Here is a 144,179-nt window from a genome sequence, read left to right on the forward strand (position 1 = left end):
CTTTTAAGTTGCATTATAAAATAAGAATACAATGTTAAGAAGACATCAAACATATTAGGGTTCTAATTCATTTTTTTCATTCATTCATTTTTTAACTTTTTATTAGTGTTTCCCAAGTATCAGTTTATAGCATTACGAGCTCTGAATGTTCTGGATTTTTTGGGGGGGATGCCGGTTGCATTGTTCAGGGACAGGTGTGAATGGTCTTGAATATGAACCTGTAAGTGCTCTGAGGGGAAGCATGTGTTCCTTTAGTATAAGTAGAGCGCATAATAGGCCAGACAGACAGTATTGTTTGAATGTAGTAGTGGAATTTTGATTATCATTTGCATTGAAATTATAATACTTTGATGGATAATACTTAGATCTCTACCCTCGACACATGGTCTACCACCCTGTCTATTCTTTTATAGAATATCTTTTATCTACTACAATATAAGACCCATATGTATTATTCACTTATTTATTTTTTTACTTTTTCCATTTCAGAATGCCAAGATGTCATCAGACCACCCCCCACTGGATGTACGCAAAGACATGATTGCACATTTCCCAGTAAAGACGAAGAGAGGACGCTGCAATAAATGCTTATTCATAAAAAATATGATTGTGTGATTATTACTCATGATATATATACTGTTATGGGGCTAAGTAAGCAATCAACCCTGCAAATGAATGCTTAAATGCTCTGTATATCTGTTCAGACAAATTCTGCTCCTAACTAGGACTGTATAATCTGCCCCTATCTATCACAGTAAACTTTCTTCATTTTTATAATTTAAAAAGTTGTTTTGCAAATGGGTACATTTTGCTAGTTAAATAAAAAATATAAAGACCAATAAACCTGGAAAAAGATCTCCTGCAGCAATGTCTGAAAGAAAAGGCTAACATTTGCTTTTAGTTTATACTGAAATCTAAAAAAATCTCTCTCTCTCTCACACACACTCACACTCACACACACACACACACACACACACACATTCATTTCAAAAGTGAAAAACATTCTGTTCTTTTAATGAAGATGTTAATAAATAAAATAACAGTGTTAATAATAAGAGCAAACAGTTACTAAATTTACTGAAGCCAATTATTAGAGTTCCTTTTGACATCCTTAACATGAAATGGTTTACAAACTCTCTCTCTCAAAGTGGCTGGTGCTCGCTGGTGCTCGAAGCAGTCTCGCGACAGAGACAGCGCCTTACGGGCGTCTTCCCGCTGCTCACCTAATGTCAGCCGCTTTAAACCCACAATAGGGCTATTCAGCGGGTGTGTTCAAAAGAAGGCACCAGATTTGGTTTCAAACAATAAGCGTATTTGCAATTCTTTGCACAGCCGTTGTGAATGCCTCAGGGGTGGAACATCGACACCAGTTTATGCAGCATATGTAAAAAAAATAAATAAATAAATCGACAACGTTAAACAATACAAATCCGATTTAAATCAATATACTATTTTATTAATAGCGTAGGGTATGATTTTAATGATGCCGTAGATAAATAATGTGATATGATTTTTACAGCTCTATACATCTGCACGGGCAGATATCATATATATATATATATATATATATATATATATATTCTAATACAGGCTTAGAAATACTCGGTTGTTATTTATAGGTTAAACTTATATGTGCCTTTTCGTTCCCCCGGATAGTAAGGGGTATTTAAAACAATATATTTCCTTATAAATATAAAGCAGGTATATTTAACAGTTATTTCTAGTAAAGAGATTGAAACCTTAAATTCGTCAGTAGGTTTTCCCTGAGGGCAGGACACCCCCAGATCCCAATCCCTCCTCTTTCAATCAGGGATCATATAAACGGTCCAGAAACCCTGGAAAACACAGGAAATTGTGCGCTCCTGATCGACTGTGAAACTACGGACTTCTTCTCGACTTCTCAACTTCTTCAACAGAAAAATGCCAAGAATCTGTAAGTAAAAAAGAAGATCCTCTTTATTTAACATTTGCGCCTTGTTGTGATGCCTGGCCTGGGGATTTATTTCCTTAAGTCTGGAAAACGTGTTTTCTTGTACGGAATTGCTGGGGTGATTGTTTTTATGTGTTAAAAGCTCATGTTAAAAACATTATTCAGAAATTATTTGTCAATTTGATAGCGAGTAACGTTCGGGCTGAATTCAAATATTCTTAATATTATTATGGTTATTGGTGAAGGAAAATGCGGTGTCGAAAACTTCACACTGTATTTGCTGACATGAAGCGTCTGGGGCTGCACTTTGAAATGACTTTAATTTGAACAGTGTTGTTCATATCAGTTTTCTATGATATTTGTTGGATATGCTCTTCGGATGGCGTTTTTTCCTCGGACCGGCGTGAAATATGAATTGGATATGTTTGTACCATGTAGTTTCTCTCCATACATGTGGTGATCATGGCATGCTACACGCAGCATCCGTGTGTGTTTACAGTCTGTATTTCCGCTTCCGCTTTCACGTCGCACGTGTTTCCGTTTGATATTTTTACTTTCAGTTTCATGTGCGCCTCAATGTCTGTGTATTTTATGTATATGGGTCATTCCTGGTATGCGGTAACATTTTGGCTTCATAAGCAGGGTTGCCAGGTTTTCACAACAAAACCCGCCCAAAACTAGCCCAATCGCATTTCAGGGGGTCCCACGGTAAAAATCGCTTTCTGGGGGGTAAAATTCGCGTTTTTGGCGAGGCTCCCCTGGTAAAATCACATTCCAGGGGCTAAATATCACGTTATTTTGGGTCGATTTAACCCGCGGCAACAGTGTAAAAGTAGCCCAATTCCGCGGGAAAACCGCGGACTTGGCAACATTGTTCATAAGTGTTGGGAAAAAAGGTTCAAATATTTAACTTTGCTGCCAAATTATTATTTAAAATGACTTGTCTAACAGGGTGGAAAGGAGCATAACAGGGTGGAACACCAGTGTTAACAGGTTCTTACAGTGGATGAGCTTTACGTCGTTGTCCTGCATGGTTTGCCATCTTTAATGTGTGGAACTGCACCTATATAATATTGTTTCAAAATAATTAAAAAATAAAATAAAATAAAAAAATCCAGATTTCCTTTGGGGGAGCGACACAAAAAATAGCTATGTGGTTCCTTATCACAATCAATCATGGTGGCAAAACAATTCTCTGCTCAGATGGTTAGAGAATGCCCTTTTTTGAATAACAACAGCATATTTTTAATTGCATCTTTTAATAAATGAAGGCCAGTATCACTGATACTAATACTGGTACTGATTTTTCTATATAAATAATGAAATTTATATTTTTTACATTATAGACATTCACATTACAGTATAACTGTAATCAATTTCAACATTTATTAGACTTAAGTTAAAGAAAAATTGTTCTAAAATTAGGTTCCAAATTAGGGTCTTTGTAATAATGGTAGAACCCTTTTTGGTGCTGAATAGAGAGCCCCTTTATATAAGGTTCCATAAAGAACTGTGCAGTTTATTTTCATTATTCAGTATCTTTATATTATTATTACAATTTGAAGACTACAAAGAAATTTTAAGAAATAAATCATTTATATAATATATACACATGTATAGAATTTGCTATATACATTAAATACTATTTATTCCATTCGAATTTCCACCCTGTTAGTTTCACATTCCAACAGGGTGGAAAAGTTTGAGCTAAGTTAGCCATAGCTCTTTGAGTGATCAACATTAAGCTAGCTAACCTTCTACAGATAAACAGAACTTTTATAACTATGTCAGATTTGTTTTTACATTTTTTTGATAGGACAAACATTCGTCATAATATAGCCTAACAGGGTGGAACTTTAAGGGTGGGACAAGCAGGATAACATTTCAAAAACTAAAAAAAAGTTAGGAGTGAGAGTTGAAGCTAACCTCAGCTTGTACAGTTGAATTCCAGCAAGAAAAAGAAATGATGTCACTTCTTGAAAATGGTCTCAGTGAAACTGCAGTCGGTTTTGGAAGGCGAGAAAGTACATACTAACAGGGTGGAAGATGACTTCAGGGACACGGTAATTGAGGAAAATTCTAAAAAATAACTATATTTTCACATGATTTATATGTATGATTAGAGGCAGTTTAGCCTACTCTATAATATAATTTAAAAATATTTTGAGGTTTTTATCATTTCATGGTTTATATTTCTTCTGAAAGTTGATTACTTTGCACTGAGGACATGATAAAATTGAACGCATATATCAATAAAAAGGTGTGTAAAACACAAAATAGTTTTAAAAAAATCTATTATCTCTGTTTAAGTGATAAAGAAGACCTAAATATACAATTTAAGCCATTTATTAAAAATATGTGACTCATTTTAGAAATAATATGAGTAAATAAATCATTGAGACAGTAAAAGTCACTGCATAACAGGATATGTTAAATACCCATCCTTTATTTATTATATTTTGAAATCTGCTAAATACTTCTAAATAATTTGTTGTATTTATATATTTTTTTTCTGTATTGGTATTTTCTTTGTCAGTTTCTTTTGATTATTAATGTTTTTTCTTTCATTTTGCTGTATTCAGATCATGTATATAATATAATAATTAAAAAGTATTTTTTTTTAAGGGCAGTGTTATTGATTGAGGTAGTATAAATGGCTTAATATTACATTGTTATTGTCCATCTGAGAAAAACAGATATTCAGTATTTGATGATTAAATGTGTATGTTTTGTGTTAGAGTTGTATATGGAGTTTGAACCAATTTGCTGAACACATTTTTAATTTTTTTTATTAATTTGTGGGTTGATATTTTATTTGTTACAGTTGTTTAAAGACAATTGTCTTACTGTAAACATGTTTATAATATCAATGTGAATATAGTCACAGCTGCTGATATGTCATTATATTGTAGGAATAAATGTGTATCAATTGAAAAATTTAATTTACAAATTTGTTATGTTTTATTTTTCAGTAGCGGATAGCCCTAATGTCATTGCAGACTCAGACAAAGGTAAAAATAATACTATTTTCTACTGATAGAATATTTTATTCCTGTTAACCCAAAAAAAAAGTATATATTTTTTAATATTATTAGCCAACTTGGCTACATTCCCAGGTTTCATTGACCCTACCGGAGACGATTGTGAAGAAGGAGGCCCCGCCACAAGCGAGTCATCAAGGGTTGGGAGACGAGACTCTACCGTTAATTTTACTCAAACGAGAACAAATCCTCAGGAACAAATGATATCCATCAGCGAACCGGTAGATCTACCGTCGGAAGCCAGCGAGCAGCCGGGACCGAGCTCCGCAGCGCCTCCAAAGAAGAACAGGAGTCATGACAACGGATCCAGTCCACAAAGGAACACGACTCCCACTGCCCATGAAGAAATAAAGTGCAGTAAGTTTTGATTCTTCTTTATTACTCTTTTAAATTAAATCATTTTCAATATTTGGTATATTAATTTGTTTAAAATTATATTATTATATTATTAGTTAATTGTGCAATTAACTGTTATTCCTTCGATAACGGCCTTTAATTCGAGTTTTGGTTATATTTCTAGAAGAAGAAGAGCGAAGGGAAGCTCGTCGGAAGCACGAGTTTGTTAACAGAATAGCAGCTCTCCTCGCCGCTGATCGTAACAGATCATCAGAGGAGACCGCGTCTATTCACAACAAACTGGACTCATTAAACGTCAGAATGTCAACTATCGATAACAAACTGGACTCATTGTTCGCGTTCCTCCAGGAGGATCGAGACAGATCGGCAGCTGAATTTGCAACCATTCGCAACATAATAAAAGCCGAATTTTCTGCATTGCACAATAGAATTGACGCACTTGGTGTCGGACATCGAGAAATAATAGACGATATACAGACTCGGTGCAGTGATATTATGCAGCGTCTCTCACAAATGTCTCCACGGTTACACGGTGTAATATCATTGAGCCTGCTGCACCACAGCAAACTTCCTTGATTATTTAGATTAGTACACCATGTGACTACAGAAGAGTCAAGTTGAAGACTATTAGAGGAAAAATTGATTGTTGAGTGAACTCATGTGTATGTTTTCTTGTTAATTGTGCATTAAATTTCTTCCTTTAATTCAGTTAGAAAGTGTGATTCTTTTGGCTTTAAGAGCTGCTTGAATTTCAGTGAAGTCTCTGGATGCTTCCACAGGTAAAACCGGCATGATTTGACATCTTACCAGTTAAACAATTTAAAGTTAAAAAGATAATCTCTATTAAAGACAACCAACCTCAACAACAACATCTTTCACTGAGACTGATGCATGATATTCTCGTAGATATTGTGATTGTGACAGATCAAAGGTCTCATTGGTTAACCTGCAGCCCTTTAGCACCATCTCTGCCATCTATTGAGGTGAACAAAAATAAAATATGACGCTTTAGTGGTGTAAATCAATCAGACCATGACGTTCTACCACTCTTTTTTTTTAAGAAATAATAAAAATATTTTTAACTACAGATGTAGAATTTATTAAAGTGCATAGAAACACTAGAAACACACAGGTGTTTGCATCACTGGGTCTGAAGCCACTGTGGTGGATAAGAGAGAGTTCAATCCATCAAGTGTTCATGTGCCACTGAAGGAGGAAAAAGACACAGACAAACATGTGGACAAGACCGTGATTAGACACTGCTGATCTGAATGTAATAAAGTGAACCGCAGTAGACTAGTGCCAATAGTTTATATTGAAAGTTAATTGAGATTACCCAGCCTTAATATTAATGTGAATGTACTGTATGCAACACTCATGCATGACTGATAGAAACATGGTTACTTCACAGTAGACACAAATATTTTTGGCTGAATGGTCAATGTGCTTTACACAGTATCATTCATTTAACATAACGTTTCCATTATTGCCATTACAAACAGTCCATAACAACCCATAAAAAACACACACACACACACATAAATATATACAGGTGCATCTCAATAAATTAGAATGTCGTGGAAAAGTTCATTTATTTCAATAAATCAACTCAAATTGTGGAACTCGTGTATTAAATAAATTCAATGCACACAGATTGAAGTACTTTTAATTGTACACCTTTTCCTACCACACTTTTTCCTTCCGGTCAACTTCCTATGAATATGCTTTGGCACAGCACTCTGCGAACAGCCAGCTCTTTCAGCAGTGACCCTCTGTGGCTTACCCTCATTGTAGAGGGTCTTGATGATCGTCTTCTGGACAACTGTCAAGTCAGCAGACTTCCCCATGACTGCTGTTGGGATTACTGACCTAAACCCAGTATTTATACCCTGAGAATGGTCATTTACAGTTTTTTTTCAATTGTTTACACGCAATTTTGAAAACCGGGTTCTTTTTTTCAAAATATAATCACAATTATCCAAACACCACACATTTGCATATAATTCCTAGATTGTTTGCAAAATGACACACTTCAGTCAAAACATATACACATATTTGTGAGAATGCTATTAGTTTTCATTTAACCAACACAGTCCTCAATGATCAGACACTATTGCAGCCAGTTTCACACTGCTGTGATAAATAAAACACATTTGTAAAAAACTAATTTTAGGAAATAGCATGTGCTAGATTTTTGGCCAGACATTGTTATGTAAGGGATAATTTAGATGAAAAAAAAAAAAAAAAAATAGTGACAAACCCACAACATTCTTCATGATTAGTTTGAGCTATAGGAAGAATGTACACAAATAGGCCTACTATAAACTTACCAAGCACTGCACAACACTGATGCTGCAGACTGAATATTTCAAGTATTTATTTCAATACTTACAGTATTTCTTACCATAATCAGTTACAGTAATCAACCAACAATGAAATCAATGAAACAAATAAAATCTGTAGACAAAAAAAAATTACAGCATGAAGTACATACACTTTGACTCTGAAGAAAAACTACTGTAAAAGCAACAAGAATACCGTAATTATTCATCATCTCTCCGTCTGGCTGGATCAGGCCATAAGATTTCATCCACATCACAGGCTATGTCTTCATTGGCCAGGCACCGTTGGAAGAATCGCCTCGTGTGACGAGAAGCTGCTTCGATATGATCACAGGCCTGCTCCATGGCCTGAATGAGGGGCAAACGGTCATGGGGCCGCAGGTCGTATACCTTCCACCGCCATGCTGAAAAAAATTCTTCTATTGGATTCAGGAAGGGGGAGTATGGGGGAAGGTATAAGACTTCAGGGTGCTCATGGAACCAATTCTTGACCAGAGCAGCCCGATGGAATGAGACATTGTCCCAAACGACAATGTACCGCATCTGGTCCACTTGGTTTAATGCTGTGACAATCTCGTGCAATCTGTCAAGAAATGCAAGTATTAGATTTGCATTATAGGGTCCCAGATTTGCATGGTGGTGGAGGACCCCATTTTGTGTAACAGCAGCGCAAAGGGTGATGTTATGTTGAATTTCTGCAGCATCCATTTGCAAGACTCTCTGAAACAGTAAAAGACAATAGGATGCTATTCAATATCTATTGCACAGTATTTTTTTGTGCCAGAACATTATGAGCAGTGCACAATACCTCACCACAGTAAGATGAACAATACATACCTCCACATACTCATTGCGCAGATGTTTCACTCTCTCTGAATTTCTGTCAAATGTTACCCGATACAGTTACTTCATGTATATTTGATTTTTCTTGAGGATTCGACCTAATGTTGACAGAGAGACTCGTTGGATGTTATTGAAAATATGGTCATCATTGATGATATTGGCTTGGATTTCTCGCAGCCTGATACAATTATTGGTCAAAACCATGTTCACAATGGTGGCCTCTTGTGCACGAGTGAACATAGGGCCCCTTCCACCTTGGTGTCCTCGACCCTCAATCCTATGTAGAAAAAAAATATATATATATAAAAAAATACACATGCAGCCTACTGTCAAATGTCACAGTAAACAATATTGATAAGTACAGCAAGCTTCAGTTTCAATGTACTGTGTGGTTAGCTTACCTGTTTTCTCGATGAAATGTCTGAATTACTGACGCAACAGTATTTCTACTGAGATTTGGTTGAACTCTTTGTCCAGCTTCCATCAGTGTCAGTCCATGGTTGATAACATGGTCAATAAGTGTTGCACGGATTTCTTGAGTCAGATTTGGTCCTCGTCTTCTTTGTTCAGGTTCTATCAACTCTTCAAGTCCTTCTCTACCTCTTCCTCTATCTAGGCCTCTTCCTCTACCTCCTTCTCCTCTTCCTCTACCTAGGCCTCTTCCTCTATCTCCTTCTTCTCCTCTTCCTCTACCTGGGCCTCCTCCTCTACCTCCTTCATCTCCTCTTTGAGCTCCCCCTCTCATTCTCACTCTTCTTCTTCTTCTTCTTCTAGCTCCTTCCATTTTTGTTGAAGACAGGTGAACTCACCTGCTGCCTTTTATAGCACACCTGAGTGCTGCGTTTTCAAATTAGCACATGTGTGCTTCCACACCTGGTGGATGTGATTATCCAATTCATTCATTAGTGGTCATTGGCAATCCGGGGTTTTCTTTGTAATGACAAGGAGGTAACCTCACAATCCTTATCTGTGTCTAAGGTGTGAAAATGTGTGTAGAGTTTTACAAATCACTGTGTGTAATGTTTTGCAAAAAGGGTGAAGCAGACATTGTGTGTAATGTTGTGCAAATCTGTGGAGGTGTTTTGCTCACTGGAGTAGAATTTTGCAAATTGTGTGGAAATTTTTATTTTAGTGTGTAAACAATCGTAAAAAACTGTAACAGGCCCTTCTTTAAAAGGGGTAAGGATACTCAATGTATCAAATAATGAGACTAAGTTTGATACTTGCATGTCTCTCCAAGTTAAATTAAAACTGTCCTGATGCAATTTGTGGAGGCTCCCGTTGAATCTTTGCTGATATTGTCTTGATGAAAGAGAACCAGTTGGATTCAGAGGATCTTTGGTGAATGGAAGGTCTAGGCCGAAGCCTGGCACAAGCTTGGGGTTCCTTAGAAGCTTCTAGCTTCTCACAGCATCATCTTAACATCAGCATTTGTCAGTAAAAGAGAAGAGAGCTTGATCTTGTGATCAGTGAATATAAGGGGTGAAGATGTCACACACTCTTAAGGTGTCCGAACCAATAAGGAGTTTCCCCCTCGAAGGGAACTTTACGACTCTTTGTTCTCTAGCAAGATATTAGCATAAGACCCTGGATTGGATGAATGAGAAAAGAACCTTCTAGATTCTTATAATACTAATGTGTCACAGAGTTAGTAACATGTAACATAAATTGCCAAATAGGAAACGAAAGTTGGAGTCCGTAGATCCCAAACATGCTACCAATGTAATTTCAGTTAACTGTACATTTGCAACTCTGGAACATTAATACCAAAATAGTTCAAAAGAGAGAATTAATACATAGAATAAAGCCTATAAAAGGAAAGTCATGAGATGGGAAAATTGGATACATGTTTATACATTTCCCAAGTGGTTACATAGAGAATACATAGGATTAAGAGGGTTTATTTGTCCTTCTCAGAAAGAATGAAGTCAGAGTCACTAGTCTCTGCAAAATTCTTTCTGATCGTAAAAGTACCATGTATCTGTAACAGGACACCTAGTTCTGTCTGTGTGTTAGCTACGTTTGGGATGCTAGCTGCAGTTTTAGGGGGATTATTCATTAAATATAATGAATAAATGTGTGTCTGATTGGTCCAGACGCTACAATTGCATGGAACTGAGAAGCAAATCCAAGGAAAACAATGGCAGCAGGAAAAGACTGCAATCAAAAAAAAAAAAAAAAAAAAAAAAACCACTTGATTAAACAAGAGACAGTTCTTTTAAAGCAAGCAAAATACATCAGTTGTGGAGGGAAAAAATGCCTGGAAATCTGTTTGTAATGAATTCTATTTAAATAGATGAATTATATCAATATAATAATCATATGATTATTAATGCTTTTGTTTTGTCCTTTACATAGCATCAAACTAAACATAACTATTTACAGATGTGATAATCAGTGTTGGCAAACTAGAAATGATACTGGTTTGATCCAAAGTACTATCATAGTGGCTACTGCAATATATATTTAAAAAAAAAAAAAAAGGGAAATTTTGTTAGCAGGTCCTCAACCCAAGCACAAGCTCTACACTTCACCACAACGGTAATCTCCAAAAAAACACAAACATAACAAAAACTTTTACATAATAGAACATTAAACTGTAAGAAGTCTCTACATATTCTCATCTTTCTAAAAAATGTATAAAATAACACGTTTTCAACATTTACTCTCCCAATTCAGCCTGGTGCAAAGCATGATGGGAAGTGAAAGTGCTGTTTGATTGGGTTACTTGACTGAAACATGTTATTTCAAAATGAAAACATCAAGTGAGTTCTAGTAACCATTTCAAGTCCATTTAACATGAAGCAATCACATTTGAACCAGAAACAATGGTGTTAAATCAAAATAAATTGTTTAAATAAAGTGAACAGCATCAATATATATATACATACACACACAGAGTGTATATCAATATATATCCAAGTAATACATGTGTCTTCTTTGAAACACAGCGTTAATCTGAAGTTAAACCTTCCTCCTGATAGGTTTAATTTAAGCCTCCAGGAAATCTGTCATTTTTTTTCATTGCACCATTTTTGTGTTCCTTATAAAACAACACAAACAAGCACATTGTTAAAAAAAAAAAAAACACAATATGCACAAATATAAATGCAATTTCACATTTTTATTCAAGAATATTATTTTTTCACTGTGCTGGACCTTAAGCAGCTCCTTTTTTACTAATCACGTCACCAGCTTTAGAAAATATTACTTTGTTTGAGTCCGGTGTGATGTGTCAGTGAGGTAACGAAGCTTCATTTCCACAGGTCACGTGACAGCCTCATTTCAAGCAATGCTCCAGAACACTGTTTCTTCTGCACCTTTGAGTTCTCACTCCTCCCATCCAACCACAGACCGTGAGTTATGTCCTCTGTCTTTCATTTTGTGGAAAACTGAAGAAGGACTTTTGTATTTCTGTGGGTGGTTGACAGTTGTTGCTTTATATAGTCTAACTTCCAAATTTGGCGTAGTGCTGTAGTCCATATCATCCCTCTTCCTGCAGCAGCCATGCTGAATAGTGCGATTTGTATGGAGGCATGTTACGACCAAATTAATGAAAATATGCAAACAGAAAAATGTGAGTGAGTGAGTGAGTGAGCCCAGAGCGGTTAGTGTTCAGATTGCATGTTTAGGGAACCCTACCATAAGATGAAAGAGAACCATACCTAGAGCTCCCGAGATGGTCTTGGTTCAGTTCACTTTAATGGGGTCTAAGATCGTTTAGTGTTCATGTATGGACCAAAAATCACGTGAACCGCGCTCAGACCCCTGAAAAGTGCCAAATGTGAAAACACCCATAGCAAGACCGTTCCAAGACCGTTCAAGTTAGCAGTTATTAAGCCTCTCATTAAGAAACCACAATTAGATCCAAATGTATTGGCAAATTACAGACCCATTTCAAATCTTCCATTTATATCTAAAATACTAGAAAAAGTGGTGTCGGTCCAATTGTGCTCCTTCCTGCAAAAAAATGCTATCTATGAAAAATTTCAGTCAGGATTCAGGCCTCATCATAGCACAGAAACTGCGCTCGTTAAAATTACAAATGACTTACTTCTAGCTTCTGACCAAGGCTGTATCTCAATACTAGTGTTACTTGATCTCAGTGCTGCGTTCGACACTATAGATCATAAAATACTGCTAGATCGACTACAGAATTACACTGGTATTCAGGGACAGGCATTACGGTGGTTTAGGTCGTATCTATCAGACCGTCACAATTTTGTTTATTTAAACGGGGAAAAATCTAAGATAACGATAGCAAATTATGGAGTGCCTCAAGGATCTGTGTTAGGCCCTCTGCTATTTTCAATATACATGCTGCCACTTGGTAATATTATAAGAAGACATGGAATTAGTTTCCACTGCTATGCCGATGATACTCAATTATATATTTCAACACAACCAGATGAAAACTCAAAATTATCCAATCTGACAGAGTGTGTTAAAGAAGTAAAACAATGGATGACTAGTAATTTTCTTCTATTAAATTCAGATAAGACTGAAGTATTACTTATTGGGCCAAAAACCTGTACACAGAATCTCTCAGGCTACAATTTGCATTTAGAAGGATGTACTGTTACTCCATCCTCGACAGTTAAAGACCTGGGTGTTATATTAGACAATCATATTTCATATGTTACAAAAACAGCCTTCTTCCACCTCAGAAACATTGCTAAGATACGGAATATGTTATCTGTTTCTGATGCAGAAAAGTTAGTTCATGCTTTCATGACGTCTAGACTAGATTACTGTAATGCATTACTAGCTGGTTGTCCTGCTTCCTCAATAAACAAGCTACAATTGGTACAAAATGCAGCTGCTAGAGTTCTTACCAGGTCAAGAAAATATGATCATATAACACCAATTTTATCATCTCTACACTGGTTACCTATTAAGTTCCGTATCGATTATAAAGTACTGCTAATGACCTATAAGGCTCTAAATGGTTTAGCTCCTGTGTACTTAACCGATCTTCTATCGCCCTACAATCCTTCACGCTCTTTAAGATCACAAAACTCTGGACTTCTGGTTGTACCTAGGATAGCTAAGTCCTCTAAAGGAGGGAGAGCGTTTTCACATTTGGCTCCTAAACTCTGGAATAGTCTTCCTGATAATGTTCAGGACTCAGACTCGCTCACTCAGTTTAAATCTAGATTAAAGACACATCTCTTCAGCCAAGCATTCACATAATCCATCTCATATCAGATCAATTGCACATGACTATCTTTGCTTAATGTTATGAACAGCAGCTATGCTAATAATTCTCCATTTGCTTTTCTGTTTTACCTCGGGACGCCTGTCCCGAGGTGACTAGAGAGTACATCAGTTTCAGTTTGGATCCAGCCTCTTAAGAAGACCTCAGATGACTAAAACTTTGGAAGAGACGGCGCCAACTCCTGCGATGACTTCAGAAGATGCAACATCTGGATCAACACGCACATTCACATTCTATAAATCCTAATTATTGTTAATATGTAATTCATTTTTCCAGGAGCTCTTTGCTTCTACCTCCAATTACATTGCTAACAGTGATTGTATGTTAATCGCCTAAATTATTACATTATTAGCTAACTGCAGTCTCCAAATTGTAATGTTGATATGCTTTCTCTGTAAAGCTGCTTTGAAACGATATGTATCATGAAAAGCGCTATACAAATAAATGTGAATTGAATTGAAAATTGAATTGAATTAAATAATTCGACTGCCCCTGGCCCAACCCTGACTGAATCAGAGATTAAATGTCTCCTCTTTGCAGATGATTTAGTCATTCTGTCAAAAACAAAAGAGGGACTACAACAACTCCTTGACATTCAGTCAAACATGGGCTCTTAAAATTAACCTAGCAAAAGCAAAAATAATTATTTTTCAAAACAGATCCAGGTGTAGGGAAAAAAGACACACCTTTAGAGCAGGAAACCAGGTCCTCCAACACGCCTATGAATGCACCTATCTGGGTCTAAAACTGAGTTCAACAGGGAACTTCAATCTGGCTGTGAAAGAGCTAAGAGCAAAAGCAATGAGAGTCTTCTACATGATTAAAAATACAATTCGACATGAAATTCCAATTTAAACCTGGCTGAAAATCCTAAAAGCAATAACTGAACCAATTGCTCTATATGGCAGTGAGGTATGGGGACCCCTAAAAACCCAAGATTTTTAAAAATGGGAAAAAGAAGAAATTGAAACTCTGCATACTCAAATTTGTAAAAGCATCTTAAAAGTAAACGGAGCTACACCAAACAACTCATGCAGAGCTGAATTAGGACAATACCCTTTATTAACCCCTTAAGCTCTTTGGGTTATTTTGGAATTCCACCTGAAATTGGACATACCCAAATCTGATGCCTCCCCTTATCCACATGCAGTGAAGTAAATGCAAAATATTGGTGTCATTTTAAAGGAAACCATTTAAAAAACAAAAATGTATCAAAATGAACACAAAAAATAGGCACTTCTGTGTTTTTTTTTTTTTTTTCCTTCTTTGAATCCTCTCTTTGAAAGTGTATAACTCTGGCCTTGTGTGCCACAGTATTAATGATGAGTGGCAAGGCAAAGATCCTTTTTAACAACAGTATCTTTACTATGAGACATGCAGGTGTTCAATACGCAATGTACAAACTTCAACACCGTAGCATCAACTCGCGCATGCGTATAAGCAAGCTTTAGGATCTTAGTCTGCTCAGATCTACAGAACACTACTATGTTCTACATCCTCCTTCTTTAACTTTGACAGTTATTCCTTAATGAAAAGTTCCTTATATTGAAGTTAACTCAAAGTTTGTTTGTTTTTTTCATAGGAAAGGCATTCAACAGATATATTTGAGCTGAGAGTAAAAAGGGCAATTAACACATAACATTTGTTAACTCACATTTTAACATCAGTTATAATGTCAACATTTATAAATTGAACATTTTGTTACTGAATTACAGAACTTTCTTTTTCATTCCAGGTACTTTGGGTTTGGTTTGCAAATGCGACCTGCTCTGGTCACATATGGAGCTGTAGAGAGCTGTCCCCGGCCTCACTCTACAGCACACAGAGGTCACTCTACTGTCCCCAGCCTCACTCTATACCACACAGAGGTCAGAGGTCACTCTACTGTCCCCAGCCTCACTCTCCACCACAGAGGTCAGATGTCCGCTGTACGCGGATGATTTGGTCCTGCTGTCCGCACACCTGAGGGCCTTTAGCAGAGCCTGTCCCTGCTGGAACAGTACTGTCATGAGTGGGTCCTGACAGTCAATTTGGACAAAACCAGAGTCATGGTGTTCCAGAAAAAGGCCAGATCTCAGGGGAAACAAACATCAGTTCACTTATAAAGGCCAGGTCCTACAGCATAACACCAGTTACAGTTATCTGGGCATCGACATCAGTGCTTCGGTCTGGCTGTCAAAACACTGAGCGAAAAGGCTCGGAGGGCTTTTTATGCTATAAAGTCACGATGCGGTCACTTAAAACTACCCATTAACACTTGGATAAAATTATATAATTCAGTAACAAAACCAATTCTTTTATATGGATGTGAAATTTGAGGACCAGTACTAAATTTTAGAAATTGGGATAAAACTTCTGTAGAAAAACTACAATTGGAAATTAGCAAAAACATTTTAGGGGTTCACAGAAGCACGTCTAATGACACCTGCAGGGCTGAATTAGGTTTGTACCCACTGAACATTGAGATCCAGAAGAGATGTGTTCAGTTCTGGCATCACCTCCATCAGTCTGATCCTAATTCAGTCCAATATAAAGCCCTCCTCGCCAATGAAACACTCTCACTGAAACACTGAGACACACTCGCTCTTCAACTTGTCCATGAAACTCAATTCCCAATTGACCACAGCTACAACCCCAAAACTATTATTAAAGAAATTTACAAAAATCTAAAAGATACTCATAATGAATCACTAAAAGCACATTTTGAACTCCAAAATAGACTCCAATGTTCCTCGACCCTAAACAGAACCACTAAATTGCCAAATTATCTATTAATTAAACAATTTAAAGAAAGACAAATCCTCTCCAAATACAGATTAAGTGACCATGATCTAGAAATAGAGAGAGGAAGACATAGACAAACATGGACAGAGAGAGAGCAGAGGATCTGTAGACACTGTGATATACAGCAAATAGAGGATGAGAAACACTTTCTACTCATCTGTCCTAAATATCACGATGTAAGAGTAACATTTCTCCACAGATTTGAAACACTGATTCCATCATTCATTGAACTGTGTTAGCCATTCACAATGTTAGAGATGGTTAACTCTCTAGAGAGACCTTTATTTATTTACTTAGATGGATTTATTTATTTATTAAGCTACATATGACATGATCTATACATGTTTTGTTTGTTAGTTTTATTGTTTATATATAATATGTTAATGCTTTGGCAACATTGTGATTCACTGTCATGCTAATAAAGCTCAATTGAAATTGAAACTGAAAAATTGTGTTTGTAGACCTACACTTTCGTAGTCCTGCTGTCATCATGTCCTCTCCTCCATGTCCCACACTATAAACACAAAAACACACACATAGATCTGTGTTTAACATAGATCTGCATCATTCACTCACACACACACACACACACACACACACATTCAGTATGTCACTATTAGTGTTTGACATACTTGAGTATCTGCAGTTTATAGTTTGGATCCTCTAGTTTGTGGTTGAGCAGCTGCACTCCTGATTGTCCTGGGTGATTGTAGCTCAGATCAAGCTCTCTGAGGTGTGAGGGGGTTGAACTCAGAGCTGAAGACACATAACCACAGCCTTCCTCTGTCACCATACAGCCAGACAACCTACAGACACTCAACAGTCAGATCATCTACAGACACACACAGTCGGATCATGTTGAAACAGGGTATCCATGGGGCATTAAAAAGCATTAAAAGTCATTAAATGGATTTTGTGAAAATGAAGGCCTTAAATGGCATTAAAAAGCATTAAATTTTATTTCTACAGGCATAAATGTTTTTAGATAGTTTTGAAGTAAAATAATACTACCAGTTTATTTTGAATAAAGCCGTTCTTCAGCATGCGGTATTCAGTATTGTGATGTATTTCTGTGTGAAACGGACTGTTGAACGAGAAAGCTTGTTTGCAGTCGCACGATTCTGATGAAATCTGAAATTCAGATGAGTGCAGGAAGTGAAAAGCAATACGGACGAGATGAAGTAAAGTTCATACTGCAGGGTCATTTCATGTCAAATCAACCGAATTTCAGAAACTTCCCTAGCTCAAACTTAGTGCTGGGCGGCATGGGCGTCACTAGGCCCTTTTTAGGGAGGCTTCAGCCCCCGTAAAAAACTTGTGATTACCTCTGTAATCTGTAACCTAATTTGTGATCGCTTCTGACCCCTTTAAAACAAATGAAACAGTGGCAGGCTTCGGCTTTGCCCTCGCCCTGTCTTAGTCTGTGTTAATTCCTTTTCAAACTGTTCTGAAGCATACTTGTTGTTTATGTTTATTGACAGACGCTGCTATAAGTCAAATGGCCATAATTTAAGTGATCACAAAAATAAGAGTTCAGCCATATTACACAGCCTGCTGCTGATAACTGCATAAGGGGCCGTTCACATATCGTGTCTTTTGTGCGTGCAAATTCCTTATTTCAAATGTAGGAGCGCATCAAGCTGAACATAGCTGTACAGGGCGGGTTTTTATTTCTCATCTCCATAAATATATCTAGTGTTAAAGCTAATGCAATGGCTAGAAATCAATTAATCAATTAATCCTTTGCTGTTACTTCCTCGTCACGGTGGAGAGAGCAGTTCATGGTTGCATAGCAACGAAAGATGCCACGGGAGTGCAAGCGCTTGTAGAAAGGAGAAGAAAGCGGCGCGGCTGCGCTTTCCATGCGTTTTTAGACGCGATATGTGAACGGCCCCTAAGAGTGCACTGGCCACTGATGATGTCGTGGAGGCTATGCTAGACACACAATTAATGAGGAAAGTTAACATCCACGCTTTAACCAGAGTTTCGTCTGAATTGCTACTACTATTTTTCTGTGAAAATGACTTGTTGCACTTATGGTAAGCATGGGCGACATCAACTCTAATAGGCTACAATGTAATTATGCTTTGGAAAAGCTGTTTTGCCCGTGGTTAGCTGAAGCTGTGTGTGAACAAGGCTGCAGAATGTGAGTTGCTCCGTCTCACGCAGCCTCAGAGGAGAGAAATTCTCTAGTATCATACAGAAATGGAGTTGATGACGTCGGAGATTATCTATACAATGCAGGCTAGTATAATTTAGCCGCTGGGCTCCTTACCAGGTGTTTGCAATTAAACAGAGAATCACCTGCATTTTTAGCTGTGGTGTCTGGTCCGCACGGATCCCTATACTAGACATCGCAATTTCGATGCTAAAATGAACTATCGTGCAGCCCTAATTCAAATGTACATGATCATAAAATATGAGAATTACTCGTATGAAGTCCATTGACTTCAATGGATTTAATTAAATTCATTTGAAACTTATAACTCATGACTGCTCAAAAGAGTCCAAATTTATGAAACAAAACACCTAAACATCAATATTACTCTGAAAGTTTTTCAGTGAGAATTGGACCCGAAATTAAAGTGTTACCATTTACCATTTTTAATCATGCCCTCATTGGGGGCTGAGCCCCACTTAAATGAAAATCCTAGAATTGCCCCTGCTGAGCGGTTCGACCGAGAATCTTAATCACAGTGTTTTTTTGTTCTGTTTTTTAGATTCGGACTGTTTCATGGTTTATCACGGTTTTCACTGGACCTTTATTACTGCTTATTTTACTGTGAGGAGTACAGGGAATTCAATAATTTTTAATCAAATCAGTTTATAAAGCTAACAATTTAGTTTAAAATGTAATCAAAAGAAAATGTATTAATAAGTGTTTTTACTGTGTGCAACTTCAATGGGCATTAACAAATAGCTCAAATAACCTAGGAGGATAACATAAGCCACAAAAATGTGTAAAGTTTATAAATATGTCCGTTCTTAAAATATGGTGTCTGATTCTTTAGGTTATCGGTCGCAGAGAGAAGCAGATGAAGCAAATCAAACGAGGTCTGAAGGATACTGGGGTCCTGCTCATGATGAAAGAACGGCCTTCTCTCATCACAGTGCTGTTCCCAAGAGCTGCTGACAAAATCATTCTTCCTGAACTAATGGATTGTTTATGGCTCTAAAAACATGCGATCATTAACCAGACTTCCCATTTCCTAAAAACCTGAGCATTTATGCTATTTTCTTTGTCCATAGATGGTTTAGAAAGAGTTATATGGCCAATGATGAAGATGAAGATGAGGATGATCACGAGGTTCCTCTGGAGTTGAAATGCCAGATGGCGTCGTACCTCAGGAAGTACATCAAAAATGGTAATGATCTTTTTACCACTAGAGCCCAACCGATATGGGTTTTTGGGGGCTGATACTGATATTAGGGAGTAAAAAAAAAATCTGACATCAACATATCGCCGATATTCTTTGTGTATATTATAGGGGTGCGATGGTTCAAATTACCCATGGTTTGATTTTTATCATGGTTTCTATGGTCTTGGTACTGTTCGGTATGTGCTATGTTCAGGCAAAATAGGACAACTGTCAAATAAAAATAAAGAAAATAAGCACAAATAATCAAACTACAAGCAACAGCAGGTATTTCAGGGCTCTCGTTTATAAAACTTTCCGTAAATTTCATCCTAAAAATGTACATGAACACAAAAGCTAGATTTTGCGTACACACAATCTGATATAAAATAAAAGGTGCACAACCTTATTATAAATGCATCATCAGATTTGAGATGAACCTGTGCAAGTGCGTGCCGAACATGTTTATATCGGTGACATATCTGCAACTTAAACGCAGATGCAGATTTATCTGCGACAGGCTCATATTGGCCGATAAAATCGGCAGACTGTTAAATCGGTCCGGCTCTAGTTACCCCACATTAATTTCAGATGTCAGCTGGCTCATTTCACAGCTTTGTAAATTGTGCAGCCACTGTTTTTACAGCTACAGCACTGGGTATGGAGCAGGGTCGGGCAATCCTCCCACAACATCTCTATGAGGAGGTGTTTGACTCCATTAAAGTGAGAAAATAAACCTGCCTTCTCACGACACTCACTACATGGACTTTCAGGCAGACTTAAAGCAGAAGTGTCCACAAGAGAACGTGGATTTGGATTAGTTTAATCATATGGTGTGTTCCTGGGCTTTTTAAATGAAGAGGCCAGTCCTCAACTGTTAGCCAGTGTGCTTTTGATAGGACTGTTTATTGAGAGAGAAAAAATGTTATTCAAATGAAACTAAATACTAGATTTTATAACTTTATGTTCATTTTTTCATTTGTAGCAAGTTACATAATGTGTAACTTAAAGTTGAAATTTTATGTAAAAAGTTAAATGAATAGTACTTTAATATTTGTACAAATTTGTTCGTTTAATCAAATGTAATTAGCAGCCAGTGCATCAGGAAAACATGTATTTGTTCATCAATAAACAAACTGGATTCAAGGATCTCAAGAGTTGAACATGGAGTTATTATAAGAGGAAACAGTTTCAGTGATTATGACATGAACTGGTTTATCACACTGACTGTATCGTAGTAAATTTGAACAGCATTTAAGAAGGGAACATCAGGACGAGGCAAGGTTGCAGTTTCCTCATGGGTAAGTTCTCGTGGTAGTTGAACCTCGGGGATCTTCACACCCTCTTCCTCACAGGAGTGTGGTCCTTCCCAATGCACACCATAGTAGTCATCCACCTGGAATATATTAATGGAAACACAATGAAGCTGTGGCAGATAGGTCCAATGCAGAGCAAAAAGATGCACCTCATTGTCAGGATTTAATGTTCCATCTGCCTCCAGATCAAGGAAGAGACAGGAGAACAGGTCCAGAACATGCTGGGAAACATCCCTCCACAGTCTCTCGATCCTGTAATTATAACATAAATGCTTTCTCCTTAGACAACAGGCCTGATGTATTGTGATAACGTAGATCATTGGCACACCTGCATTTTTTTAATGTAGCATTTCTTCCAAAACATGCAGGAATTATAGAATATTTTCAATCCACATATGCATTTCTTTACAGTCTAACAAACCCCCAAGAGTCTTAACTTTAGATGCTGAGCTTTAATCACGTAATGGCATATGACTTTGAGTAATGATAAAAGGAAAAAACCTTTGGTTATGGACCCTGCGCCCTGTGATGTAAGAGTGTCGATTTTCCCCTCGATTGGACACCATGAAGTAGGCCACGTCAACATTCTCCCGGCCCTTATCGGATCGCACTCTGGAGGAGAATCCAAAGCGGTTCACAGCTTCAATGAAACTGCAGCACAACAGAAGCACTGTTTTCTGTAGCAGCTTTAGGTACACAATCATCCTGCTGAAGCCATCTATTCCTCCATGGACCACTATCCTCCACCTGTGCAAAGATTTTCTGTTGCCAGAACAGTTAGTTTGCTGACATTTTGTTCATTGATTATAAACTCAAAGGTAAATTCTGTCACTATTCGGACAGTAATTGTTTCTCACGTGGACATCTGGCACCTCATTGATAAATCTTGTGCATTTAGATGGTGTTTTATTTACGGTGTTAGATCTGTGTTCCTATGAACATGGGAAAGCGCTGCCCATGTGGTCAGTCACATGGTTACATTAAAAAATACAACAACAACAAAAAAGTTGAGATGGTTTTCTGTCTTGCGTTGTCACTCAAAATGATAAATGTCGTTTTAAAATTTCTCTTTGCTCTAAGCGGCTCCCACTTCTTGTGTCAGGTGGTGCTGTGATAATGTACTTTAGGCTAAGTAAAGTATGACAGAATTTACATTTTTAAACTATCTTTCACTTTAAAGGATTAGTTCATTTCAGAATTAATCCAATTCATCCAAGATGTTCATGTCTTTCTTTCTTCAGTGGAAAAGAAATGGACATTCCAGGATTTTCTCCATATAGTGGACTTCACTGGGGTTCAACGGGTTGAAGGTCCAAATGTCAGTTTCAGTGCAGCTTCAAAGAGCTCTACACGATCCCAGACGAGGAATAAGAGTCTTATCTAGAGAAACCATCGGACATTTTCTAAAAAATAAAAATTTAACCACAAATGTCCGTCTAGCGCTAGCAACCACAACTTCACGAATTACATAAGAAAGGCATGAACATCTTTGGTCACATGGGGGTCAGTAAATTATCAGGAAATTTTAATTCTGAAGTGAACTAATCCTTCAAAGCTTAAAAACATACCTAACAAGTTTGTGGTTCCCATCTATACACCACATGGCATTAGGTGCTGGAACAGAATACTGTCAACGCCTCAATGTGCGTAGAGACGAGGCTCATAGCTGTGCTCCCTGTGGATCCACTCTCCGTAGGGACTCGCACACTCTTTCAACTAATATAACAAAAGTGAAAAATGAACTGAAACCATTCTTAATCTCACCTGTATAAATTCTCTGACTACTGACACACAGTTTCTGCCAATCTCATGTTAATCTTGAGTACCTATAGAGTAGTAGTGCATCCTTCATATCTCAGAAAAGTCTTTAGTTTTATCATATTTATAAAATACAGATGCATTATAAAATTATAAAGTGAGCTGTGTCTCATTTCAGAGGCTGCGCCCTCCGGAGGTATTTTTCTTAAATGATCCTGCCTTCAAAGGGGGCAGCCCCTGAATTGGGACACAGACATTGTTGAAAAATCTCAGCTTCCGTGTCCCGAACGAAGCGTGTTGATGGGCGGCTCTTGCTCTGGATGATGTGTGTGCGCACGCCTATCAGAGAGAAGAGCCTATGCAATAAATTACGTCCTTTATCATGTGATAAAGGGCCATACTCGGAAAAAAAACAAAAACGAGACTTGTCCACAACCGGAAGTAGTGTATTTGGCACAGAAATACTCTGTCATACTCTGTCTAACTTGTGTTTTGAAACTTTGTCCATGTTTAGCGTGAGAATGCAACTCTTCAACAGTGTAAATAAGTCAGAATGCTTGAAATAGCATTACACCCCCTTTAACTTCTAGTGCCTCTACTACAGTAAATTAACCCCTGCTTTCATAGACAATTCCTAAGTTCGTCCCAGACTAAAATGCTAATTTGAGTTGTCTTAACTGAAAATATCTTGAAATATGTCAGTGCCACTGTTTTGTCTCAAGATGCACACCAGTTATGTTTTTTTCTGAGGCATTTTTATTAAAGCTGCTTAAATATCTTAGTTCTGGCTTAAGCTGTGCCCTGTCTGTGAAACCGGCCTTGAAGAGCTAGGAACAGAAACCTGTTTGGATACAAAGATGAAGACTAACTGGTGACACTTTACAATAAGGTACATTAGTTAACATCAGTTAACTACATTAGCTAACATGAACTAATAATGAACTAAGCTTATACAGCATTTATTAATCTTTATGTCGTAATGTTCTCTTTAATCATAATGTTAATTTGAACATTTACTAATACATTATTAAAATCTTGTTAACATTAGTTAATGCACTGTGAACTAACATGAACAAACAATGAACAGTTGTATTTTCATTAACTTTAACAAAGATTAGTAAATACAGTAACAAATGTATCGCTCATGGTTAGTTCATGTTAGTTAATACATTAACTAATGTTTAATTAATGAACCTTATTGTAAAGTGTTACTGACTAACTGAAGGGCTTTTAATGAACACCAAACTGCGCAGACCTTTTCTGACAGAAAAACTCTCATCAGACATACAGTGTTCTTGTTGTGGATGATACATTTACACTTTCATTACAAACATTTGTATTGTAACACGTTTATAAAAAGCTCTTGTTTTGGAGCTGTGTTTACGCTGCATTTATAATGTTTGACCAGCAGGTGTCACTAGCGTACGGTGATTCAAGAGCTTTAGTGAATCATTCGGTGAATCGGATTAAGGATCAACTGATTCGGAGTTTTGAAAAGCTTCATTTTTCCCATAACTACAGTTTCGCAGCATCCCCTGAAAACGAGTGATAATTGATAATGCTCAGAATGGCCCATATGTGACTTACCTTATTCCATATTCACGCTTTCGACGACGTATGGTCCTCTCCTAAACGCCAAACAATCTCGCGATTTCCGCAGCCTTTACACCTCTCATTAAAGACGTCTCGATGGTCTCTGCTGGAATATTTTGAGTTGGTCTCTCTGGCAATGGCTTTCTTCTGACTCTTTGACCTGCAGTTGCCTCAGTACCTCCTGCAGGTTTGCAATCGCAACGCTGTTGACCTCGGTGTCTGTAGGGGGCGATATTTCCCCCATTCTCTCAAGGAGATACTCCACTGTTGACTCCACAACATTGTCATTAAATCTTCCCAAGAACACATCTTGGAGAGGGCACGCAGATCTGAAATTACACCGTGAAAAGCCGCAGTGCTGCTCATCGTCACATATCTTCAACTCTTCCGTCTCAAAGCTTCGCCCACTCTACTTGATTGACATTTGATTTGATTTATCATTTGAGCATTGAATTATAGATTTAATGAAAATTAAAAATCAAATGAGTTTTAATTTGATTATTGATACAGTTCCTGCTTCCCTGAATGAGGAAATGAAATCATTTGAGAATTTGATTTATCACTTGAGCAGCTGTTTTAAAACTTTGATTTATTATTTGATCTTTTTAAGCATTTAAATTTTCATTTTAATTTTGTTAGGAAAAAACTTCCATAGCTTTTCACCTACTATATAGTAGAGAAGTATGTGGTTTCGGACGCGGCCAGAGTGTCTCAACTCTCACATTTAACGGCTCTGACGAATAGTTGTTCTCACTGTCCAATGACAGCGTGTGTTACATTTACAAGTGACAGAGGATTGGCTCTTCAAACTGAGGTGAAAGTTGATTGGTTGCTCCACGTGTGTCCTGACCAATGGCATTTTTAACTCGATTGACAAATGGATAAAGAAAAGCAATTGGCCAATGCTTTTTAAAAAGTGATTTAAAATGATTTATTAATGTACTTTTTATTGTTCTATTAATCTATGTTTTAAAATATGAATCAAATAAACAGTTTTAAATGTATTTATTTATACATGTAAAAATGTCCATTTATGTTTGAATGATTAAATTGATCAATTGATTCATGTTATTTTTCAGTGGGTTAGTGGATCTAAATCTGTAAGTGTCACTCCTGCTCCTCATAACGACACCACATGACACAATATACATGTAAACTGCAGTTCAACATTTATTACAATATTTCAACATTTATTTCATGATGTGATTTTGAGTCATTAACACAGACACACACGCACTCTCTCTCTCTCTCTCACACACACACACACACACACACACACATTTATTGTGTCATGATATTTCAGTATTAATGTAATGAAGAGACTCTATAACATCTCACTGTAACTGATTCATCATGAGCTCAAAGCATTATGGGTAGAGTCTCTCTACAGCCTGATCTGATTCATCAACACAGTTTCACTGATGATCCAGAACCAACCATAAACCCAGGACAGAGCGGTTGAGTGAATGTGGTCTGGAGTGTGTGGATGAGGCTCATTGTGTCTCCAGAGACTCTGTAGAAGGACAGAGTTCCTGCACTGTGATCCACATACACTCCTACTCTATAGTGATTCACATACTCTCCTGTTCTCCTGATGATGATGGGCTTTACAGGGAGTTTAGTCTCTATCTTATTGTGTCTGAATGAGTAACTGGAGGAATAGCAGATCAAACTCCAGGAATGATCATTATATCCAAACAAACACTCATCACCCCATCCCTTCCTGCTGATGCTCTTATATGACACTGATACAGACACACATCCTCTCCACTCAATCTCCCAGTAACAGCGTCGATCACACACACTCTCTCTACACAACACCTGAGGATAATGATCAAATCTGTCTGGATGATCAGGATACGACTGACGCTCTGGGACAGTGTTAGTAATCACTGTGTTCCTCTCAGACAGACGGAGGTGTTTATTCACTGTGTTCAGATCCAGAGTGAGCCGATGGGAATCTGATGGAGATAAAACATCACAATCAGGAATTATTAATCTGTCCATCTTTTCATCTACACTGTAAACATGATTTCTGCTGCTTGTTAAATGAACTTCATTAAAATAAGTTAAAACCACACAATTACTGAATATTCTGTCATAATTTAATTGAGTAAAATCCATTTAAACACGTCAAACTGAAGTTCAATTCATCATTTGTGTGTGAAGGACCAAACCTGCAAAAACAATAAATAAATACATACATAAATATATGAAGAAATGTAAAAAAACAAAAACAAATAAATGATTAAATAAACATACAAGGAAATGTGGAAAAATAAAAATAAATGAGTATTTATACCTTCATTTCCATTTATTAATTGTATTTATTTTTTCATTCATTTATTTATTTATGCACTTATTGATTTCCACTTTTATTTATTTCCACATGTATTTAAAGGTATAAATACTCATTTATTTTTCTTTTTTCACATTTCCTTGTATATTTATTTGTTTTTTATTTGTTTTGTTTTTTTTACATTTCTTCATATATGTATTTATGGTTTTTGCAGGTTTGGTCCTCATATTTGTGTTGAACTGAAACTGGGCAGTGTATTTTTAGTTCCCAGCATGCTTTGCTCTGGTCTGGATCTATTCCAGAATCTTGAGTTCAGATCTGACAAGTTCATGTAGGATTTGTCTCAGATCTGAACTTGATTTAGGATCTTCTCCTCTCTCACAGAATCTCATCTGTAGTTGTGAATCTTAAAGCCTCCATCAGTTCGGTGATCGACTCTCAGGTCTGTTACCAAGAGCAGCTGCTGTGAAGAAACGCTCCAGATTAAAATGGAGGATCAAAACAGGTGTGCTTTTAATGAAGAGCTGCAGAAAGACAAGTTTGATCAAAGCCTGTCACTGTATTTCATGAGTCTGTCATTGTTCATCAGTGTTTTGTGTCAAAGTGCAGCACATCATGTGACCCTCACAGAGTTGGTTTGGATGTTGATATTTGACAGATATTCAGACACGAGGATTTTCAATAGATTCTCGTGAATAATTATAATGGTCTTATTTGAAAAGTATTATACTGTAGAACTGAACACTGTCACCGTTTATGAGTTTTAATCCTCTTTAATGTGTAGAAACATGTAGCGCTAGCGCTTAGCCCAGATAGAGACCATCTACAAACAACATGAGGAAGAAAAAAACATTCATCTGATTTTGTTCACTTTAAAGCAGTCTGGTGAACACACACACACACACACACACACACACACACTCACACACACACACACACTCTCTCTCTCTCACACACACACACACACACACACACACACACTCACACACACAAATCTCTCAAAGCCTCCTAAAGAGTGTGTGTGTGTGTGTGTGTGTGTGTGTGTGTGTGTTACTGCCCCCTAGAGGAACATGATGAGGTTGATCTGACTGAGATTGATATTCAAACATTTAATAAATTCATTTAAATTCATACAGTGTTCAATCTCATCTTCACAGGGAGTGTCTTGATACTTGGACCTGAAAGATCATTTACATTCATATATTTATGTCATTTGTAATTCAGGATAAATGCTGCTGAATTAAATTCAAGCCTGTGTGAGTGTGTGTGTGTGTGTGTTAGTGTGTGTGAGTGTGTGTGTGAGTGTGTGTGTGTGTGTGTGTGTGTTAGTGTGTGTGAGTGTGTGTGTGTGTGTGTGAGTGTGTGTTAGTGTGTGTGTGTGTGTGTTAGTGTGTGTGAGTGAGTGAGTGTGTGTTAGTGTGTGTGTGAGTGAGTGTGTGTGAGTGTGTGTGTGTGTGTGTGTGTGTTGGTTTTTGTGGTTTATGAGGACATTGATATGAACACACGCCACACTAGAGGGACATTTTGTATTATGAGGACAGGGTCGGTGTCCTCATAATTCAGACAATGTAGAAGTGCTTCTATCGCTAGGGGGAGCTCAAAACCAACATTTCAGCTCATGTCCCCATAGCTCACAATGATCTGATTCTGTGTGTCAGCTGTGCATCGAGACAGCGCCCCTGTAGGCGGCTCAATGGTACTGCACCTCCTCATGCATATTCACACACGTGTATGGAATCGAGGCTTTTGATTGGCTGATCGCGAGAAGTCCTCATAATTTCACTGTGTGTTAATCTAATTGCCACATAACAAATAACACTGCCTGAAAAATAACAACAACAACAATAAAAACTAAAATAAATCGAATAAAGAGGAATAATCACACAACACCACGCCTTCTTTGATGATCTGTTCTTCGCGCCACTCCCTGTTGCTGAGACAGACACGCGCGGATCATCCAGGTGAACAAACATCAGGTGAGAACTGAGATCAAATTACACCAGCTACACTTCAAGTCTAAAAACGGTTTTAATATTAATTTTATATTACGTTGGTAGTAGTTTGAAATACTCTACAGTTCATTTGATGATTATCAAATGAATTTGCATTAGCAGTTATAAGTTAGCTTTGGTGACACGTGTCTGTATTATTCACAACGCGTGAAGATTTTATTTATTATTAAACTGATTAATCACGTTATTGCCGTCAACATGTGGGCAGTGTAATGATGGTAACGTTAATGAGGTTGGCGTGTGAATCAGTATAGTTGATGCTCGTTATGTGGTGTGTGTGTCTGTGGCTCACAATAATCCAGTCCCTGTGCAATTCAGGCCTGACGATTATTCATCATTTGTAACTAACTAGTCCTAGTTTAAGCTTTAATTACCCCTTTTAGTTTGCTGTTAGTAATGTTGCGTAGGTGTCTGTAGAGTCTGTGTATGTTAGTAAAATTGATCAATTTAGTGACAGCTGCAGTGTGTTTGAGAAAGAGGAAAGCAGCATGATTAAAACACACACAAGGTCCATGTTTTTACTGTTTAACTAGTGATACTTCCTGGTATTACATCCTGCTATGTACATAATAATAATCGTTATTGTTAATAATTTTACTGTTATAACAAATAAAGGTGTAAAACAGTTGATTAGGTCGGTGAAATCTAAAAGTCATGTTGTAAAGTGATTAAAAACATGTGGCCTTTGCAGGAGACGGCAGCTACAGTGTCCCAGAGGACCAAACTGAAACCCAAAGAAGAAGCAGCATATTTAAAGATAAGGATGGATTTGAAATAAAATATATAAATGCATTTAAAGGTAACACAGACCCATGTTTAAGTATTGTTTTAAATTTGCCCCTTTTCCTGACTAACGTGTCCTTTGATAGGTCGAGGAGTGTTCAGTTGTCGCCACTTCCAAAAAGGGGACTTCCTTGTTGAATACAGAGGAGAAGTCCTTAATAAACAAGAATAGAAGGCACAGAGTTTATCATCGTGCACTTGAAGTATTTTTCTTTGAATTGCGCTATAATATGGTAAGTATATTACAGTACCTCATTTACAATGTCTTGGAAAATGTACAAAGCTGCAGGTCAACCAGAGATACAAAGTCAGCTTTTTCTGACTCTATTCCAGTAGCAGTAATGATGAACTAGGATGAAGACTGGCCGGAAACATGATGTAATTATTCAGTGAAACCTGCGATGACTTCTGAGATTCAGTCAGTGTTATTACAGCATGCAGTTAGTGTTGTGTTCTTGCTGTTTCAGGATTGATGCTGCCAGAGATGATGATTCTTTGGGCAGACTTGTGAATGATGACCACAAGAACCCCAACAGTAAAATGAGAACGATCACTGTGGACCGGAAGCCCCATCTCCGCTCATTCGCAGTAAAGGACATCAGTCCCGGGGAGGAGATAACGGATAACTATGGGGATTGGCCATGGAGAAGCAAGGTATTTACAGAAATGATTTTTTTTACCTGCATAGTTTTCTGAGCAAATTAAGCTTCAACATATGGAGTGGTTTTGAATGTTCCCAGTATAGTCAGAGGTTTTAAAACACTGTTGTCATAAAACATAGGTTAAACTCCAAACAACCATGTTGCAAATGGAAATATTATGTAAACCTAAAGATATTCATGCTACTCTAAATGATTGCTCTTTGTGATTTTTAAGCGATGTTTGAGTTTGAAAGTGCCTATTGTACTCTAAAAGTTTTAATCTATTTATACTAATCTAAACACCGTTTAACTTCTCCACATCAATGACATACTCTATAGGTAAAGTAGTTCATTTGAATCCACACAGGTGACTTCTGAGACAGAACAGTCTTATGGTTTGGTGATCCTCATCAAGCCTTAATGACACTCAGCAGGAACTTTATTTGTCTTAACTTCAGTGTTATATAAGGGTTGATCTATCAGTTTAAAAGTGAAAATGCAGTGTTATTTTACATTTGCTTATTAGATTTCTCTAGTAAGTTGTATTTATATGAACAGTAATATTAGTAGACTTCCTGAAAAATAAATTAAGCACTGTTTATTTCATTTGAATCTTTGTTTTATTGTATTTGTCCATTTCTTTGTACTTTTTTCCATGTATTTTTTGTATCTTATAAACGATGCATGCACACTGGTGCATTTACAAATAGATGCTTTATTTTGTTCAAACATTGCAGTTTCTTTTGCTATAGATATTTATTTTACAGTTTGGAATATGAAGCAGTGTTAATTTTTTTTCTTCATGAAAATACAACAAAAAGAACAGATAAGAATACTGTTAAAGTACCAGATCGATAAGCAGTATCGGCAAGAGAAGTAATATGTACCATTTAAGTTTTGGCAAAATGATGCAGAATCTCCATTCGTTGCATAGTTTGACTTTTCATGCTGACAAGATACTGTCCTCACAAAAAGCCATACCAGTGAGGACTGTGTGCTGGAGTACATTCTCACACATGTTAACTGTTAATCTATGAATTCACCTGTATTATCTGTTATTCTGCAATTAATGTTCCCTAAACTCCTTTTCTCTCTCTACCACAAGATCTGTACACCTGATCCTCAGCTGACACTTTATGACACTCAACAGGTAATGTGTTTACCACTGGAAATATGCATCCATTTCTTATGTTCTTTAATTGTCAAAGACATATTGATTTACATCAAGTAAATGGTTAGTTATAAGAATGTTTTATTAACATTTGTCTCATATTTCTCATAAAGCAGTACACATGATTTCCTGCTTATCTGTGTTTACAAATGTTTAAAAATATTTCATAGGTGATATCTGAGACAGAACGACAGTCCAGTAGTTTGGTCAGCTGTGAAGCAGACGATGGATCAGAGGAGGTGAGTGTGTGTGTGTGTGTGTGTGTGTGTGTGTGTGTAACCTAGAAAGGGTTTGACTAAGGTAAGGGAACCCTGCTCCTGAAGAGCCTGTGCCCAACAGAGTTTAGGTTCCACCCTAATATAAGGGTGTTTTCACACCTGAGCATTTGTTTCAGAAACTGGTGTGTTTCCTCCCTTGGCTCGGTTCGTTCAGGCATATGTGAACACGGCAATCGCGCTCGCACCAAAACAGTCGCTTCAAACTCTGGAGCGGTTCGCTTGTGGTGTGTAAGCAATCCGTCCCAACGGACCAAACGATAACATATTTCATAATGAGAAATGTGTTTATAAAATGCAGCAGTGTTTGATTCTGTGATTGAGCACATTAGTTACTGCAGTTAAAACCAGAGAGCACCTCTTCATCTTAAAATGTTGTGTAATCACGCTTATCCGTGCAAGAACGCTGTCCCGGCGAGCTGTTGATTCCCGCTCTAGCTGCATTATAACAGTCATATAGTGTTTGTGTGTCTCGACACGGTCTGTTAGACAGCGCTGGGAGATACAGAGAGAGCGCGCTTGAATTACTGTGAATGTGGTACATAATTTAACAGCGGGAATGACTGCTACATTCCTATAGTGTTGGTGTGTGTCTCGACAGTAGCTACTAAACAAGCCACAATATGCTCATGAAGCGAACCTGTCAAGGGTAAGGGTAGATGTAAGGGTCAGTATTTTGTTCTTATAAGTATATAAATATATTTTCTTTCTTTTTTTAATATAAGACTCTCCATTTGTCTGCCTGTGTCACACTTTCTCAGTGTCTGCCTTGAGTTTTGTTTCATGCTCTAATAATTCATCTGTTTAGTAATTTCTTATTTTTCTCATCTTTCTTACACTTTCATTCACACTGATTATACACTGTTATTCCACTCATCACATTTTGAATTTTTTTTTCTTTACCTGGACCACTTTCTTTTACCCTCAATATATTTGAATCACTCTCTCCCTCCTGTTTTTCTAGTTACATTCTCTCATTTATTTCTCAATCTTTATTTTTATTTATTTTATTCTGTCCATCCATCATAATTTCATTTACACTACCTCTAACACTGCTACTTCAACATTTTCTCTTCCGTCTTTATCGCACATACTTTCTCCATCATTACCTCTCTCTTTTGTCATCTGTGTGTCTGTCTGTCATATCGTCAGTAACACACTCTGCCTCTATAGACCTATCACTTTCTTTACAACTATCTTTTTTTCCCCCTTTTTTTTTCCCTTTGCAACTTTCTTAATTGTTTAAATGCTATTAAAGAAAAAATAAATGAATCACATCAAACGACCACAAGTTTGTTTTATCCTCTGTCTAGTTTGCTCCTGCTTTTGGCATAAAACTTGCTATGATGTGTATTTTATCAAATTTTATCAAATGCGTATTTTATCAAATTCTCTCTAAATGAATTGATTAACCCAAAAATGATGATTTACTGATTATTTCCTCACCCATCAAAGATGTATATGGCTTTTTTTGAAGAAGGGCATGTGCATATTTGATGGCCAGGGATTGAGTAAATAAACATTTTTCACTTTTGGGTTAACTTTTCCTTCCTGAAGTTTTTCTTTTTTAGATTTTTTTCCCCCCAGAATTCTGAGGAACAGTTTTCCAGTGAGGACATGTCAGATCAGGACTATATACCCGATTCTTTAGACAGTTCTGAAGAGAGCGCAGTTTATTCAGAACTTGAGCATCCTAAACCAATCTCAAACAAACAAAATGTGTCCTGCATTGAATCAACTGCAGAAATTCAAAATGGCAGACAACATCAAGAAGACCTCACAGGTAAACACTCTCTGCTGAAAGATCCGGTTCAAGTATCAGATGTCCACAGTGAAAAAAGGACTGGTAATACTGAAGAAAAGTCTTTAGAGGATAGCACAAGAATTGGGGAAAATCCATGTGTACAGTCATCATATTGTCCTCAGTAAACAAAAAGAATTACTGCTACATTTGTGGCAAACCACAGTCAAAATTTACACGTCACTTAAAAATCCATGAAAAAACAAACGTGGATGTTGCTCGGGTCTTGGCACTGCCAAAATGCTCAAAAGAACGCAAAACAATGCTGGACAAACTGAGGAACAAAGGGAACTATGAACACAGTTCAGGTGTTTTAGCGAGTGGGACAGGGTTGTTAAAACTCAGACACAAACCAAAGAAAAAATATAAATCAGAAGATTTTGTGCCTTGTATGTATTGCCCTGCCATGTTTCTTCGGAGAGATCTGTGACGACACGTTCGAAATTGCCTTTCCAGACCAGTGGAGGATCGGGCAGAGCCAGGAAGAACTAGGGTCTTGTCTTTGGCAACAATGTCTAATGCAGCCCCGTGTCAACAGATATCACTGGGTGTTTGGAAGCTGTTGACTGTTATGAAAGATGATGACATCTCTGCTGCTGTCCGGAGTGACTTCTGCATTCTTCAGCTGGCCCAGTCATTATTCAATAAACATGGACAGGATCCCACTAAATATGACTATATTCGACAGAAGCTCCGGGAAGTTGGTAGACTTCTCCTGATCCTGGGAAGAGAGTTTTCAATACAGACTCTTGAGGATGCTGTAAGACCTGCCAATTTTAAGGTGCTTATCCAAGCTGTCAAGAAGGTGTCTGGGTTTAATGATGAAATCACTCCTACCAGACTCCAAGCCTTGCTCTCAAGTTGGGTCACTCATTGCAAAAGATCTGTAACATTATACACTGCAGAGCTTTAATGGCAGAAGACACTGAGGGGATAAGGTCAACCCAGACATTCAGAAAGCTGTACAGCACGAAGTGGGCTGAACTTATTTCCCACACAGCTTTGGCTACCTTGAGTGAGGCACACTCAACAAACCATCCACCATCCCCTTCACAGAGGATGTTCAGTGTCTTCAGCAGCATCTTGAAAAGGTGGCAGATTTAGCATCTGAGAACTTGAAAAAGACCCCATCAGCACAAGCCTATGGGGAACTTTGCAGAGCAGCTCTAGCTAAAGTAATACTGTTAACCCAAGACGTGGAGGAAAAAAACGTCCTTGAAAGGGACATAGCTCCCCTCCGTGCGGATGTTGCTGCTGGCCTAACAAAGTTTGAACAAAAACTTTGTGCATGTTTTAGTCGGGTGGAAATTAGGGGTAAACGGGGGCCAAAAGTTGCAGTGTTGCTATAGCCAGACATAGTTGATGCCTTAACACACCTCATAAGGTGAAGGAAAGAGTGTGGAGTCCCAGAAGAAAACTCATTCCCCTTTGGGAGACCAAATTGTTTGACTCCATATCGAGGATAAGATTGTCTGAGGAATTACACCAATGAGTGTGGTGCAAAAAAACCTGAATTCCATCAACACAACTGCGAAAGCATGTGGCAACTCTGGCTCAGGTGTTAAACTTAAAAAATCACGAGCTCGACCAAGCTGCTGACTTTCTGGGCCACGATATTCGTGTGCACCGAGAGCACTATCGACTTCCAGACGCCACAACACTGTTAGCCAAGATATCAAAACTGGTACTTGAAATGGAGAAAGGCTCCCTTGCAAATCTTCAAGGGAAAACACTAGAGGAAACAGAAATCGAAGGTATGCAGGATAATCCCTTACGTGCAGACCTTCAGATCTTTCACAGGTGTAATATTCATCAAATTTCATTGATCATTATGTATCATTTGCAATGTAAACTCATTTGATGCTTTTTTTGTCAGATAACTTGGACTTTACTGATTCAGAGCAAAGTGAAGACAGTGATGCTGAGGAGACATACCCACAAACACTAACAGAAATGGGTAAAAGCACATAAATATACAAAGATCAAAACATTAAATTCAACATGTGACATCTACCATATAGTGCACCAGATCTTATACAGTAGTTTCAACTTTAGTGCTTTCAGTTTTAACTGTTTTTGTTTGTGATGCAGATATCTTTCTAGAGATTTGCAGTTTCATCTTAATGTAGAACAGTTTGTTTTTGTGTGTGAATGTCTGAACCTGACACCAGAGCTGAGCTCTACTGTTCATACCACAGGAACGAAGAGAGCTGGGAATCGGGGTATCTTCCGGTCATTCGTTTGAGTCAATATTGAAATCAGAAAAATGAGAGAACCACACTTTTTCGTTTTTTATTTAAAAAAAGAAAAAAAAAAAAAAAAGAAAAAAAAATTGGCTTGATTTTTTTCATTTTTTCTTTCTGGGGTTGGAAACAAATAATCAGTTTGAATATTTGATCTCTACATGTGGGCGGGAATGAAACGCCTCTTTCCGCTGATTGGTCAACCAGACATCAAACCATGTCGTCATCAGTTGTTCTTTTTTTTTTTTGTGGAAAGAAATGAAAGAAATTAATACTTTTATTCAGCAAGAATGCATTAAATTGATCAAAAGTGACAGTAAAAACATTTATAATGCTGCAGAAGCTTTCTATTTCAGATCAGTGCTGTTCTTTTGAACTTTCTATTCATCAAATAATTCTGAAAAGAATTCTACACAATTCTTGAGCATCAAATCATTATATTAGAATGATTTCTGAAGGATCATGTGACACTGAAGACTGGAGTAATGATGCTGAAAATTCAGCTTTGATCACAGGAATAAATTACACTTTACTATATATTCACATAGAAAACAGCTGATTTACATTGTAATAATATTTCACAATTTTACTGTTTTTACTGTATTTTGGATCAAATAAATGAAGTCTTGGTGAGCAGAAGAGACTTCTTTTAATAATAATAAATCTTACTGTTCTAATAATTTTGGCCACACTGTATCTGGGAAAAGAAATGATCACTACAACTTCTGAAAGTGACCAGAAGTGTTTTAGCATTACTTAAAAAGTAATGTCACAAATCTGACAATGTCATTTTAGCATCAAAGTAAACAAAAATGAAAACATTTTATACCAGTATTTAAATACCAAAAACTCTTTGCTCGAAAATATATAGTTATATCAACCTAAATCTGAACATCAAGAACATCCAGGAAAACAACAACACCTGAAACTAGGGCTGGACGATTAGTTATTCTTCTTATTTTATCTTTGTTATTAAAAAATAAAAACTACAAACAATAGGACAAATTATTACTTGAAATAGCATTGAAGTAAGAAACAATACAGACACTGAATGATCAAATGGTTTTCGAGATCTCGACGAGGAACTGCTTCTCCCCTCTTCGCAAGGCGGAACGCGACGCCGTAGTCATCGGTGACTATCGTTCGTCACGTTCACGCTACCTCAGCTAAAGGTAAGGTGCGCAGTCACTGTTTTCCTGGTGCTCGTGTTCTCCATGTCGCTGCGCAGGTTCCCGCGATCCTGAATGGCGCTGAGAGCATCGGAGCTGTTGTTCTGCACGTGGGGGTGAACGACACCAGGCTGCGGCAGACGGAGGTGCTGAAGCAGGACTTCAGGAACCTGATCGAGACGGTACGAGCCACATCGCCCGCGACGAGGATCATCGTGTCCGGACCGCTTCCGACGTACCGACGTGGACATGAAAGGTTCAGTAGATTATTTGCTTTAAATGAATGGTTGATGTCTTGGTGTACTGAACAGAAGCTGCTCTTTATAAATAATTGGAATCTTTTCTGGGAGCGACCTAGGCTCTTCCGTGCTGATGGCCTGCACCCCAGCAAAATCGGAGCTGATCTTCTGTCGGAGAACATCTCCAAGATGCTTCGCACATTATGACTAGTAAGTTACTCAAATCACAGTCTGTGTTCTGCCCACTTAACTGATAGAAATGTGAGTGTAATACAGTCTATAGAAACTGTGTCTATTCCCCGAATAGTGAGGTTCAACTATAAAAATAAAGGATCTAGAAAAAATCTGATCGTGATTAAACCAGAAATTCGCAAAATTACTGAACACATTTCTAAAGCTAGGGCTACTAAACATTAGATCGCTGACACCTAAGGCGGTTATTATAAATGAAATGATCACAGATAATAGTCTTGATGTAATTTGCCTTACTGAAACATGGCTTAAACCAAATGATTATTTCGGTCTTAATGAGTCTTGTCCACCTGGCTACTGTTATAAAAATAAATGCCGTCCGGTTGGCCGTGGCAGTGGTATTCTTGGAGATATTCTTAACGTTACCCAGAAAACAAACTACAGGTTTAATTCATTTGAAGTTCTCGTGCTAACCGTTACACTCTCAGATATAAGTAAAAAGTCGCTACTATCTCTTGCTTTGGCTACTGTTTATAGACCTCCAGGGCCTTATGTTGATTTCCTAAAAGAGTTTGCAGACTTTCTCTCAGACCTATTGGTCAGCGTTGATAAAGCGCTGATTGTTGGAGATTTTAATATTCATGTAGATAATACAAATGATGCGTTAGGGGCTGCGTTTACAGATTTACTAAACTCGTTTGGGGTCAAACAAAATGTCACTGGACCCACTCACCGTCTTAATCATACACTAGATTTAATTATATCACATGGAATCAATCCTACTGATATAGAAATTCTACCGCAAAGTGATGATATCACTGATCATTACCTTGTAACATGCGTACTGCATACTGCTGATATTTGTCAAATTGCGCCACGATATCGACTAGGTAGAACAATTCTTCCGACAACTAAAGATAAATTCACAAATAACCTGCCTGATCTGTCTCACCTGCTCATTGTACCCAAACACACAAATGATCTTGAGAAAATGACTAGCAGTATGTGCACCACTTTCACTAGTACATTAGATACTGTTGCACCGATGAGATTAAAAAAGGTTAGAGAGAAAAATACTGTACCATGGTACAACAATATTACTCACGCTATCAAAAGAGAAACTCGTAATCTAGAACGCAAATGGAGACAAACTCGTTTAGAGGTCTTTAGAATCGCGTGGAAAGACAGCTCGTCCCGTTATAGAAAGACTCTAAAAGCAGCCAGGGCCGAGCATCTCCGCAAACTCATAGAAAATAACCAAAACAATCCAAGGTTCTTATTTAGTACAGTGGCTAGATTAACAAATAAACAGACATCACCAGAACAGAACATTTCATTGTTTTTTCATTGTATCAGACTGTCACAATTTTGTCTATTTAAAAGGGGAAAAAATCTAAGATAACGATAGTTAATTATGGAGTGCCTCAAGGATCTGTGTTAGGCCCTCTGCTATTTTCAATATACATGCTGCCACTTGGTAATATTATAAGAAGACATGGAATTAGTTTCCACTGCTATGCCGATGATACTCAGTTATACATTTCAGCACAACCAGATGAAAACTCTAAATTATCCAATCTGACAGAGTGTGTTAAAGAAGTAAAACATTGGATGACTAGTAATTTTCTTCTATTAAATTCAGATAAGACTGAAGTATTACTTATTGGGCCAAAAACCTGTACACAGAATCTCTCAGACTACAATCTGCATTTAAAAGGATGTACTGTTACTCCATCCTCGACAGTTAAAGACCTGGGTGTTATATTAGACAGCAACTTGTCCTTTGAAAATCATATTTCATATGTTACAAAAACAGCCTTCTTCCACCTCAGAAACATTGCTAAGATACGGAATATGTTATCTGTTTCTGATGCAGAAAAGTTAGTTCATGCTTTCATGACGTCTAGACTAGATTACTGTAATGCATTATTAGCTGGTTGTCCTGCTTCCTCAATAAACAAGCTACAATTAGTACAAAATGCAGCTGCTAGAGTTCTTACCAGGTCAAGAAAATATGATCATATAACACCAATTTTATCATCTCTTCACTGGTTACCTATTAAGTTCCGTATCGATTATAAAGTACTGCTAATGACCTATAAGGCTCTAAATGGTTTAGCTCCTGTGTACTTAACCGATCTTCTATCGCCCTACAATCCTTCACGCTCTTTAAGATCACAAAACTCTGGACTTCTGGTTGTACCTAGGATAGCTAAGTCCTCTAAAGGAGGGAGAGCGTTTTCACATTTGGCTCCTAAACTCTGGAATAGTCTTCCTGATAATGTTCAGGACTCAGACTCGCTCACTCAGTTTAAATCTAGATTAAAGACACATCTCTTTAGCCAAGCATTCACATAATCCATCTCATATCAGATCAATTGCACATGACTATCTTTGCTTAATGTTATGAAAAGCAGCTACGCTAATAATTCTCCATTTGCTTTTCAGTTTTATCTCGGGACGCCCGTCCTGAGGTGACTAAAGAGTACATCAGCTTCAGTTTGGATCCAGCCTCTTAAGAAGACCTCAGATGACCAACACTTTTGAAGAGACAGCGCCAACTCCTGCGAGGACTTCAGAAGACACATCTGGATCAACGTGAACATTCCTAAATTTCTATATATCCTAATTATTGTTAATATGTAATTCCTTATTTCCAGGAGCTCATTGCTTCTACCTTCAATTAAACTTCTAACAGTGTTTGTAAATTAAATTGCCTAAATTATTATATTGTTAGCTAACTGCATTCTCTAAATTGTAATGTTGACATCATAGCAACGACAGATGCCCTGGGAGCGTGAGCGCTTGGGAAAGAAGAGGTACATCCTAAATGACGCACTATACTATGCACTTTATACACTATAGTTGCGTCCCAAATGACACACTATGCACTTATAAACTATGTACATATGCACTATGTACTCATCCATGTAGTGTATGAATTTTATAAGCTTATTTTGTCATTAATCATCGGAGTCTGACCCCCCTCCTCCTCAGAAATGTAATTAAAGCTGCGATAGTTGAGTGCATGAAGTGTCCAACATTCCACACTTCGTTTTTTACGTTAATTTAGTGCATATTTCGGGTATTTAAAGTGCACTTTTTCTTTTTGGAATTTTCTGTGTGAACACACTACTCACACTATTTGTACTTAAAAACGTCATAGAATAGTGCATAAGTACGTGAATTGGGACGCACCGGAGAAAGCGATATGTGAACGGCCCCTCAGACAGCCTCTCCCAACTCAAACATCACAAACACAGCTCGTACAGGGGTTTGAGAAACCATGTCTTAACATGTAGAAGTAAACTATATTAAAAGACAAGACAATAAATAATGTCAACATATGAGGAATACTTTTAGCTGTTTTGCTACGAGTGAGCAGTTAGTAGGCAACACTGGATATGTTTAGACATCTTTTGTTTCAATCGGAATGAATTCATTCGATGAATCTGAACGCTAAATAAAGTGATCGGGTTAATGTGTGCGCGTTTGTCACAAGTTTCGAATCAGAATAGATTTTTTTTTTTTTTTTTTTTTTTTTTTTAAAGAATCGTAAGGCAAGAGCTGACTTTTTTTGTTATTTTTATTTATCCATATAGCTGCCTGTTACCATGCCAGGTTATTTCCAAATATTTTTATTTTTATTATTATTTTTCTTATTTTTTAAATCGGTTGGTGCTGTTGGTTAATATTGTAACTGCAGTTTTGTCTTGTTCTTATCTCGTTCTAGATTTACTTGAATTGATATTGTCACGTAATATTGTTAGATTAAATAACGTAATTTGAACTTGCCATACCTTGACATTTAGTGAATTGACACCACTGAGGGACGGTCCACTGGACGGTCCATTTTCCCTCCCAAATTAAGCCAGTTGAAAAACATGGGACGATGCGAATTATTCTGGCCCACCCACACTTTTAGAGGCCCACCCACCATCCACTTTCTGCTTCTGCCACTGGTCTGCTCATTATAATGTTATGAATATATATGACAGTCCCAATCATAGTTATTAACAGGGACGGACTGGGGCAAAAAAGTGGCCCTGGACTCTCCAGCACAAAGCGGCCCATCACACGGTCCACAACACACCTCACCATAAAACCCACCAGCAATAAAACCAACATGTTTTTTACACCACTTAATAACATAAAAATATAAATGCTATTTGTACAGAAATATAAATGCTTTTTTTTATTATTGAAATGCTTATCATTAACATTAATGAATGACTGGCATACTTTACATTATAATTTGTCTTTCCTGGTGCACATGGCAAATAGTGAATAATTAAAAAAAAAAATTCAAATCTCTTTTCCATACAGGAAGTTTAATATCACTAAAGTTCAATACCTACCATTAAACCATCCATAACAATGCTCTGGTTTGGTCTTAGAATGTAGTGCAGAATGTTTTATGGTGCCTTTCTAGTGTTTGTCCTTTCAGGAGCTTCGGTCATTTTATGGAATACAGGTCCAGTTGTGGAAAAGAGTGTAAAAATTCTTATGTTTATGAAAAATACAGCTTATTAGAATGATTTCTGAAGGATCATGTGACACTGAAGACTGGAGTAATGATGAGGAAAACTCAGCTTTGATCAAAGGAATAAATTATATTTTACAATAAATTCACACAGAAAACATCTATTTGAAATTTTATAAATATTTTATAATATTTTTTAATTGTATTTTTTGATCAAATAAATTCAGCCTTCCTCTTTCAAAAACATTAAGTCTTAATTCAAACTTTTGATCTCCAGTGTGTAAAATAATGCATGTGAACTAATTAGCAAATAAGCCTATATTTTTATTTTAGATACTTTCCTAACACGGGACATAGGCTACTACCATGTTTTAGTGTAAATTTGAGAATGATATTTTGAGTTTTATGAATAATTTTCAAATGATTGTGAAATTAGAAATCCTGACAACAGACAGGCTACACAAACATTCACTCTTATCTGACATGCTGAAAACTATAGGCTACGTTAATGTTTCTTTGTGCATTGTGAGAATAACATGGCATTAAAATATGAAAAGTTCAAAAAGGCCAGAAGTAGTTGCATCTCTGGAATGAATGTACTTCGTTTTATCGTAAACAGTCTGTAAATATTGCTGTATTTTATCGTCTCGTCATGTTCAGCTGCTTATCTTACCTCGGCTCACATTCTTCAAGCATTAAAAAGTGCTGCGCTGCTCGGTTTCTGTGGACAGTAAATCCCGTCTCCTTCGATTTGATTGGATATCGCAAACATTTTGACATTGACGAGCATTTTTAAACACTAAACTAGGGATGGGCGATACCACTTATTTTTTCGATACGATACTTTCAAGGCCAAAATCGCCGATACTGATACGATACCTCTCATCGGAATTTAAATTATTAATAATTTAAGAGTAAAATGGGTAATGGTTCCTACTTAACATTATATTTTAAAGGTAATTTAACATTCAAATTGCCTTAATTACAATTTATTAGATTATATTTTTGTTTACACATGGTTAAAATGTTTATTTGTAGTGGTAACCATGGAAATCTACAAATACTATAGGCTTAGCTGAACTATGGTCACTGTAGTAATGGTTCAGTTTCATAAGGGACTGCCATTGACAGACTGTTGCACCCATAATCCTGTTCCTGTTCCTGTTTGTGGACCTCAGTTCGGCTTTCAACACCATAATCCCGGATACCCTCCTGAATAAACTGACCCAGCTCTCTGTACCCACCTCCATCTGTCAGTGGATCACCAGCTTCCTGACAGACAGGCAGCAGCTAGTGAGGCTGGGAAAACTCTCATCCAGCACCGGCGCCCCTCAGGGCTGTGTCCTCTCCCCACTGCTCTTCTCCCTGTACACCAATGACTGCACCTCTAAAAACCCCTCTGTCAAGCTCCTGAAGTTCACAGACGACACCACATTTAAAGGTGTGTTTGATTATGATTTGACTTTTTTTAACTTCAGTTAGTGTGTAATGTTGCTGTTTGAGCATAAACAACATCTGCAAAGTTACGACACTCGCCGATATTGATCCTTGTTTTATTTCTCCTTTTGTCCCAAAGTTTGCTTGCCATGGTCCATAATGTTTGAACGAAACAACAACAGCATGTCGCTACACGTTACGCAGCTGTCCCGTCTGTTGCCATGGTTACTATGCAGCACAAGGAAACCAGCGCTAACTGTGCCTGAGCACGGAACAGCTGCTACTTGTGTGTGTGCTAATGTCATCATTATGACGGCAAACATCTTTATTACTGCTTTGATAGTACACTTATCAATTAATGTAATTAATTCAGGTGTATTTGGGTTTATAACGGGTCTGATTCTCACCTTATTGATGATCAGAAATTGTAGTTTGTGAGTAAAGCTGCAAATTCCTCCATTAAAGGAACACTCCACTTTTTTTGAAAATAGACTCATTTTCCAACTCCCCTAGAGTTAAACAGTTGAGTTTTACTGTTTTCGAATCCATTCAGCCGATCTCTGGGTCTGGCGGTACCACTTTTAGCATAGCTTAGCATAGTTCATTGAATCTGATTAGACCGTTAGCATCTCGCTCAAAAATGACTTGACTCTTCTGTAGTTACATCGTGTACTAAGACCGACGGAAAATGAAAAGGTGCAGCCGAAGCAATGATCTTACGCAGCGTGTGAGAGACACTGTGTAATATCATTGCGCGTGCTGCACCCATGGTACGGCAGCAAAGTTCCTTGATTATTACGCCGGAATGAGAGTATAGTTCCTAGCCGTATCTGCCTAGAAAATCACAACTTTTAATTTTCCGTCGGTCTTAGTACATGATGTAACTACAGAAGAGTCAACTTTTAAGTGTTTAAGTGTTCCTTTAACGTCAGCTGCCTTTGTATTAATCCTCTGATACATGCTTTTGAAAATCGCTGCACAGCATAAATTATAAATATTTTAGCGAAAGTGCATTTCCTCCTGTTTTCTTCCATTCATAAAGTTGCATCGTATATGACGTAAGCATGCTCCGGCCCAGAACATTAGTTGCAGTGTGAGTGCGGGCCAGCAGGGGAGTGAGGAGGGGGGACAATCGCGCTCGGTTCAAGGCAACCGTGCCTAGTGTGAGTACACCCAAAAATTGTGAATTTCTCTAAATTTACAAATTCTTGTAAACATTTAGGATAATGTAAGTTCTGAACGGAATATATAACACTGTGCAAGTGTTTTTTGGATAACTGAATATAAAATCTTACATATTGTGCCTTTAATGCTAATTTCAACATTTACTAATACATTATTAAAATCTTGTTAACATTAGTTAAAGCACTGTGAACTAACATGAACAAACAATGAACAACTGTATTTTCATTAACTAATGTTAACGAAGATTAACAAATACAGTAACAAATGTATTGCTAATGGTTAGTTTATGTTAGTTAATATATTAACTAATGTTTAATTAAGGAACCTTTTTGTAAAGTGTTACCAAGTATAAACACAATGCAAATAAGAGATAAATAGCACATTTTAGACTGACACCTTAATTTATTATAACTGAAGTTTTTGCAGAAGTGCAGCGTTGTGTTTCTCGTGTTGATTAATACAGCAGCGATCTTTGCTTTCTGTAGGCCTTTATAATGAATATTTTTCATGCTGCTAACTACACACTGCATAGTTTCTGGATTGACAAATGTATTTAAATGTGTGATTAAATCCAATTGACCGTGATAACCATAGCAATGGACGGAACAAAATAATCTCTTCATTAAGTATTGGGGTGTAAACGCTATAAATAACAGATCTCCTACTTTTGCTATGTAATGTATTACTTTGTTCATTTTATTACTAACTCTTCAAACTGGTCACTCAGTGACTTTTTACTTTTAAATGTACGTATTTTTAAAATATAAATGAGTTCTTTGAACACTGTCAGGACAGATAATAAAACATTCTTTAATTCATGAATAGGATATGTTGATATTTCGTTTCTCTGCATTTATTGTGGATTTACTGTCAGTACTGAACTCACAGTTCACATGGGTACGGTATTTTGTACTGTGGATGACAGTGTTCGTCCACCACCACCGAAGACCATTTCTGACCCAGGAAAAACCCTGTAATGTGAAATAGTTTTAATTTGATGTTTTCAGTTGACAGATCAATCAGTGTTAATGGAGTCAAGTTTCTGTGCTGCTTCATTTGGATCATCTCTGAATCCTTTGTCTGCAGTAGAATGTTTTCTTGAGAAAAATAAATATTCTTTTTTCTGAAATATAAAGCTACATTAGAAATGTCTATACTGTCACTTTTGATCAATTTAATGCAAAACAAACAAACAAAAAACCCACTGATAATAATTGTAAAAAAAAAAAAAAAAAAAAAAAAAAAAAGGCCACACACAGGTTATATTCACGTGCCTTAGTTCCCCTTGTAATACACTAAAGTTGACTCAAAGGCAGCATCCATTCAGCGAGCCAATCAGCGCTCCGGGCAGGACGTGCAGGTCAACGGTCCCGCCCACTGAACTGAGTCATACCGATCGGGAAAACGGACGGATGCTAGCTGTACTGTAGCGATTTATATCTTTGCTAAAGTTGTGTGCGTGCCTATAAAGTGAGTAACAGTCTGTTCATACATTGTTTTCTACATTGGTTGTGAACGTTGAACTGCCCCGAGTGTTTATAAGTTAATGTGTGTGAGTGACAAAGACGAACTAGCGTGTAAAGATGTTCGTGTGTATATTTACATACTAGTTTCCTCACATACATCACTGTTATGATGTTATGTTATGTTTATAAGCATCATCATATGGTTTATTTAATATATATATTTAACATGTATCGCTCAATTCTGAGAGTTAGAGCACTCTTTTGGTGCATGCGCACTAATATTTTAGACAGAGCGGCTCCATCTCTGTCCTCGCGCTTAGAGGTGTCGAATTTCAGCTGCTCAATATTAGTAATTTCTAGCAGCGCATCTTTTCATATAATGGCACATTTGTTTTTCTATTTGATTGTTTAATCACTGTATTTGGTGTATTCTTTGTACAGAAATTGTACTGTTATTATGTTTGTTGTGACCACTGTTATTTGTTATTGTTCTTTGTACTTACATATTTTTCTTATATCTTTGTTTTGTAGAAAACCACACACATACATGCAAACCAGCCAATAAATGTGGTGACAATAAATGGGTTATTCCTGCATACCTGACCATCTGTGATAAAGTCTCTTACCGGACGCTCCGTAGTGGATTTGTTATCAACCGGCAAATTCACATAAACCAAGAGCAGCTACCAGTAGCCATTCAGTTTTACAATAATCATAAATGTTTCTTGAGCATCAAATCATCATATTAGAATGATTTCTGAAGGATCATGTGACACTGAAGACTGGAGTAATGATGCTGAACATTCAGCTTTGATCACAGGAATAAATTACACTTTACTATATATTCAAATAGAAAACAGCTATTTTAAATTGTAATAATATTTCACAATATTACTGTCATGTGTTTAGTTATGTTGTTTGTCATATGTCCTTCCTTTGTTCAGTTTTTCCCGCCATTGTTTAGTTCCTATGGTTACCCTCATTTGAGTTCATTTGTCCCAGCTGTGTCTTGTTAATTAAGTCTCATTTGGTCCTTGTTTGCCCTGTATATATTCCCTGTGTTCTCCCTCTGTCTTTGTCGGTTCTTGTTTATGTTAGGCTGTGTGTATTTTGATTTCCTGAGTTTTGTTATTAGAGACATTTCCATTGAAGCGCCTTCGTCTGCATGTGTTTCACACAACCAACTTCTGACAATTACTGTTTTTGCTGTGTTTTGGATCAAATAAATGAAGCCTTGGTGAGCAGAAGAGACTTCTTTTAAAAACATTAAAAAAAATCTTACTGTTCAAAAACTTTTGACTGGTAGAGTATAACACACTCTCACATGTTTATTTTTTAGTATTTTTGGGAGGAGTAAAATTTACATATTTGGTTTCAACAACCAGATGCATTTAGACTTGTTCAGTTTCGTCTGGAATGCGTCCCAGACCTCCTCTTGAAGTGGTTTGAGCGAATGCATTTTGGAGGGCATTTACACCTGGTCTTTTCATGATTGGATAGCTATCCCATCAGAGAAAATGCATGAAGTGACCAGGTGTACACAGGTTTTACAGAAACACAGATTGTGCCCTTATCAAATCACAAAAGACGATAATTAAGTAAGTCTGTAGTCTGTTGCGCTGCATGTTTCAGAGTGGAGAGCACACTTTGCTCACTCCATCAGCTTGTTTTCCACGTCTCAGTTCACAGGGAATGAATGCAGTGAACTCAATCTCTGTATGTGCTTTGAGTTTAACATTCATTTGGGAACGCAACAAGCACCAGTTACGCTCAATTTTCACATTCGCATTACATCCAACATTTTTGTGAACAGTTTATTACAGTATTATTATTATTTATTACCTGATTTGTAATAAGATGCGTTTATAAACCTGTTTTCACTGAAACTGCTGGTTTCTGCCAATATAACAGCTTAAGTGAAGAAATTAAGACAGAAGTATTGTAACATCCTATTGTAAAATAATATACTTTTTATAAAATATTAATTTTTCCATTTACAGTAGTAGTATTTTACTGTCTTAGAGATAATTCTAATGGTGATCTAAAAGTATTATAGTTATTTTTATTTATTATTAAACTGCATCATTTGTCAGTATGACAGATACTCTGTGTGTGGTGGGTGTGTGTGTGTGTGTGTGTGTGTGAGAGTGTGAGAGAGAGAGAGAGAGTGTGTGCGCGAGTAGACATACATTTGTGTAGTCCTGCTGTTATCCTGAACTCTCCCCCATGATCCACACTAGAAAACACACACAGTGATACAGTTAGTCAGTAAACACACTCTCTCTCTCACTCTCACACACACACACAAAACAATTTTAATTGTGGAAAATTGTAAGGCTAAGTACATTACGAACCAAGTCTGTTACGGACACAGCTCGTTCCAATAGGCGTTGTATTACAAAAAGAATATAAACGTAATTGTGGAAGGAAAATCAGTCGGGAGCAAAACAAAACGCCGCATAAATCCCGCCGCCCAGAAATGGCAACAAGGCCTCTTATCCCAAACTCATACACGGTCCACAGGTGCAGGAAATCAATTCTACTAGAAAGACTCTGGAGTCAAGAGAACATTTGAATAAGATTTATTTAACAGTTAGTATGCAAATTAGTAACATAAAGATGAAATGATGATGGGGGTATGTGACAGTAAGGGCAGAGCAAGAGCTGTGAGGGAACAGCGCGAGGCCGATGGCGTGATTGCTAAGGAGCGTCACCTGCGCCTTTCTCACGGAGGAGCTCCGGAAGCATAAAGGCAGGAGCAACGACAATGAAGGACGAGAGAGGACCAGGCCTGGATTTATGTTTTGTTTTTATTGTGTTAGTGTACAGCAGTCATCCGTGAGGGACGGCCGCCATTTTACTTTTGTTTTGTATTTGTATATTTTGTATTAAAGTGTGTTTGCCGGATCCCGCCTCCTTCTTCCCACATAAATGAACTGCGTTACACACACCTTCAGGGGTCTAGTGGAGTCCATGCCTCGACGGGTCAGGGCTGTTTTGGCAGCAAAAGGTGGACCAACACAATATTAGGAAGGTGGTCATAATGTTATGCCTGATCGGAGTAGTTTCGTGTGTGAGTGTGTGTGTTTGGCAGCAGCGTCTCTAATAGGGTAGCTTAACTGTTTAAAGAACAGTGACATTACTACCTCATTACTGAGAAACTGAGTCTGTACACATGTGCCACCTGTTTTCATCAGGTAGCTTCGAATCTTCACGAATCTTGTGTTTCGAATCAGGTTCGGAGCGTGAATCAAAAAGTCACATGAACCATTGAAATTTCAAAACACTTATGACATAAAGCCTCGTTTACTAAAATCACATGACTTTAACGCTCCAAACCTTTGATTCGAAACAAGATTTGTGAAGATTCAAAGCTTCATGAAGCAGTGTTTTGAAATCGCCCATCACAAGATATTGTTGAATAAAGTCGTTTTTTTTTTTTTTTTTGGCGCACAAAAAGTATTCTTGTCGCTTTATAATGTTAAGGTTGAACCACCGCAGTCACATGAACTGATTTAAATGTCTTTAGTAGCTTTCTGGGCAGTGTAAGTGTTGATTGTCTTGCTGGCAATGCAGGCCTCACTGAGCCATCAGATTTTATCAAAAATATCTTAATTTGTGTTCCGAAGATGAATGAAGGTCCTGCGGGTGTGGAATGACATGAGGGGGAGTAATAAATTTTTGGGTGAACTAACCCTTTAATTTACACTTTCAATGCCCAGAAAGGTAGTAAAGACATATTTAAAACAGTTCATGTGACAACAGTGGTTCAACCTTAATGTTATGAAGCGACGAGAATACTTTTTGTGTGCCAAAAAAAAAACCAAAATAACGACTTTATTCAACAATTTCGTTCATGAGAGCACCACGACGCATGCGTGTGGTGATGAGGCAGGAGCTGGCATTCTGACATAAGACCCGGAAATGCAGGACTGTATTTACAGAGGAAGACGCACGCTCAACATAAAACATTCACAACTATGTCTGCAGATTTCGACACAGAGGATGAATTGCATTTTTTTTGCACAACCTTACTTATTCGAAAAAGAATATACAGAGAACGAACTAAAAGAGATGGAAGAGGCTGCAACACAACCACAGCCACAAGCTTCTGAAAGACAGAGAGCAATGAAGAGCTGGTGGTGTAGATGTCATCAGTGCCAAGTGATGCCTACTGAACAAGAGATTGTGTACTGCATCTGTTGTGATATTGTCATGCCACAATTTGAAAGTTTGGATAATTCATGCAATGAAACGACACGTGTCTCGTATCACCACACGCATGTGTCGTGGTGCTCTCGTGAACGCGCGTCGGAGACTGATATGGAAGAGAGGAAATTGCTGAATAAAGTTGTCATTTTGTTTTTTGGCACACAGAAAGTATTCTCGTCACTTCAAAATTTAAGGTTGAACCACTGTAGTCACATGGACTGTTTTAAATATGTCTTTACTACCTTTGTGGGCATTGAAAGTGTAAATTAACTTGCTGTCAATGCAGGCCTCACTAACCCATCGGATTTCATCAACAATATCTTAATTTGTGTTCTGAAGATGAACGAAGGTCTTACGGGTCTGGAAGGACATGAGGGTGAGTAATTAATGTTAAAATTAAAATTTTCATTTTTTGGTGAACTAACCCTTTAATTCGGTAAAGCCCTTGTACAGCTGTGTTGTGTACAGCCTGGATGAAAGTTACCATTGTGTTAGGAACAAATAAACTTCCTTTGGATGAAGCTGATTGGATCCTGTGTTTTGACCAACACCCCTTGAGGAGAGCTAGACATCGGACATCACTTACTATAGTTCCTTTTTCAGGCATACTACATAAATTGTGAAACTATTTTACTGAAGAAGTCGTGGGGCAGCACTGACACATTTCTGTGCATGTGTATGTTTGAATGTGTGTGTGTTAGTGTGTGTCTATACTGCATTTGTGTTTGTTTGTATTGGACATAGAGCGGGAAAAATCATGCTCTAATTTAGTTGAGACCTGCCTGGAACTACTTTAGCTCTGCATTTACTTGACAATATTTGAGCACCTTAGAAAGTTTGTCAAACAATCAGAATCAAGCATTCAACAGCCCTGTGGTATAACTGCAGCTAAACCTCTGATTATTCTCAGTAAGAACTTTTGTAAATGTATGAAATAAATAAAGTCAAACTATTCCTGCTCAACATACTTAAGTTTATCCAGTGTGCAGTTTTGATGGTTGAATTTATCAATGAATGAATCTCCTGGGTGATTGTAGCTCAGGTCCAGCTCTCTCAGGTGTGAGGGGTTCGAACTCAGAGCTGAAGACACATAACCACAGCCTTCCTCTGTCACCATACAGCCAGACAACCTACAGACACACACAACAACAGTCCACATGACATTAGTTAGACAATCAGATCAGTATCACACACTGACCTGTGCAGTTTGTATGCTGTTATTTTCTGTAGATTCAGTCATAAAAGTAACAAAAGTGTCTGTGGAAATGTACCAAAGTATTCATTCACTTTTCTAAACATTTACAGCAGTGGAGCATGCGCGATTCACAATAGCAACTTTTGATTCCATCCGCTGAACCGGTCATTTTATATGGCGATCAATCAACTGTGTTGAGCTTGTTCAGACGGTGACAAGTCAAGAATCTGAAGAACGATTCAAGCACATCCATATTTGTACGAGTACGAGTATATGAGCTTGGTATCGGGCCCGATCTATTTCCATTGACTATTTCCATTACATCGAGAACAAATGTCACATATTGTGATAGCATTTTGTTAATTATTTTAAAACCATTTACCTCAGTATCTCCAGCTGACAGTTTGGACTTTTTAGTCCATCAGAAAGAAGCTTCACTCCTGAATCCTGTAGATCATTGTTACTCAGGTCCAGCTCTCTCAGGACAGAGTTTGAAGATTGTAGAACTGATGACAAACTCTCACAACACTGAGCAGTGAGATTACAGCATTGTAGCCTGTGTAGCGAACAAAACAATCAGTGATATCAATGCTTATTAGGTAGTGTTTATCTAGAGCATAGATAACTTGGAAAAGCATTTGACTGTAGCGATGTAAGCAAAGCTAAAACAATTTTCATAAAACATCAAACCTGTATTTTCAGTTTCTTTAATTTATGATACAATTAAGAATAATAAAATGGGTAAAACTCAGGTTCAACTTGTCTGATGGTGGAGACACTTTGGCATTTAATATCATCACACACATTGATACATTTATTTTTCTGAACAGTCTCGGCCAACAAGTCATCCATGTAAAAGAAGTCCCAATTACAAAACACCAGCAGTGCATATAAATTAATGTAAATAAGACTCTTACAGTGCTTTTCTTGTGTTTTTGATCACTGGCAGGAGTTTTGTCACTGCTTCATCAGATCTTCTGTATTTCTGCAGTTCAAACTTCTCTTGAGATTCTTCTGACATCAGGAGCACAAACACCAGACCAGACCACTGAGCAGAGGAGAGATACTGTGCTGAAAGATTTCCTGAGCTCAGATTCTTCTGGATTTCCCCTACAAAGTCATCTTTCATTTCATTTAGACAGTGGAAGAGATTGATGGTCCTCTCCACTGATTCCTCGTTCTCTATTTTCTTTTTGATATAGTTAACAGTGCTTTTCATGTTCTCTATTTTGAGTTCCAGTCCTGGCACTAATTCCTTCAGGTCACTCTGATTAGACTCCAGAGAGAGACCCAGGAGGAACCGGAGGAAAAGGTCCAGGTGTCCGTTCTTGCTTTGTAAAGCCTTGTTGATCGCAGCCTTATGAAGCTGAAACAGTGTCTTTCTGGACAGTTTCCATTTGAGTTTTTCTTGCAGAGATTGAAAAAGTAGCTTTGCTTTCTCATCTTTGCTAATCAAAAACACATAGAGAGCAGCAAGGAATTCCTGGATGCTGAGATGTATGAAGCTGTAAACGTTTCTTGCTGAAACAGCTTTTTCCTCCTGAAAGATCTGAGTGCATAACCCAGAGAACACCGACCCTTCACTGACATCTAGTCCACATTCCACAAGATCTTCTTTGTAGAAAATCAGATTTCCTTTCTCCAGCTGTTGAAAGGCCAGTTTCCCAAGCTTCAGAATAATCTGATTAAAAGACCAGGCATTGGCTTCAGGTTCAGGATCATCACTGTATTTTGCTGTCATCTGTTGCTGCTGAGTAAGTAAGAAGCTTGTATACATCGCTGTGAGAGTTGTGGGTGTTTTGTCAATGCTCTCTCGAGCCAGTAGAGGCTGAAGAACAGTGAGAGAGATCCAGCAGAAGACGGGGATGTGGCACATGATGTACAGGCTCCTGGATTTCCTGATGTGACGGATGATGTTTCCAGCAACCTCAGGACTGCTGTTTTTGTTGAAGTATTGCTCTTTCTGCTCATCATTAAATCCTCGCACTTCAGTCACCTGATCAATGTAGTTTCGGGGTATCAGACTGCCTGCTGCTGGTCTGGATGTGATCCAGATGAGAGCAGAAGGAACCAGTTGTCTCTTGATCAGGCTTGTAACTATCTCACTCACTTTTGTTTCTTTGTGAACATCTGTAAATCCGTCATTTTTTTTAAAGTTCAAAGAGAAGCGACATTCATCCAGCCCATCAAAGATGAACATGATTTTACCGTCACCATCAGGAAGAGAGGCCAGTTCTTTAGGATAACTAAAGTATTTGTGAAGCAGTCCCATTAGACTGCAATTTTTTGTGTTCAAATTTAGCTGACGGAATGGAAGAGGAAAAATTAAGGCAATATCCTGATTTTCTGTTCCTTCAGCCCAGTCAAGGATGAATTTATTGACAGAGACTGTTTTTCCTACCCCTGCGATGCCCATTGTCAGCACTCTTCTGTTTCGTTGACCATTATAGACTTTAAAAATGTTATTGCACTGGATTGATGTGTCCTTGGCATCAAATTGTTTGAATTCGATCTGTCTCACCTCGTGCTCACTCAGTATTCCTCCAGTCTCATTCTCCACCACATATAGATCAGTGTAAATATTGTTCAGGTATTTCTGATGACCCGTCTGAGAATTACCAACCAATATTCGTTCATACTCCTGTTTTAATTTGACCTTCAGTCTGTGGCTGATTGCATGAAGAGCAGCTTTACTGTACTCTGCAGTTGAGCCTTTGAGAAAGAGGGAAAATGTCAGCAAAAAGTTATCAGTTTTTAAATAAAATAATAAAAACTTAACGTAAATTCTAATCTAGTCCATAATTCCTATTAAAATAATAACTACCACACATTAGTGGTGGGATCAATGCATCGCGATTCTCTGTCTAATGATTATGGATAGAATCTGAGCTTAAGTTTTTACCCACAGATGCGCGAGGATAGTGCGTGTGCTTTATGCCTGAGCGTGAAGCTCAACTTCCATAGGAATGAACTGAATACACTCCCTCTGCTCCACGAGTCTGCGCCAGTGGACACACACTGTCGGAAGCACCCGTATTCTGCTTGTTTCCATCTCCTCACATACACACACACACACCACTCGAACCTTCATAAAACAATCTTTCAGTTCAGAAAGGCTGAAGTGAATTACATCTGCGGGGTTCATTGCACAGGATATCCGCTTTGCTTGATGTTACGCATGCAGTTTGTGATCTTGCCTGCCGGTAGGCTTATTTTCCTTACAAATGCTATACGAAGGCATCATTTATGTTGTTTGGAATGCTGTGGGCAAACAGCAGTAAAGATGAGAAAAAGAAAATCACTCACAGATCTTGAACAGAAAATGTTCAGATACTGAAACTTAAATACTGAAAGCACTCTTTTTTTATTGCTTGTAACATTTCGTTGTTCTTCTTTATTATTTAGACTACTTTTATGTTTTGAAGCTGTTTATATATTTAAAAATCTTAACATACAATTTTATTAATTTAATTTTAACTTGTAATTATTTAAAAAGTACTTATATTGCATATGCAATTAAATAAAATGTAAGATTAAGAAAATAATTAATAAGTAAAAAGTAGATCAAGAATCATTTTGGAATCAGATCGTGACTCAGAATCAGAATCAGATCAGATCGTGATGTGTGTAAAGATTCCCACCCCTACCGCAAATGTGTTAAATTTAGTTCTTTTTCATGGCTTACTGTGCTTGAGTGGTTTAAAATCACTTGATTTTAATCCACATGGCTGAAAAATGAGAAGCTTTTGTGAGGGCAGAGCACATAGATATCCCTGATAGATAACCACAACATCTCTACTGCTTGACAAATTTCTAGAGTTTATTGTGTCTGTGGGTATATTTCACACCCCTAACACCTTGGTTTTAATTTAAAAGTCTCTAAAATATTTTCTAATTCCTTCTACAGCATTTAGTGGATTGTCTCCATTAGACAATCATGATCAGCCATTAAGTTATTGAAAGCTTTTTGATATACCAAACCATTGACAGCTAGCACACCAATCAGGACATGAGGCTGTATTTTCAGCATGTTTTGTCCTGCTTAAATGAACCTTTGCATGTGTGATTGCAATCATGCCTTGAGGATAACAAATCATTTTGGTGACAGTGCCACCTACTGGTCAACCTTAATAATCAATTTTATCACTGTATAAAAAGTTTTGATTAAAGGCACAATATGTAAGATTTATGGATCAAAATATCCAAAAACTACTAGAACAGTGTTATGTATTTTGTTGACTTACATCATCCCAGATGTTTCCAAGAATGATTAAATTCAGAGAAATATGCCATTTTAACCAGGACGCGGACCATGTCCGTGCGTCGCCTATCAATGACATCATATCCGCGTTAACCTTGATTTCTGGTTTTATTTTGTAGAAGCCATGGAAACACCAAAGCTTACATTTACATTACATTTACAATGGCACAACTGTTTGGATACATTTATAGACTGAAAACTAATTATTGTTATATAGCTCAAAACGTTAAGTCTTAGGCCGGTTTCACACCGCACGCGTCAGCAGAGCGTATTTTTTTCAGCGCCCATGTTAACAGATGAGAGCATTCACACCGCATGCAGAGACTGCGCGGCAGCGCAGAGCAGAAGCAGCAGTGCCGCGAACGTTTTGGCACTGGGTCTATTTTTGCTGCGCCGCTAACGCTCAAATAAAGTGAACACATTTGATGGACAAAATAAATATGATTTCACATAAAAAATGCACAGAATAAGTATATCTAGTGTGTTTTAACAAGAATTGCAGTATGTCAGTATATAAAAATTTTTTATAGAAGATTTACTCATTTAAACTTGTTTTTAATTATTCAGTTTTGGTTAAAGTATGTTGTAGCTATTATAAAAACTAAAGTAAACCAGCCAGAAAATATGATATATAAACATTATTTTAGTTATTACACAGAGATATGTATAGGCTGCAGCATACCCAAATCAAACCCGAGTTCGCTGGCTTTTTTCGCCGAGTTTGCTGTCTTATAAACATGCGCACGCGGCAGATGATGTAAAACACAAAGCTTACCTCATTCATGTGCAGCAATAGATGACACGAGGCTTTTATTGATTTTTTTTTAATTTATTTTACGTTTATATGTGAGTGTTGTACACCTCCTGATGTTAACAAACTTTCAAGACTATCAAGTTTATAAATGACTTATAAAAACAAATTTATATCTGTCTTTGTAAAGAAATGATCACTTTATGTAGCTTGGAGCCGCTGCTGTGACGCTGTACAAACGCTTCCAGTGTGAATACTCGCACGTCTCTGCAGCTGCAGTTCATGCTCACGCGCCACTGACGCTTGCGGTGTGAAACCAGCGTTATTGTTTAAATCTCGTTTTCTATATTTACCACAAGTACCATGTTTTACCATGACTATACTGATCTACTTCACTGTGTAACAAGTGTCTCATAGCAGTCGGCGAGTGAACGCACAGAGTAATGTTGTAACATCATTTTCAGCACCCTCAAATGTATCTAATATGATAAACAGGGCTGTGTTACCCCACATACGCTTGACCGGACAAAAAAAAACAAACAGTGACTGTAACATAAGGGGCCGTTCACATATCACGTCTTTTGGGTGTGCAAATTGGTTATCTCAAATGTAGGCGTGTCAAGTGCACTCATAATAGAAGCGATGCAGTGCGGTGCGCTCGTTTTTTCCAGGCGTGCCTATGCTGCGGCGAGATGAAAACATCTCAACTTTTCAGAATGCCCCCAGCACACCACAGGTCATGTGACAAGAACCGACCAATCAGCTTTGGCTTTTCCGTAACAACATTGCAAGCTCAGCCGAACAGCTAATCACAGCTGTACAGGGCTGTTTTTAATTCTCATCTCCATAAATATATCTAGTAGTAGAGCTAATGCAAGGGTTAAAAATCAATTTATCCTTTGCTGTTACTTCCTACTCATCATGGAGAGCTCAGTTAAAGGATTAGTCCACTTTTAAATGAACTTTTCCTGATAATTTTCTCACCCCCATGTCATCCAAGATGTTCATATCTTTCTTTCGTCAGTCGAAAAGAAATTAAGGTCAAAGGGCTTTAAACGATACCAGATGAGGAATAAGGGTCTTATCTAGCAAAACGTTCTGTCATTTTTGGCACTGCGTTCATTCCGTAAGTAGAATAGGGAAGGCGTAGGACATACAGCATAATCGTTTTGAAGAAAATTCTGGAAACAGGAATTACATTCAAGGCGATATTTTGTGTTTAAAAAGCATATACGGTTGTATTTTTTTCGAAAATGGCCGCTGGTTTCGCTAGATAAGACCCTTATTCCTCGTCTGGTATCGTTTAAAGCCCTTTAAAGCTGCACTGAAACTGTCATTTTGACCTTCAACTGTTTGGAGGCCATTGAAGTCCATTATAAGGAGAATAATCCTGGAATATTTTCATCAAAAACCTTCATTTCTTTTCGACTGAAGAAAGAAAGACATGAACATCTTGGATGACATGGGGGTGAGTAAATTATCAGGAAAAGTTTATTTGAAAGTGGACTAATCCTTTAATGGTTGCACAGCAACGACAGACGCCACGGGAGCGCAAGCAATTGTGGAAAGGAGGAGAATGCGGTGCGTCTGCGCTTTCCACATGTTTTTAGGCACGATATGCGAACGGCCCCTAATAAAAGTTCAGCTGCTCTCGAGACAAGTGTTGTGCTCGTCTCTCATTAGCAATCGCTCCAGCGGCCTCGTTATGCTCCCACAGCACTCGGCCTGCTCTGCTTCATACTACAGTAACGTTAATAATCTTATCCATGAACATGATTCCTGACCGAGTCCCGTCCCGATTGTTTTCCACCAGCTGTGAACGACATCTCCCATGACTCCACACTCAATTCTTTGTTTGAAAATGCGACCTCTAGCGTCGAAGCTTTTAGACCATTGTAAACTATTTGTGAAATCACCATTAGAGACACTAATATTCTATTTATTTGTATAAGATCTACCGCAGTTGTGCTTAGCCCTGCAGTTGCTGCATTGTTATATATTCTTGTTTTCATTAACAGACGCTGATTGTTATTAATGATAATGAACATGCACAATATTGGGTAACACTTTATAATATGTATACAGTAATAAAGTACTTACAAATCATTTGCATACTAGGTAACACTTTTTTTTAAGTGACCTTGTTACACGTGTTACATGAAGTTACATGCAACTAACCCTAAACCAAACCCTAAACCCTAATCCTAACTCTAACCCTATAGTAAGTACATGTAGTTCATTATTCTTACTCAGTTTTTTTAAATGCATAATTACACTGTAACACAGTAATACAGACACCTTAAAATAAAGTGTTATCACAAATTATTATAGTTAATTCATAGTTAATATATTATACAGTAGTTTCTACATTGTTAACATATTAAAAGGAGTTCTCCATTCAGTCACTGTAATTTTGTTTAATAAGCTCATGTTAGATGTTTTTATGCTTTTATTAACAACTTATTAACTGTATAGTTCCCACTTTAGATTAGATAAATGAAACTAATATATATATGTATATATACTGTAGTGTGTATATATATATATATATATATATATATATATATATGAAGACTATATATATATATATATATATATATATATATATATATGAAGTGCCGTCTGAAATTTTCTTCTAAAATGAGCATTTTATCAAGCTTGTATGTATGTATATATATATATATATGTATATTATATATACACACACACACACACACACACACTATATTGGGACACCCCTCCAAATCAGTGAATTCAGATGTTCCAATCACTTCCATGGCCACAGGTGTATAAAATCAAGCACTAGGCATGCAGACTGCTTCTACAAACATCTGTGAAAGAATGGTTCGCTCTCAAGAGCTTAGTGAATTCAAGCATGGTACCGTGATAGGTTGCCACCTGTGAAATAAGTCCATTCTTGAAATTTTCTCACTACTAAATAGTGTCAGCTGCTAGTGGTATCATAACAAAGTGAAAGCAATTGGGAACAAAAAGTTGGCCAAGTCAAGAAAGTCATGTGACCCCTTTTCCCACAGGCATGACACAGTACAGTATTTGCAGGGCAGTGAGCTTTTGTACACTTGTGACATCTTGATGCTGTTTAATTTTTTCTTTTGCTCCATGAGCACTTTTGACTTTCTGCCTGCTTTGAGATGGCTTGCTTTCGCTTATGACTCTATCTGCGGAGCCAGAAGTTTCAGCATTAACACACTCAGACTGAGGCAGTGAGCAGAGTAACCTGCGTAGTGTCTTGCCATATCAATGGCTTTTTCCAATGTTAGATCTTTATCTAACAGCATTCGCTCAGACAGACGTGTATCATTCAACCCAACGACTAATCTGTCTCTGATTGATTTGTAGTGTAATGGCCCATATTTGCAGTGCTCAGCCGAGGAGTACAGGTTCGTTTTCCCCTTGTTTCCTCATGTTAAAACATGCTCTTTCATAGATTACGTTTTTCTTCACAACAAAGAAAGCTTGAAAACCCTCCTTCACTGCGTCGGCCTGACAGAAACATTCAAACTGTCGGAGCCATCTTTTCCATTCGTGAGGTTTAGAGAAGTTATGGCTCAGGTGGGCGGCTCTCTCCCCCCGGCAGCTGCATCAACTGGAGCACGTTGTCCTCTTGCCACTTGTGCCGTGACTTTGCGACTTCACCCCTCATAAAGCTTAACTTGCCCCAAAACAAAACTTCTTCCACAAGCTTATTAGAGTATCCTACTCTGACACCATGTCATATTCTCTAGTTTATAGCGTGAATAATTAGCACACAAACACCTGTGGACTCTTCACTAGACTTGCATTTATTCTACTGCCCCCAGAATGCCCTCTCGTGGGAGGAATCAGTATTCAGGGGTCAAACCATGTAAAACATTATGTAGTTTCACTACTATCCCACAGGTTTATGTGAAGATTGTTTTAAGTTCACTTAAATTAAAAGTTGTATCGTATCAAAGTAGTTTCGTGACAACACTAGTGTGGGGTGCCACAAATTTCTGAACATTTTCAAAGTTTGGGAAACACTGGTGTAGAGACTACAATATATAAACTAAGAATAAACTAATAGTTCGTTAATAATTTGTAAGTACTTCCTTAAGTAATGTATACTTCAACACTGTGTGAGCTGCGTAACATTATGTCCCTGTTCAAACATTCCACAACCTGATAAACACTTGATGAAACAAACACCAACCAATGTCAACAGAGGAAACACATTGATCCAACCAAACCAACGAACGTGTGTGTTGGTGTTGGTCAGCATCTGTCAGTACAGTGTGAGAGAATACGACTGTTGTACCTTGATCTACTGTGTGCTTCTCCGTCTGTCTCTCTGAGGCTTTTTGTGGTGCTGTGTGGAGAGAGAAAAGAAGAGAAGTAACATGGAACATGTAGCTAAAACATGTCTGCCCATGAGCAATATCTCCATAAAACAAACTTCATTAGTGTCTCAGTAAGCACTGTTATATTGATACCGTTTCCTGCAGTGTTCATGATGAAGGTCACTGGACCTGTGATGGTGTTTCTATTGAGTAAAGGGGCACTGACAGTTGCTCCTGTTTCAGCATTCACACCAACACCGACTTCACTGCGAGCGCTGCTGCTCATCTGGACTAGCATAGAGAGAGATTAAAGACATTTATTAAATGAAAACTTTAATATTATACTGATATTGTCTTTCCTTTATTACCTTCCTTGTGTTTCAGCTTTTCTTCTTCCATCTCATCTTGTGTGTCATAATGCTGTTCAGCAGATGTCATGGTCCTTCACTCACTCACTGCTGTTGGACACGAAGAAAAAGCTTTACAATAAATCCACTTTTACCAGGCACTTTCAAAAAAAATAAAAGGTACTATTTGAAAATAAATAAATAATATTTTTTTCAAATAGTCAGTGAAAGCAGGTGTTGAACCTTCAGAAAATGTTGATTACTTGTAGAGGTCAAACTAAATATTTAGTTTGAGTGTTATTTAGCTACACAACTCTATTAGTTATTGGTTTGCTGGCAATGTTCAGGACTCAGACACTCTCACAGTTTAAGTCTTGAACATAGACTCATGTCTTTATCCTGACACACACCTAACTTATGTCTTAACCTTGTAGTAACGCTGCTTCAGTCAGGTCAGCAGGAATCACACTGTAACTCTGCACTGTAAAACATGAATCTCACTCCACTAACATCAGTTGTTTGTCTTCAGCCTCCAGATTCAGCTCCTGCTCCAGCCCATCATCATGTGTCCATTAATGACTATGGAGCCAGATCTGCCTCAGAAATAATACGTTTACAAAATAAAATTCATAAATGTACAGCACAACTCACATTCACTAAATCTGATTCGTAAATTCAAAACAAAATTCATAAATACACAAGTAAAAGCATAAATATTTCCCCAAATGCTCACACCTAAATAAATGTAAAATGTTTACACAAATATGTATATATCTAGTTCTTGAATTAATTTCCATCACACATTTATGAATGATGTTACATGTATTTATGGATCGTTGAATCTGCATTTGTGAATCGTCACAAGTGTGTGGACTGCTTTGAATTTTTGTGAGGTATTTTTGAGACCTTCCTGGCAGGATAACATTCATAAATATCTTTTTTTGGAGGATGTTCTGTTTAGCCAATCACAGTGAGCTTTTAATCCACCAATCAAAACGCTCTTGTACTGTGCATTGTTCCATGATCGGGTCCTATATATATATATAGACATTTTAATGGGTACTCTTTTTTTTTTTTTTTCAGCACCTAATTACAATTTTGATTTATATCATTCACACAAAATACAGATACCCTGTCTTATACACCAAAGCTGCACATACCCTGTTTATTCTGATCAATCTGTAATGTTATTAAACAAGCGTTAAATGTCCAGATATTTCATTTAATAACAACAATTATGTAATGTGTTGTGTTGTTATTAGTAGTAGTAGTATCAGGTTTGCGGTAACTTTTGATCAGGCATTAAAAACAGATACCACCACCTAAGGGTATTTTTCAGTCTACTGTCGCCACCTAGTGGCAAAACAATGTAACTGATACTGTCATTATTTGAGACGTCATTTTGATCGCTACTGTAGACATCAGTTATATTTGAACTATAAACTTTTAAACCAGTACTTGTATGATAATTTGAACTATTGTATCACAGAAATAATGAAAGTATGATGTTGAAAAGACTGTTTAACACCTATAACAGCTGCTCCCTCTGGTTCAGCACCAGTGTGATGTTAAAGATGTATTATCCATTTGAGTATCCTGAATTTATATGTTTTTTTTTTTATATTCGTTGTTTAAAGGGCATATGATAATGATTTGATTGGTTCTGAATGCTGATTATTGTTCATGGAATTGTTCATATTTTATTTCTCATGTGAATTCATTTAGTTTATTTAATATTGTGTGCTTATTCTATTTTGTGTTATATTCTATCATTGTTAATTGTTTTCATTCTATGCTTTGTTTCAGACCACACACATACTCACTCAAATGTACTTGCACTTATGTGCTCAGAGTTTATTCACGCTGTGGAATTAAGGTGGTGAAATAAAGCAAACAACAAAGAACTTTCATGCTGCTTCTTCATGTTTCTAACCGGACATCTGTGGTGAACTAGTCCCCCACTGGCAATCCCTAAAACTGGTTGAAGTCTTCATCAGTTTTATTTAATGATTTTGTCCAAGGTTTATTAGACAGATGAATAATTGTTGTCATTTAAGAATAAGATCACGTGGGTGTTTGAATTGAGATTAATCATGCAGTCTTATACTCTCTCAGCACTGATATCTGACACGCTTTTTAATTAATTCATTTGACTTGTTGAGTTTTTCATTCATTGAAGCGTGGGTAATCTCATTGCTTTCTCATGTATCTCGAAAGGGATATTAGATCACGTAACACTCAGATAACAACACATTTTGCCCTGTTTGAACAAAAGTGGGTAATGTGTGTCCTTGTGTATATGCAAGGGCTAAAATAAAGCAATATAATTTGAATTAATATCAATACTGAAGTAAAAAAAAAAAACAACAACTCCAAAATCGTAAAAAAAAATAAAATAAATCCGCGATAGTGAATCGATTTTTTTTTTTTTTTTTTTTTGTCCCAGCCCTATTAAATAATTATTGTTATTAAATGAAATATCTGGACATTTAACACTTGTTTAATAACATTACAGATTGATCAGGATAAACAGGGTATGTGCAGCTTTGGTGTATAAGACAGGGCAGCTGTATTTTGTGTGAATGATTTAAATCAAAACGTGATTTTGTAGAAGTTGTAATCAGGTGCTAAAAAAAAAAAAAAAAAAAAAAGAGTACCCATTAAAATGTCGTGACAATGCACAGTACGCAGCGTTGATCTTCTTGGGTCTGTTCAGTAAGGAGCATTTTGATTGGTGGATTAAAAGCTCACTGCAATTGGCTAAACAGAACATCCTCCAAAAAAGATATTTATGAATCTTAACCTGCCAGGAAGGTCTCAAAAATACCTCACACAAATTCAAAGCAGTCCACACACTTGTGATGATTCACAAATGCATATTCAACGATCCATAAATACATGTAACATCATTCATAAATGTGTGATGGAAATTAATTCAAGAACTTGATATATACATATTTGTGTAAACATTTTAGATTTATTTAGGTGTAAGGATTTGGGGAAATATTTATGCTTTTACTTGTGTATTTATGAATTGTGTTTTGAATTTACGAATCGGATTGTGTAAATGTGCTGTACATTTATGAATTTTGTAAATGTATTATTTCTAAGGCTGATCTGGCTCGATAAATGACGAACCTCAACCTACATCAGCCAGATATGTCAATAAACACTAATGAAAATAACATTTCTTACATTTGATAGATGAAAATCACTGGACTAACACATTAAATGACTTTAATATTAATTCTGCCACATCAGTTTTTTTTTTTAAATTATATTTAATGAATCACAATTGATTATTTTCTTTTGAGATAATTGCTAAATATTTAATTAGAAGCACAACAGCTACTAAATTGTTTTATCTGTTTTACTGAATGGACATTTAGAAGATTAAAGTTCAAAGTATTGAAAATCAAAATGTGTAAATAAAGCTCGATAAAAACTGTACCTGAACTTGGTCCTATCCTATTTTAAGTCTGGACTCAGTGTTCAGTAATTATAGACTGATCTCAAAATTGCCCTTTTTGTAATGGAAAAGGTGGTTCTCAATCAACTTTTGCCATTTTTAAATGAAAACAACGTGATCAATTTCAGTCTGGTTTAGGTCTGCATAGCACTGAAACTGCCCTTCTCAAAGTGACAAATGATTTGATGTTGTTGGCAAATGTTAATGTACGAGTCCCTTTCATTTAAAGTATTACATGTATTCAATAAATGCAATTAGAATAACAAGACATTGATTTGTTATAAATCAAATTAAATTAGTATCAACAAAATCCATGTTTGCACTGCAGAAGAAACAAAAGCAGCATCTGAAGTGCATTTAGATTTATTATTTACAGTGTTTTTAATGAAGCTCAGATGTAGCATGAAAGCATTTTCACCGCAGTTACAACTGCATAAATAATTTTGAGATTTTAGATTATGGTTCAATATGACTTTTGCCTCAATAAACTCCTAATTACTGTGTGGCGTTGAGGACGAGGACGAGGGCTGTGAGAACAGGGCAAGTGTTAATAGGTATCAGCTGTGTGCCACACCAGTCTCAAGTTTCTCACGGCCCTCGGCCTCGTCCTTCTTACCACATTCTGCTTTGTGCAGAGTTTTTTATTTGGCGTCCTTTTTTCTGGGATGTTTTTTTCTTCTTCTTTTTTTTAAAAAATGCATATATATTCCTGTTTACGCACAGCTTCCCTGTCAAAAATATATTTAATGAATAAAAAAAAAGCTATATATCAGGTCGGCTTTGTCGAGTTCAGCTGCCCTCCCTCCGCGACACACCATTATTTCCCGAACCCACCTCATGTTTGCTGCTGGCTGAAAACTTGTGACAACTATTCCTGGGAAAATACAACTGCTGTCTGGTGGTGAGAAACAAAACAGAAAAAAAGCCCTAGATGGATCCATCCCATGCATTTCTTTCAGGGAGCCTAAGTATGTTCACAAACATGTGAAATTTGTGAAACTATTGTGAAACTATTTAAGGGTGAGATTATTTATAAGTTTAACGTCGCGTTAATAGTTTGACCACCAGCAACACATCTGCCTGATTTGATACAAATGCAATTTATGTCATATTATAATTTCAATTATTTTAATGCGTTGCGTTTTGAACCATGGTAAAGATATCTGCAGGGCTGTCAATACCAGAAGAGGAGCATCCATGAACTGTATTATTAGACAGTTTTCTAAGGATGCACGATTTATTAAAACTATTTAAAAACCATAATACAGCATCACATAATGCTATTCTTAAATCTACGCTTACACAGGATAATACATCAATAAAAGTTTAAACCCTCGCTCTGTCTTTGCATATTTGATGTCCATATATTCATATAAGAAATTACAGTGGCTGTAGCATTTCTATAAAAAAAAGTGTCAGAATATTATTATTTAACTAATAATATATTTTTAATTATGGTGGTTGGCTTTGATCGTGCTGTGCTAACAACAAAAATCAGCAGGCTTTTGGCGCCCTCTGCAGGCATTTATTATAATATATAATGTAATTAAAACATTTCAGGGGAAAAAACTCTTGATGTGTTTAAATATGCAGATTAGCTTGTTTTGGTTAATTTAGAAGAATTCGACAGATGAAAACACAGATGGTAGTAGGCTTAAAACAAACTCCATCTAAATGTGTAGGGTTAGGGTTAAGTTCTTTCCATTAGAGTAAAAGAAGACATTAAAGGTGCCCTAGAACTGTTACGTGTGGTGCTGCAGGGATCAGGCAATACACGGAAATCCACAAAGTAAGGGTCTTTAATGAACGTAGGAGCAGAAACAACACTAACACACAGAAGGCTAACAATATAACGGACCAGGAGTGCAGGGAGTGAGTCCAACTTAAAGGGAGTGCTGACGAGGACAACAGGTGCTGGGAATCCGGGGAGATGGCGGGAAGACTGATGAGGGAAGTGCAAACAGGAGTGCGGAACAGGAGGATTCTGGGAAACGGAGTCCGGGCAGGCGTGGATGTGACAAGAACCCTTTTTCACAAGATGTAATATAAGTCTAAGGTGTCCCCTGAATGTGTCTGTGAAGTTTCAGCTCAAAATACCCCCTAGATTTTTTTATTATTCAATTTTTTAACTGCCTGTTTTGGGGCATAATTAAAAATGCGCCGATTCTGTGCGTGTCCCTTTAAATCCTCGCGCTCCCCGCCCCCAAGCTCACGACTCTATAATACATTGCATAAACAAAGTTCACACAGCTAATATAACCCTCAAAATGGATCTTTACAAAGTGCTCGTCATGCAGCATATCAGATCATGTAAGTATGGTATTTATTTAGATGTTTACATTCGATTCTGAATGAGTTTGATAGTAGCCTATGCTCCGTGGCTAACGGGGCTAAAGCTAACATTACACACTGTTGGAGAGATTTATAAAGAATGAAGTTGTGTTTATGAATTATACAGACTGCAAGTGTTTAATAATGAAAATAACGACAGTCTTGTCTCCGTGAATACAGTAATAAACGATGGTAACTTTAACCACATTTAACAGTACATCGGCAACATGCTAACGAAACATTTAGAAAGACAATTTACAAATATCACTAAAAATATCATGATATCATGGATCATGTCGGTTATTATTGCTCCATCTGCCATTTTTCGCTATTTGCTCGCTTACCTAGTCTGATGATTCTGCTGTGCACATCCAGACGTTAATACTACCTGCCCTTGTCTAATGCCTTGAACATGGGCTGGTATATGCAAATATTGGGGGCATACATAGTATTGATACCGACTGTTGCGTCACAGTCAGTGTTATGTTGAGATTCACCTGTTCTTCAGAGGTCTTTTGCACAAATCAAATTTACATAAGAAGGAGGAAACAATGGTGTTTGAGACTCACTGTATGTCATTTCCATGTACTGAACTCTAATTATTTAACTATGCCGAGGTAAATTCAATTTTCAATTCTAGGGCACCTTTAAAGCAACAATAGACCAGAATCTTAAAATTGTCCACTACATGAAAGAAGTATTCCAATAACACAAAAATAATTAAAACGATTTATTGATTTGTGCAAAAATGAACAAATTATTAGTGAAACTATGTCCCTCTTCTTGGTGCAGTCATTTATTCTAAATATATAGCTACTTGAAAATAGTAATAGAAAACATGCATTGTGGCATAATTTCCTTTGCTGTTTCCTGCTCTTGTGGTAAACCTAGTGAACACTAAAGAAGACTCTGTGTGAACTGATTATTTTGTAGAAATCTGTGGAGTATGAAACAATTGTGTGAGTGTGAGGGAATTAAAATAAATTGGTAAGGAAGTCAGAGTTGTCTTAATATATTTAGAGTTGTCTTAATATATTTAAGGGTTTATTATTTTTTTTAAATAAATAATTATGAGAAGTGCCATTTTTTCCACTTGAGCCCCTGCCTCCCAAAATGTCTGTGCACGTCCCTGCACGCACGCACACACACACACACACACACACACACACACACACACACACACACACACACACACTTTGAAACACACTAGAAATCTAGAGATGTACCAAATGATTCATTGATTAACCATTAAGATCACATGGATTAAATAATAGACAAATGTATTAAACTGAACGAACAATGCAACTTTTAAAACAAATGCAGATCAAAAGTTTGATAGTAATAGCATTATGCAAGGCAGTTACTGTGAATTAAACATTTATATAGATGAAACACTTATTTTGTGTAGTGAAAAGGATACTTTGTGATTTTGTGTATTGTATTAACACAATTGAAAATATGCTGAAATGTTAAAAAAGTGTACTTTTGATGATCTGTCGTGATATTAGTACTAAGAGTTTTGAAAATGTACCAACTGCTTGTGAAAACTGCACTAAAGCAATTAAAGAAACTGTAAAGTCTCAGAAGTGACCAATGACACATCATAACACACACACATGAAAACAACTAAAGAAAGATGAAACACTCACCTCAGATCTTTGTGTTTCCTCTGAACTGTCACGTTGAACAGCAGCTCTGGATTTTCTTTCACTTCTGCAGAACGAGCAGGACGAGACGAGAGAATGAGAAGAATGACAGTCAGATGTCAACACACACACTCACTCTGAACTTTGTTATTCAGAAAGATTCATTCTCAGGAAACAGTCCTGAACTTTTCTAGAACTAGTTTTGGACACTAAATGTGTATCAAACAGTCAATGACTGTATAACATCAGACTGATCAGAGATGTGAACAAGACAAGACTTTAAATCAATTTGTGTATTGGTGTATATTAAAATAATTCTAATAACAATTATAAAATAAAAATAAAACTAACTTGTCCTGTCTCTCTGAGCGATTATCGTCCTATGGCACTCACTTCTGTAGTAATGAAGTATAACTGTTCAGAGCTTATATTTGTTCCTCTCAGTTTGCATACAGGACTAATAGATCTACAGATTATGCTATTAACCACATTTTGCTCTCTGCTCTTTCACATCTGGATCAGAGAAAAGGGAACTGTAACACAGTTCGTTTACGTGGGAAGAAGGAGGCTGGAACAGGCGAACATTTACAAAGTTTAATATATAAAACAAACAAACAACAAAACAAAAGTAAAATGCCAGCAGATCCTCACGGACGTCTGCCACACAAACATAATAAAACATAAAGTCTAGGCCTGGTCCTCTCTCGTCATTATCACTCGCGCCACCAGCCTCGCTCTGTTCCCTCATCTCTCTCTCATGTGCGGATGCTTTTCGTGGATCATAGCTCTGCTTTTAACAGAAATGTCCCCTTACACATACATCACCTCTTAAGGCGGGAAAATCAACACATCTATCATTTACGTCGCCTGGCCAGGTTTCAGTTTCTCAAAAGTGAGGACTTTCTACACTGTGAAGCTGTGGAGCTTCTTTATTCTTGACTGGTGGAGTTTCAAATTCCTTCAATTCACCAGCCAGTTCATCCAGTAAAGAAAGAAAATAATGAAATCGCCACTGACAATCACAAGATTATTCTTTTTAGCTCTATATTTACTTGTTTGGTTTATAAGTAATCATAAGTTATGGCTTTAAATAAAATGATAAAAAGTACTTGCCAGATCTCTCACGGTCTCAGATCCATTCGATGCTTCCTGCTTCACCACATACATGAAAACAAACTGAGGAAACTAGATAAAAAACAAGCCATTTCATCAGACCATTTCAGTAAAACAAGTGAAACTGGTTTTCAGGATGAGCTGTGAGATATGAAGAAGTGTGAAGAATGTCTTTTATACACACCTTCACACACAGAAACACAAGAACTACAACTGACTCATGAAATCAACTGCAGATAAAAGAAGACATTGAATCTCTGAAGATCTCAGCAGAGGAGGATTAAACAACAACAGCATTACCAGCTTCACTTATGACAGACAATAAACTAGTTAGTGTGTCTACAGGTTCTTAATGAGAATGAACAGAGGTTTAGCTGCTGTCACTGCTGGTGTTTTAATGAATCTATTTTTCTAAGAAGAGTGTCTGCAGGAAAAAATTAAAGATACAGTAAGAAAAGCAATAATATTAATGTATCGATGGGTGTGAAATGAGCAGGCAGGGAAGCGGATCTAAGTGCAGAAACATTTAATGACAGTACTAGGAAACATGAGGATCTCATTCGACCACATACATACATTCAACGACTGATAAAACACAAGCACTATAAATACACAGAGAAGACTAGCTAAACAAGAGAACAAGGGGGTGTGGTTAATGAGAAACACCTGTGGAGACTAATCAACATGAAAGACTACAAAGAACTACAAAACAGAGCAAGACAGGAAACACCAAAGTGCACAAACACACAGGGAGTATATGACAAATGATAATAATAATAAATTAAATAAAAGTAAAACTGATGAGGCACTTACCATGAATGGGGCCAATTTATGGAGGATTTACTGTAAAAGCAGAAAAGTGAAGCTTGACATTTTATAAATAAGCTTACATGAATGTTTCTGTTAAGACTTGTGTATTATTTGAGCTGTAAAGTGGAGTACGTTTCACAAATGGTGAGAGTGATTCAGCTCTACCAGGTCTCTCTCTCTTTCAAAATGTGCAAATGGATTCACATCAGCACAGGGCGTCTGTACTAGTGAGCAGCACGCTGCGAAACAGGACCTTCGCTCACGTTTCGGGACAGAACTGTCATTTGTCCAATCGGACCAGAGTTGCATTGTTACTGAAGTTTATTGTTACTAAAGTTTTTAATTTGCATGACTTGCCAATTCAAGCTATTTTAATCCATTCAGAACTTGCGCGCTCCCTGAGAGAAGGTCTTCTGTGTGCTCATACTAGCAGCATTTCTAAACACAAAATTATGTCAAAATGCCTGTCTCGTGAGTATCCTCATAAACACAGTCTGTTATCTTAAGTGAACGGAAACAGTTAGAAAGTCAGATGTGTACCACTATTTGATCCGTAACCTAATAAACTTGATATCAAATATTGTTATTCAAACACAAAGATAGCAGAAAAAACCCTCACTGCTCCTGACAGAATAACTTATCTAACTTCAATTGTAAGGATTAATCTGTATTTAATTTAAATGATGAAACATTTAAAGTATTTAATTTCTGTAGCACTGCTGTACCTGAATACTGACCTGAAAACCTTTCTATTTATTTATTTGTGCTTCTGCTTGTAATTTGTAATTTTGTTCTTGTTTACTTGATATTTTTAAAGTTTAAATCAAACTTCCTTGTCTTGTGTGTCACCAAGCATAAGAATCATAACCCCATTGTAAAAACACAAATACATTGTTCCATACTTAAATCAGTCGTAGATTCTCCCACACCATAAAAATCATCATTAACAGAATTAAGTGTCTAGATCCTATTTTGATAAAAAAGTCTCTTGTATACGTACAATGTCTGCGTTCTCCAGAAGCTGTCAGTAACAATGCATTGCGCTTTGTCACCAACACTGTCCCAGTGCAGCCCACGTGAGTTATATGACTCTACTCTAAAGTTCATAAAATCATAATCACACATTCATTTCAGCAGACACATGTGCCTCTGGTGCACACACCCCTCTTGCACCACTAGGTGTTTCTACATTCGCTCGGCCTGCATTTATCCTGGGTTTAAAAATAAAATCAGTGTACAAACACCCAGTGGTGTATAAATACTCGAAAACCATACTTGAGTAAAAGTATAGATATCTTACCAGAAAATGACTTTGGTAGAAGTTAAAGTCACAGTTTGGAATGTTACTTAAGTAAAAGTTTTAAAGTAAGTGATATAGTTTGTAACGGATCCGCCCCGGAGGTATCACAAGCTCTGGAATGTATCCGCAAAACGGGTCCGGAACGGAGTCCACTTGCACAGCGCAGCGGATCCGGAACAGATAAGGATTGTGGATCCAGATCAGATCCGGGGCAGACCCGCCCCGTGTCCGCCGATAAGGTAGTTCATCCGCCGCGGATCCGATCTGGACCCGTTTATGAAGCAGCTGATCCGCTGCGGATCCGATCTGGACCCGTTAATGAAGCAGCTGATCCGCCGCGGATCCGATCTGGACCCGTTAATGAAGTGGGTCATTTGGTCTGGATACCTTTCAGATCACTCTCCAACTAGTATTCTGGCCAAAACTGGCTACACAGAAATATTTAAAATCTAAATGGACCAACATCAGATAGACTATGCTCTATAAAAGCTTGAATATTTAATGTTATTTATTAATATTAATAAAACATGATGAAATCATTCACAACTTTAGCCAGTTACAATAAAACTATAAAAATAGTCTGTAAAATGTTTTCACAGTCTGTAATTACCATTACTATTTTTATAGTTTAATTATTTATGTACATTAATAGGCATTGAATAGAATTATTACAGAAAATGAAATGCAACCATAAATTGTACCAGAAACATTTTTATTTAATGAAAAATAAGACTTTACAACATTAAGAAGAGTAAATATTTGAGCAACATTTTTTTGTTAACAGTTGTACTGCTTTTTTTTTTTTTTTTTGCAGAAACTGGATTTTTTTTTTTATATTCTTTGAATAGAAAAATAGAAACATATTATTTGAATAGAAACAAAAAGAATAAAAAAAACATTTATTTAAAATAGTAATCTTGTACTTTCATTTTATTGTAACTGTTGCAATTTTAAATGAACACTTCAAAACTGAAGTTAACAATAAAACTCTGGAAAAACTCTACTGTTGGGTGCTCACAGTGGGGCGGTTCCTTGAGCTTCCCCTATCAGCTGCCAGGCTGAACCACCGTATTGTGTGTTTTACAATTTCATCATCTGTGGCGGCACGTGATGCATGGCTCTTTCTCACAGCACCTATAATACACAAGCAGATTTTCATTTAAAAAAAATTCACATTGAAGCTACCAGCTTTTTAAAAAGAATACACATAACCACTGCCTTTAAAACACAAGTGTACAATCTGACATTATAATAACTTTTGGTGCTCTAGCGTAGGGCTGCCGATAAACGTTATCATATCGAATCACGATAAAATATATGTCGATAACAATGAGAAGCTCTAGGCATTTTTACTCGATATGGATTAATATAAGAGCCAATCATACAGCAGAAATATGCGACAACAGCCAATCAGCATGCAGCTTTAAACGTTCACGTCAAAGAACTAAGTCAATTTCCTACAGCACTTTGCAAAGAAAACTCGACACAAGGACGACAAAAATGAGTGGAAACAGCGACGAAAGTGAAACGAACCTCAAGTTATTATACAAAAATTATGAAATTGGCGACAAAAAGGTAGCACGGATTCAGTTATACGGAAGTGGTTTGGTTATTTGAAAAGCAACCAGGCGCAGATTAAAACGATCTGTAAAATATATCGTCGGACGGTGAAAAACAAGACTGGCAACACAACCAACCTATTCCATCACAGTGCTTCCCACACATACCCTGCGTCTCAATCTGCTCCCTAGCTTTCTAAGTCGTAAATCAGTATATCATGTAAATGAATGTGGCCGACTCCCTGATCAGTGCCCTGACTACTGAACTAGGGAGCTGACTGAGACACACCCATAGACTTTACTTGAACGGGCCGCCCAGGTATATTAACGGCCAAAGTATATTTGGAGACACATTTATGCTTTTATTACTTTTATCCTCTCAGACTTTTGTATCCAATAAGATAAAGATAATGAAAGATAATGAAACCATCCGCAATTGATTAACTAGTGGAAAATCTCCCCTCGCCCTACATGTTTCGTACCTGCTCGTTATGTGTGTGTCAGAACTGACATTCCCACGGGCCCTGCAGAGATGCGGTGGATATTTCACAAAGAGCGTTGCATGTTGCAGTGTCACAAGACGGTACTGTTGTGCGTCCTACATGCTCACACAAAAGCGCTTCAGGCTGCTACAAAGTGATTCTCAATTAATGATTAACGATTGCTAATGAATTATGACAATGTCTACTTTATGGCCTTTATATATAAAAATATATATATAATATATATAAAAATGTTTAAGACGGTTGTAAGAATCTTAAGGATCAGCCTGCAATTGTGTAGATTTTTGAAATAAAAGTCCTGGTGTATTTCGGGCTTGTTTATAATTAAAAGTCATACGCTAAGTTAGTAAGTTGTCTTAATTTTTTTTAAAGGGGTGGTTCAATGTGATTTTAATTTAACTTTAGTTAGTGTGTAATGTTGCTGCTTGAGCATAAATAGTATCTGCAAAGTTACAGCGCTGAAAGTTTATTGCAAACGGAGATATTGTTTTTTAAAGTTATGGCAGTTTAATGCCTACAAAAACGACCGGTTTGGACTACAACGGGTTGGTGACATCATAAACCCTGCAAAACACGCCCCCGGGAACACGCAACAAAGTGGGCGAGGCCATGTGGCACAGCATAATGGAAGTGGAAGAGTTGTGTGCACCGGATTAAGTTTATGTTTATGTCTATGACGAGTCATGCAGATACTGGAAATATTTATTACATTTACTTACACAGGAGGAACTTCTTGGACTCCATCTGGTTGAATGCTTTTTTACCATTCACACCCTTCCAGTTGATCCTCCTCCCAACATCATCACGGAACATGCGGGAAAGGATGTTCCATGTGACATGTTTTGTGTCATGGCCCCCAATAGTTGCAAGAGAAGAAATCTAAAATGTAACAAAAATCCTGTCAATTTCTTATATATTAAAGGGTTAGTTCACCCAAAAATAAAAAAAATTCTGTCATTTATTACTCACCCTTATGTTGTTCTACACCCGTAAGGCCTTCATTTATCTTCAGAACACAAATTAAGATATTTTGATTAAATCCGATGGCTCAGTGAGGCCTGCATTCACAGCAATGACATTTCCTCTCTCAAGATCCATAAAGGTACTAAAAACATATTTAATGTGAGTTCAATGGTTCAATCTTAATATTATAAAGCAATGAGAATTATTGTGCACCGAAAAAAAAAAAAAACGACTTTAACAATATAGTGATGGACCGATTTCAAAACACTGCTTTGGATCTTTACGAATCAAATCAGTGACTTGGATCTCCTATCAAATGGCTAAACTACTGAAATGACGTGACATTGTCACTCCGAGTCACTGATACGAATCGTAAAGCTCCAAAGCAGTGTTTTGAAATCGGAAATTGAAAGTGTTCTTGTCTCTTTATAATAAGATTGAACCACTGTACTCACATGAACTGATTTAAATATTTTTTTAGTACATTAATGGATCTTGAGAGAGGAAATGTCATTGCTGTGAATGCAGGCCTCAATGAGCCATCGGATTTCAACAAAAATATCTTAATTTGTGTTCTGAAGATGAACGAAGATCTTACGGGTATGGAACGACATGAGGGGGATAAATTAATGACATTTTAATTTTTGGGTGAACTAACACTTTAACAGAGAGAAATAAATGTCCAGTGTTAATTACATTTTTTTTTTCATATATTTAATGTTTAGTGTATATAACAGCATATATATTGACAGTTTTGGGAAAACTGCACTCAAAAATACATGTTACAGTTTGCCCAAATTGCTTAAAGGATTAGTCCACTTTCAAATACACTTTTTCTGATAAATTTACTCACCCCCATGTCATCCAAGATGTTCATGTCTTTCTTTCGTCGGTCGAAAAGAAATGAAGGTTTTTGAGGAAAACATTCCAGGATTTTTCTCCATATAGTGCATTTCATTGGCTACCAACAGGTTGAAGGTCCAAATGTCAGTTTCAGTGCAGCTTCAAAGAGCTTTAAACAATACCAGATGAGGAATAAGAGTCTAATCTAGAGAGTTCTACGCCTTCCCTATTCTACCTACGGAACGAACGCAGCCCCAGTTCCGTTTTTTTCTGTAAGTTGAATAGGGAAGGCGTAGAACATTCAGCGTAAGCGTTATGAAGAATGCGGAAGCGGAAAGTACGTTCAAGTCGATATTTTGTTTATAAAGCATAAACGGTTGTATTTTTTTCCATAAATGACCGATCGTTTCTCTAGATTAGACTCTTATTCCTCATCTGGTATCGTTTAAAGCTCTTTGAAGCTGCACTGAAACTGACATTTGGACCTTCAACCTGTTGGTAGCCAATGAAATGCACTATATGGAGAAAAATCCTGGAATGTTTTCCTCAAAAACCTTCATTTCTTTTCGACTGACGAAAGAAAGACATGAACATCTTGGATGACATGGGGGTGAGTAAATTATCAGGAAAAGTGTATTTAAAAGTGGACTAATCCTTTAATGGGACCATCTGGTAGTGTAACCTTAAGGCTCGTGCACACCAGGGCGATTATTGTGCGCGTTTATCGCCAATGTTTAATGTCTTGTGACTAAACAAAGGGCGCTAATGTGAGTGTGCACACCAACGTGCAAAACGCCAGGCACAAGTTACTACTGAAGTTACAGTAAAACGCGACTTGGTGATGCTCAAGCACAAAACGGTCTTGCCGAGCACACATTGATACCTATGAAGACGACAACGAAGAAGAATCAGTAGATAGATTTCCCCATGTTCTCCTCTTCTCTTAACTATGGGATGTATCCAATATCTGCGTCTTTTCTGTCGTCTTTCCTCATTCAACAGAATAATAATTTCTTCATCGCTGGAGCTCCTTGTCAGCAGATAGACAAGGGACTCTGAGGTAAGCCGTACAAATAACAGCAGGTTTATTAAACAACGACTGAGACAACACAGGCAAGAGGACAGTCCAGGTAAGCGAGCGGGGAGCGGGAAAGTCTTGCGTGGCTTATCTGAGTCTGATAGTGTCTTCCCAGGGGATCCGGAGAGAGCTAAGGAGTGTGGAGATGGTGGAGAACATCAGCGGGGGAGATCACATGAACAACAGGTAAGTAATCAACAGGTAAGTGGGTCAGGCGAAACAACATGGTAAGGTTGAGACCAGACAGCGAGTGAACAGAAGGAGTGCAGGTATATATTGCTGGCTGATGATCGCTGACAGGTGAACGTAATCAGGTGATTAGGATCTGGTGACTGTAGTGGGTGGTGACTGTGGTGACTCCCTGACACTCCTACTGCTGCTGCTTGAAATATCCATGTTCTGTTTGCCAGTAAGCAAAAAGTGTGTGAATGGTTTTGGCAGGCAGGTAAATACTGGCTCTCATCTTCTGTGTGAAAAGTGAGTGTCAGAAGCATAAAGATGCGCATTGCAACCTTGTGTACCAGGGTATTTCTATTTTTCAATAAGCCCCTCTACTGTCAAGGAGTGAATGTTCCCTCGGCACATCGCCAGTGAAAATTGCTTGGGTATGAACACAAAGACGCGCTGAAAACTGTCATGAAAAATGTTTGCGATAAGCTTGCGCGATAACCGTCCCAGTGTGCACGAAGTTTCAAGCTTTGAGCCAAAATTAGGGTTTGCTCCCTTTGTCACTACACCTTTAAATCAGACTACTACTGTGTAATGCTAAGAGAGAGGTGATAGCTATCCAGGTTCATTTAAGAGCAAACCTAAAACTGCTCAATGTACAGTGTATTTAATAGACATAATATGACTTTCTGATTGGCTGAAAGACCATTAAACATTTCTAAAAGGGCTGATAAAGATAATTTATCACATTACAAATAACACAGCATGCGTTTTTCACTCCCTAAGATTAGCATGCACTGTAAAAAAAATTAAAAATGCTAGAATGTAATGTAAATTTTCAGTGTAATGAGATTGGGAGGAAAAAAAAAAAAAAAACTCACCACACTCAACTTTATTTGATTATTTGCGGGATTTCTGAGCCACTCCTCAAAATTCTCCACTTCCTCCATTGATGTTAATGGAAAATCTACTGGGTTGTCAGGCATTTCCATGTCTTGGCCTGCTGGGTTCAACTTGCTCATCAAATAATTTACTTTAGCAATTATTTGCTCCTGCTGATGTTTTACTAATTCCAGTAAACTCATAATGTAGACTTCTGCAGCTGTAAAAAAAAAAAAGAAGAAAAAAAAAAAAAAGAAGAAATAAAAAACATGTGGAACATATAAATTCATTCTGCATTGGACAACTCATTAAGGCACATTCCACTTAACAGATGGAAAGAGAAAGTTAATTTTTTTAAAAAGTGGCCTCAAAGAATTGAATTTAGACTTTTTTTTAAGTTCAACCGAACCTGCTTAATGCGCGAGAACAAACCTCTTGAGGAAGCTCAAACGTGCTGTGTAACACACGGGAATGAATGTCATTTGTTCTTAAGGGAAGCTCAAGCATGATGCGTAACACGAAAATGAACCTCATTGGTTCTTGCTGAAGCTCAAAGTGATGCGTAACACGAGAATGAACCTCATTGGTTCTTGTGACGCTCAAACGTGCTGCATAACACCAGAATGAAAACCATTGAGATTTTATACTCAAATAAAAGTATCATTCAGCCAGTCTGTGTTCCTTCACAATTTATCTTCTCAGCGATGAACTGTAATAAATAAATACAAACATGGATTTCCACTATATTGTTTTCGATTGTGGTTTCTGAATAAATGGGCTTATAAAAAGTCTTTTTTTGCTGTTATTTTATATAATGCTGTTATCATTTATATATTTAAAAATTATTGGTATTGATATTAGGGATTTCACTGTATTAATTTTTGCAGTAAGTTTCTTGTTTTGCCAGTTTTGCTAAGGAAGCGTGTTAATTTATATGATAAATAGCCTGTAATAAATCAGCACGCTAGATGAGGTAAAATAAACCATGGGTACGATTCAACATTCTCTTGATTTGTGCTGTTAGGAAAAAGTGCAATAATTCTGATGAAATGTAAAAATAAATTTCTCAAATAATAACAATTACAATGTTTAGCAAAATAATTGTGACCTTTTGCTTAAAAGTTTTCATTGACTAAAACTAGATTAAAATGCCCTGACGTTTAGTCGACTAAAAATGACTAAACCAAAACAGGATAAGGTTGACTAAATATAATAAAAGCTAAAAAGTAAATTTGACAGGACTAAGACTAAAATGTAAAAAATAGTTGACAAAATAAACACTATTTGAGTCTTATATCTGATGAGGTATTGCTCACCAGAGCAGGTGATACTGTCTGATCCACATCTTCCCCCCCGCCAGGTTGGTCTGTAGACCTTTCTTGTAGAAGGGGTTTGCTCTTCTGCTGGTCTCTGTGCACAGTGAGGTGGTGAAGTGAGTGGAGGAGGAGCAGCTGTGCCGCTACTTGGGATAAAAGGTGGTGTTGATATAACAGGAGCTGGTGGTTCGGTTAAGAGTTTGGCTGGACCCCTGGCTCTCTTTTTATGAGGATGACCTTCCTCCTCACTGTCATCATCTGTGTCTCCAAAGAAATGACTATAAAGTGGGTTGAAAAAAATACAACAATCAGGGTTGAAAATTACAACTTGATCTGCTCTTATTAATAATTACATAAACATTTTCAATGGCCTAAGAACTTAAGTTGTAAATTAGTGTAATTGATTGAGAATGTCATGGCAATCCTGTTGTAGTTGTGTTAAGAGTATTCTGATTTTTATACTAAATTGTTTTTGAGAAAATATAGAGGCCAAAAAGTTAATGTAGAATATAAAGGATATATACTAACATTGGCTTTGGCCTTCTCTTTGGTCTAATCTCCTCCTCTTCCTCTTCAGACTGTAGATCTGATGTGTTACACATCAGAGATTTCTTTAAGAGTCGTTGTGCCTCAAAGTAGTCATCTTAAAATTAAATATATGTGTTAAATTTCAGTAGTTTCAAATTATCAGAGCAAAAAAGAACATTATACACAACAGAACAGTATGAGACTGATTAAAAGGATTTTTTTTCAATTATATAAGGGCAAAATATTTTGATATTTGCTTGCAATAGTCATTTTAAAAAATAAATAAATAGCATACATGTTTTAATAACTCTGACATCATATGTTTTCCAGTCAGGTCCAGGCTCCTCCGAATTTTTCACTGCCCTGTTTACTCTTTCATCATTTCTGTAGTTTGGCCAATAGACAACTCCATCTCTGCACCACGTTTGTGGCACCACTGCTACCGTTTTGTTGATCAGGAACTCGATTAAGTGAAACATCCTTAACCGAGAAGGAAAGAAACAAACAGCAACACAGAAATATAACTTTTTTGTTTCAAGAAGTTCTGAAACAATTGTTATTAATAAAATAAATTCTATAGCCATCATTATCAATCAGTTATTGTTGTGGCGTATGAATGTGTTGTGAATTAGCTGGAAAGTTTCTGTGAGAAGAACTGTTAGTGAATGAGACCCAATGTTTTGCTGATCACGCTGTTTTTACTTTCTTTTCAGCCTAAGGTTTTCTGGGTCAGTACATCTACCTTTTGTCACCAAGTGCATAGTGTAATTGCATGTGGGTCACTTTTAAAAAGAAGACGTAAACTGGTCATCCAATAAAAATCGGATATGGTCAACAAATCGGAATTGCAGTTTAAATGTGGCCTTATTAAGCTCAACTGAATCAACAATGAACTGTCAACTTACTGCGAAGTTACTTTGAAACAATCTGTACTGTATAAATAAAAATGACTTTGAACACAAGCAACTTACTACACAAAGTACTTACAGACAATTGTTATTCAGTTTCAGACTGCAGTGTTTGTGGTGATGCATGGTGATGTCTTTTGTCACTGTGTCTGATCCTAATTTTGCATAAACACCTGTCCAGTCAAAACTAATGTGCAACTGCATCAATTCCTACTGCTAATATGTGAACACAAGAGCTACTAATATATGAACACAAGAGCTACAACTAAAACTACCATCAATACTACCACTATCATTCTCCCTAGGAAAAAATTACAAGCTAAAAATACCTTCATCCTTTGCCCTTTAACTGCCAATTATAAAAAAAAGAAAAGAAAAAAAAAGCAAAGGCTGATAAGCCTCTGTATCCTTAAAGGTCTAGTTCACCCAAAAACGAAAACAACATGGGGGTGAGTAAATGATGAAATGAGTAAATTGATTTAAATTTTTGGGTGAACTAAACCTTTAACCTGTGGAGTTTTTGTTGTTTCTCATTGTAGCGTGAGACATTCCTAAAATGTATGAAATAAGGGTATGGCCACAAAACCATCCCTATGAGGTAAAGCAACACATTTCTGGACAAGCTCTGAAGCTTTAACACACTTGAGTGTATCTGATGTTTGTGAAATGATATGGATATTCGGATATTCAGAATTGAATGGGTAAGTGAAGAACAAAGACTTCTCTGAAAATTCTTTGTATACTACATACACTCCATCACTGCATTCCACAATGTTATGTATAATGCAAATCTCATTTCCAATGACAAACACGTTATCCCCGGTTGAAACTTTAACCGTCCACTTGTCACATGCCATCTCACCATACTGTGCTTTCACTGACAGTCCATCTACAAGTGGCCCAACAAAATGCTGTTTTTTAACCATTTAGAGGAGTGTCAGTAATTCTCATCTCTGACAATCGACGAATAATTTGGGCAAGGGGAAAGTCTGGTTTTCTAACAAGCCTTTTTAGCTTGTTCAGGTAACTTTCATAGGGAAATGCAGAAAATGCGTCAAGACAACCATGTCGTTGTACTTCATCTGCCAGATGAACCAAAGCATGCACATTATAAACAAGTTGATCTTTGCCATATATTTCACCAAAGTGAGAAACAAAAGATCTAAGCAAGGTGTGAGCATACTGTGTGTGGCAGGATAGTCTAGGACTTACTAAAATAGCAATACCAGAGAAGAGTAGCATGAAATTGCTGTACATATTTCGGTCCAGAAAGGTACCCAACACTACAGGTCCGGTGTACAGCAGAAACTGCCTAAATTCAGTGGCCTTCCAGCGATCTAATTCCCTCAGCGATCTGGGCTTTCGGGCAAACTCCACAGGAATATAGGAACGCATTTCTACTAGTTTAGCAGACATTCTTTCTGCTATGTTTGCAGGTACTCTGAAATTCAGAGGACCCCTGAGCCAAATATTCAACAAGCGCCTAACCACACCTAAACAAACCAAATGCATATAATCTAGAGGGAATTGTGAAACCATGCCAACACTGCTGCCATGAAATGGATGTGGCCCCTCATGATGATGACCCTCATCAACCATGTTTTCAAATGAATCATCTGTCCTTAGAGCATAGTCTGTATATGGGTATGTCATGCGTCTGTTAATATATTTTCCAGGCTGAGAACATTTGTCACAACCATGGTAGCCATTGTGGTTCTTGGTGTTTTTAACAAAGGACCTGGCTGGTGTGTCACAAATCACTGTGTCCATTTCGAGCTTCAATGTCTTACCCTCTATTTCAAAACCTTTCTCAAGCTGTTGTAACTCGGCAACAAAATCTCCAAGAAACTCTTTTGCTGAGCTTGGTTTCTTTGGTCCACAGAACAAACCTATCACTACTGGCTCTTTCATGGGAACACACAGTAGCAGACCAAGGATGGGCCACAGTTGCAGACTAGAGCTCTTGAACAAAGGAAGTCCATCTATGTTTATTTGCAACTTCAAAGTGAATCCGTCTGCCAGTGTGTGTAGGTATTTAGACAGCATATTCTTAAGTGATGACAGAATACCAAAATAGTGATATTGTCCCCCAGCCCTTTCTAGAATAGTGTACTTTGTCTTAGTCCTAAGGAGGGTTCTAGCATCCTTTGGAAGATCAGGATGGCAAATGCGAAGTATGCACAATAGTGCTGTCAAAGCAACCAAAGAAATGCCAAAGTGTATGGCCCAGTTGGAAATACTGTCAGAGAGTGAAAATGTCTCAGGCCGTTCATCTTCTGAATGTTCTGAATCAGATGTCTGAATCGGCCTATCACAGCTGCCAATCACGAAACCCTCATGTATGTCTGCATCTACATCCATGCCACCTTCCTCCTCACTAAAGACTAGTCCAGTTGCAGTGTCTGAATAAGTTGGATTGTCTGGACTTTCTTCAAAAAGCTCTCTATTGACATCTACAATGTCCCTCTCTGTTGTCACTTGAAAGTCAGTCAAATTTATGTAGTCATCCCTAATTTGTTTAAGTCTTTTATCTACGTCTACATGGGTCCTCCGTCTTAAGGTAGAGCTGGAGACAGGAACAGTTTTTCTATTCATCTTATCTAAAAGAAATGTTACAGAAACATAAAGACAGATTGTTGCGGAAAAGAACAAACATTTGTCTTTTCAAAAATAAATATACAGCAGGACTCCACAATAAGGACTGCCCGATGCATGAAAGTGAAACCAGCAAAGTAGGTTGTAAACCTAAAAAGTAGGCTTTTAAACAAAAACTGAAAATTCTTTGTATACCATGTACACTCCATCACTGCTTTCCACAATGTTATGTGTAACGCAAATCTCGCTTCCAATAACAAACACAAACCTAAAAAAACAGCCTAAAAAGTAGGTTTTTAAACTTTTAACCTTGTATGAATCTTTTGAAATGACACATTTATTACATATTAAAAGCTGTAGTTGTGGACCATGATCAGTATTTGACAAAATAGCTAAATAATAGCTAAATCAAGTTTAAAACAGTTTTTAATCTTACTTACCTCAGAAGAAAGAAGAAATAGAAAGACAAAATACTTCAAAAACACACTGGTGGCACTTGAATGAGCTGTAAGCTGCAACAGAACACACACACACACACACACACACAGTATCTTAATATGAATTAATATAGTATGGAATAATGATCTGAAACAACATTACATGAGGTGAAGAATTGTCAAATGTAAACAAAAAAAAAAAAAAAATCTCAAACAACTAGAACTTCAGTGAAAAAAATAGGTAAGGTTAGGCCTAAGCTTATCTCGCCTGATATTTTACTGGAAAGGAGTGAAAATCTGAAACCTTATTTTAAAAGCTTCTTAAATCACCCCACCTCCCAGAAAGATAAAGAAATTCTGTCCAAATAGCGTTTTACTCAAAAGGTTAGTTGCCAAATTAATTTTCACTCAAATCTAAGTTAACACTAATGACACCGAAGAGGTAACTTGGCCACAGTCAATTTTAAAAATTACAAAAATTCAAACAAAGCAATTAACGGTAATGTTACTGGATACAACTGTACAAATAAAGTATATTTTAACTATTCTTACCGAGTTCAGTCTTCATCGACCTGTCGGCTCCATCTTTTCCACGGTGAGGAGAAGGATTCAGAGACGACAGTTGAAAAAGGCGCGTCCGGTCAGTGAATCCGCCCAGCGTCTGTAACGAGTCCGCGCGTTGACAGTGCGCTGTGCGGAGCGGCTCAGACTAAATACTTGGGATTTCGATTCTGACGACAGCACGAGGGCGTGGCTTGTTCGCAAGGTCAATGAGCATGCGCCGTTTACATGCCCCGAAAAGACCGCGAAACAGCCCCAGAGAAACGACGTCGATCTAGGTTACTTAAAGGTTTGTTTAATATTCTCTTTTTTCAAACATGAACGGTCAAATGTCATCAAATAATTACTTACAAAGTTAATTTGTAGAGTGAACGTCCTAATTACGGCTCACAGGATTCAAACACCTGTCTGTGTAGTTTGGTGTTTCAGCGATTGTAAGTGTCTGCTGTTTTAACGTTACTTATCTTAACTGTATACTGAAACGTTATTACATATTGGCAATTGGTAATGTTTTATATGTTGCGTGGTGACTCAGGTTAGATGCTTGGTGTCTCAGTCTAGATGTTTGGTGTCTCAGTCCAAATGCTTGGTGTCTCAGTCCAGATGCTTGGTGTCTCAGTCCAGATGCTTGGTGTCTCAGTCCAGATGCTTGGTGTCTCAGTCCAGATGCTTGGTGTCTCAGTCCAGATGTGTGGTGTCTCAGTCCAAATGCTTGGTGTCAGTCCAGATGCTTGGTGTCTCAGTCTAGATGCTTGGTGTCTCAGTCCAGATGCTTGGTGTCTCAGTCTAGATGTGTGGTGTCTCAGTCCAAATGCTTAGTGTCTCAGTCCAGATGCTTGGTGTCTCAGTCCAGATGTGTGGTGTCTCAGTCCAAATGCTTGGTGTCTCAGTCCAGATGCTTGGTGTCTCAGTCCAGATGCTTGGTGTCTCAGACCAGATGCTTGGTGTCTCAGTCCAGATGTGTGGTGTCTCAGTCCAGATGCTTGGTGTCTCAGTCTAGATGCTTGGTGTCTCAGTCCAGATGCTTGGTGTCTCAGTCTAGATGCTTGGTGTCTCAGTCCAGATGCTTGGTGTCTCAGTCTAGATGTGTGGTGTCTCAGTCCAGATGCTTGGTGTCTCAGTCTAGATGTGTGGTGTCTCAGTCCAGATGCTTGGTGTCTCGGGTTAGATGCGTGGTGTCTCAGGTTGATGAAAGATTCATTGACTCATTCAAATGATAAAAGAAAAAAAGAAAAAGGGCCATGTCGTCCGGTTTGGCAGGTGGAAGATTTGTCAGAGGATGTACCACTTACCACACGTACCACCTACCTAAGCATTGCTGCAGACCATGTACACCCTTTTATGGAAACGGTATTCCCTGGTGGCTGTGGCCTCTTTCAGCAGGATAATGTGCCCTGCCACAAAGCAAAAATGGTTCAGGAATGGTTTGAGGAGCACAATGAGTTTTAGGTGTGTGTGTGTGTATATATATATATATATATATATATATATATATATATATATATATATACATACAATATATACAATTTTCATTTTTGGGTGAACTATCCCTTTAATGTAAAAAGATGTTATATTTTATATATATAAAATATAACATCTTTTTACATTAAAGGGATAGTTCACCCAAAAATGAAAATTGTCATCATTTATTCACCCTCAAGTTGTTCCAAACCTTTATAAATTTCTTTGTTCTGTTGAACACAAAGGAAGATATTTTGAGGAATGTGTTAAACTGAACAGTTTTGGGGCACCATTGACTTCAATAGTAGTTTTTTTTCCCTGGTTGCCTGGTTACAAACTTTAATCAAAATATCTTCCTTTGTGTTCAGCAGAAGAAAGAAATTTATACAAGTTTGGAACAACATGAGGGTGAGTAAATGATGACAGAATTTTCATTTTTGGGTGAACTATCCCTTTAATGTAAAAAGATGTGCCATTTTACAAAGACGAGCTGTTTTGGTGGAATCATTCATTATATGTTATACATTTTATTTTTTCTTATTATAAAACTTAAAGGAACACTAAGCGACAGCAAGTCATGCACATTCACAGATTTTACGGTAAGTCAAATACTCTGTGCATCCATTGAGATTAATTGAAATAGTGCAGAGCAAAACTTTCAAGCACTCAGTGTTCAAGACAAAGCAAGTGAAAATACATCTGTGCTAAACTTATACTGGACTTAGCATCTAATTCAAACACTGGCCAGTGAAATGTAATTTATTAACCAATGGCTGATGATAGACATTTAGTCTCCTAGCATTAAAGTTTAATCGCATATTTACATTGTAGTGGGTTGCATAGAAAGAAAGTGAATGTTATCTCAACAGTATGTCACTTTTTTTTCTTGATGTCTTTTATTTTAAGGTGGCGTTCTCCCAAATGAAGTGGATTTTCCTTCCAATCAATGTGAGCGACAATCACTGGATGCTTCTGGTAGCTGATGTTCCAAATATGGAAGTATCAATACTGGACTCAATGTTAGGAAACAATGTCTTGTATGTCGATATGTGGAGGTAAGATGTAGAATTTTTACAAATTGAGTAATGATACTGTACATGGTTTTTTTTTTTTTTTTATCATAGTATATTGTAGTGTCATATTGTACATATTTTTACTCTTCACTCCAACAGAATTAAGTTCTGCTTGTTTATCGGGCATCATATTGATCTTTAAGGGCTTTCACACTGTCATCATCGGCTAAACCACATGCTCAATTTACTCTACTTCCTGTACAAATGCGAACCTGAGTTGCTTTCATATTCACGTGAATCATGCCATAGTGATTAGTGCTACAGTGATTATTAGTTCCAGTGCTACAGAACTCACTGAGCTCAGACCACCTCCTACAGGTAGTCTCAGGTTCAGTACCCTGGTGTGCTCCAGGGTGTTATGACAGATTTCACATTATCAATTTTTCATGCGACCTGTGCTCTGTTTAGAACTAAACTGCCAGTGTGAAAGCACCCTTAGATGTAATCTAAAGTTTAACTAGGCCAAATTATGGAAACATTATAAATACTCAATTTAACCTTGTAAATAATTGAATGTATTCCACTTATTTACTCAGGAGGTATATGGCTGTGAGGTACAGTCATACCAACGAATTGGGGGGATTCTGGGAAAATGGTGGTCTCGTCTCTGCTCCACAAAAGATGCCAGCAGTTGTGGGGCTTTTGTACTACTGGTAAGGCATTACAAAGCTTCATAGCCACAGCTTGTTTCTTTGTGCAACATTTTCTTTTGAATACATAAATGGACTTTTATTTGGCATTAAATATTTTAATTTATCTGTCCAGAATGCTCTTGCCCTGACGAGAGGCATCAGTCCAAGCCAGCTGACAAAACGCCATGCAGTGAAAATAAGGAAGTTTGTGTACCACAAACTCAAACAAAATGCATTATGTTAAAGGTTTAGGTAACCCAAAAATGAAAGTTCTGTCATTAATTACTCGCCCTCGTGTCGTTCTATACCCGTAAGACCATCGTTCATCTTCAGAACACAAATTAAGATATTTTTGATAAAATCTGAGAGGTTTCTGATTCCCAAGAGAAAGCAACATAATGAGGGCAGTTTGCAGTTTAGCTCAGTATTGCCATCTAATCAGCCAATATTGTCTTAAATAGCCATAGCACTTCATCTTTTTATAACATGAGGTTTTGACCAAATGTAGCCTATTCAATCTTGATTTTGGTGAAATGTTGCAACATTTTTTTTTGTGTGTGTGTGAAATTACAGTTTTGGACATACATGGTAATAACAAATAAATTAAAAAATCAAAGTAACTACAAATGAGCATGTAAAGCAAATACCTTTAAAAAAAATTATGTTCGGAGCATGACCCTGCCCTAATGTTCTCACTTTTTCCCCCTTACCTGTTTGCATCCCTGAGGTCCAGAGAAGTAGTAAAAACATAATAGAAATAAAAACTAAAATAGTCAACATGACTACAGTGGTTCGACCTTAATGTTATGAAACTAAAATAAAGACTTTATTTAATTTCTTCTCTTACCTGTCCTACTCTGTTTACGTTGTAGAGACAGAGCAGTGTTTCCGGGTTCTACGTCAGAACGCCGGCTCGTTATTGGTCTGCCTCAGTATCACACACATGCGTTGTGTTGCTCATGTGAAGAGCATTGGCCAAATTGAGATTCGGCGTTTTGATGTAGAACCTGGAAGAACCTGGTCTCTACAACTGTCTCTGTAATTAATGACAGAAATTTCATTTTTGGGTGAACTAACCCTTTAATATTTGTTCTTTTCATCCCTTGAGTGCTTTCCCTACTTTTTACTTTCATTTTCATAGTGTCACAGCACCTGACCCTGTGTTTCCCGTTACATCATTGACCCCGTCTCCAATGTATTTGCTGCACCGTGGCATAAAATTGGAGTCAAGATGCTACGTGAGGCCTTCTGTTGTTGTGTTATAGCCTCTATCTGTGTTTTCTAGAGACTACATTGTAGAGCCTGTGAGATTAGATTAGTATGTTCCCAGTTTGTGTAACTGTACTCTTGTGTATCTGTAATCATTCATCTTGCCTCTCATGTTCCTTGACTAATTCTCCTCTCCTTCCCAATTTGTTACTCATTTGTAAGTTGTAATAACTTTTTTTTGCATATGTGCAAATAGTATATTTTCTTTTTTATTTCTATTTCTTCATTGTAAACATATTTTTCCCTTCTCATGCTATTTTCATATCCTTGCATATTGTAAATAAATCATTTGCTTGCAATTCAGTTCAGACTTGTGTCCTTGCCTTGTACACATCACCTGGTTATGACATATTTGTGTATGTGTCTTCTCCCAAGTTTAATGTTACAACCCTTTACCAACACCATCAGGGGTCGTAACAGTTGGTTTTGTGCTCCAGGAGTAGCTGAGGGTTACTTAAGTTTCATTGAGTTTGTTGTTCTGAATGAATTGCATTCCAAATAACAATTTAACCACACAAAATGCACTTGTCTTGTATTAATATGCAAATTGTGTAAACTTGATTACCTTTAGATATGTTACTGAAGACCATGCATTATTTTGTACTATGAATTTGTGTAAGAGACCAGTGAAGAGTGCATGTTTAACATTTTATTGAAACATCTATAAATGCCTCCTAAGCTAATAGATGTGTCCTTTTAACAATACAATGTTAATATAGTTAAAATTTATTACACTGTCATTTGTAATAAAAGACATGGAAATATTACTAAAATAGGTCTGACATCACACCAGTGAAATACAATTGATCTCAAATTACACTATGTAAAATGTAAGCTGTGTTAAAGGGATAGTTCACCCAAAAATAAAATTGTCATTTAATCACCCTCAAGTTGTTCTAAACCTGTGTTAGAGTTTCTTTTTGTTGAACACAAGAGAAAATGTTTTAAAGACTTTTGGTAACTAGACAGTTCATGGTGGCCATCAGTTGTCTGGTTACCAACATTCTTGTTCAACAGAAGAAAGAAAGAAAGTCATAGGTTTAGAAGTATTATTGCCGTTCAAAAGTTTAGGGTCAGTAATTTTTTTTTGGGTAGTGGTAATCCAAATGAAAATTTCATCAAGTAATTTTATTTGTCATATAACAAATTTTAAAGGTAGTTAAAATTTTTTTTTATGCCTCTCATAGTGTTTTTTTTTTTTTCTCTTTCTTTTTTAATGCATAATGTTTGTGAACATTTCTTCTTGTCACCTTAATTGACTTTATGCACGGAATGTTCTGATGAAGTTCTGCAAGCAATCTCAAAAAATTCTGGTTAAATGTCACTTGCCGGTACGGCAGTACCGTTCAGAGATAGATTTAACAGCATGTACTGTTTAAATCCTTCGTTTAAACCCAGAATCTAGTCAGTTAGTAGTCAGACTAAGCTCCTCTTCTCTTTTATTGAAATCCTCCGACATTTCTCTTTAAAGGTCAATGGTTACTCTTCCGCCCAAATTGACGTGTGTAGTATGCATAATAATAATAATAATAATCATAAATGATAAATCATAATGATAATGATAATCATTTTGAGTCATTGATGTTGACCCAAGGTAGATCCTGAAGGCAGCGAGCGTAGAATGACATATCACATTAGCTGACAGTTCACTGGAAATGACTGAGGTGGCTTATCGAAAACAAGGAAGTAACTGTGCATAAGGCTAATTGTGATCCTAATAACTTTGATAAAGTTGATCTGAACTGTTTTGATTTTTCTCTTTAGATGCAGTCATCAATACACACAACACCTCAAAGACAAAGATTTTGGACACCATGTCCAAATTCTTGAAATATACACCAGAGAGGATGGGTGGTGGTGGCCGTAAAAACCCTCCTTGAAGACTATCCTTTTTTTTTTAATGACTGTTACTAGAAAAATTTATAGTTCTAGAAAAGTTCCTAGAAATTAAAATTCCTTAGTTTTACTTACTTGGTTTTCTTTCACCTACTTGTTGAGATTTTAGAAGTTGAAGAAAACAGAATACTGGTCAGAATTTTGGAAATGGTAAGATTTTAGTATTTGTCAGTGTTATAGTTTATGTATTTTTGTTTAAACACAGACCTATTGAGCAAGTTTCCAAACGTTTGACCAGTCCTCTGTTATCTGTTTATACACACACACACACACACACACACAGATATACTAAAATGATTGCTAAAATAGAAGGGGTGTACTCACTTTTGTGAGATGCTGTATATATATATATATATATATACATATGTATACATGGGCGACATTTGACTCTCGAGGTGGGGGGGCAAGATTTTTTTTTTTTTTTTTTTTGCAGGTACAAAACGTCTTTCGCAGAAATTTTAAGCAAACAAGTTTAAGTTTGCTTTTTGTTTATTTACTCATTTATTTATGTTACAGACAGAAGGGAGCGGAGACACAGGTAAGGATTAACAGGTTTATTTCAGGTAAAGCAGAGCGATAGAAGAGTGCAGGTGAGTGATGGCAGATGAATGGGTCGATGAGCCGATGAACTAGAACTGATACTTGTCTGTGTTCTCTTAGGGAGCGTGGATGCCGGGAGACGTGGAGCAGACGAACACACAGGAGAAAGCACAGGAGACGAGGAGACACTGGGGATCACTGTAGACGCTGGAGACAGGTAAGTAGTCGAGTAAGGGAGTCCTGGAGGTAAGTGAACACTGGTATGTGTTAACGAGACCGGACAGTGACTGAGTGAACTGGCGTGACTTTTATGTGGCTGTGGTGATGATTGTGAATGAACGTCAGGTGTGGCTTGTCAGTACTCAGGAGAGGGAGTGCGATGTGATTGGGTGAGTGTAGAGCCTGGCGTGTCTGTGACATTACCCCCCCCCTCCACGGTCCGCTCCTGAGGACCGCGGACCCCGACGTCGTGGTGGTCGACCTCTGCCTCGGGGGCCTGGCTTGCTGGGGTGTCTGGCGTGGAAGTCGTCAAGGAGGCTGGGATCTAGGATATCATTCCTCGGGACCCATGAGCGTTCTTCGGGACCATAGCCTTCCCAGTCGACCAGGTATTCAAGGGACCCACCACGACGTCGGGAGTCCAGGATATCTTTCACCTGGTAGGCTACCCCGTCTTCTGCGATGAGTGGAGGAGGGGGATCTTCGGGGTCGCCAGGCTCTGTGGAGGGAAGAACAGAGGGATGGTGAGGCTTCAGGAGTGACACATGGAAAACTGGGTGAATGCGATACTCAGGAGGGAGTTGCAGGTGATAGGTGACGGGGTTGACTTGCCGGATGATGGTGAAGGGGCCAACGAACCTAGGACTCAGCTTCCTACAGGGCAGGCGCAGCTTGATGTCCCGGGTTGACAGCCAAACCTTCTGCCCTGGTTGGAAGTTGGGTGCGTGGGAGCGACGAAGGTCGGCTGTCAACCTGCGCCTGCGTAGGGCTCGCTGGAGTTGCAGATGTGCTGAGTCCCAGACCCTCTCGCTCTCCCGGAACCAGTAATCCACCGCCGGAACGTCTGATGGTTCCCCATCCCAGGGGACAAGTGGGGGCTGGTAGCCTAGCACGCATTGGAAAGGTGTAAGGCCTGTAGTGGGTTGACGAAGAGAGTTCTGGGCGTACTCGGCCCAGCCCAGGAACTGGTTCCAGGAGTCCTGGTGGCCGTGACAGAAGGTACGTAGGAAACGGCCGATCTCCTGTATCTTCCTCTCCGTCTGCCCGTTCGTCTGTGGATGGTATCCGGAGGAGAGACTTATGGTCACACCTAGGAGTTTGAAGAAGGCCTTCCAGACTCGGGAGGTGAATTGGGATCCACGGTCTGATACAATGTCTTCAGGTAATCCAAAGTAGCGAAATACATGGTTGAATAATAGTTCTGCCGTTTCCATGGCAGTGGGGAGTCCAGGCAGGGGAATTAAACGACAGGACTTGGAAAAGCGGTCGACGATTACCAGCACACATGTGCATCCATCGGAGACAGGAAGGTCGGTGATGAAATCCACTCCTAGGTGCGACCAGGGACGAGTGGGAACGGGCAGAGGCTGGAGTTTTCCGGAGGGAAGATGGCGTGGACTCTTGGAGACGGCACATTCCCTACACCTTGCACGTACCTTCTGACGTTGGATGTCATGTTGGGCCACCAGAAGCGCTGTTTTAACAGCGAGAGGGTTTCGTTGACCCCGGGGTGGCCAGTGCCCAGTGAAGTATGGGTTGAATGGATGAGGGGTGTGCGTCGTGACCGGGGTACATACTTCAATCCGGGGGGACAACCCGGCGGAATGCTGGTGGAGGCATTGGACTCGGGGAGCGTCTCTTCCGACCAGGAGATGGGACTCACTACGAGTCTTTCGGGGATGATGGGCTCTGGATCCTCGTTGCTCTCGTCGAGGCTGTGGATACGAGATAGGGCATCGGCTTTCACATTCTTCGATCCGGGACGGTAGGAGATGGTGAAATTAAATCTCGTGAAGAACAGAGCCCATCTGGCTTGGCGGGGGTTTAGTCTCTTGGCTTCTCGTAAGTATCCTAGGTTCTTGTGGTCTGTTAAGACTACAAAAGGGTGTTTGGCTCCCTCAAGCCAATGCCTCCATTCCTCTAGGGCAAGTTTGATGGCGAGGAGTTCGCGGTTGCCGATGTCATAATTAACTTCCGCCGGGTTGAGCTTCCTGGAGAAGAAAGCGCATGGATGGAGTCTGCTGGGATTCCCCTGCTGCTGGGATAATACCGCTCCCACTCCGGTGGTTGAGGCGTCAACTTCGACGATGAAGGGGAGCTCTGGGTCAGGGTGAGCCAGGAGGGGAGCGGTCGTGAAGGCGGTCTTGAGGGCCTCAAAGGCTTGGGTGGCTGCTGGGGTCCAGGACAGAGACTTGGGCTTACCACGGAGGAGGTTGGTGAGTGGACCGGTGATGGAACTGTAGTGCTGGATGAAACGGCGGTAGAAGTTGGCAAATCCTAGGAATCTTTGTAACTCTTTAATAGTGGAGGGAATGGGCCATTCTTTCACTGCTGTGACCTTCCTCTCGTCCATGCGGACGCCACTGTGGTCGATGTTGTAGCCGAGGAATTGCACGGAAGGCTGATGGAAGGTGCACTTCTCGGCTTTCAGGAAGAGGTGGTAATCTCTCAGGCGTTGGAGGACCTCCGCAACGTGTCGGCGATGTTCGGCCAGGCTCCGGGAGTAGATCAAAATGTCGTCAATGTAGACCAGGACAGACCGGTGCAGGAACTCCCGGAGCACCTCATGCATGAAGTCTTGGAATACGGAGGGGGTGTTGACCAGGCCATACGGCATAACCAGATATTCATAGTGGCCGGTAGGTGTCACGAAGGCGGTCTTCCACTCGTCCCCCTCACGTATTCTGATGAGGTTGTACGCGCTGCGGAGGTCCAGCTTGGTGAACACAGTGGCGCCGCGTAGATGTTCCAGGGCTGCTGGGACGAGAGGAAGGGGGTAACGGAACTTTATGGTGATTTGGTTGAGTGCTCGATAATCAATGCAAGGCCGCAAGCCTCCGTCCTTTTTGGCCACGAAGAAAAAACTAGAAGCAGCAGGGGAAGTGGACGGTCGGATGTAACCTTGCTTGAGAGCCTCGTCGATGTACTCCTCCATGGCTTTCTCCTCCGGGACGGATAGGGAGTATATCTTCCCTCTGGGCACTGGCTCACCTGGGATGAGGTCAATGGCACAGTCCCATGGCCGGTGAGGAGGCAGCTTGGAGGCTTGCTTAGGACAGAAGACATCTCTGAAGTGGGAGTAACAGGCTGGGATGTCCGTGGAACGTTTCTCGAGAGGGCTTTCCACTGTGGTAGCCCCGACTTGGATTTCATGGGAACTTGGAGAACTGGACGCTGGGAGTTCGGGAAAACAGTCCTGGAAACATTGGTTACCCCACTTCAGGATCTCTCCTGTCCTCCAGGAGATGGTGGGGTTGTGCTGCTCAAGCCATGGGCGCCCTAGGATCACGTCAGATGTAGACTCTTCCAGAACCAGCAGCTGAATCTCCTCGGTGTGGAGCACTCCCACTTGGAGACGGAGAGGTCCCACGCTGTAACGTACCTTCCGTAAGGGTTTTCCTGTTATCGCGTGGATCTGGTAGATCTTCGGCGTTGGGGTGGTCTTGAGACGCAGCTGGCGACAGAGGGCTCCGGAGATGAAGTTTCCAGCTGACCCAGAATCGAGGAGCGCACTGGCTGGAAGACAAAGTTCAGCAGCAGTAAGTGTTACTACAATTGTGAGTGGTTTCATTTTATTCAGAGTGGGCAGGACGGCACTCACCAAAAATCGGGCAGGACGTAAAGGGCATTCAGCGATATAATGCCCGGCACCACCACAATACAAACAGAGATTCTGGGTCAGCCTCCTCTGTCGCTCAGCTGCTGAAAGGCGTGAGTGCTCAATTTGCATATTGTCGTTAGCTGGTTCTGGGGAGCTGACGGACTCTGGCTGGCGGGAAATGGAGGGGAATAGCGGCTGGCCCTGGTGCTCTTCTAAGCACAGCTGCATACGAGTGGCGAATCTGATAGACAGCTGAATGAATTTCTCGAGCCCGATGGAATCCTCGTATGCAGCGAGATGCAACCGCACATGGGGATCGAGGCCTTGACGATACGTGGTTATTAAGGCCTGCTCATTCCAGCCACTAGCAGCAGCGAGGGTACGAACCTGGAGGGCATAATCAGACACAGTTAGTGCACCTTGCTTTAAATTGCATAATCTCTCACCAATCGACGAGTCCCAGGCGGGTTTTCCAAAAACTTCCTTGAAGTGGGTTGTAAAACTTGACAAGGATGATACAACGGGGTTGTTTAGACTCCAGAGAGGTTCAGCCCATCGCAGTGCTTTCCCGTGAAGCTGAGAGATTATGAAAGCCACTTTTGAACGATCGTCAGGATATAAGTGCGGTTGCATCTCCAGGACCAGCGAACATTGCAGGAGAAAACCGTTGCAATCCTCCGCCAGACCAGAGAAGGGCGCCGGTTTGGCCATGGGACTGGCGACCACGGGAGGTGAAGGAGCTGTGGCGGTGGATGCGGAAGTGTTCGCTGGTGGCGTTGTCATGGAGGTGCTGGTGAAGGTGCGACGAAGTGCATCGACCAGCTCTTGAATGGGATCCGGGGTGCTCATGCTGTTACCTGGACGGTGTTGGTCCGGTCTTCTGTTACAGACAGAAGGGAGCGGAGACACAGGTAAGGATTAACAGGTTTATTTCAGGTAAAGCAGAGCGATAGAAGAGTGCAGGTGAGTGATGGCAGATGAATGGGTCGATGAGCCGATGAACTAGAACTGATACTTGTCTGTGTTCTCTTAGGGAGCGTGGATGCCGGGAGACGTGGAGCAGACGAACACACAGGAGAAAGCACAGGAGACGAGGAGACACTGGGGATCACTGTAGACGCTGGAGACAGGTAAGTAGTCGAGTAAGGGAGTCCTGGAGGTAAGTGAACACTGGTATGTGTTAACGAGACCGGACAGTGACTGAGTGAACTGGCGTGACTTTTATGTGGCTGTGGTGATGATTGTGAATGAACGTCAGGTGTGGCTTGTCAGTACTCAGGAGAGGGAGTGCGATGTGATTGGGTGAGTGTAGAGCCTGGCGTGTCTGTGACAATTTAATAATTCACTTAATTTTATTATCATGGGAAATTACATGAACGATATGTGAATCAGTGTTCATTATTTTGGTGATAATGAAAAATGCCACGTCGCAATATTGAAAATATTTCCATTTTAAACCATGAAGTGGAGCCAGTTGATATCACACAATCAATGTGCAAACTTTGCGTGAGAGTAATGCCGGTGAAGAAGTCTCAAACGCCAGTCATTTAGGCCTGTTCACTACAGAAACTGAAAGTAAAAACTAAGCTTTTGGCATCAGACGCTGCAATAATGGCACATATTCTCTTAGAGACAATGAGAGATGAATCTAATTTATTTTATTAATATTTCTCTTGTGGCCCATAGTGAGGAAAAAAAGTATTTTTCGTAAATCGAGAAGTATTTTGTGTTAAACAAGTTTTTCTTTAAATGAGGAGTAACCTAACTAATATTTTGTGCTCGCAGCGCGTCGGTTATGCGGTGATGTGCTATGATATCGCGGGGCAAATGAATTGCAATATTAATTTAATAATAAAAGTAGCATAACAATAATAAGAATTTAATAGCTCTGCATGTCATAACTGAGTAGGTAAAATTTTTAGATGACTAATTTGAATTTGGTGTACTAAACTTGTTATGTTACATCTATAAAAAGAGTTCATTGTTGTGAATTCATTTTGTTTATCTTTTAGGGATTCACATTTTCTGATGGAATTGCCAAGCATTAAGTGTTTTTACATTTTTAATATTTTATAATTCATTTAATTATATGTGCAGTTTAAATGAATTAAGATTCTTTAAAGGAATAGTAAACATTAAATTCCTGATTTTAAGTACTTTTCAGTGATCCATTTCTTTCCCTTTTGTAGATTCACCAAACATCTGGTTGGCAATTGGCAATTTGGTAAGAGATTGTTTTCTGCCTCACTGTCACTTCTTTTTTCTAGTTGATATTAACATTTTGTGATTTTTCGATTACTGAATTGAATACAAATGTACTTAAGTTTTATTTTAATTGATTTACTTAATACAAAATATACTTAGGATTCTGTATTAAAAGTGTGATGTTTCTCCATATAATTAGTAATATATGGAGCCTCCAGAGGAAACAATATAAACCTGCACTGGAAGAGACACGCTAAAAAAAACAAACCACAGCTCCCTCAGCTTAACAACACAATTTGTTGACTGTTTCAAAGATTAAATCATGATCTTATGATGACTGTAACCATAACTGACATATCATTTCATTTTTTTTCTTTTCAATTCCTCCTGGGGGCTTTGCTTTTGAATAATTGATTTTGGTTTTGCCATTGTAAACTTAAATAACATCAAATAAGTGTTTTACAATGAATAGTGTTGTTGTATAGTTTGTTTTGTTTCCGGTCCCACTGTAACTGTTAAATGTAAGTATTAAATGATAATATATGTTTTTATTTATACACAGTAGTTAAGAGAGTGGACAAGTGAAGAGAGAGGAGGGGATGGCACCAGAAAGGACCTTGAGCTACGACTGTCTTGGGTCACCCAAAGCACAACTACACTATGTGTCCAAGCACTGAACAAGGCTTTTCTCCTTTACATATTAAATGTATTTAATTTAAGGCAGGGTTTTATTTTTCCTGCATAGTGAATTACAAAGTGGCTGTATCTTGATGCTTGATGCTATTGATGCTGTCTCCAGTTATTAACAAAACTCAGGCAGGCAGTCACATGCTCCGATACCCCTTTTCCACCAACACAGTTCTGTTGCAGGCTCCTGGCCTGTGTCCATTCTCAAACTGTTCTACGCACCTCCACTGCACAAAAGGCAGTTCCAGGTCAGAAATATCTGTACCCTCCCTCTTCGACATCCTTCGCCAGTCATCACATTCACAACCACCACAGTCAACGCAAGTCAAGGACCCTGGTCCACAGCAGCAACCATCTTTGTAGGAAGATCAATACTGCATTTGTTGATTTATCTTTAAAATTGACAGTTATGGAGTGCAATCCCTCTCTAGACGGACTGAGGTCTATCGGTCTTACAAAATACTGTCAGACACTGCATATGATGTTCTCGAAATAAAAAATAATTATTAAAATACTTAAGAATTTGTGCTTATAAAAAAAAAAAAAAAAAAAAAAAAACACTTTTTACATCTAGTTGAAGGTATAGTACACATGAATGTGGGTACATAATACAGATTTTACTTCTGCATCATTTTGAACTAGAAAAGCCTTGATTTAAGGTTTTTAATATTACCTCTAAACATTGCAAAGTTGAGATGTTTATTTGGTTTATACAGTATTTTTAGTGCATGTATAATAATTATTTAGTACTGTCATGTTAGTACAAACTCAAACTAGATTGTAATTTAATGTAAAATAGTGTATTCATCCATGTTGAAGGTAAGAGGGTGAAACAACGTCGCATTTTCAACGTTGATCCAATTTGCAAAACCGAAAGGTAATCCAACGTTGATTCACCGTTGAAATGCCGGCTGGGCTATAAGACAATACAACATTTACTGTAGGAGCCATACAATTTACTGGTGACTTAATTTAAAAAACTGTTCTATTGTGCTTCTGATTTGGCAGTGAAATTCGCCGACTTTGGGTGCGTAAGATGTGAAGGATTCTATGGTCTAGTTAGTATTTTCACCCCATAATGGCGGCCACGCTACCGGAGCGCCATCTAGTGGCTGTTACCCAAAAAGTATCTCCTCTTGGGTTCTATACTCTTTGACTGAATTTAGTCTATAAAGATAAGTTAAGTGTTATATATGCGGCGATATAAAGTTAAGAAAAGTTTTATGTCTACCTCAGATTTAATGTTTGAACTGTACATCAGCATCGGTGATGCAATGCATTTTTTTTTTTTCAAGTAGTGCAATTCAAGATGATTTTGTTTCAAAAACATATGGCATTATTTTACTTCCATAGGTAACTTATTTATATTTATATTATAAACACACAAGAAGTTGCATTCATTGCATGCACATGGTCTAAATCTAAATGCTACAGGCAAAACGCTGGAAAAACATTTATAATTTTGCTGCTTCAAGGAGCAGACTTGAGGCCAGATTTCCTAACAGCAGCACAAACTCTCTTCTGGTGTTAAAAAAAACTACTTTCAGGATTTACTAAAGACACGCAGTGGAAAATTAGCAGTGAAAAGTTTAGTTGTTTTTGCGGCTGAAGCATTTGTAGGATTTTCCTGTTTAGCTGCAAAATTTATGTGAGGAAATTATTTAAATTAGTCACGCAACACCATTTACTAAGATTTGTGCTAATCCATTTACTGGTATTTATCATTAAATCATCCACAGAAATTTCCACTCCCATTAACACTTTTACGGATTCGCACTCTAACACTAATTTGGCATTCAGTAAATCTGGCCATAAGAATTTAACATGTTGATATGTTCCATTGCTCATTAACAGCTTGACTAATTAGCTGGCTAATAATAACTTATAATTCGGGGATGTGAGGGAAAAAAAGTAAAATCGAATAAATCCTGTCAAATAACTGTACAAAACACTGAGATGTGGTCACTTCAAAATAAGTTCATTTGATATTGAAGTTATGTGAACAAAGTTTGTGTTACTTTATTGATACGTATCGCACCGGTGTTCACATTTTCAGTAAGTATCAGAGAAATGTTCTTTACAGATCCACAACTAAACATGCATTTGTGAACCTGCTGAGTATTTCACCAAATCAAAGCGCGTTGTATGGATGTTTTTTCCAGTTGTCAGAAGTTTTTGAGAAAAACTGATGTACTGGAAGAAGTACAGGGGACATCAGCGTCACTAGAGGGAAATTACGCATGTTTTTGGGAAACATTTGCTATAAGTGACTAACCCTAATCTCAGAAGACAACCTAAAGTTGACCTTTGCACTTTATAATGAGGACTTTGCGCATTTTACGAGAAGCCCAAGAGGATTTGAAACCACAAAGTGTCATTGACTTTCACTAACATTCCAGACAGCACTGTGTGTGTGTGTGTGTGTGTGTGTGCGTGTGTGCGTTTTTGTGATTTTTGAGAAAACAAATTTGTATAACAGTTTTCTGTGATGTGTAGGTTTAGGGGTAGAGAATGTATAATTTGTACAGTATAAAAACCATTACGCCTATGGAATGTCCTCACTAAGATAACAAAACAAACCTGTACGTGTGTGTTTATGAAAATAAAGTATACTCTCAGTAAACTACTAGTTTAGTAGTTTTATTCTGTAAGTATACTTATTAGTTTTCTTTCAGTGAACTTTAAGGGTTAAAATGAAAAATATCCCATAATTTACTCGCCTTCATCACTACTGAAACTGCTGGATTCATTTACTACAAGATCAAATCAACAGGTCTGTAGAGCTGAGAATGAGCCACTGATATAAATCTGTTCCAGTTATGGAAAAATAAACTATAAACATCATGGCATTTTGTTTTTCAACTAATTACTCTTTATTTTGATAGAGAAGATCCTAGTACCACGTTAATGATGGTAAGTTTTACATTTATAACAAATTACAGCATTTCTGTGTGATCAAACATTATCTCTACCAATCACACACAGTGAAATACTGAATAATCAACCTCAGTAACGTGAATATTAATCACACAAATTGCAGGTGCTCGTTCTGACTGAAAGGAGCCTCATCATGGAGAAGCACAAGCAAACGCTCTTCATGACACAACTATCACACACAGTCTAACTCTTCAACTGATGTTTCACAGTAAAACACAATTAGTTTCTGGCTAATATTTCAGCATCTTCAGGCAAGTAATGATGGCATTACACACATGCATTATTCAGTTATTCATCCTCTCTGATCATTTCTTCTTTCATTTCTGCTTTTGCTCTTCCCACTGTGCCAGTTCCTCCACTCGACGCATCTCTTCCCCCCTCCTTCTACATCTTCCACTCTTCCTCTTACCACTCCACCGCCTCTCCTTCTTTCTGCACTTTACACCCATGTTTGTTTGCTCTGGGTATTCACATCCTTTTTTATAGTTTATTTTTATAGTCATGCAAAATGCTATTTAGTAAAGTGCATTTTCTGTGCTGTGTGTATTACTGACCCAGCAAACATGAGACGTCCGTCCGACGTGCAGATTATGTCTATATTGAGTTGGTCGGTCCAGGACCATATCTTTACGTCTACACGATGTGCAAATCCAGCGCGGTATCCGGATGTCTTACTACGATGTCTCTCGGACGTAGATATGAAGTTCAATATTTACGTCCAGCTTGGAGGTTGTTTGGACGTCTGTGAATGTGCAAGACTGGTAAAGAAAACTGACAGTATAGCGTTGTGACACACCCAAGTAATAATATATTTAAGTGAAATTAATATATTTATGTGAAAATGAATTTAAGTTTTTGTGATGACCTTAAGGGTTCCTACAGGTTATTTTTAGGTTTCTGTTAAGAAATTTGTAGTGTTGGAACAACTTTGACTTTCAAATAGCATTTATAAGCACGTTTAATATCCCACTCATATATCACCTAACAGGTTTGTTACCCACGTGTTGTGCTTTATCTGTATTTATTTTCTGATATGTATTGACATTTTTACAGTGCAAAATGTTACATTGTAACGTTATTATTGTAACATGATGCTGCCCTGTTTCTGAAAGGAACATTGGGAACCAAACGCTGCATATCCATCTGCATAATATGCTGTAAGTGAACCAAAATGACAATGGAAATCTGGATGACATAATAGAGGTCAAACAACTATGCTATGTAAAGAAAGTGGCAAAACACTCAAAGTACTTGGCTCACTGGGGGAAAAAAAAGATAGGTAGTCAAGTAAAACATAACATAAACTATAAAAGATTTTTCATGGCTTACCATTACATACATATTGTTGGGCAAGCCTACATAAAATACTACAATTACACAACAGAGTTTTAAAGATTTATTAAAACAAAAATAAATGGAGCAACAACATTTTATTTTAACAGGAACAATAAAAGAACAAAAATATGGGGGAAGATGCCTCACTAAGAACAACATGCATTTATTTTATATATTGTAATTTGTATTGGAGATAAAAGTTTAGCATGTGAATGATGTTGATGCATCAGCCAATGTGTTATTATTGTAAATAAATAGAAATATTTGTTAATTTAGTTTTATAGCACAAAACATTGAGGAGCGACACATAACAGATTTTGTGTATTTTTAATTAAAATGCATTCAAACATACTCAAATAGCCACTCAAATAGCACTCCATGCTTCACTATTTCTCCTGCTTTTCTGAACAGGAACAGAAAAAAGCTTCAGGGCAACAAAAAAACCCTATTTCAGCACCATTTCTCATCCAGTCAATATTATCTATACAACAAAATGAAGTAATACAGTAGTAAAAATAATAAATACATAAAAAGGTGCAAAACTATTCAAATAAATTGGAATTGGTTTCATATGATTAGACCTTATATACCTATTGAAGCAGCCATGTTGTATATGCAGTTCCCTTTAGAAGGGAACTTCAACTCTGCGTTTGAAACGCTATGGGGAACGTTACCCGTGACCCGGTGTCTGAAAGCCAACTATCCAACAACTCCAATCTCTATTGGCCGGCGACAGCCTATGACGTAATATGGCGCGACCCGGAAGAATAAAAGGAGTGCCTGGAGAAACAGTTAGTATCTTTTCGCTTTCGGGTCTGTTCTGTCTGATCGCGACTATATCGACTCCGGTAAGGGATTCTATAATATGCCTTACAAATGTTCAAGAGAGTGTGTTCATCCGTGTCCCAGGGTTTGACACTTGATATACACATTTCTGGGTGTTTTCTGTCTGGAGAGGAGCGCGCATAGACAGTGCTTGAGGGTGCTGTCTGTGTGTTTGTCTGTTATTTACTCTGAGCGTCTCCCTATCGGGACGCTCCGTTCTTGTTCGGCACTCTTCCCGAGGGAAGAGGTGTCCGCATCTGCACCTGGTGATTCTGGCCCGTTTGTTCTGAGGCAAAACGGCGGCTGCAATCATAGGGTTCGCAGGTGAGCTCGTTGGGAAGTTTGAGAGAGTTGTATTCTCTCTCAACTCCCCCGGGGCTGATGTGGATGAGTTGTTGGATGATGATGAGGTCCGTGTTTGACGTCATTGCGTCCGGCAGCAAGCACTCATCTGGCTGCTGTGTATGCGGAGCTGCTGGTGTTTTTGGGACGCACTTTTCGGCGGGCTGCAGCTGCCGTGAGAGCGCGTTAAGAAAGGAGCCGCGTGTGGACGGCTCGACGAGCAGTTCCTTTCTGTCCCTGAATGCTGCAGCTCCCATAAACTTTTCATTCCTTCCTGATCTCTATGTTTGAGATCGGGAGGGCATGGAAAAACCCCTAGCCATTATTATTTCTGTCGGCCCACTTTTTTGGTTTGATAATGAGAGGATCTTTTAGGCTTAAAAGAACCCTAGATTCTATCCTTTTTCATGTAAAAAACAAAAAAGGAGTATTAGGAATCTTCGGTCTTTGAGCTGCAGGAAGATGAGATGGGTCTATATTTTATGTTTTTAAAATAAGACCTTGTTTTCCTGTATAGTTTTTCTGAGCATTTAGTTAGTCAGGAGGCTGGTCCATCTCGAGCTGAGGCTCTGAGACAGGGCCAGAGGTCCAGTATGGCCGCTCGGGCGCCTCCTCCTTTCGGAGCAAGGTGCAGACACGGCTGGACTCGAGGAGGAAGAAGCAGGTTTTGGAGGAGGTGATCGATCACATACGCCAGTAGTGTCTGTGATCGATTCCCTCTCGTTGCGAGGGCGACTTTGCATTTGCCCTCGCCCCTTCTTCCTCCGCCTCCTGAGTTTTTGGTTTCATTTTACATGCTCAGGTGCTTCTTTAACAGTCAGGCTGACGGCTGGGCCCTTGATAATATTTTTCTAAGGCTGCCTTCTGGATTGATAGTGAAAAGTGCTTTTAGGCTTAAAAGAACTTTTGATTTCATCCTTCTTCATGCAAGAAAATAAGGAGGAGAAATCTTCGTTCTACAAGCCGCAGGAAGATAAGCTGGGTCTATATTTTTATGTTTATAAAAAGTGTTGACCTTGTTTTTCCTGTATAGCTTTCCTGAGCATGTAGTCAGTAAAGTTAGAAGGGGTTCTTTTTGGCAAAATAACTGAATCATTAGGTTGGCTAGTTTTCACATGCAGGCCGCATTATGGCCGCTATTTTGTAGCCTCCTATGTTAGAGTAGCTTCTCAGCTAATACTGTTAGTTTGGTTTGAGTTAGCACTCGTCACTTCAGTTATTTGTGTGCAGGTTGGCTTTAATCGGCCGCCTGGCACTATTGGCTTGTAGTGCTTCATTTTCTCCTCATATCTGAGAGGATTTAAAGTGAAGCCCAGGCTTTGCTTGTGTAACCCAGGTTACCAAGAGCCCTGTTAATGTAAAATAGAAAAAGGAATAAAAAAAACCCCATAACACTCGTGAATATGTAAATCAGTACTTTATTTTAATAACATTTGTGAAATTAAAAATAGGAAAATGCATAAATTCAAAAAGAAATAAAACTAATTTGAAAAATTATTCAAATAAAACAATGTGAAGATTGGTCCAATGAGGAGAGCGAAGAGTTAGCCCCGGCCTACGATCGGAGCTGTGCGAGAGAGAGAGAGAGGACGAAGCGAGAACGCGCGATGCGAGAGAGAGAAACAGTAGTTCCGACGCGGTCCTGAAAAAGAAGAAGAAACAGAATTAGAACACATAAATTAGCAGTTGTGTTAAGAGAAATAACAGATTTTTAGAGAAAAAAATGTGAATTGAACGTTGTCAGTCGATTATCACGGTTGATGCTAGCGCAAACTGTTACAGAGGAGAGAGAAACTTCCAGAGGTTAGAGTTTTGCCTGTCTGGAAACTTCATAACTAGAAAATTCGAATTCTCTTGCTAAGTGAAGTGATTAAATCCTCAATTACAGAGGTTGTTTTGTATAAATGTTCTGTAAATGGTGTTTAACCATCAAATGCGGCTGTATTATGTGCAGTAGTATATAAAAGATGTATAAAAGCTAATCCTTTGTTTAAAACGGGAGGAATATCGGGTGGATGTGTTAAATAACTGATGTTCAGATTTAAAAGTTATTTTAAGCAGTTTACAAGTGTTGTTTTAATGGTTTTTGTTGTGTATTCGAGCTATGGGAAATGGCTGATCGTGACGCACATGTGATACGGGCAGATGAGGCCTAAGCGCGTCATTTGAAAAAATGCTCTTAGCATGTCTATGCAAATTTCAATGTGTTAATGTTAAATGAACATGGAGTTAAATATGTTGAAATGTTGTTTATTCGCAGATTAACTGCTGTAATGATGTATATTTTGAACGGAATGTCTAATTGTATTTTTGGCCTTGTCTTTTGCAAGGTTGGGTTTTTTTTTCTGTCCTTCTTTTCCCTATCTTCTGTTTTTCCATCATCCTTTGAGTCGGGTGCAGCATATTTTCTGGAACCGGACGATCGTTGAAGAAGACTTTGAACTTGAACTGTCCCTGCATTGCACTAAGAGACTGCGAGCAGGAACTGGCGAGCCATGCCCATATAAGGATCGAGCTACGAGAATCAAGAAAGTGGTAGGATTGTGCATACGCTTTTCCTTCGGTTTTTTTTTCTAACTGAACTGTGTTGCTCAGAACTCAATTGCGGAAGAAGGATCTCGTGTAAGCAGCACTGAACTGGAGCTAAAGTTTGGTGAAACCCTAATCCACATTGGGACTGTTATTGTGAGCAATAGACAATAGATCAACAGTAAGGTTGATCTATTGTAAATTTTTTATTTTCTACTGATTTTTTACTCTCAAATTCCACTGTTCTTTTGTTTCGTTTAATTAATTGGTTTTATTTTTTTGTTGTTGTTGTTTTTCTGAAGAACAAGAGTGAAAAGGGTATTTCGAAGTGTCATTTGGAAGAATTGTATTCATAGTCAAACTCAAAGTTATTCTCTATATTAAATAAGCCAATTAAACCAAATTGAATAAATATGTGAAAAGAAATTCTATGCCCATATTAGCAGAGTAAGAGTCAGTTAACTTTATTAGGTTGAATCTAAATAGGTCAAAAGGAGATAGACAAACAAATAATAAAAAGTACTAAAACTAAATAGAAAATTTAAATATATAAGGGTTATAAGAAGAATACATTTTTTTTTTTTTTTCATTTATTTTATTCTCCATTACCCCTTTTTGATCACTATTTCCCTTTTTCTTTTTTTTTCCCATTTGTTTTGATGATGTATTGAAACTTTGGCTTATTGTTGTTGTTTTTTTCCTTTCATTATTGCATTATTAACATTCTCTTTAATACATCTTACCTGTTTCTAATGCAGCCAGTGTTGTCATCATTTCCTTCTACCCTTGTTGCTGACACATTCTCTTGAGAGAGCCTGATCTTCTAGTCACTGGTCCAAATTTAGAAACGGTGTATTCCTTTTCCGCTCATTTCCATTATTCACTGTTTGAGAGGGAGGGTTGCACTTGCGCCGCGACGCGAGTTACACTTCGCCCAGTAGGCCATAGCTAGCGGCTAGGCAAGAGCTAGGTTAGGTGTTTGTCTATTACATCACCCTTATTATTACTATCCCTTGTAAGGTTGTATAGTTCCTAGTTCTGGCCTCCTCCTGAGGGAGTTGTTAGGCCGTATGCCCATTTCCCCTCCGCTATTCTGTAGGTGCTATGGCTGAGGTTAACAGCTAAGGTTATAGGCTGTTATTAGCCTTCCTGGTGCTGTTTTTCCCAGGTGGGTTCTAAGCCTTGACCCTACATACATAAATATATGTGAGCTTACTCTAGTGCTGCCACAGGTTAGCACCTGGTTCCGTGATAGCAGGCTGTGATTAGCCTCTATCTAAGAACGCGGTGTTTTGTTGTAGTGCCCGGTTAGGGTTTGTGTTTCACTGAGTGCATCACCTGTTGGATTGCACACTCAGGTTGAGTGTAGAGAGTCTTATTTCTGGTTAGATTTAAAGATGATCTCTGTTAGCTCCCAGTCGATCATGACCACAGCAGCTGTTTTACATACACTGTAAATATTGTTGGCTCTTTATTAGTAGCCTCTTTCTAAGTACAGCTTGTATCTCGGGCGCTGTTGGTTTACGATCGCGAGTTTGCTCACGTATCTTAGCACTGCCTCAGGCTTATGCTCATGTTTGTTTGAGGTGGTAGGCCTTGTAGGCCTCCATTAGACCATGTTAGCATATTTTTTTGTACCATGTAATTTTTGGTACATTGCCTGTTGGAATGTGTAGGCTTAGCTCAGGTTGTGGTAGCTAGTTACCCACAATTATTTTGTTGGGTCTAGAGCTGGTCCCCTTTGAGCTTGGTCCCCATTTATGACCACTGGCTGGCGCCACATGTTGCTAAAAGTAGTAGGCCTTGCCAGGCCTCCTTTTCAGTTTTCATGTTGGCACAGTTGTGTGTTGGTTTCTATATGACTCATCACCATGGATAAGTCATGATTGCCACTAGCTGACGCCACGTGCATACAAGACGTAGGCTTTATAGGCCTCCTGTGTATCATGTTGGAGTTTGGCTAAGTACTCCTCTCAATTTGAGAGTAAAAGGTGCTTTTACTGAGTACATTTCTGAGTGGCTTGCCTCTCAGGGTGAGTTCTTGTATTAAAACCACTCTGCTGTTCGGTTTTTATGCATTTACTTCCTTGAGCATGGTCTCCTTTAGCTCTAGTTGAGCTAAGTAGTTACCTTGTTTATAACTTGGTTCTATTTTGCTCCTAGAACTTCAGTGGCCGCTAGCTGACACCGCGTGTGACAGGTAGGCCCTCGGGGCCTCCTTTGGGAACATGCTGGCATGTACCATTTACACTTCTTTACTAAGGAGGGTAAAGGGAATTTTATGCCACTGGTTGGCCAGGGCTCCGGGTGACTTATTAACCTCCTTTGCAGTTTGGTTATTTGTCCCGCCTGGAGCTTGATAACACTGCCATGAGCTGATGCCACGTGTCTGCTGAGGTTATAGGCCCCACGGGGCCTTTTTTAGCGCATGATGGTGCATGTTGTACTCCTCTTGCTTTAAAGAGTAAAAGGTTCTTTTACCGAGTACACTGCTCGTTGGATTGTGTTGGATGGACTGTTTTGTGGGCACTCACAGTTACTTAATCACATGGTTGGTCGTGCGCCCAGCATGTTAGGTTTCAGGTGAGTGGCCTTATAGGCCGCCCTTGGAATACCACCATGTGGTTGAGTTTTCTGGTGTGATATGTAGTTCTTTATCTAGAACTTTAGTTATGTTGAAGGCCCCATTCCGGCCTCCATGACTATGTGCCTACAGTATGGTCTGTCTGTTAGGTTGAGCTTCGTACTTCCCTTTGGGTTGACTGTGTAATTGTGCTTAGCTCCCTAAGCTGGTCATTGGTTGTAGACTTCTATGGAGTCTCCCGTTGAGATCAGCCCCAGGCTGGTTTGTGCTCCCCTGTATCAGGGTTTCTAGCGCACAGCCTCCTCAGTGCATTAGTCAGACAATGAGTAGATCCTAAGGTGAGTGGATTATACTCCCCTCAATACGAGGGTTCATAGCACTGAGCTGAGTTCTGCTCTCCGGGATGCCCATCTCTACGCGTGGGTTTGAGTTGCTTACTGTTCATTCACAGTCACTCTTACCTGCTCTCTTCTCTGAAGAATGCGTTACGGAGATTCTGTGTAACAGACAGGGTTGGCCTAGACTAGGTTTGTCCTTCGTCAAATCAGTTCGGCCTCCCTGGTGCCGCTGAGGGTGACTTTGTTCCCCTCTAGAGACTTTTCCATGGAAATGCTGGTCCCAGAAGCTCTGAGCAGCCTTGGAAGGCTTTCTGTGGAAGGCCTCTTTTAGGCTCAGCTTGGGCTGTTGGCCGTAGGGAATACTGTCACTGACAGCCTTGCGTGACCCAAGGGTGAGTTGCTTCTGGCGTTTCTCTGAAACTGCTGGACGTTTGTCTAGTCATCTGGCATGCACTCTCCTTCAGCATGGTGGCGTGGGTATATCTTTCCCCAACGTGATTTCAATGCAGAGTTGAAGTTCCCTTCAAAAGGGAACCTCTCAGGTTACATATGTAACCATAGTTCCCTGAGAACAGGGAACGAGACTCTGCGTTGCCCTGCCATGCTTCGGGCTGCAGAAAGCGGCGATGCGGCGCTTTTCAAGTCTAAGTACCTCAGGGAAAAACGGTGTTCATTGTGGTTAAATTGCACTTGTTTAACATAATGTAAGTAAACGGCTGACTTATTGAAAGTTTAAACAATGTAAATCGATGAGAAGATTTTGAGAGTCGGCTATAAAAAGATGTTTAATCATTATTACTGAGAGCACATCAAGCTAACGAACAGATCGAGACACATCAGCTTGTTAACACTGTTTTATTTAACGGAGACGTTGTTGTTAAGCAGTTTAATGAGATTAGAAAACTGAATCGGAATTAAAACGATTTTTTCCTCTTTTACCAGTGTTAATGTTTAGTTGATATTTAGTTGGCAACACAAGCTAATAAGTATGCATCAGCTTGTCAGTGTAGCATTAATAGATCGATCATCATGACTAATGTTTAAATACTGTTTTGACATTAATTTGCAGGGACTGATGAACACACCCGCGCCCTCATCCAGTGGAGAGTGGCTAATGAAGCCCTCTTCACTGGAAAACAAAATGCTGCCATCAAAGGATTTGAGGAAGTATAAAAATGAGGTAAACTGTATTCAGGTGCTGTTGACAGTGAAAGTAGTACATACTAACACTTTCGGCAGCTTACTGTGTTCTATTTTATGTTCTCTTTTATGTTTTATGCTTGATTTAAAATTTAGAGGGCAAAATTTCTGCCGCTCAGGTCAAAAGGAAGTGGGAAAACCTAAAACAAAAATATAAAGTAAGATTTTTTTATAAAAATAGTTATCCCCAAAATGTGAATTCTTTCATGATTTAATTATGCTAATGTTTGTCCATGTAATAGTAATGCAGTAATCTAATGAATATTATTGACTGTTTTCGGTATTTTGCTTTTACTTCTTTTTTTTTTTCTTTTTTTTTGTAGGATCTTAGATGTCCACAGACTGGTGTGAGCACCGAGGATGGTGAAGTTACAGCATCATGGAAATGGTGTGCTGTCTTGGATGACATCCGGACCAGATGTTGCTGTAACCTCACCTTCCTCAGTGAGGTCAACATCTGAAAGGACAGGGAGGAAAAGGAAGGACATAGAGGAGCTGATCTACCAGATGGAGGAGAAAGAAGCAGAAAGAGAAATAGAAGCGGTTGAAAGGGAGGAAAGGCGATGGAGAGAGATGTTGGAAAGGGAAGAAAGAAGAGAAAGAGAGAGACGAGAGCAAGAGGAAAGATGAGAACGTGAGGCCAGGGAAAGAGAAGAAAGAAGAGACCGAGAAATGAGAGAGAGAGAGAGAGGAAAGAAGAGACAGGGAGACAAAGGAGAGAGAGGAGAGGTTTCTTCAGCTTTTAGAGTTTTTTGCAAAAAATAAATAAATAATATTAATAGCAACTACACACTTTCTTTCCATTTATTTATGTTTTATTTATGGATTTTCTTTGTTTCATGTTGTTTTATCAAGTTTTATTGCAATGTTAATGTCCAGAGTTTAACAGTAGCTAGATTTGTCAGCTGTAAAGTGCTTAATATGTGGCATTGAGTAACAACTATTTTTAAAGCACTTATGTGCACACCGATTTTGTAGTAGTTTCCAGCGTGTTTTAAAAAAAAAGTTGACTGACATTGAGTGCAGCACTGTAGAGAAAAGACCAGACAGCTTTAAAATGTATTCATTTGATTTATTTATTTTCTAATTTAACATCTACATGAATCAGGTTGGAATCACTTTTGCATCAGGTTGTATAATAGAGTTTTAATTAACACCAAATAGAAATTTCTTAATATTTTTATAATGGTGTCAGGAAAATGAACTTCAGCATATTCAGACAAGTAACTTTAACAGACAGTTTTCAAAAAGCTCCTCAGGTTAACATGTAATCGCTTCTAGCACTCCCATTTATAGGACTTCACTTTTTTTTAAGGGAGGGATGGTTGGAAATCCAAAATTTCCCAGACAATTACCCCAGAAATAAGTAATTTGTAAAATTGAGCTCAAATAAATATAAATAATATAAATATAACCCACGAGTGACTGAATTTCAAAGAATTGTTATACAAATTCACACACACAGCCTTAGGCAGTGTGACAGTGGTTGGTGGGTGTCACCTCTGGGGACCACTGCAGCTCCGAGATCCCTGTCGATTAGCCTGGGGCTGCAAAATCCCCAGTTACCATGTGCAGCTGCGAGGAGGCCCAACAGGAGTCTGGTGATGGAGAGGCTGTGCACCGGCAGAGGAAATCTATAAATGGGTTTTTCGGGTCTTAAATAGTCTTAATTCACCCTTTCACAATTTTAAGTCTTAAAAAGGTCTTAAAACAGCAGACAATCTTAAGTTCATCAGGGCAATAAATGTACATGCACTGCCAAAAATGAATGACTTTAAAGTTTCTGAGTTTTTGTCCCAATACAAATAGATAGAACAGTAAAGGTTATTTCCATATTCTAGTGTTTGGGAGTTATTCACAGCTTAAACTATTTGTTTGTAATAAAGTAATGGAGATCAGTACAAATCTAGTTGTTGTTGTTGTTTTTGAATTGTTCGTAAACTTTCAAGTGTTGCTATGCCTGCTCCCTATGAATTTACATTTAGAGAACATATTGATGAGTTGTATTCCCTTCAAATTATTCAATAAACTTTGCTTAAAATGTTCTTTAATTTACCTTTATAAAACCTGCAGAAACGAAGGATGCACACAGTTGCAATGCACCTCTTTCCATCTACTGCTACTGCACTTTTCGCATCACAACACCCCGTGGGCTGTGCCCACACACACACCTAACTATTTTCAGGATCCTCCACAACCTCTGGATCAACAATGTTCCCGTTCTGAAGCCAGAGGTTATGGAGCACCGCACGGCACGCAACAACATCCGGCACAAAGGCAGGGCTGACTTCCAGGGCCTTGAAGAAGATGAAGCGCCAGTGTGTCTTCAGCATCCCGAAGGCTCTCTCCACAATGTTGCGTGCACGAGCATGCTTGGTGTTGAAGCGAGTCTGTACAGGATTCTGTACAAGCTCTCTATATGGTGTGATGAGGCAGATGGGCGTGCTCAAACAAGGATACCCAACATCTCCAAGGATGCATTGTCCTGCAGGTGGATACAGGCAGCCAGTGTAAACGGTGCTGTTCTTCAGCACCCTAGCATCGTGCACAGACCTGGGGTAACCAACAAAGATCTCGAGGAACTTTCCCTTGTGGTCAGTGATGGCCTGCAGCTGGACAGAGTGGAACAGCTTCCTGTTAAAATAGCATGCGGCGTCACTTGCAGGTGGCTTGATCCAGATGTGACAGCCATCTAAAGCTGGAGACCCAGCCAGCTGGGCAAAACCTGCTCCCACTGCCTTCTGGTCATCCAGAGGGAGGAAAGGGATCAGCCTCCTCAAAATACGAGACTGTCCTCCAAAAAAACTAAAAAAACCTTTTTACTATTACTCCGCTAGGTCTAAAATATACTGTTCGCTGCAAACATGATGATCTTAAATTTATTAATTATGAATTTACTATTAATAAATGTGTAAAGTTGCATAAAATGGAAATACTCAAAGTAGGCTAACTACGTTACCTCAGATGGATGAATGGTTGGATTCCACAGCTGGTAAAATAAAACATATATAAGACAATACAACATTTACTGTAGGAGCCATACAATTTACTGGTGACTTAATTTAAAAATCTGTTCTATTGTGCTTCTGATTTGGCAGTGAAATTCGCCGATTTTGGGTGCGTAAGATGTGAAGGATTCTATGGTCCAGTTAGTATTTTCACCCCATAATGGCGGCCGCGCTACCAGTGCGCCATCTAGTGGCTGTTACCCAAAAAGTATCTTGGATTCTATACTCTTTGATACCATATTTGATACCATATTCATACAATATAGAACGTACTTTTTTAACGGTCAGGAAGTATGTTCAAATTCAAATGTAGTACCTACTCATGTAGTATGCGATTTTGGACGCAGCCTTAGTAATTTAGTTTTGCGGCAGTTTCGTCACACAGTCGGGTAACACATCGCTCCCAGGTTGAAAAATATGGAAATTCTCATAAATACAGAAAAATCACTGAAGAATACTAAGTGGAGCTCCACCATGAAGGAAAAATTTGCTTCAGTAAGTACTGTACTGTTAGCTTTGTCTTGAAAGAGTTAGCAAACACACTCTGAGGTAAATCCGGTTTCATTCATTATTTGCTATGTTAATATTCATCATTATCCAGGGCTCCACATTTACACTTTATCCTGGATAAGTAGCCGGATTAAAACGTCAATAGCTGCGAATGATTGATTATATTACATTAAATGTAAACAGCGATAATGGATTATTTTTAAAATAACAACATAGATAAAAGTACACCATTGACCTCTAACTCCTGTTGTAATCTGTTGAGTCCATACTGACTGTGTCTACCCACCCCTTTCCATCCCCAAACCAGGGGCGTTTCCTCCGAGGAGGCAAGGAGGAGGCGCCTCCTCAAAAAAACAAGATGAGAAAATAATCGATACTACAAAAATAAAACAACGCAAGTGTTACAAAATTTGACATTAAAAAGTGTAAAAGTCACTCGTTTTTCTAAAGAAACACTGTCAAACAGCGACACCCGCAGGTAAAGTTAAAGCGGGGAGTCCACGTCTCTCTGCCTCCCTTCAGCTCACAGAAACAAAGCAGAGCCTCTATAGCGTGCGGTGGGTTTAGTGGGGGGTAATTGAGAATGAATGGAGGAAAGTCACATGAGAGGAGGCAATGCCTCAATTGCGCTATGATTGGATATGATCGGATACGATTGGACATGATTGGTTTGTGCGATAAATCCCGCCTCCTGTTTTCATGCGCATTCTCGTCGAATCGGCCTGAATGAAGACAGTGATGGCGTTAATGGGAAGACTAATTAAAAAGTAGTAAACAACTGTCACTTACATATCACCGCTTTGTGTCATGTAAAATCAAACTCGAAATGGCCTGAAAACATGATGACTCGGGGTTTTTTAGTGAGCAATCAGCGTGGTGAAATTAAAGGTACATCTTTGTGTCTGTGACAGTGTGTACAAGCTTGATGACTGCTGAAAATAAATTGACTATTAAAAATAAAAGCTGAATATTAGTTAATAATAATATAAATAATATATATTGTTTAAATTGTTACTGCCTTTAGTTATTATTTTGGAATAAATGTAAAAATGAGTAAAAACACTAACTTGATGAAATTTATACTTGGTTTTAATAAATAGAACATTACATAGTGTAAAAATAACAAAATAGAATTGTATTTGTTCTCTATTTTTATGTAATGTTAACTTAAAATTGTGTAATAGGGACATAAATGAGGACTTTGCCTCCTCATTTTAAAACACCACCGCACACCACTGCCCCAAACACATCTTCCACTACTGCGGGTCATCTCATCTCCTGCGCTTGTTTCGCCTGCAACGAGGTGCATGTTTCTGTTTGTGTTCCGGACGATTTTAAGGTCTGGTAGTGTGTGATCGTCAGTCGTGTAGTGTATGATGCCCAGTTTTTCTCTGTAACCATTTACAAAGTCGGCAAGTGTATGATGCCTGCTGTTTAAAAATCCATTCAGATTTTAAAAGTCGTGTAGTGTATTCCAGCCTTTAGCAAGACAAAAGAGCTGATAGTCAGTCCCTCTTCACCCCAGCATCCTATTGTTATTCATAATCAAAACAGTTGAAATAGTGGACAGTTTCAAATATCTTGGAGTAACACTGGACAACACACTTTCCTTTGATCAGCACATTATGGACATTCAGAAAATAAGTCATCAAAGACTGTCAGTTATTCATAAACTCAAAGGATTTTATGATGCTCCTCGATTATTATTGCTACTTTATCAAAGCATCATTCAGCCAATTCTATTGTATTGTTCTATTTGTTTTTTTAAATATGCTTCTTGTTAAAAACCGGACCAAACTCACAAAGTTGTCCAATATTGCTGCGAAAGTTATAGGTCTTCCAACACCTAACCTTACAGAACTCAATAACAGCTATTACATGCATTGCAATTTCAATAGAACAGGGCTCCACACATCCACTTAAAGAGTATTTAGCCCCACTGCCCTCAGGGCACAGGTAGGCTATAGGGCTCTGAGGTGCAGGAGAGCTCCTTTTGGAAAAAGCTTGATTCCCTCAGTCATTACATACCTTAACAACAGACATCGCTGAGTGTTATCTTGACTTATCTCTTTTTTTGCATGTGTGTTAAAGGTGCCCTAGAATTGAAAATTGAATTTACCTCGGCATAGTTAAATAATTAGAGTTCTGTACATGGAAATGACATACAGTGAGTCTCAAACACCATTCTCAATCACTCCTTCTTATGTAAATTTGATTTGTGCAAAAGACCTCTGAAGATCAGGTGAATCTCAACATAACACCGACTGTGACGCAACAGTCGGGATCATTAATATGTACGCCCCCAACTTTTGCAATACCAGCCCATGTTCAAGGCATTAGACAAGCCAGTATTAACATCCGGATCTGTGCACAGCTGAATCATCAGTCTTTATGCAGGTAAGCAAGCAAGAACAATAGCGAAAAATGACAGACGGAGCAATAATAACTGACATGCATGATATCATGATATTTTTAGTGATATTTGTAAATGGTCTTTCTAAATGTTTCGTTAGCATGTTGCTAATGTACTGTTAAATGTGGTTAAAGTTACCATCGTTTATTACTGTATTCACGGAGACCAGGGCCATGTCATTATTTTCATTTTTAAACACTTGCAGTCTGTATAATTCATAAACACAACTTCATTCTTTATAAATCCAACAGTGTGTAATGTTAGCTTTAGCCTTGTTAGCCACGGAGCATAGGCTACTATCAAACTCATTCAGAATCAATGTAAACATCCAAATAAATACTATACTTACATGATCTGATAAGCTGCATGACAAACACTTTGTAAAGATCCATTTTGAGGGTTATATTAGCTGTGTGAACTTTGTTTATGCAATGTATTATAGAGTTGCGAGCTTGGGGGCGGGGAGCGCGAGCATTTAAAGGCTAAATAGTTTACCAATTTACATAATGTTCTTGAAAACTATTATACCGAGCAGCAGCCCCCTATATTTATGATTAACAATCAAATGATTAATTAGTTAGAAACTAGTTGCTATGAATACAGGTGCCATCAGTTGTCTTCTTATGAATGACTTGTTTGTCACTGAGTCAGTGTTGCTGATGCAAAGTAGGCCCTTCGTTACCAAACACCAAGTAACTAAATTAGGATACAATTATGAGTCATTCGCAAACTGTTAAACATTAGTTACTTTAAAACTGACCTTCATCTGGGAGATCACAGGGATACGTGAATATTTGATCTGTTAAAGCCACAAAAGGTACATTTTCACCGCTTATTCAGTCGCTTATCCTTGATTTTGTGGAATCATGGGCTTTGTTGTCTTTACGTCTACAGCCCGTGGAAAAGAACCGGGACAGAACTCGGTCAGAAATCATGTTTATGGATGAGAGTATTAAAGGATTAATCCACTTTCAAATAAAATTTTCCTGATAATTTACTCACCCCCATGTCATCCAAGATGTTCATGTCCTTCTTTCTTCAGTCGAAAAGAAATTAAGGTTTTTGATGAAAACATTCCAGGATTATTCTCCTTATAGTGGACTTCAATGATCTCCAAATGGTTGAAGGTCAAAATTAGCTTTAGTGCAGCTTCAAAGGGCTTTAAACTAGGGATGCACCGATCCGCCTTTTTCGCTTCCGATACCGATTCCAATACCTGGGATTCAGTATCGGCCGATACCGATCCGATATGCAAGTAATAAGAAAAGTGCTAAATTACCTAATAAACTGTATGCCTCACTTAGGGCTGTGACGGTCGGCATGACAACCGCGCCACTGCGGTCGTGGAGTGTCACCGGCGGTAGTGCGACGTGTATATAATATATAATCTCAAAGGTCGCGTTAACTGAAAATTTTCCGTCAATGATGGAATTTTTTTTCAGCAGTGACAGAAAAAATCTGCAGCCTGTCCGTCATTTTGACAGATTATGTAACTTGTAACTTGTAACTGTAATTCCCACCCCTGTCCAGTAGGTGGTGAGTGCGCTCCAGTGTGGCAGCAGAGCGCGAGTTCAGTCTCCAGAATAAAATGAAAACAATGCGTTTGATTACACACACCCAGTTTGTCCATTTTATTATATATTATATTATAATACTTATGCTTACATAATTAAGTTTCTAATCCATTTTGTTTTAAATAGTTTGTTTTATTTTTCTATAAGTTTATGGTCAACGAACGGCTTTTCTGAGGTATACGTGAAGTTTACAACACTGATTGAACTGGCGTGATACAGATTTCGGTAAGCTACTGTATCTTTCAACATATTTTTTTGATATTCATTCATGTTTGTTTCCTTCTGTAAAGTAGTAAAGAGGAAGAGATGATCGTGTTCACTCACAATCCTCAAAAAGTGTTGAGATGAGATGAAAGATGAAAACTGAAAAGTGACGCAGACTTTGTTTAACTTTTTTTTCATAATACTTTATTTTCATAATATAAATAAATGCATAGCCTAGGCCTATTTGTTTATCCTATAAGTTTGTGAATAAACATGAAAATGTGGACGAAATCAGAAGCTATTAAATGTCTTATAATTAAAATATAAAAATTAAAATGATGCAGCAACATATGATAGATAGGACAGAACATAAAAATGCTATTAGCAATCTTTCATTGTGCAAAAGTATTATAATATGAACGGCTCACATACAGAGCGGCACAAAGCGCTTATGCGCATCCCGTGTGCAGAATGATGCGCTTGAAGCATCATGGAGTCACAGCGCGCAGCGGCAGTGCTTCGCATTGAAAAGTTCAAAGCACAAAGTGAAGATATATTGATGCGTATTGTATCACCGGTATCTTGATTAAGTATAATAATAGAAACATTGATTCATCTTGGAGAGTTTCAGTGTGTTGACTGTCGTAACCGACCGCGACACGCAGTTTGAATGCTGAATAGAGAATGACTGACAGCCGCAGCGGAGGGAGGCATTTACGTGAACTTTAATTTAACAACTTAAATATTTATCTGTACCTCAAATTAAACTATGGAATGGCTTCAGAACACTTGGAATATAGTGCACAGAAACTTTCTGGTGCTTTTTAATGTTTTTGTGCCTTTTGTGGAGCCTAACAATAACACAGACTATGTATTACAGCCATATACTGATACGCACAGTATCGGATTTGGATCGGTCCCGTCCGGCCGATACCCGATCCGGCAGAAATGGCAGTATTGGAGCCGATACCGATCTGAATATCGGATTGGTGCATCCCTACTTTGTACGATACCAGACGAGGAAAAAGGGTCTTATCTAGCTAAACGATCTGTCATTTTCTTTAAAAAAAAATACAAATGTATATGATTTATAAACACAAATGATCGCCTTGCAAGTGCTTCGCCATTCCACATTCCGTATTCTTCAAAAAGCTTACACTGTATGTCTTGCGCCTTCCCTATTCAACTTATGGAAAAAACGGAACTGGCACCGTGTTCATTCCGTAAGTTGAATAGGGAAGACGTAGGACATACTGCGCTTTTTGAAGAATACAGAATGGCGGAAGCACGTGCAAGGCGATCATTTGTGTTTATAAATCATATACATTTGTATTTTTTTTTAAGAAAATGACCAATCATTTCTCTAGATAAGACCCTTATTCCTCGTCTGGTATCGTTTAAAGCCCTTTGAAGCTGCACTGAAACTGTAATTTTTTACCTTCAACCATTTGGAGGCCACTGAAGTCCACTATAAGGAGAATAATCCTGGAATGTTTTCATAAAAAACCTTAATTTCTTTTTGACTGAAGAAAGAAGGACATGGACATCTTGGATGAAATGGGGGTGAGTAAATTATCAGGAAATTTTATTTGAAAGTGAACTAATCCTTTAACGTTACTGTAGTATGAAACAGAGCAGGACCGAGTGATGTTGGAGCTGAACGAGACCGCTGGAACGATTGCTAATGAGAGACGAACACGACACGTTTTGAGAGCAGCTGAACTTTTATTATGCCACAGTTGCCGCTTCCGCTTTTTTCGGTCTAGCGTATGTGGGGTAACGCAGCGCTGTTTATCATATTAGATACATTTGAGTTGACAGTTGTTATAATGCTACTCTGTGCGTTCGCTTAGCAGCTGCTATGAGACACTTGTTGCACACTGCAGTAAGCTAGATCAATATTAGTCATGGTAAAACATGGTACTCGCGGTAAATCAAGAAAACGAGATTTAAACAAGAAGCTATATAACATGCTTAGTTTTCTGTCGATGAATGAATCTCATCTGTCAAATAAAACATATAATATATTTTATTAGACAGATGAGGAATATAATGCGTCTTTGGTGTTCCTGTGGTTTCTACAAAATAAAACCAGAAACCGAGGGTAACGCTGGTATGATGTCATTGAGAGGTACAGCCCGTGTCCTGGTTAAAATTGCTTATTTCTCTGGATTTAAACGTTCTTGGAAACATTTGGGATAATGTAAGTACACAAGTCAACAAAATATATTGTTCTAGTGGTTTTTGGATATTTTAATCCAAAAATCCTGCTGTACATATTGTGCCTTTAACTGGTTTGCATATGTCAGATTTATTGCATGACTCAGGCAGAGAAAAGCTATCAAACATTGTTTACTTTTTTAAAATACAAAAATACAGTAGTTTACTTTGATACACTTAAAATTAAGGTATTTGGTATTTTATTTTAAAATACATTTTGATGTATTTTTGCCCAACCCTGATCTTAATGTTTTAACACTTAGTTGTTATTAGCATGTAGCTATACACTGCTAGTATGTGTAGCATTCTGTAAGTCCTGTTTGCTAGCACGAGTAAAAACAAAGCCACTAGATGACAAGCCTGCAACCGTTAGCCAAAAAAGCATAAGGGCTAACGCTAACGCTGTGGTAAAGACTGCCAGTAAGCAGGGAAGGAGAGCAGAGGCCGATACACGATAGGCTGAGAGGTGCCGCATGTGATTAAGTTAGCCGTTACACTTTCTCCAATGGTAAGAGATACAGACCCTCCCATCTCTCTATAATAATACAGTCTCTGGTAAAAAGAGCCAACCCATCTCTATATGATGATCTGATGCAGAGATATAGGTCTTGCTAAACGGTTGCTAGGGTAATCTGTGTGGTTGCTAGGGAGTGGCTTGGCAGCTGCCAGTGATGATACTCCAAGCACCACTAATGATAAGTTTAAACAACATTTCAGCTTTTTCAAGTCAACTTAATAATGTTGCTTCTGTGTTTTGAGTCCTAAAATACACTTGATTACAAGATGTTTAACAAATCTCAATTCTACATTCATAAATTATAATTGATGTGACACTATAATAGAACTAAATGAAGGTGATTTCCATTAACAAACAGAGATTGAGAAAAGCACAGAAACACACACTGATCTGTCTCGCACACTTTTATTCTGACATGATATTTCAGTGACATTATTAACGTAATGAAGAGACTCTATAACATCTCACTGTTACTGATTCGTCATCAGCTCAAAGCATTATGGGTAGAATCTCTCTACAGGAGAATTATGGCAAAGTCATTTCAAAGTGCCACACTTCCTGCTGCCAACAGGTGGCGCTTTGACCGTAACCGAATATTGCGATATAGATGTGTTCAGGCCTGGACTATTATCGAACATGTGAAGTTTGGAGCAGATCGGACATCGTATGCCTGAGTTACAACAACTTCCTGTTTAATGGCGTTAATCGCATACATTAGCACTTAGCTAAGTGTTTCATGATTTAACGTGTTTCTAGTATGTTTGGTACTTAATGGCATATTTAAATGTTACTGGGAGTGAGTTACAGTGTAAAGCATGCCATTTCCTGTTGCCAGCAGGTGGCGCTACGACTAATTGAATATTGGCATATAGACATCTTTAGGCCAGGACTCTTATCACACATGTGAAGTTTGGGGCAGATCAGACATAGTATGCCTGAGTTACAACAGCTTCCTCTTTCATGGCGAAACATCAGACTTTGTCAGGCCGCCACGGACACACCCTCCAGCGAAAACTCAAGATCTTTGCAATTTAACATCGCTAAGGCCTAATGATTATTTATTTATTATTATTTCACAATTTAACGTCTCAAAGCAGAGTCCTGCACGCGGGCGGGTACCCATGGGTACCCGACGGGTGACCTGCTAATATTAGATGTAACGGGTGAAATAATATTTACGTGTCGGGTGCGGGTCGGATGTGCGGTAAGCACGGTCCAATAGCCAAGATTATTTCGACTCAGTCCGGTACACAGTGATAGGCAGATGCTTCCAAATGGTGCCGTGATTGTGTTCACGCTCTGTCTGCAGACCTTTAAAGGCTTCTGCGCGACTTGCCCCTTTAGGCACTGCCAGTTGCGCTGCATCTGATTGACTGCTATAGTGATTATATTAAAGGGAGCGCACTTTTCTTGCTTTCTGTATTTAATCTATTCACATTATGAATAAAAGTTTTAGCCTATTGTTCATGCTGGTGAAAAGAGGACCAATGGTCACATATACACTGCAGAGTTTCAGAAGAGCGGCGTTTAAATCCAGAGTGAAAATATATATTTAATGCAATCAATGTTTAATACATTGGGGGAAAAATGTTCAGGCTTCATAATGTGCATTATTAATCTATAATTATTATTATTAGTAAAGTTAAAAATTAACAATTTATTATATATGCCTATATATTTTTTTTTATCAAATTATCCAAATTTAGCCCTAGTTTTTTATTATATTATTTTATTTGAACCTTTTATGCATTTCATATTTATTATATCACCTCTGTCTATGATTATGATCTGTAAGATAGCCACCACACGCAGGAGCTCTCCAAAACTCCCTCCTTGATATCACATCCAGTGATAGTCAAGATGGAATTAGCAGACGTAAAAAAAAAATTCGTGCTAGTGGAAATTTCAAAATAGTACACAATTCGTCGTCGAAAATCAAGTCCGACCTTTGGGAGAAATTTGGAGTTACCGATAGTGACAATAACATTGTAGTCGGCTTCACTGCATGTAAAATTTGTCTTAAAGTCTTAGCTTATGAAAGCCGCAAGACTGGGATATCGTCGTTGAGGAAGCACATTGACAGCTGTTGCATTTCAAAAACTAGTGGTACAATCGATCGTTACCTTACCAGGAAAACTGAGCTAAATGTGCCGCGATGGGAAGACAAGGATGCTGTAACTCAATTAGCTGTTAACTTTGTGTGCAGTGACATCAGATCTTTTGAAACTGTGCATGGTGATGGATTCTTTAAATTGGCACAAAGCTTGATTGACATTGGTGCTCGGGCAGGCCGTGTCGATGCTACTCAACTCCTGCCGGACCCAACAACTGTCTCTCGCAGAATCAGCAAATATGCAGAGGAGGTTCGTCAAGGAATAATACCAGAATTGCGAATGCAGCTTGGTGAAAGCAATAGAGCAGTCACTCTCGATATGTGGACAGATGATTACAGAAAAACTGGCTATGTCTGCGTTACTCTGCACTATATCAACAACAAGTGTGAGTTAATTGAGAGAGTGCTCTGCACGTCTCAGTGGAATAACGAACTACGCAAAACAGCGGACAATGTTAAGGCAGCCCTTATCAATGCATTAAATAAATTCGGCCTTGATGAATTTTTCTCGAAATTGGTGTATGTGACGGACAGAGGGGCAAATTTAGTGGCAGCACTTCATACTGTTACACGGCTGAGTTGTGCTGCACACATTTTCAACACTGTCTTGTCTACAAAGCTATCAAAAACGTCTGAGGATGACGTGTTTGGAGAAGAAGTGACTGCTCTCATTGACTGAAATCGCCAAATCGCTGGTCACCTACTTCAAGCAGACAAACCTCCAGAATCGCCTCAAAAGAACACTCAAAACATCCGTGGAGACACACTGGAATTCTGTTCACACGATGCTGGAGTCTATTAGTAGTCAGTATGAGGACATTCGCAAGCTTCTGGAAGAACGGGGGGAAGTAGCCCGCCTGACAAACTTGAATAAAGAAGCAGTGACTGGCATCGTCGCATTTCTGGAACGATTCAAGGAAGCCACCAAAGCCTTGGAAGCATCGAAAACTGCGACTCTTCACTTGACTATTGTGTGGCTTCAGAGTCTCAAACATCATTTACAAGACTCTTCTACTGATAGCTTGACAGTTTCTGCACTGAAGGAAAAATGCCTCAACATTTTGTGTACAAAATTCGAAATTCATCCCCTACACAAACTGGCCATGTACATCCCAAACTGAAAAGTCTGAAGCTACTTGAAGACAGAAGTGAAGTGACAAATGTGCACATCCATGTGCGATGTCTTGTGAACGGTGAGTGATTAAGAAGCCTCTGCCAGATGGTTGCTGGTTGTCTATGCAGTGGGCGGGACTTTTTACTTTTAGCGAATCAGTTTTGGGTTAAGGCAAATTAGCTAGTATTAATAAGCTCAACAGCCTACCAGTATTTGCGCAATAGACACCGATGAGCTGCTGAAAATATGTAATCTCATTTCTCACCGTGGACTGGACAGTTTTTCTCAACTTTTCTTTTTCACTTTTTTCTTTTGTCTAGAATTGAAGGAGAAGCACGGAAGTCCTGAGCAACACGTGCGCTCCCCACTACCTGAAAAGAGGCTTTGAGGAGTATCGCCAGATACTTTATCAGATGTAGAAGACTCAAGTGACGAGGCGGCCCCCTCTCAGTGCCAGGACAAAGTAGCTGCGCATATCGATTTCAAAATCAAGACGACAAAGGATGATTCTTTTGATGTGCTGTCTTGGTGGAAGGAGCATGCAGCTTTATTCCCCAACTTGGCTCAGATCGCAAGATCTGTCATAGCCATCGCAGCATCAAGCACCGCAAGTGAGAGAGACTTCTCCTGTGCTGGATTTGTAATTCAGGAGCGGAGGAGTCCACTTAAACTATCAACAGTTGATGACATTCTGTTCTTACATAGTAACCTTATGCACCTTGTGTAATTTCTCTCTCTCGCTCGCTCACTCGCTCTCCCTCGACACTGCTGCCAAGCCTACATATTTTTCGTTAGCCTAATAAAGTTTAAGGTTATTATTGGTTATGACAGTAAAAGCATTTGGCTATGTTTTTTAATTTATGCCTTTTAGACCTCTAAGCATATAGCATTACCCAGTGATGTGATTTATGCACAATTTGTTCACTTGATTTTTAATTTTATATAGTTTACACAGGACAGATGATGCTCTCTCTCTCTCTTTCTTCTTCTTTGTTGTTAACATGACGGGCTGCGTGTCTATTAATTGTTCTTGCATGAACTCATAATGCGTAATGTTTATTGCTTACGTTACATGAAAAAAAAAAAAAAGGTTTTTAATGCGGGTCGGGTCGCGGTTTTCATGTCAAGCGAGTCGGGTCGGGTACGGAATTAAATTAGTGTTTCTGTCGGATATCGGGTCGGGTGTATTGTTAATAAAGCGGGTGCGGGTTTATCAAACATGACCCATGCAGGACTCTGCTCTCTAGGGCTGGACACATGAGGACGTTAGCCAGACTCTCTGGGATAATACCTGCTGCCACCGGTAATTTTTGGGAGCCACTCTATTACAGGAGGTGCAAGGTGTTTGAGTGGTGGAGGGAGTGGCTGATGTTGTGTTAGTAGGTTGAGTGCTGGATGTGTGAGTGAGAGTGGCATGAGTGCTGGATGGTGTGGCTGAAGGAGTGGTGGGAGTGATGGATGGAGTGGCGTCACTGCAGATAGGAGCACTCTCACCACCTAAGAAAGTAAAACGTATGTGAAAATCATTAGCACACTTGAAAAGAAATACAAGTAGCTTAGAGGATGAATTATCATTGTATTAATGTTAAAATTACCTGGGTTGTGTCCACAGCACCCCTGGACAAATGGAAAGATGCCAGCCTTGCGGAACCCAGCCTTGATGTTTTGGGCTGTGACAGCAGTGGGATAAACGTTTTTGAGGAGAGGTGAAAACTGCTTCTTCCCCACAACAAGATCCCCTTGAACCAGACCCATCCTGGAAGCCATGGTGGAGAAAGCAGTCTTCAGTGGATTGAAGACGGCAATATCCAGGGGTTGAAGGATGTGTGTGGTGTGGGCAGGCAGGCAGAGAATTTCAATTGTGTTTTCTCTGCAGTACATGATTACGTCTTTTGAGACATGTATCTCGTGTTGGTCCATGATTAAAATTAATGGTCTCTCCTCAGGAGCATATTTGATGAAATCCTGGAGCCATTTCAGGAAGAGCTCCGAGTCCATGTAACCCTTCTCCTGGATGCCACAGAGGGCGTTGGGGGGCCTATCCAGCCTATAGGCACTACTTGAGAGGCAGCCGGGGTAAATGATGAAAGGTGGAATGCTGTCCCCGGCTGCGTTCACACAGCAGTGCACTGTGATGTGCTCCCTGGTCATCTACTGCTGCTGGTACACATGTTTTCTCCCTGTCTGGCACAGGACCTTTTCCCTCGATCGAGGCTTGTCTCCAAAGCCAGTCTCGTCGCAGTTGTAAATGAGGTGTGGCTTGTTCTCCAAACTATGTTTGACATAGAGGGCCTCATACAACTTGAAGAAGCCTTCAATGGCCTCTGGTGTAGCACCATGAACTCTGGCTCTGTCCAGAGAATCTGCCGTCCGTGAGGTCAGTTCTGGATGGCGGGCCTTAAACCTGGCCCACCAGACATCACTTGGCCCTTTCTCCATGTTAACAGTGGTGCTCTGGGATCTGCTACTCTCTTTAATAATCCCAATAGCAAGAACTTTGACCAGAGATCTTGTTAATGGAAAGCCATGGTCCGCCATTCAGAAAATAAAAGAAATGAGGGCCTCTTCCTCTGCAGGTGTCAGGGCCGAATTAGGATGAGGGTTGTGGGAATATTTTTTTTTTTGTAGTCTTGTAGAGTTGTGTGTGGTATGTTGTATTTCTTTGCTGTTGCCCTCAAGTTTGCTCCTGCCTTCACTTCCTCAACTGCCTTTTCTAGCTTCTCCCTTGTGTATTGCTTTTTCTTTCCTGACATCTTTTGATTTAACATACTGACTTTCCTTTGAAACATTAACATTAAATTTTAATTTAATCATGTAACTTTGAGTTATATAATTACCAAATCATTTGTTGTGTAAAATCTTTTTAAATGTCTATGAAAAATGTGTGTATGAAATCTTTTTAAATGCGTGTATGAAATCTTTTTAAATATGTGTGAATATCCTATCATTGTGTTTAAGTTAACATTAAATAACGTAATGTTACTTTTTATGAAAAGTTGGCTATGAAATAACATCACAATCATTGGAGTTATAGTTCATGTTTAACTTAATTTGTTAAAGACAATTTAACATGTTTAAATATTCAATTCATGTAACTTAACATTAACTTAATTGACCCTTTATGAATAAACACCATCACTGCACGCAGGATGATGGGCAAACCTGTCTCAGACTGAGAGTGGCGCCAAACGGTAATTGCCCGCATTGACGTTTAAAAATTCCCATTTCAAAGCATATATTCAACAAAAGGTAATATATTTTAAAATTTGTGATAACATAATATTCATTTCATAAATACTATAATACTGTGATAAGCATAATTTAAATCGAAATTTACATTTTCGCTGCTCTAATTGTCTCCCCACCCAAGCTGCAGTCTGATGTGTAGCTTTCCCACCATCCATTTTCAAGCGTAGTGGGCGCACCTAGCAAACTTACTTAAATCTGACTGAAGCAAATGGCGGGGGGGCTCTCTGTCGTGATTTGGGGTGAAAGAGGGAGAAATGAAGATGACACAGATATATAGTTTATGTATGACTAGGAAGTATTTATTCAGCGATTGGCAGTAAAAGGTCATCTGTACAGAACATCATTGTGTACGGAACATGGTTAGTCTACGTTAGTGGCCAGAGGAAACCTATGGGGACTGTCAGGAGTTGGAGCAGCATGTAGAGATTGTAGATGAAGAAGACTGGAATTATTTTAAATCAGTTTGTTAAACAAGAGATTAACTTAGTGATTTGTTTTAGAAAATGTATAATTTAATACAAGTTTTATAAAATCAGTTGTAGAAGTGTTTGTTGTTTTCAGGAAGCTAGAGACCTTTTAATGACCTTCATGTAGAGGTAATATTTCACCATTTAATTTTCATATGTAATAAACCAAGATGGAATTCATTTGCAAACTTGACATGACTTATTCCATTTAAATCAGAAGACTTAATTCCTTTAATTTTTAAGGGCAATCTACAGAGCTCACATTATATGGTTTTATGAAAAATTACTGACAGCTAACATCTGGCCACATTGTAAAGATTAAAAAAAAAAAAACTTCACAAAAGATAACATCTGATCATATTGTAAAGGTTTATAGAAATAACTTTACAGATAAGTAACATCTGGTCACATTGTAAAGGTTTATAAAAATAACTACATACACTATTTACACTGATTAGTTCACAAGTTCACACTTACAAATAATCAGATAGTAAATAGTATGAGTAGTAGTATGCGAATTTGGCGTGCTGTCCGAGGAGAGGGCTCCGAGCTCAGTATTTTGGCCCGAACCCAGAGTACTCCCCCCGTATTCTGGTTAGGAAAGTAACCAGGCAAGTGTGAGGAGATGGGGTGGTGTAAAACTGTCGAGGAATATGGGTCGACTGTGTCTATATATATGCTTTCACTCATGCTGATTGGGTAGATATGTTGATTACTGATTGCTAACAGCTGGCTGAAATGACATGATGATTAGACAGATTATTTGAACGTTGCACCTCCCGAATTTTGTTAATAAAACATCATTTCACGAGTTCACACTTACAAATAATCAGATAGTAAATAGTATGCGTATTTGGCGTGCTGTCCGAGGAGAGGGCTCCGAGCTCTGTATTTTGGAGTACTCCCCCAAAAATTAAAACCAATGCAAGACAGCAGCCGGAAACATTACTGATGACCCCCAAAAATTGCATTGCGTAGGCTGAATGTGCTGTTTGGAGGGTTAGGTTGAAGGGCCGGGAGAGTTCTCGTCATATGGATGAAGACATTACTGCTGTGGCAGTGAAGGTGAGTTTAGACAGGGCTGAGCTCCTGCGGGAGCCGAGGCGACATCACGGTTCCCACCGGCAGTGGAGAGAACAGCCAGAGGAACTGAGCTCCTGCGGGAGCCAATGAGACATCACTGTTGCGGCAGTGGAGATATTAGCCAGAATAACTGAGCTCTTGCGGGAGCCGAGGGAACATCACTACTGCTGCAATGATAGAAAAATTCCATTGTATTGGAATGGTATTAGTTGAGTTGGATATGGTGGCTTGCAGGTATGTGTGAGAGAACGAGCTAGAGCTGAAATTAGCTGATAGGTGTTCGTTGAGCTTCATTAATATGGAAGCGATTAAATCGGATGTAGTTCTTAAAAGCTTCTGAATACCAGCGACCAAATGTTTGAATCTGATGCTGGGAGAGGCCTTTTTGGGTGGCTGTAGTTGCTGCTCCTATGCGGAATGGATTGTAGGGTTCTAGGGAGGCAGCTTGAAGAATGTAGTTGAGAGAGGTGTCAAGGAGAGTTTTTAGTGGATGGTTTATGAAAATATCAGCTCTGAATAATAAGGTACCGGGGGATGGGTCCACCTCTGGTGCCGACAGCTTAAATTTCTAAGAGGATCTGATGTTGTTGGCAACGGGGTTTGGTTCCAAGGCTGTAGCATTTGGTTGGATGGGTATCAGTGTTGTAGTAGACAGGATGAACGGCGTTTTGCTTGTGGGACAGTGCAGGGAGGAAGAAAGGCCGGGACCGAGGCCATTAGTGGAGGCAGCCTCACACTCGGGTCAGCCCCTGGAGCCAGGGGAGGGATGAGGAGGTTAGAAAAGAGGGAAACTGAGAAAGGGAAATTGAGGCGTCTGGGCCTGCACCGTTAGCAGAGGCAGCCACTTGCTCGGGTTGGCCCCTGGAGCCTGGGAAGGAACAGGGTGGTTAGAAAAAGAGGGAAGCTGGGGAAAATAGGACGTCTAGGCCTGCGCTGATAGCGGAGGCAGCCTCACGCTAGGGTCCATAGCTGAACTGTAGACCAAAGACAAAAGAGAGGTAGGGTGAGAGATGGTGGGATGAAATGGCTGAGACAGCTGAGCTTGCTCCGCTAGTAGAGGCTTCCTCACGTTAGGAGGGAAGGCATTCACCAAGAGGGGCGGGCATTGTTGGATGGAGTGCGGCGCCGGTGAAAGCCGCGGTGTGTGGCTAAGCGGAGGGAGGAGGAAAGTGGGGAATCTGAGGCAGGGCCCAGGCTTGCTGCTGCTGTGGCCTGATGCTTGTTTCTAATGCATGAATTGAAGATACAAGAGTGAGGAGATGCAAGATGAAAGAGTGGCCTTGTGGAATTAATTGCATCATGAAGTTTAAGTAGCTAAGCGAAGATAGTAGTTCCAGTTTAGAACAATTTGGACTCTTTAGGAAGGTGGAAGCGAACATAAATATCCTATTGATTCCTTATGCCGTGAGGCCTGGAAATTAACTGTATTCGAGTTAAAGCCCAGAAATTCAATGGACGTGGCTGGACCCATCGTTTTATCCTGGGCGATTGGAAAAGTGAGCTCAGCAAAACTGTGCAGGGCTGAAAGATAGATTATTAAACTTACATATTCTTATTTTCTTGGAAGCAGCCTGAAATCCTTTAAACTGCATATATTCACCTCTGACATGATGGTTTAGTACTGTAAATGACAGTCATTGTTTGATGTTGAATGATCATCAAACAGCAAAGTACAATATGATTTAGATGATCGTTTGTTCTTTTAACTGTTGCTGGTTTGAGTCACAAGCACCTTCATTTAGTAAAGATCAAAAGAGACTCCTCTGTAAAAGACAGAGCTTTGCATAATAAAAATGTGCACCTTGAATTTATTAAATTGTGTTCAACAATCACTGAAATTTTTACCATGAACACACTGCTTGTATAATATTGTTTATTTAAATTTATTTTTGTTTCTTTTCTATCCAGACCTGGAAATTACTCAAATTCCATACTTTCCAAACTGCGTAGGAACCATCAACGTAATAGTTTATTCATTGGTTATCTGTCTAGATTTATGCTCGTTATAAAACAGATACAGATGAAAAGGGAACGGTAAGATTTATTTAAATGCATCAAAATAACGATTTGAAAAGAAATTTGTTTTACCAGTCTTTGCGTCTCTTTACCAATAGTGAAGCTGTGGTTGAAGTTACTTCAAAACAGAAATACATATTATGACTTAAGTTTCTAAGCAATTTTGTGGATAAATCGCAGGACAGCGATGACAATAAGTTCCGAGTTTCAATGATTCTGTCTGTGACCGTGCGTGCAATCTGAACGTCATATACGAGCATATAACAGCTGTTTACGTGTTTAAACCACAAGCGGCATGTTAATTTAGAACGGCAAACTTTTACAGAAACAGTTTAAAATGTGAATTCCCCTGATCAACATTGATACAGATGGCATAACTGTGGAAATTAATTCAGGGGCAGAAAACGAGAAGGATTTTAACTGTGCTTTTGCGGGGTTGAGCCGATGGGGTGGAAAGTGCGAATTGGCTGGGACTGAATCTGCGCTGCGGTGCGGCTCTGGCTTGCTGAAGGCCTGATGCTGGAGGAAGGTGCTCGGTGCTCGACTGCCTTGTTGTCCATTTCTTTATGGCAGGAATGATAGAATGGGCAGGACTAGGAAAATACACGGAAGGAGATTGCGGATGTTTCGACCACAGTGACGAGAGTAGGCCTCGTCGTCTTGGCATGCGGGGACCCGTTTGTTTGGGCTGACGCCCCCCCCAAGATGGATCGGCGGTGCTGTTAGGCAGTGTAATTGCTCCTAGTAAGGCCAGAGGATTGTGGCAAAGATTCCTTGAGGACGAAAGATTCTTCATCAGACACAAAAAGATTAATTTCGGACATGGTGGGAACTTAGGGCGGGTCAGATGCTGTAAAACTGTTGAGGAATATGGGTGAGTCGACTGTGTCTATATATATGCTTTCACTTATGCTGATTGGGTAGATATGTTGATTACAGATTGCTAACAGCTGGCTGAAATGACGTGATGATTAGTCAGATTATTTGAACGTTGCTCCTCCCGAATTTTGTTAATAAAACATCATTTAAATCAAAACCACAGCACAGACAGACGTGGAACGCACCTACAAATCACCACTTATTCATCCTCTACATCAGAAATTATGTTGCTTAGAAGGTTACACAGGGCAAATTCTCAAAATTTTATCAGTTTTAGGGGTGAGATTAATTGGAACTGTTGTAAGAAAGGATTTTGAAGTTTTTCAGTCATATGACCCACTCAACATGGACACGTACACTGGCGATGCGCCTGGTGTTGGTGTCTTCTTCGGAGAGTTGCATGCTCTTGGTGAATGCTGGAATGACAAGTTTCACCTTCCTTTCATAGAGGAGATCGGTAATGGTGAAGCCTCTGTCTGCAATTACTTCATCACCTGGAAGAAGGTATTCCAGGAACCCTGAATTTGCAGTTATGAATTTATCACAACACCAGGTTTTGAAACACCAAACCTTTCAGCAAGATCACCCTGCAATAAATGAAGATGCAGCTTCATCAGAGTCATCAGGAGCTGATCCCCAGTGTGTAGCTGGAAGCTGTTGGTGTATGTATTAGTAAGGTGCTCGGCAAATGACTGAATGAATGGTGGTTGTTTCTCAGCAGAGTTATTTACAATGGCACCGGCTCAACGCATTGTGTTCTCATATCAGATGTAGGTGGCTTCAGATTGAGATGTGATTTTTAAGTGTAGTTGTGGTCAGAGACAGATGGATCCTCCTATTGTGTTTCTGCATCACAGTTCAGGGGCATGTGGATGTGATCATCCTCACAGTTGATCACTGATGCTCATCGATGCATCTGTGGAAATTGTATAACCATAAACATATTTTTACATTAGTAATAATACATCATGAGAATTAATATATGATTGCACCCATACTTTAACAGAACACTGTGTGAGAGAGATGCATTAAAAACGAGACACAATCTCTAACTCTAGTGTTAATACTTAGCTCAATATCAATATGAGAGATGTAGCTAGCTGGCCTGCTATCATCTGCAATCTCTGTAATTTACAGGAATAATGTAGGCTACTGTAAGACTGTGATGTACCATAATACTACAGTAAATATGTACCATTGTACTATCTTAAATATGAAATATATAGGTGGCAATGGTAATAATGCAAAATTTGTTAAGTATTTTGTGAACTGCTCATTACTAATCTCAAATGTATTCATAGAACGGACTTCACAAATCTAATGTTAGGCTAACATGCACATGGCTAGCTAAGTTAGCTTACCTGAATCTGACAACCTGTTCAGCACCCGCCGTGACTTCTTTACTGGAACATCGCAGCCGAGCCATTTCTTGGGGTAAGGGTGTTCGTCAGTCGGCCTCCCGTCCATGAAATTGTACGAACACACATAAGGCCGCTTGGTTGGGCACTTCAAGTTAAGCGCCTTCAGCCATTGCCTCGTGCTCCTCAACTTAAGGTGGTGGGTGTAAATTGTAAAGTGCACCGCAACACTCTGACCACTTAATCTAGTCTATCGTTACAGCTATAGGATTACGGCTAGCGACTAGTTTAGGAAGTACAAAACGAACGCAATGGCGTCACCCTTGTTGTCGCGAAAATAAGGTTATATTACCTGCGAGAGCTACACCCTGTCACTACAAAGCCAGAGTAATCGAGCAAGCGCTTTAACCAATGATGAACCAATGGTAAGCAAGCCCTATGAGCAAGACCAACCCACCTAATTATCATACATGACAAAGAAATGTAAGAATAAATATGAAAATAAATAAATAAAAAAAAGTTGAAATAAATAAATGTTAAAATAAATAAATCTGGAAATAAATACATATTGGAGTAAATAAATATAAAAATAAATGAATGCATAAATAAGTAAATATAAAATAAATGGAAAAATAAATAAAAGAATAAATAAATAAAATTAGAAATAATTAAAACATAAAAGCAGAAAATAATAAATTAAGGGGAAAAAATGAATTTTATTAAAAATGAATCATATTTATTTTATCAAGTCGTTTATTCATTTATTTCTTTTCCTATTATCACATTTATTTACCTATTTATTAATTTATATATTCATTCATTCATTCATTCATTTATTTATTTATTCATTTATTTATTTTTAATTTCTGTAGGTTTGGTCCTCCATACGTAACAGCCTGGTTAAATATAGGTGAACAAGAGCAACAAGAACAACAACTTCTCGATCACTGCTGGGTGAAATGCTCTGAGTGACCATGAAGCAACAAAAAACACAGATGCTGACTTTCAAAAAACACCTGCTTCTCGCTCCAGATACAGAACTGAAACTAAATGTATCAGAAAACTGAAGTATAAATCGCAAACACTGTATTTATTTGACGGAGCAGCATTTGAAAGTTCTCCAAATGTTTTATATAAAATCAAATTTTCGGTACATGTGACAGCTCTAAAATTAGACCCCTAAGCATGATGAAGAGAAGGTTCCATCATATTCCTCATTTCTTCTCATTTGTTAATTTCAGTCACACCCACAACAACATCTCTGACTCTGGCTGTGTATTTAAAGCAGCTGCGCTTCTGGTGTCTGCTCTATAACACAAGACCAACATTAAACCATGTTTGTTCCGGCTCTGCTCACCTGTGTTGTGCTGGGAGCATTCAGTGCTCAAGCTAAAGTGGTCACCAGCTTTAATGAGTGTAGTGAGTTTTTCTACAAAAACACTGAACCAGTAGGAATGAATCCGGCTGCCAAGAAAATCTGTCAGAAGCTGGAATTTGGAGGTCCTTATTATGTTTCACTGTACTCAGTTGTTCACAGAATCCCCCTCTACAGCGCCTACACATTGGACCCTGAATGCTCAAGCAGTGCTGGAAGGACAAAAAACTGGCACGTCGAGCCGCAGGTAACCATGTGCTTCTCTCACTGTCTAACATAAGACTTTCATTAGCAGTTTAGACTGCACTCCATAGGGAACAGTGCAGTTCATTGAATTATTGGTCTCTTCATATTGTTTTGTTTGATGGATGGTACTTCATGGAACAAGCTGAAAGACCCAAATATAGAAAAGAAACTATACAAACAGTTTTTGTATGTTGTTGTAGGAGGCCTCTAAAGATTAAATAAATGGGTTTTTACATTTTTTACTTTTTAGTAAATTTAATGGAAAGTTGTAATATTGCAACATTGGGCCTGTGGGGTGGAAGAATTTCTGTGATTTTACTCACTGTCTGAACAAATGTAGAGAACATCTAAGAGTTCATTTGCAGGGTGTAATGCTTATGTAGCCCAATAACAATAGCATATATATCTATACACTAATAATCACACAATAATGAAACCAGACAAATCATATTTTTATGAAAACTTATTTTATTATAAAATATTATCAGATTGTATTTTACAAAACCTGATCAAATGAATGAAAAGTTTGGTATTGTGGTATACATGTTTAGTTATGGTAGTTACATATTGTTGTTTATGGATGCTCCTTTATTCTGAAAACTGTACTCTTTGCTATTATCTGTCAGAGCTGTGATCATGTCCTCTGACACAAACCTTCGGAAGTACTCCAGTGGTGTATGGAAGGAAATGGCATCATTAGTGAAATCCTTACCGGAAAAATCATTTTCGAGACTAATAAAATGCTTGGTTTTGTTGGCATGGTGTCCATATAATCATCATATGGGCAGTCATAGAGTTTTTATTATTTATTTATTTATTTTAATTCACAGGTATCTCCACATTCATGTTCATCAATTGTATCAGAGTCCCATCTCAAAGTTACTGTTCCCATTTTGGATGGCATAAATGATATAATATGCATTGTAGATAAGATGGTCCTGTCTGGTAGCATTCTGAAATTAAAAAACTGATTATTTCCAGGTATATTAATCTCAATGAAAATCTATCTCAATCATACTTATACATTTCAAAGAATTAACCCATTCAACAGAATTAATACATTCCACAGAATTCACACAATACTGTCTGGCTAGCTTATTGTGCTCTATTTGTCATGCTAATAGAACTTATATCCCCCACATTCTAGAACATTATCACCTGGGCCTCATGCAGCAAGTAGTTATTTGGGCAAACAAGCAAAGCCCAGAAAAGAAAACAGGACCAGTTAAGTATATACTTTATAAATCATAAGATATGGGTAGTTTCAAATACTGCTACACAAATAGCCTATTTTCAAATTCTCAGAAAAAAAAGAAAGAAAAAAACCATTTATTTCTTCAGTCAACTTTAATAATCATTAAATTTTGATTGAAACTCAAAATGGTTTCAAAGAAGACATTTAAAATCAATTTTATGTTTTGTTACTGACAAAAAAAATGATCAAAAAAGTAAATTGGTAACACGTGAGAAGTACAATTCATCCATGTAATGTCCAAGGTGCACAGGCAAATTTTGCTACCCCTTTGACCCAGTGTTGTAAAATGACAACACTGACATAACAAGCTCAAAATGTAACATGATCAAAGCATTCAACAGTATTTAAAATCTGCATGATCTAGACATATTACTAATCACAGAAAAAAAAAATATTTAAGGCATTTTACTTACTTGAATGTTGATTTATTTGGTCCAGTAAAAAAAAAAGGTGATGTGCTTTGAGGCAGGTTCGCAGGTTGTGTGAGTTTATGGCCAGGTAAACAGACCCAAATCTACCATTCAAAAGCATCGCAGGGTTAAACAATAGGACTTATTAGTTGTATAAATGGTGGTCTTAAAGAGAAAAAACATGTACAGGTATATTTTAGTAGATCTTAAACTGATGTTGTAATATTACAACAGTGGGTCTTACAGGGATTATACAGTAAATGGACAATAAACAAATGTCAACTGAAAGACAAAGAAGCTAGAAAGAAAAGAAAAACAAAAGTCTTTTATCAAAGTGGTAAAACATCAAACTAACAATCTAACATAAAAATTTTCCTGTAGATTTCCCAACCAGAATCCCAAACTGATTATATGGTCCAGGAGAAGGACTCTGATGGAAACATGACGAAAAGATATCAAGCCATCAGCAGCGACTATAGAGACACCGGATATGATCGTGGACACCTGAACCCCAACACCTTCCACTGCAAAGAAGGCCATAAGGCAACGTTCACACTGACCAATGCTGCACCTATAGATGCAGGCTTTAACCGTATCCACTGGAAAAATTGGGAGAGCATGCTGAGAAGTTTCTTAAAGAGCAGGCTTGAGAGTGATGGTGGTTCTGCAACAGCCTTCATTGTTACAGGTACAGTACCTGATGCAAATCTACAGATACCGCAAAGGGAAATCTCTGAAGAGCCCGAAAGGGTGACGGTGCCCTCTCACATCTGGATGGCTGTCTGTTATAAACACCACAGTGATGACACAAAGTCTTTCTCCTTTGGCTATATAGGGGAAAACAAGCCAGAAGGTGGCATAAGCCTGATGAGAGTCTCAGACCTGAATGATGAGCTCAGCAGACTCTATAGTGAGCTGTCAATGACACATCAGTCAATTAACATTTTTGTTGGTGATTGTTTTGGTGAAAATGATAAATTAAATGAGGTTCAGGGTATGTTTGACAAATTAATTAATCTGCCAGTGAACCAAGGAGACCTAATGGCCACAGATGTGCAGAACATGTCTCGTACGAAAAGGGCCATCGAAAGTTCCCAGCACTCATACTTCACAGTCAGAGGGTACTCATGCAGGTATAATCACCCATGTGGCAAATACGGTGAGGACTACTATTGGTGCTGGATTGGTTATGGTTATTTTTTCGACAGCTGGGACTACTGCAGCCCTCCACTGTTGGAAAGTAAAGCTAAAAATGGGGAGTACTGCCAATCAAACTATGCCTGTGACAAATACGGTTCAGGATATAGGTGGTGCTACACATTGACTGGCAATCAAGACATGTGCTGTACTTATGACGGCTGCTTCGCAGCTGTGAATGACAAGACCTGCTGGTCTGATCACCCCTGTGGCTACCATGGCTATAGTTACCTGTGGTGCTACATAGATGATGAAGCCAACTGGGATTACTGTTGCAAAGACTGTGGTCAGTAGGATTACAGTGTTTGTTACAATTAACACCAAAGTATTACTTTGCAAGGTTTTGTACTTGGAGCACTTACTAACCTAGAAAAAAAAAAAATTATTCCAACGAATTATAACAGAATTAAGACTTTTTGTTGAATGATCTAAGGATTCCCTTATAGCAACCTGTGTGTGTTGTTTCAACAGAGCAGCCATACATTTGTGTTGTGTTTTACTTACTTTTATATTCATTCACTACATTTTGATTCATTTATCATGTAATCATTTAATCATATTTCATTTCAGGACTATTTTAGCCATTTATATGCTCATTTTATTGATTTGTTCATTGATTAGTCATTTATATTGTATTATTTTACTTTTTATTTTTCCATTGTTGTGTAATCTTATGATTTTGTGGTTTCAAGTGATATTTGTCTTCATGAGTAGGATATAAAAGAATATCTCCATTTCAAGGTCACAGGACAATGTTGTGAAGCAGTAATTTTCCATTGCTATTGCTTGTGGTATAATAACACTTGTTGGATTTGTGCTGGTCAGACAAAGTCTGAGTATTGGAACATACACAACTAAGATTATTCAATAAACTCTGCTTACACATGTAATGTATTGTCTGTTTCATTCATACTCATAGCCGGAGGGCGCCCTCATGCAGAAAGTCCACAAGTGAGACTCAGAGAAGTCAGCGGCTGCATCTGAAACCGCTTACTTCTTTATCATATAGTAGGGGAAAAGCAGTAGGCGAGCGAATAAGTGGCTGCGTTTGAAACCGAATACTTTATGTAAATCAACTTAAAGAGTTACCTACTCAAATTCTAAACCATATACATCTTAAAGATGCTTACTAAATGTTTATTTAACATTGACAGGAAAATTGTCAATAAGTATTGCAGATGAGCACATCACAACATGAAATAGACATCTGATCAGAATGATGTGTGCTATTATGTAAAATTCAACAAAAAAGGACAAATAAACCATTTTCCCCTTAATATTCTACATATATAACCACTTGAGAAATGTGTAAACATGTATCCAATTTTCCCATCTCATGATTTTCCTTTTATAGGCTTTGGCCTATGTATTAATTCTCTCTTTTGAACTCTTTTGGTATTATTGTTTCAGAGTTGCATACTAGGTTAACTAAAATCACATGGGTAGCATGTTTGGTATCGATGGACTCCAACTTTCGTTTCCTATTTGGTAATTTATGTTACATGTTGCTAACTCTGTGACACATTAGTATTATAAGAATCTAGAAGGTTCTTCTCTCATACATTCAATCCAATGTCTTATGCTAATATCCTGCTAGAAACACAAAGACTCATAAAAGTTCCATAGGAGGAACAACTCCTTATTAACTTCACACTGATCACAAGATCACGGCTGAGAAAACGCTGATGTGAAGATGATGCTGTTCTGGAGGACTTCTGAAAACCCCCAAGCTGGTGCCAGGCTCCAGCCTTGAATTTCCATTCACCAAAGATCCTCTGAATCCAACTGGTTCTTTTTCATCAAGACAGCATCAGTAAAGATCAAAGGGAGCCTCCACAAATTGCATCAGGACAGTTTTAATTCAAATGGCAGAGACATGCAAGTATCAAACTAAGTCTCATTATTTGATACATTAAGTATCTGGAAATGAAAATCTCTTAGAATTAATAAACAATTAACACTGAGTGTTCTTTGGCCAAACAAGTTAATTGATTGTAATATTAATTTTATTACATTAAGTTAATTTTATTAACTGATCCAAATATTTATAATTAATTATAACTAGTTATGATTAATTATTCCTATTTCTTTTGAGCTACTTTGCTACAAAATGTAGTGAGCACATAAATATCAGTGGTAACTTGAATCTTGTCTGGATGTTACAGGGACAGATGATCACACGTGTGTTTATCCGGTGGATTAATGATGCCATCAAAAGCTTTGAGTGACAATACTACAGAAATTAATATAAAGTCTAATTAAATCTTAAGTTGTAGTTTATTTTAATTATTGTAATTTAAACAGAGTTATTACAGCACTTTTCTGATTCTTGATGTCCGTGCATTTGCTGCAGAGCTTTTGTGGAGCAGGACCTGCAAGACAAGGTGACGGCGGCATTTGTGAACAAAAAAAAAAAAAGGGAAAACCTGAAACAAAAATATAAAGTAAGATCACTTTGTTACTTGTAATACAAAAATCAGATAATTATCAGATTGTGCTGATAAAATTACTGCTTTTGTATTATGATTTTGTTTTTTTGTAGGATGTGAAACGTCCTCAGACTGGTGTGAGCACTGAGGATGGAGAGACACAGCAGATCCTGGAAATGGTGTAGAGCCATGGATGAGACCCTCCATCACTCCTCCTGCCCTTACTGCCTCATCTGGACTGGATGTTGCTGTGGTCTCTTCATCCTCAGTGAGTCCAGAGCCAGCAAGAGCATCTAGACAAAGACCAAAGGACACTGAGGATGTGATTTTGGTCAGGTTTGTTCTGCTGGTTTCTGTTCATACAATGGAGCTTCAAAAGCATCATCAAATAATGTCATGAAGCTTCTGGAAGTCAGGCTCCACTGACTGATACTGTATGAACTGAAACTAGCAGGGCAAACTTGACAAATCACCTTTTGTGTTCAGAAAAAAAAAAAAAAATGAACACAGGGATTGAACAGCGTGAAGGTGCGTAAATAATGACTGAATTTATATGTTTGTGTGAACTAACCCTTTATGCCCCCAAATAGAAATTGTATGAAAGCATTTATATTATAGTACCTTGAAAAAGTAAACTTTAAGAAATAAGCAGCTTTAATTAGCATTTGTGCCTAAGACACTAACAAAAAATGATTTACAAATATCACATTTACATTTGTACATTTGGCAGATGCTTTTATCCAAAGTGACTTACAGTGCTCTTATTACAGGGATGATCCCGCTGGAGTAACTGGACTGGTGGAGACGCTGCAGAGATCGAACCAGCAACCTTCTGCTGACCAGCTCAGTGGTTTAGACCACTACACCACACAAGTAATGAAGCTACAACAAAAATTTGCATGTAATTGTAAAAATATGAAATTAAATATGGCAAGAAACAGAATGCTGACATGAATGAATTGTAAAATGTTTTAATCTGTTTATTTAGTCATGCTGATGGAGAGCACACGAATGTTTGGAGCAGACACAGCAGCAGCCAGATTGTCCCGCACATCTTCTCCCACTCTTGAGGGGTTCAGGGGTCCATCATCATCATCATGATCTTCCTCATCCTCTGGATCAATGATGTCCCCATTGAGAAGAGCAGCAGTGAGGGACATGATGGATGAAGGTGTTCATCAGAATAAAGCTGCAGAACTGGCACAGCTGTGTTCAGATGGCAGCAGGACTGCAAATACGTGATTGTTAGATCAATAAATTTGAATAAATCTTTGTTTCGTGTGTTGTTGACTTGTATATGCATTTATTTATTGTCATTATTACTTTTATTAATTCTTTTACTTTTTTTATTAATTATGTTATTATTAGTAAATTTATATAATTTATTACTTCATGCATTAATTCATTGCTGGACTGTAAATTGAGATGTATTCACATCAGCTGTATTTGTCTAGTGTGTGTTCATGCAGAGCTATGTCATATGACAAAACTACATTTTGCTGGTTTTCCAAAGAAGTAAAATGAAAAGTAATATAATTAAGTTTTGGTCAGCATTTATCATTATTATTGTGTATAAGTGTTGGGGTGGGCTAGCAAAGCAATTCATTCTGGGGTAATCTTAATTTTTAAGTAGTTTATACTTACATTTTTTTTTTACTATAAAATCAACGGTCTTCTCCAAAGGCGAGATCTTCGAGCAGCTGTCTGAAGTCTTCTTTGTGCAGACATTGCTAACTCTGAGGAAAACTGCATTAGGTACCCAGCCGGCACATGACCAACCTTCAACGTTGAAATGTGGTTGAAATAAGGTCAGTTGTTGTTTCAACGGTGAAACAACGTTGATACAACATTGAATGCTAAACGGTTGAAGCCCAGTCAACACATGACCGAAATTCAACGTTGAAATATGGTTGAAGTAATGTCAGTTGATGTTTCAACAGTGAAACAATTATTAAATGTAAAATGGTTGAAATAGGTTAAGAAAATCACTTATAAATCAATGCTGAAATAAGCTCAGACTATACCTTAAAAAAAACAAGTGTTTAACCATATTATATAATAATAATAATAATAATAATAGTGATAGGGTTGTGGAGTTACTGATGCTGTGAGGTGTTAGTGCACCTGTCGCTCATATCTTTATTTTTATTGCAGGACCTATAATTACATACAAGATCAGGGAAAATACCATGGTTGTATCTTTAACAATGAACAACAATAATGACAAAAAAACAAAACAAAAAAACAAATATGGGTTTGCATACATAATAGTTTGAGATTATATACACAGACATAAAACATGATGACAAGGTTAAATATTTTGAATACATCATAATGCATAAAAGTATTTTATTTATTTATTTATAAGCCTGAGGGAGGAAACTAGAGCTAATTCAACAAGAAAAAAGGAAAACAAAGGAGATTTATGCCACTTTTGCTTGTGGATGAACGTGCGTGCTATGATACAACACTCTCGTGCGCGTTTCGGACAACTGACGGAAATCACTTGCCCACGTCTTTTTAAACCTTGCCAATTTGAACATCCAAGTGATTTAATCATTCAGTAGTAACGTAGTATTTGGGAGCTCTTTGGGAGATGTTTCTTTGCGCTAAACCAACAAACAACGCACACACAAGCCGCCCGTATAGAGCTCGCGCATTCCGAATTGAGTTGTTTTACCTTAAACACACAATTGTCAAAATGTCCTTCTTAGTGAGTATTCACATAAACACAGTCGGTTATGTATGTGAATTTAGTTTAATAGTATGCATCATCGCATGTTTAGCTATTATCGAATCGTAAAGCCAAAAATACACGCTGCTGTCAGGATGAGCAAGTGACAGATGCTTGGCAAGGTTTGATGGTTCTTCATCATTTTTATAAGCAAAGGAATTCCAAATATGCGTCTTCTTCTCTCAGTATTAATTATTTTTTGGCTTGTTGAGTGTGATTCAACTGCTTTATCCATTTTGTTCCGTTATGTTGTCACATTTGCCGGTTTCGTTTGGGTAGCACACTGCCACCTAGCGGTGAACTTCGGAACAGCAGCATATACCGAAATGAGCAAAATCATAATATCGTATTGTTTGAAATAAAATATATACCGGTATTTTCCCAGTACCGGCATACCGCGCATCCCTAACCCCTAGTTAATACCTAATGTATTAATATCTAATACATTAATGGGCTCATTAATGTGCAAAATCACAAGAGTTGCATTTATTTTCAATAAAAAGAGGATGACAAGCGATCATTCGCGGGTTCTCTAACTGCAAAGCAAAAAGTGATGCTCGATATTGTGGAAGTTCGGACTGGTGCATGTTTACATGAACAAACATGCTTCTTTCGTGACTCGGAGTAGAAAATAATTCAACCTTACGTCTTTTTGCAGCTGTAATTTCTGCATCAATTATACTACTGACCTAAGTATATTACCAACTAAGGCGGGTGCACAACTGCGATTTTGGCCATGATTTGGTCGTCTGAGACAAATTTTATGAATCCTTAAAGATTCCTATAATCCTTGGCCTAGGCTAAAATCTGTAGTCTTAATTGCTAGTTTGACATGGTCATCGACAGCCAATTAATGACTGTTGCAATCAAATTTTACCTCTAACTAAATTGTCAAAAGATTTGGCACACAGTCCTGCAGTGTGACTTCTACGATGACCGTCAAATTGTCTTTGTTTTTCAAGACAAGCCGTGATCAAAATCAACGCTAGAGATTTCTTTGTTAGCCACCATTTCAGTCCCACGTGTAATGCAGCTGACTGTCACCGAACGTGTATAGGCTGATCCCTTTAAATCACTTACAAGTGTTTTTTTCTCTTGAGAAATTTCAGACTTACAATTTTACAAAGTGTACTACCGAATTTGAGATTTTTTACCGAGGTGCTTGGATTAGCTGCAGCTGTCTGAAGAGGCCGCTTCTTTCCTGTCCATCGCTCTTTCATTCGCTGGATTTCATTGTTGGCCACAAGCGGCTGCCTTTCCTTCTTAAACTTATTTCTCAGCAATTCAAGCAGGGAATCCTGTGAAAAAAAGTGGGGAAAGACATTGTAGTTTTAATGACATTTACTTTCATGCTAACAGAGTCAGTCACATTGCAGAAACTTTGCAGCAAATTTATGTTGTTGAATACACTTTTTGACCATCTACATGTTGGGTACATGCATACTTGCAGAATTTGACTTATAGATGTTAAAACGCACAGCACTCTTCCACATAAAATGTTTTAGTGCCATGAAATAAAATACTAAATGGGCCCTAACTTTGTTAGAAAGTGTATCCTTGATAAAACAAAAACTGGTACTGTTGTGTATTGCATTTCAAGCGTTGTACATTTTGTCCTTACGACGCCCCGTACTGATGCTCTTGTTTTATGACGCATGCTTAGTATGCACTGAACGTCATCTATATACCAGTGCACAGACAATAAAATTGTATTGTACAAGGTTCGTGTCAGTGTCGTTGTTTAATGCAGTACATGTTCATCTAATGGAGATGTAACAGGTAGCTCCCATAATTCATTTGTAATTATCATTATTCATTTGTAAATCTGTTATGTGACTTGCAAATATGAATTCATTTTTAATAAACAATTTAGCATGGAAACAACTAATGCAAATGAAAACTTACATATCCTGACCCAATACTTTCCCTAAGGAATGGGTGATCCGTTATCACGATCGACAGAAGTTCAGTGTACTGAAGATGAATTGGGTACCTAACAGGAAAATCAGAAGGAGAAAATCAAACTGGTGTTAGTAACTATACCAGCCAGAGCAACTACACACTGAAAATTCTAAGGGTAGCAGCACATAATAGTCGTAGTAATAT

At 38.3% G+C, this 144,179-nt stretch overlaps 3 protein-coding genes and 1 long non-coding RNA gene across 6 annotated transcripts; 2 read left to right on the plus strand and 2 right to left on the minus strand.

Moving 5' to 3' along the window:
* Positions 1–25,569: 25,569 nt before the first annotated feature.
* On the minus strand, positions 25,570–68,855 carry LOC127508754 (NLR family CARD domain-containing protein 3-like). Its single transcript, XM_051887104.1, has 9 exons — positions 68,469–68,855; positions 61,041–61,130; positions 60,826–60,963; positions 60,651–60,701; positions 52,259–54,053; positions 51,724–51,897; positions 51,115–51,276; positions 48,124–48,170; positions 25,570–26,499 (listed from the first exon to the last, which is right to left on the minus strand). The coding sequence occupies exons 2-9, from the start codon at positions 61,108–61,110 to the stop codon at positions 25,943–25,945; spliced, it is 2,994 nt and encodes a 997-aa protein (XP_051743064.1). The 5' UTR covers positions 61,111–61,130; positions 68,469–68,855; the 3' UTR covers positions 25,570–25,942.
* Positions 68,856–72,381: 3,526 nt separating this feature from the next.
* Positions 72,382–84,138, minus strand: LOC127508834 (uncharacterized). Of its 3 annotated transcripts, XM_051887222.1 has the most exons (8): positions 84,021–84,138; positions 83,472–83,543; positions 79,824–80,008; positions 79,529–79,643; positions 79,001–79,278; positions 77,684–77,904; positions 74,470–74,629; positions 72,382–72,822 (listed from the first exon to the last, which is right to left on the minus strand). In XM_051887222.1, exons 3-8 carry the CDS (start codon positions 80,005–80,007, stop codon positions 72,689–72,691), a joined length of 1,092 nt encoding a protein of 363 aa, XP_051743182.1. In that variant the 5' UTR covers position 80,008; positions 83,472–83,543; positions 84,021–84,138; the 3' UTR covers positions 72,382–72,688. The 3 variants fall into 3 exon arrangements, with proteins under 3 accessions (XP_051743182.1, XP_051743183.1, XP_051743181.1); XM_051887223.1 differs by lacking the exon at positions 84,021–84,138 and having other exon boundaries at positions 83,472–83,878; XM_051887221.1 differs by lacking the exons at positions 83,472–83,543; positions 84,021–84,138 and having other exon boundaries at positions 79,824–80,283.
* A 31,388-nt stretch (positions 84,139–115,526) lies between these two features.
* Positions 115,527–124,580, plus strand: LOC127509019 (uncharacterized). The gene is made up of 2 exons (XR_007929102.1): positions 115,527–115,617; positions 123,696–124,580. It is a non-coding gene; the product is annotated as an uncharacterized LOC127509019 (long non-coding RNA).
* Positions 124,581–133,689: 9,109 nt separating this feature from the next.
* LOC127508814 (uncharacterized) lies at positions 133,690–137,800 on the plus strand. The gene is made up of 2 exons (XM_051887190.1): positions 133,690–134,049; positions 136,095–137,800. The coding sequence occupies exons 1-2, from the start codon at positions 133,762–133,764 to the stop codon at positions 137,202–137,204; spliced, it is 1,398 nt and encodes a 465-aa protein (XP_051743150.1). The 5' UTR covers positions 133,690–133,761; the 3' UTR covers positions 137,205–137,800.
* The last annotated feature ends 6,379 nt before the right edge of the window (positions 137,801–144,179 follow it).

This window comes from Ctenopharyngodon idella, chromosome 3 (genome assembly GCF_019924925.1).
Source record: "Ctenopharyngodon idella isolate HZGC_01 chromosome 3, HZGC01, whole genome shotgun sequence".
Lineage (NCBI taxonomy): Eukaryota > Metazoa > Chordata > Actinopteri > Cypriniformes > Xenocyprididae > Ctenopharyngodon > Ctenopharyngodon idella.

Coding starts and splice junctions, on each gene's coding strand:
- LOC127508754 (XM_051887104.1), bottom strand. CDS start 61,110: ATGACATCTGCTGAACAGCATTATGACACACAAGATGAGATGGAAGAA. Junction 60,964..61,040: donor AAAGCTGAAACACAAGGAAG/GTAATAAAGGAA, acceptor TCTCTATGCTAG/TCCAGATGAGCAGCAGCGCT. Junction 26,500..48,123: donor AACAGCAGGACTACACAAAT/GTATGTCTACTC, acceptor TATCTCCATCAG/ATTCCCATCGGCTCACTCTG.
- LOC127508814 (XM_051887190.1), top strand. CDS start 133,762: ATGTTTGTTCCGGCTCTGCTCACCTGTGTTGTGCTGGGAGCATTCAGT. Junction 134,050..136,094: donor ACTGGCACGTCGAGCCGCAG/GTAACCATGTGC, acceptor ATTTTCCTGTAG/ATTTCCCAACCAGAATCCCA.
- LOC127508834 (XM_051887221.1), bottom strand. CDS start 80,115: ATGATGGCTATAGAATTTATTTTATTAATAACAATTGTTTCAGAACTT. Junction 79,644..79,823: donor TGTCAGAGTTATTAAAACAT/GTATGCTATTTA, acceptor TTTAATTTTAAG/ATGACTACTTTGAGGCACAA. Junction 74,630..77,683: donor ATCAAATAAAGTTGAGTGTG/GTGAGTTTTTTT, acceptor GTTACATTTTAG/ATTTCTTCTCTTGCAACTAT.